We start from the raw sequence: 144179 nt of genomic DNA, 5'->3' as shown, positions 1-144179 counted from the left end.
ATTTTAGAACTGAAAAATACAATAACTGAATTAAAAGCTCAATGGTTGTACTCAAGAGCTGAATGGAGGGAACAGAGAAAAGAATCAGTGAACTTGAAGATAGAACAATTTAAATTATGCAATCTGAACAACAGAGAGAAAATAAACTGAAAAAAAGAAGGAAGAAACCCTCAGGGATCTGTGGGACTGTAACAAAAGATCTAACATCCATGTAGCCAGTATCTTAGCAGAAATGAAGAAGAAGGCAGGACTGAAAAAGTACTTAAAGAAATAATGGCTGAAAACTTCCCAAATTTAGCAAAAGACATACATCTATATATTTAAAAAGCTTAATAATTTCCAAACAGAATATACCCCAAGAAATCCTCACCAAGACACATGATAGCCAAACTTATAAAAATTAAAGAAAAAGAAAGTATCTTGAAGCTATGAGAGAGAAAAGACCCCCTGGGGAAAATAATTAGAGTGGCTTTTTCATCAGAAACTATAAACACCAGAAAGAAGTGGCACAACATGTTTCAAGTGCTGAAAACAAACAAACAAAAAACAAAAACATAAAAACCATGTCAACTCAGAATTCTTTACCAGCAGGAATAACCTTCAGGAATGAAAGGGAAATCAAGATATCCTCAGATTAAGGAAAACTAAGACAACTTGTTGACAGCAGATCTACCCTAAAAGGATGGCTAAGGAAGTACTCTAAACAGAAAGGAAATAAAGGAAGGAATCTTGGAACATCAGGAAGGAAGAATAAATAGTGTCAAAAATATGAGGATATACAATAGACTTTCCTTCTCCTCTTCAGTCTGCTAAATTATATTTAACAGTTGAAGCAAAAGTCAAACAATATCTGGTGTAGTTCTAAATGCAGATAGATAAAATATTTCATACTATTAGGTTATAAATGGTGGAAAATAAAGGGATATGAAACTGGTAGAATGATGACACCAGTAAACTGAGATTTTATATACATATATACTATAGAAAGAGATACATTCAAAACAAGAACAGATAGATGAATGTGTAATTATAAAATATATTCAGGTAAAACTCATAGGAAGGCAGTTAAAATAAAACAGATCAATGAAGACCACAGAGAACAAACATATAACAAAAAATAAAATGGCAGACTTAGTTCCTAACATATCAATAATTACATCGAATGTTAGTGGTCTAAATAAAACAATTAAAAGGCAGAAATTGGCAGAATGAATTAAGAAACATGGCCAACTATATGTAATCTACAGACACTTTACTTTGAATATAACAATATAGGGAGGCTGAAAATAAAAGAATAGGCAAAGGTATATCATGCAAACATTAATCAGGTGTAAACAGAATTAGCTTTATAAATGTTGGATAAAATAACATCAGAGCAAAAAAATTACCAGAGACAGAGAGGGACATTATATAATAATGAAAGATCCAATCTACTAAGAATACATAGCAATCCTAAGTGTATGCACTAAACAACAGAGCTGAAAAATATGTAAAGCCAAAGCTGAAATAACTGAAAGAGATAAATCCAAAATTACAGTTAGAGACATCAACAGTTCTTTCTCAATAACTGATAGAACTACTAGGCAGAAAGCCAGCAAGGATATATAAGAACTCAACAACACCATCAACCAACAAGATCTAATCAACATTTACAGAACACTTCACCCCGATACAGCAGAATACACATTCTTTTCAAGTATCCACAGAATATATACCAAGATAGACCATATCCTGGTCCATAAAACAAACCTCAAATACACAAAACAATTGAAATAGTACAAAGTATGTTCTCTGGTCACAATGGAATCAAACCAGAACTTATTAACAGAAAGATAAAAGAAAAATCTTCAAACAGTTGGAAACTAAACAACACATTTCTAAATAATCTATGGGTCAAATAACAAGTCTCAAGGAAATTTTAAAAAATACATTGAATCTAACAAAATTAAAATAAACATATCAAAACTTGTGGGACACAGACAAAACAATACTGGGGAATTTGTAGCCTTAAATGCTTACATTAGAAATGATGGAAAGTCTCAATAATCTTAGCTTCCACCTTAAGAAATAGAAAAATAAGAGCAAAATAAACCCAAAGCAAGCATAAGGAAGGAAAAAAATAAAGATAGAAGCAGAAATAAATGAAATTGAAAAACAATAGAGAAAAATCAATGAAACAATGAGCTGGTTCTTTGAAAATATCAAAGAAATTAACAAGATTAGCAAGACTGACAAAGTAAAAAATGGAAAGACACAAATCACCAACATCATAAATGTAACAGGGAATATCACTACAGACCCTGCAGACATGGAAGAAAGAAGGAAAGAAGGAAAGAAGGAAAGAAGGAAGGAAGGAAGGAAAGAAAGAAAGAAAGAAAGAAAGAAAGGGGGAAGGGGGAGGGAGGGAGGGAGGGAGGAAGGAAAAAACTCTACACACATGCATTTGGAGCTTAAACAAAATGGACCAATTCCTGGAAAAACACAAACTACCACAATTTACCAATATGAAATTCATAACTTGAAAATCTTTGTAGCTATTAATGAAATAGAATATGTAATTTAAAAACTCTCCCAAAAGAAATACACAGGCCCATATGATTTTACTGGAGAATGCTACCAAACACTTAAAGATTTAACATCATTTCTATGCAGTCTTTCTCAGAAAAATAGAAGAGAAACAGTTCTCAATACATTTTACCTTCATACAAAAACTAGACAAAGACAGTACAAAAGAAGAAAACTACAGATCAATATTCCTTGTGAATATTTACACAACAATCCTTAACAAAGTATTAACAAACAAAATTTAGCAATATATAAAAATTATTATATTACCTTATGAACAAATGGAGTATATTCCAGGGATGAAAGGATGGCTTAATATTCAAAAATCAATCTATAAAGTCACCATATTAACAAGCTAAGAAAGAAAAATTATATCATATCAATTGATGCAGAATAAGAATTTCACAAAATTCAACCCTGATTCAGAATTTTTAAATCTCAGAAAAATAAGAGTAGAGTGGAGTTCCTCACCTTGAAAAAAAAATTCATGTACAACCTATAGCTAACATTATATTTAGTGGTGAAAGAGTTTTCTCCATAAGGTCAGGAACAAAGCAAAAATATTCACTCCTACCACTCTTATTCAACACAGGGCTGGAAGCTCTGGCTGGTGCAATACGGCAAGAAAAATAAAAGCCATACAAATCATGAAGGAAGACATAACACACTCTATATTTCATATGACATGATTTCACATAGAAAACACCAAGAAATCTAAAAATCAAAACCAAAAATACCTGGAACTAATAAGTCAGTTCGTTAAGGTCATGGGATATGAGATAAATACACAAATACTAGTTGTATTTCTGTATATTATCAGTGAACACACTGACCCTAAAATTAATAATATAATACCATTTACAATCACTCAAAAAAAAGAGAGAAAAGAAACAAGTATACATCTAACAAAACATGTGCAGAACTTGTATTCAGAAAACCACAAAATGATGATGAAAGAAATAAAAGAAGATTTTAATAAATGGAGAGACATACCATATTTATGGACTGGAAGACTAAACATAAGAAAAAATGTCAATTCTCCCAAATTAATACACAGGTTTAACACAATTCCCATTAAAATTCCAGAAATATTTTTTTGTAAAAATAGACAAGATTATTATGAAATTTATACAGAAAGGAACTAGAATAGCTAAAATAATCTTGAGAAAGAAAAATAAGGTGGGAGAATCTGTCTACTGATTTCAGGACCTATTATATAGCTGCAGTAATCAAGACACATAAACGAATAGAACAGAATATAGAATCCAGAAATAGTCCAAAAGAACTTTGCACAACTGATTTTCAACAGAGGTGTAATAGCAATTTAATGAAGGAAAGATAGCCTTTTTAAAAAACGATGTTATGCTGCAGACTGGCAGTAAATATTTGTAAATCACATGTCCTACAAGGGACTGGTATCTAGAATAAATAAAAAACTCTCACAACTCTACAGTAAAAAAAAAAAAAAATCCAGTTAGAATATAGGCAAAAGACAAAAAAAATTCACCAAAGAATATACACAGATAGCAAATAAGCATATGAAAAGTTGTTCAACATCATTTGCCATTGGGGAAATGCAAACACTGTTCCTTTCTGCCTGTTTATCCATTTTCCTGTCTCTGTAATTCTGTACTTGCACCATTTTAGGAATGTCAGTAATCTAAAATAAATATGAAAATAATTCAGTTTTAGGAGAGGAAATTCTATATGATTACCCTCTATTTAATCCCATTTGGATTAAACAATATCCTAACAATAAAAAGGTCTTAAACTTATGCATTTATTTTTTAGAAAAATTTTCTTCCTTGCATCTATCCACCTGAAAGTCGTGAAAAAAAGATTAGCTTCACAGACTTTAAACATAGGTTTCCCCTCATTTATCATGTAAAATCAGCCAAAAGAGAGGCCTATTGAGTGACTAAATCACAATACCTCCTTCAAAGTGGTATCACTCCCAGAGGGAGATCAAGATGGCAGAGTAGGAAAACATGCAGCTCAACTCCCCCACGAACACAGCAAAAACACATCTACATGTAGAGCAATTCTCACTGAAAACAAACTGGAGACTGACAGAAAGATGCATACAACTGAGGTTGTAAGAAAGATCCACATGGAATTGGGTAGAAAGGGAAGAGAAGCAATCAGGTCAGGGCCTGCACCCCTGGGACGTGACAAAAAAGAGGCGGGGGATTATACAGGCTCAGAGATGCTCCCTGGGGAGTGGGTGGTTTGACCCATACATTGGGTGCCTCAGCCTTGGGGCCCCACATCGGGAAGACTAGTTCCCTTCACTGGTTTGGAAACCAGTGGGCCTGACACCAGAGCAGTAAGATATCTAGACTCCTTTCAGAAGAGGGTGCATGCTTGCTTGCTCTCAAAACAAGACTGAGGAAGTAGGCTGAAACTGCCCAGAACTTTGGCCAGTTTGACTGACCCAGCATGCCCCAGCTTGAGCTGAGTGCCTGGTCTGGCCCTGTTTGCTCCCTGACACAGCTCCACACTGGGGCAAGGGCTGCCGGCTCAGACGTGACATGGCATCTGCGTAGGGTGAGGGTGGCCACTGCTGGCGCTCATGGAGGCAGTGGATCAGGAGTGGTCTGGAACTATGACTGATGCCAGGATTGCCACAGCCCATGCCCTGACCTGTGCCAAGTGCCCGCTCCAGCCGCTCTTGCTCTGCAGTGCAGCTCCACACTAGGGCAAGGGCTGCCATGGCCAACAGGAATATGCAGTTGTGGGGAATGGAGCCAGCTCAGACCTGGCATAATCTCTGAACAGGGAGAGGGCAGCCATTGCTGACCCTCATGGAGGCAGAGGATTGGGAGTGGTCCAGAACTCTGACTCGTGCCTGTGCCCTGACACACGCTGAGCACACACTCCAGAACCTCTTGCTCCAGCACTGTTCCTCTCTGTGGCAAGAGTGTCAGTGCTGAGAGGAAGGAGAGAACACACACATAGAGAGAATGGAGCCAGCTCAGAGCTTCTGCTACAGCAACTTGGGGCCCACCTCCACCCTCAGAAGAGTGGTATTGTCCACTGAGCAGAGGAGAATCCTGGCTAACACCTGGCTCTCTCTAGCCCCTCCATCTCTAGCCCCACCTCCTACCAAGTTGATAGCTGCTGGCACACCCTGAGGGAAGACATGACTTGCGCTCACTTTCAGACCCAGCTCAACCATCAAAGTCAGTGGGCACATGCAGACTGTCTACACTCTTACACAAGGACACCAACCACTTTGAAGACTGGGATAGGTAACTGTTTCATCTAATTTCATAGAGACAGAGAAGTTTAAGCAAAATGAGAAGACACAGGAATTTGTTTCAAACAAAAGAACAAGAGAAAACCCCAGAAATAAAACCTAATGAAACAAATAATTTACCAGATAAAGAGTTTAAAGCATTAGTAATAAGAAAGCTAACTGAATTAGGGAAAAGAATCACAGTGAAAATTTTATAAGAAACTAGAAAATATAAAAAAGAACCAGTCAGTCTGAAGAATACAATAACTGAAATGGAAAACACACTAGAAGGAGTTAACAGACTAGGTGATACAGAAAAACACATAAATGTTCTGGAAGATAGAATACAGTAAGTCCTCTACATACAAACCTTCAAGTTGTGAACTTTCAAAGATGAGAATGTGCATTCACATGTCCAGTCACGTAAGTTAGTTCACGTGTCTGGCGTACATTGTCACGTGTGTGCATCCTCTACAAGTGGTTGTACTTTTGTGTTCTTTATTGTACTGTATAGAGTACAGTAGTACAGTACCTTTATTTCAAGCCCAGGATGTCCAGAAGCAAGCATAAAAGCAGCAGTATATAGCTGATTGTGTTAGTTGGGTATCTAGGCTAACTTTGTTGGACTTATGAATAAAGTGGAGTTACAAATGTGCTCTCGGAACAGAACTCTTGTATGTAGGGGAATTGCTGTAACGGAAATCACACAATCAGAACAGCAAAAAGAAAAACAATGGGGTCGAAATTGTATTTGATGAAATCATAGCTGAAAACTTCGCAAACCTGAAGAAGGAAACAGACAGCCAGGTACAGGAGGCACAGAGGGTCCCAAATAAGATAACCCAACAGACTCACACCAAGACACATCATAATTAAAATGGCAAAATTTAAAGATAAAGAGAGATATCCGTGAATGAATCAATGTGATATACAACATTTAAAAAAGGAGGGATAAAAAAATCACATGATCATTTCAATAGATGCAGAAAAAGCATTTGACAAAATTCAACATCAATTCATGATTAAAACTGTCATCAAAGTGGATACAGAGGGAACATATCTCAACATAATAGAGGCCGTTTATGATAAATCCACAGCTAACATCATACTCAGCAGTGAAGAGCTGAAAGGCTTTCCTCTAAAATCAGGAAAAAGAAGGATGCCCACTATCACAACTTCTATTTAACGTAGTATTGGAAGTTCTAGCCATAGCAATCACACAAGAAACAAAAGGAATCCAAATTGGAAGGGAAGAAGTAAAACTGTCAATATTTGCAAATGACATGATACTATATATAGAACACCCTAAAGTCTCCACAAAAAAACTCTTAGAACTAATAAATGAATGCAGCAAGGTTGCAGGATACAAGATTAATATACAGAAATCTGTCGCTCTTTTATACACTAATAATGAACTATCAGAAAGAGACAGCAAGAAAACAATCCTGTTTAAAATTTCGTTGAAAAGAATAAAATACCTAGGAAAAAACTTAACCAAGGAAGTAAAAGACCTATTCTTTGAAAAATATAAAACATTCGTGAAGGAAACTGAAGATGATACAAAGAAATGTTAAGGTATCCCATGTTCATGGACTGGAAGAATTAATATTTTTAAAATGTCCATACTACCCAAAGATATCTACAGATTTAATGTGATTCCTAACAAAATACCCATGACATTTTTCAAATAACTAGAACAAGTAATCCTAAAATTTATATAAAACCACAAAAGACCACAAATAGCCAAAGCAATCTTGAGAAAAAAGAACAAAGCTGGAGGTATCATGCTCTCTGACTTCAGACTATACTACAAAGGTACAGTAATCAAAACAGTACAGTACTGGCACAAAAACAGACACATAGATTAATGGAACAGAATACAGAGTCCAGAAATAAACCCACACACCTATGGTCAATTAACCTATGACAAAGGAGGCAAGAATATACAATGGAGAAAAGACAGTCTCTTCAGTAAGTGGTGCTGGGAAAACTGGACAGCTACATGTAAAACAATGAGATTACATTTCCTCAAGTCATATACACAAATAAACTCAAAATGGATTAAAGATCTAAATGTAAGACCTGAAACTATAAAATTCCTGTAAGAAAACATAGGTAGAACACTCTTTGACATAAATTATAGCAATATTTTTTTGATCTACCTTCTAAGGCAAAGGAAATAAAAGCAAAAATAAACAAAAGGGACCCAATTAACCATAAAAGCTTTTTCACATTAAAGAAAACCATCAACAAAACTAAAAGACAACATACTGAATGGGAGAAAAAAATTGCAAATAATATGACCAATAAGGAGTTAATATCCACAATATATAAACAGCTCATACAACTCAGTATTAGAAAAACAAAAAACCTGATTGAAAAAAAGAGGGAGAAGACCTGAATAGGCATTTTTTCTACAGAATATATACAGATGGCCAATAGGCACATGAAAAGATGCTCCATGTCACTAATCATCAGAGAAATGCAAATCAAAACTACAATGAGATATAACCTCACATCTGTCAGAATGACTATTATCAAAAAGACCACAAATAATAAGTGTTGGTGAGGATGTGGAGAAACGGGAATCTTAACACACTGTTGGTGGGAATGAAAATTGATGCAGCCGCTATGGATGGAGGTTCCTTAAAAAAAAAACAAAAAAACCAGAACTATCATATAATCCATTCCTGGGCACATATACAAAAAAACCTGAAAATACTAACTGAAAAAGATACATGCACCCCAATGTTCATAGCAGCATTATTTACAATAGCCAAGACATAAAAGCAACCTCAATGTCCATCGACAGATGAATGGATAAAGAAGATGTGGCGTGTGTGTGTGTATGTGTGTGGTGTGTGTGTATACACACACAATGGAATATTACTCAGCCATGAAACAGAATGAAATTCTGTCATTTGAAACAACATGGATGGACACAGAATGTATTATGCTTAGTGAAATAAGCATAATGAGTAGAGAAAGACAAATACTGTATATTATCCCTTATATCTGAAATTTTAAAAATAAATGAATATAACAGAACAGAAACAAACTCACAGATACAAGATCAACTAGTGGTTACAAGTGGGGTGAGAGAAGGGGCAAGGGGCAAGAGAGGGTTGGGAATTAAGAGGTACAAACTATTATGTATAAAATAAATATGCTACAAGGATATATTGTACAGCACAGGAATACAGCCAATATTTTATAATAACTTTAACTGGAGTATAATCTATAAAAATATTGAATCGCTATGCTGTACACCTGAAACTAATTTAATATTGTAAATCAACTTATACTTCAATTTAAAAATACAGTGTCATGAAAATGAAAACTCCCAAATACTTTACCTACAATATTAATTGTAACTGAAATCAATTTAAGAGCTTAATAACTCTGCAATATGTGTAAACAATCTAACTAAATGCCTTGGGTTTATTTTTCTAGGATTATTATTGGCATATAATTCATCTGATGAATTAAAAGAGGTCTAAACTGAAATATATATTGTTCAAGACTGAAAAATTCTAAATTAAAACACACACTCACAAAACAAAGTGATATCACCCCCTTGTCTGTAGTTTATAAGATTCTTTGCCAGCAAAAGCACTCAGAAATAATAAGAAATTTCTTACATTTACATATATCTTAAATTTTGGACATATTTAATTTTGACAGTCGAGATTAGTGAGGATACAGCAAAAATAAAGGCAGAATGAAGGCACCTGGCTTGGAAAGGCTTAAATTCCAGGAGCTGGAACCTGATGGGTTAGTTAATGATGTGGCCTTGGTAGTGAGCACTGAGAAAATGATTCCTGTGTGAAGGATTTTTAGGTAGCAGGCTTTAAGGGAGTTGAATTTTTCTTCACTACATGTCTTTGTTTTTATTTCCTTCTATTTTATCTCCAAATCTTTTCCAGAACAATTTTCTTTATTAAACTCAATTTACTAAAAATGTGTTTTCCTGAGTACCTACTGAATATTAGGTATGCTGCTGTATGTATTTTACTCTTCACAATAACCCAGTAAGGTAAGTGTTACCATTATTTTACAAATGAGCAAATGGAGACTCCATGTAAATTGCCCCAAGTTGCACAGTTAGAAATTGTTAGAATTAATCTTTTTCAGATTCCAAAGTCCACATTAAAAACAACAGCAAAAATAAATTTGTTTCAGCAGTAAAAGCGCAATTGGTTTTCTATCATCATAGAGTGTCCAAGAAACTCTCCTTGAACTCAGATGCAAAGACAGAAGAGTGTTATTGCTCTTACTACCAAAGGAATATAAGAGTGGCCTAATTCCAGGGACAACATCACTCACTGTACCACACTCTATCCAACATAGACCCACACTCTCTCCTCTCTCTTTCCCAGTTCCTGCAGTTAATTCCTCCACAGCCTGTGGTCATTTCCTCAAGGATGTCTTCCTTGACCTCTGAGTACCCCACACTTCCCCTTTACCTTATCATGATTGTAATTCAATTATTAATAATACTCTGTATCTTCCCAACTACAGTGTCACCTCTTTGGTTTGTCTTCTTCACTGCTGTGTCCTAAACTCCTAGAGTACTCAAGAGAAGTTGAAGTAAACTGTAACTATGTGAGGTGATGGATGTGTTAACTAACCATATTGTGATAATCATTTTGCAATATATACCTATATAGCAAATCATTACATTGTACACTTTAAACTTACACAGTGTTATGTGTCGATTATACCTCAGTAAAGCTAGAAGATAAAAAGAGAAGTTGAAGCAATTTTTGTTGAATGAATAGAGGAATTCGTTTGAATTATACCATCTGCTCAAACATAGTTTTATTTATAGCCACTTTTGATTTACTGTATTTGTAGTAGAAGGTGTATACAATCTTAAAAGACAAATAATTATTTGAGCAAACTTGTATTTTTATCAAATTTGATTGCAGGTATACCTCTCTCTGAACTCTCACTACTTCCCTCCCTCTTTCTCTTTTTTCTATTTTGTTTCTCTCTCTCCATCTGTCTGCCTACTATTACTCCTCATAGTTGGATTGTTGAATACTTGAAAGCTAACTGGGCAAAAGGAAAGAGAGAATGCCAATTTAATCCCAAAAGTAGATTAATTCACTCTATAAATAGCTGAGCTATAAATGTGCATTGTGTGTTCAAAAGTCAGAGCTCACCAAAAATTTGCTCTGATCTAAGCAGTCATAATAAAGATATATTTTGCATAATTGTATATATAATATAGGAAAATGTCTCTTCTGCTCTTTACCTCCCCCCTTTTCAAGTCTCCCACTCTAGGCAGGAGAGGAGTAAAGACAGATAGAAGCAATAGGATCTGATGTTATTGCTGTGCATAAAAGTCTGTCTGAGTATAAAGTATGGGTTTTATTGTCCACAAAGGCTCAACCTTAGTTCTGAGGTTGAGTTCTGTATATTTGAACATGCCATGTATGGATAAGTATGAGTTCTTTCCTAGACCAGCTCACCATCACTTAATGTGAACTTTAAATCAAGTCTCGTGGAACCGGTTGGTTATTTGCAGTATATTACAGACCTGCATTGAATAATTTCACATCTGGGGGGTCAGAGTCGACCTGTTCAATCTTACGAACGCTGTACATAACATGACTACTGCAGCCAGACTTAAAACATGCAATCTTCTTTTCAATTCTAATTTTAATATTTTGTAATAGGCTATATGCGTCTCATTTGTATTTATAAATGAGATCCGTATGAGCTGGAAATAAAACTGCAAGCACATGTTAATCATACATGCAGGACTCTAGTACTGAGCATAAATATATGCTCACCTATGTCTGTGAACCAAAAAGAAAAAAAATACAAGGATATGGAGGGTCAGAGGTTCAGGCTACTCACCTCTCTTATGATTTGAACTGAGATTAAATATACTTAGGATAATTTACAGTAGATGGCTTCTAAATTTAAGTTACATAAGCAAGTTTTAACAAGTTTAAATTATTTTTAACCCAGGGACAAGTATATTTTTATTTTAAAAAAGAAAGACTGCAAATTGTTTCTACTTAACAGGCAAATATATACTCCCTCTTTGGGCTCCTAGGTCACAAAAGGTGGTTATCCTGTCACTACGGCTGATGTCTGAAAAGTGTGACATGCATTTAGTTGTCAGTTCCTATCAGCAGCATTCAGGAATCAACACTACATCAGCAGCAAGACACACCATTTTATGCTCTTTTTGAAGATAATTAGAGTTCCCTTTTGTTGCAAATAAGATGTAAAACAGCTATAACTGCTGGAGAACGTGATTAAAGTAACCTCTATAGAACCCCATTATTCTAGACAGATTCCTTCAGATGCATAATTTTCCCATTTTAAGAAAATATAATGCATGCATATAAAATTCAAATTGTCGAGACACCTCTAACAAAAATTAGTACTCTATTAAGGCATTCTTAGTAGCTGGTTAACATGTAAAACTCTTTAAGTGTATTTTAACATAATCATGAAATAATAGTATGTGTCACAAAAGGTAAACATTTTACAGTGAGAGGATTCTTCAGACAAGATCCATGTATTTAATTTTTTTTTTTACTTACAAAACTTTTGACAAATAATGTGTGAAAAGTTGTATCCCAAACATCCCAAAAACATTGAAGTAAGCATGCAGACTTTCAACATCGTGTGCTTCAATTCTAAGATAGGTGGTTGTACATACAAACTAACATACGCACACTCGTGTGCACACACACACATACATACACACATACCTTATTTGTTTAGGCACTTAAGTGTCATTTATTTGCAACACTAACACTCCAAGTATCATTTTTAGCAGGTACTCTGCAAAAGCCAAATATATCTAATTCAAATAAAGTAGCAGATGTGCACCAATATCATATCATAGTTTTTTTTCTTAATAATTGCTTTTAGAAATATACAATTTTCCAAATCCTACAGTAAAACATGGTTTTAAAATAGAGTTTTAAAAATACCTCTCATCTCTCATTGCAGGTCTTATCCTTTACAAATACACTCTAGGACAGACACAGCCATCTAAGAGACCCAGTGTCCTGCAAAATAACTCAGTGCCTACTTGTCCATGGGGTGTTTCATTTATTTAACAAAATATAAATGCTGCTTGAAAAAGATATGTAAAGTGGTGATTAGTAAATTCCACCAAGACTGCCCATACCTTGACCATAACTTTTGCAGAATGGTTATAATTATAAAATCAAATTTTTGGTTGACTCTGCTGGGAACCTCAACATCTAGTGAAAATGTTATTAAAGAAGCTTACAAATGAATAATCATTCTCAACAACTCACAGCAGCCTTCACAGCATGAAAGTGAGAAAAATGAGGAAAGTTTTAAGGTGGGGAACTGATTAGGATGACAACAATCTCTGTCTAGAGTATGTACTGTGCAAGGCTTCTCAGGAGAAAAAATTTTCACCTGAAAAGAGACAGCATTATGAACAGTGTAGAACTGTGGATTGCAGGACACTGATCTTATTAAGAACTAATGCTAATTTGCACACTGTCTCCTGCTGAACTGGAAGCAAGTTTACCACTGGGTTTGTTAATTTACCCGGGACACCATTATCTTTGGTTGGACTTAATGTATCAGAGTAGAGGTCATTAACTGCTGGGCTCATGATTATCCAGCATGAATTACCGACAGGATGACCAAAATAGATTTGTACTCCGACTTCATTTCTCTAGATGCAATTTTTTTCTTCAGCCGTTACTTAATTTCTATCTCAAAACACTAATTATTATATTATATGTATGTTTATGTGTATATTCATGTGCTTTTTGTGGAGAAGAGTACAAGCACCAATGTTCACAATAGAAGTTGCCATTTTGATCTGGCTTCCTAGCATTTCAGACTAGCAATGCAATTTCTATATAAATAAAGGATACAGCTTTCTCTTGCTGAGGTTGCAAATAAAGAAAGGTATGGTCATGTGGGAATTTTTAATCATAATAAAATACATAATTGTTATGGGAGCTTTCCATAGTCCATTAGAGTTTGCATTGACTTGGACTGTTAAATATTCAAAGTGAAGTCGCCCTGAATCTGCTCTCTCTACTTTTGCAGACATTTTATTTCAACCATCTATCAACCATAGCTCTAAAACTTGTGTTCTATCCCAAGTAAATACTTTGTTGAAAGAAAAACCCTACAAAATCCCACTGGTGCTTTCATTTTAGCTTACAGTTCAATAAAATCACTATGCAGATTCATAAAAAGAAATCTTAGAACTAAAAGTTAAATAGGAAAGTGCATTCTTAAAAATGTTTGTGGTTTCTGGTTAAATAAACACATTTTCATAAGCCTGCATGTTCAATCTATTTTATATAAATGGAACAAATCAACCAAAAATTCATTTACAATTTTTGTAGTCTGTACAAGCCCATTTCTAATAGCAGGGAACACTTGTGTCTCTGCATGATATCTGTTGAAAGAGGTGAATTTTCATTTATTTAATGCGAATATTCATGCAAGGTAAACTCTTCAGGCATATATGAAGCATGCTTCGTGGCAGCTATGTGGCAATAGGAAAATAACATGACATAATTGTACAATAAATGGAGAGCTGCCACCTCAAAATTACCTGAAGCACAGCATCGTGAATAAACAGAAGAATACAGGAAGTCTGAGGTGTTTAATGTTAGTTTCTAAGCTACTCTGCTTACCAATGATTTAATTCTGATCATATATAGCTGGACATTTATGATAATCTCATCTTTAGAACTGCAAAATTATTAAGATTTTTTTAAAGCATTGAATAATGAAAAGTGCATTGTTAGTTGATGCTAAAGCTTTCAACTATACAATACACATTTAGCTAACAAAGTAAGAAGGCAAAAGGGGTAAAGATGTTAGTTTCAGACTTACTGCATGTAAAACTCATAATTTAATCGCATTATTTTCCAGGTAAAATTAAATACCAACCTCTAAAGCAGAAGTATGATTTTATATTTTCCATTGAAAATTAGTGTTGACACAATAACCCAGAAATCACTCAACATATCACAATATATTCTGTCACCTGGCTTTAAAATAACCTTTGATGATGGGGTTTTCAGCATAACAGAGTTTTCGCTATCACTGGATGGTAAGCAGTTTTACTGATAGAGTATATACAAATATTTATTAGAAAATAATGTTTTCAAGTTGGTGGAATGATATGTTTTTGTTTTATTCTGGGGCTTGTCCTGTTTCAGACTATTCATAGTGATGACTGACGGCCCCAAGTCTAAACTGGCTTTTACGTATTCCTTTTCAAGCTTAGCTTTAAATACTTTCTAACAAATTCAATTTGGAGCTTCACTGGACAGGAATCTGTTCTAAATTTAGGCAGCATCATGTTTAGAATAACATGGAAGTGCAACCTACAAATAAACCAAGTTCTAAAATGCACTTCTGAATATCCTCAAGTATTAGTAAGGAAAACAAAATTTGAAATAATTCATTTTAAAAGGCAACCTCTGTGTTTATTTTTTGTACATTTTTGGATGATGATCATTCTGACCGGTGTGACGTGATACCTCACTGTCGTTTTGATTTGCATCTCTCTAATAATTAGTCACATTGAGCATCTTTTCACGTGCTTTTTGGTCATCTGTATGTCTTCTTTGGAGAAATGTTTATTTAGATCTTCTGCCCATTTTTTTGATTGGGTTATTTGTTTTTTTGATATTGACCTGCATGAGCTGTTTGTATATTTTGGAGAGCAATCCCTTGTCGGTTGCTTCATTTGCAAATATTTTCTCCCATTCTGAGGGTTATCTTTTTGTTTTGTTTATGGTTCCCTTTGCTGTGCAAAAGCTTTTAAGTTTAATTAGATCCCATTTGTTTATTTTTGTTTTTATTTCCATTACTCTAGGAAGTGGATCAAAAAAGATCTTGCTGCGATTTATGTCAAAGGGTGTTCTGCAAATGCTGGAGAGGTTGTGGAGAAAACAGAACCCTGCTACACTGGCGGGAATGTAAATTGGTACAGCCACTATGGAAAACAGTATGGAGGTTCCTCAGAAAACTAAAAATAGAATTACCATATGATCCAGCAATCCCACTCCTGGGCATATATCTGGAGAAAAATATGGTTCGAAAGGATACATGCACCCCAATGTTCATTGCAGCACTATTTACAATAGCCAGGACATGGAAGCAACCTAAATGTCCATCAACAGAGGAATGGATAAAGAAGATGTGGTACATATATACAATGGAATATTACTCAGCCATTTAAAAAGAACAAAATAATGCCATTTGCAGCAACATGAATGGACCTAGAGATTGTCATACTGAGTGAAGTAATCAGATACAGTAATCAGATACATACAAGTATCATATGATATCACTTATACGTGGAATATTTTTAAAAGGGTACAAATGAACTTATTTACAAAACAGAAGTAGAGTCAATGATGTAAAAAACAAACTTACGGTTACCAGGGGATGGCGGGGGGAGGGATAAATTTGGAGATTGGGATTGACATATACACACTACTATATATAAAATAGATAACTAATAAGAACCTGCTGTATAGGACTTCCCCGGTGGCACAGTGGTTAAGAATATGCCTGCCAGTACAGGGGACACAGGTTCGATCCCTGGTCTGGGAAGATCCCACATGCCGTGGAGCAACTAAGCCCGTGTGCCACAACTACTGAGCCTGCACTCTAGAGCCCGCGAGCCACAACTACTGAGCCCACGCACCACAACTACTGAAGCCCCTGTGCCTAGAGCCTGTGCTCCGCAGCAAGAGAAGCCACTGCAATGAGAAGCCCACGTACTGCAACGAAGAGTAGCCCCTGCTCACTGCAACTACAGAAAGCCCATGCACAGCAACAGACCCAACGCAGCCAAAATAAAAATAAAAATAAAAAAATAAATTTATTAAAAAACCTGCTGTATAGCACAGGGAACTCTACTCAATACTCTGTAATGGCCTATATAGGAAAAGAATCTTAAAAAATAGAGTGGATATATGTATATGTATAACTAATTCACTTTGCTGTACACCTGAAACTAACACAACACTGTAAATCAACTATACTCTGGTAAAAATTTAAAAAAAAAAGAAAAAAAGAAAGGGCTACCTCTGTTACACTAACTAGTGGGGAATCAATACAAAAAAACAGATTTTAACGCACTAACCATCCTCCTAAATTGGAAGCATTATTGCTATAATTCATATAATTTATTGATTAAAAATATTATTAGAATAATTATATTAATTGTTCCTTACCATAATATTCTAAAATCCAAATACCCTGTTCTTAAAAATCTAATCTCAACTGAGTATTTTAAGAAAAAAGAATATTATGTTGTATATGTGTTGATAAGTCTATAATTGATCTGAATTAAATCCTGGTGGGATGAAACTTCAGAAAGAAACTAAGTTCTCATTCATTCTCTCTCTCCTCTCTTCCTTCCTCTATGCCCCCCTCCCCCCCCACATACAACCTCATTATTAAGGGTGTCTTAGTTCAGATATTCATATACTTTTCATTTCTCAACTGGATAGCATCCTCCTAACTGGTCTTCAGTGTCTTTAATCTAAACTCTAAAACGATGTCGGAGTAGTCATTTTAAAACACAAATTTGATCTTGTAACTCTGGTTTAAAAACACTCAGCAACTCTTCACAGCTTTCAGGATAAAGTTAAAACTTCAGAGTTCAGCACATAGACCCATCCCCACATGGCCACTGCCAACCTTAACCTCATGATTTGTTACTCCAAGTGGTCTCTTGAAATAGCAAGTTATTTCATATTTCTGATTTTCACAAATGGTGCTTTCCTCTCGCCAAATCTTACTTGCCCTCAAAACGCCAGTGATAGTGCCACCATCAGTTTATTTCTCTCCCTACTCCTAAAGGACAATGACCTTGAATTCTTTGCCCAGCATAGGTCCTAGAACATACCATACGGTTAATATCTGTTTGTTGAATAAATAAATGCATGAATGGTATATAAATATTCTCTACTGCCTTAAGAACAGCAAACCAAATACAATAGAGTCCTTTTTATCTTATAAAACTGAAATCAGTGATTCTGCGGCTAAAGAAAGAAGTCAGTTCAACTGGAATAACACAAACAAAAAAAATGCTGTCTCCATGATTGCCAGTTTAAACTGAATTAAACACTTAATGACAATTGTGCATTAATATCAGGGAATAATCTAGTTGAAAAACTACTTTTTTTCTGTGCTTTACAGTTGTTTTGCCCTTAAATATCTTGATAGTAATTTTGTAGTGACTTGCTTTGTTGAGTCTTCAAAGCATTCAACTTAGAAACAACAGCTCTCTTCTCTTATTTTTAGTTCATTAGTTTATATAATATTTAATTAAATTATTTAATTACAAGAACAAGCACAACTGACATAATCAGATTTGGGAGGAAACACAACTGGCTCTCAGCAAACATACAACTCAACCAATGGGAGAAGAACTATGTCAACATACTTGCCACAAGAGTTTGGAAATGGATGATATCAGTCAGTTTTGTGAAAGATGTGGAGAGAATCAGTCCAGAGGTAGGTGATTATGTGGAATTACAATAAGAGGGATTTTTCTATAATATAATTTTTTGTTATTTATTTTAAGATTCTGCAGTGTCTTTGAAGTCAGTTTTCTGACCATGAATTCTCAATGCACAAAAGCAAATCTAGATGTGACAGGCACAGGAGACTAAGTTGAACTGATTTTTGACTCCAGAATATAGCCTGGACATCTCTCCCTTTTAATGTCTGATATTTACAAATTCTTTCCTCCAAACAGTAGAATACAGAAAAATGAGGAACTTAGTTTCTGGTAGGTTTACATTTTCTCCTTAGCTCCTTCAATTTGAATGGACTGTAATGATGAAGATTAATAATCAAGAACTCACTTGGTTACTGACTTCTGCATTATGGCAAACCAAAGAACTCACGAAATAACGTTGTTTTCATTTAGGGGGAAACGGGAATGCCTTTTAAAATCTTTATGTTAATCTGAACCATTTTTAACCAGAATGACCTAATTACATAGCTCAAAATAAGAGCAATTCAGAAGTCAATGTACCAATTACAATTACAGAACACTGAGAACATCCTATAGGTGAGGTAGGAAACACACTTTTTTGTCGTAGGGTCATCACAAATTCATGAAAAACTAAACTTCCCAGAAAAACAAGGAGAGGGGTTGGTGGTGGGGGATGGGAGGGACTGTGTTCTCTCCAGCAGAGGAAATAGAGGGAATGGATGTGAGGCAGCCAGACATTTCTAGTAATTTCAACAATACCTTAGGTAAGCAGTTCCCTAAGTAATCTGTACAGATTGATTTTTAAAAACTGGCAGACTACTTTTGAAATAAGACGCCTATTTCTTACTACTGTCACTCAATCTCAAGGTGGTAGAGTCTTAGACATTTTCTTCTTCTATTGTTGGGCATGCTCTGTCCATCAGCAATAACTCCCCTGAACCTGCCTACTTTGGAGATTCATGAAGGATAAGTGTTGTTTCTAATTTTCTATAATGCATACAAATGTGCATATTAGAGTATATCATATATATATCATATTTCTTAATATATCACATCCGCTATAATATCTTTTATCCCAGAAAGTATAAATATCCTAAAGACGACAATGTATCAGGTGTCATCAATGTCCAAATTAGTTGGGGCTCCTAGTCCACCAACACCATCAAACCATTATTCTGTGACTCTCTGCTTTGGAACTTGTCACCCAAGGCCTAATATCCTCTTTTTGCATGATTCCACAAAACTACTACATTGGGAATCATTTGCTTCTTGAAATAAATGTCGTCAAATGTTCCTTTTGCCATAGTCACTCTCTGATGAGGATTACTGACCTCCCCATGAAGAAAGTGCCTTGCTTACAGATTAAACTCTATAATTTCATTTACAGAGCTTGCAAAGAATGGCTTTTCGTTTAATCCTGTATTGCATGCAGGGAATTGCAGGTGGGTGTTTTTAGATAGTAGCTGGCATTTTGAGTACAGTTTTCTCAAGCCCCAGTGAGGTAGGGTATCTGGAGGAAAAGCAGTTTTCTTTGAAACACAGTTAGTGGTCTCATCACAGGCTGTACCTACAGTGTGCTGATGGGCTGTGGACCCTGATACAAACAGAGGCCTCCCACCACTTTCCTCTTTTTTCCCTTCTTAAAGATTGCTGTTTCATCAAACCTCACTTTTGACTCTCAGGCTTAGATATTTGACCCTTCACTGTTTCCTCTCTTACCCATCATGTTATTTTCAGTCTTACAATGGGAAACACCTGGAAGACATTAGCATGGTAGTTAACAATAGAGAGAGGTCAAGAGCTGATTCTAGATGAGATCAGAAACAAGAGTTTGGAGAAAAAAAAGGAGTGTGCAGAGGACAAAAGAAGTGAAGGGAGGAAGGAAAGGACGCGTCTGAACACTAGTGCTCTTTATCTTCCCCCACCCCCCCAACTTCCCTATTTGATCTACGCCACTCTCTCCTTTCATCTCACCTCCTCCCACTTCCCACCACTCTCCATCTCCAAACAACAGGGCTTACAGACAAGATGTGGAGTCATAGCTTCTCCAGCCAGCTCCCCTGACAGCCTTGATTCAAGGACAGGCACTTGGCATCAGAAACGATAGTGACCACAACCACTAAGATGCAAGACTCAACACCAAATGCTTTCCTGGAAATCCACCACCCCTCCAATTACCCGTCACAGAAGCAGCTGCACTGGGTAGAGAAAGCAGGGGAAACACGCTCTCAGCCAGGCACAGGCCTCAAACTATAGGCCAAGAAACCACCATAGGAAGCTACATAGACCTCCAATACCACAAGCACCAGGAAGCGTTCACCACACGTGACAGCATCCCAGCAAAGGGGCTGATAGGGTTGGATTCCAATCTCTTTGTGGTCATTGGCAAGGTGAAGCATCAACCCAAGGGTGCTGTCATTTCCTGTAAGCTGCCAAACCACCAAAATTTGTCTGGCTTTGAGTCACTGACCTGACAAGAATTGGAGATGCTAACTTGACTTTCCCTGCTTTCAAAGAAATGATGTATCCCAGATGTGTGTGTAAAGAATGACCAAAAAAATGAATAGTTTAAAAATTTAAACCCAAACAAAATATAACATTGTGACAAAAGAGGATTAGGAAGGGGAGAGGTACTATTGTTATGAAATATGCACCAAATTGTGTAGGCACACTGGGAGTCTCCCCCACTATATGAGATGTGGCCCTAAAAGGGACAGAAACGTTGTTACTGCTCATCACGGAAAAATGTCAGAACTCAAGCCAAGCAATGCATCCGTAGATTGCTGCACCCGTCAGTGACAGCATCCCCTCCCTCAGGAGGCATCCACTACCTGTGGAGGAGGAAGCCCCAGCAGCTGGGCAGGATGTTTGTCCAGGAGGACTGAAAAGGAGGGTGGTGACTATTTTGAAGTCAGAGGAGGATGAACAGAAAGAAAATCGCCTCAACCTTGCCCCTAACACACACAGACACACACACACTCTCTCTAACTCCCATTTAGTTCTTTTCCTGTTGAACTGTTCTCAACCTCCCTCTCCCCACCTTCTGCCACCCCTCCCTGGAGGAATTTCACTGTACACAAATGAGGAGTTATTAAACAAATGAATTGGCTCCAGACACCATCACTAAATTGGGTATAAGTACCCACTTTTCTGACCCCGTTCTGCATTTACGTAAGGAAGAACAGGCTTAATTGCCCCAATGCCATGGCTATGTTGACATATTTCCAAATGATTACATAACTTCCCCACATCCTTCGCTGGGAAGGAGTGTTTATCAAAAGCGTGGAAGCTGACAGGATGGCATTATTAGCACGGCTCAGAGCCGATCGCACTGCCGATTTGTTGAGGATGATTTTAACTCTAGTCACTTATAGACGGGATGTTTCCTGACACATTGCCCTCACGAAGGAAGACTACATAATAAAGGCATGCAAATGGAATGATGGAGGGATTACAGCGACAGGAGCTACAGCGGGGGAGTCGGGACACGGTCTGAAATTATTGAGGGCTAACGATGAAAACATAATTTGGGGTTCACCTCCATTTGGGATTGCCTATTTAAGATGCATATGTGAAACTGATGAATCAGGAGACTGAATTCCAATGACATTTCCTCTGGAGGCAGGGAAAATAATTTCAGTGCAACTAAACAGTTATGGGAGAGAGAGGGAGGATTTCTGTGATTGCCAATCCTGACAAAGAGTTCAAAGCCCTAGGAAGGGGGCCTGTATCCTTCATACACATAGAGGCACAGAAAGTGTGTATCCATCCGCGATACAGCCTGCCTCCCAGTCCAAACATTCCAGTAATGTTGGATCAGTGTAAATATACATAATCAGACATGACTCTCAAAAAAAAGCACTAAGAGGCTTCCCTGGTGGCTCAGTGGTTGAGAGTCCACCTGCCGATGCAGGGGACAAGGGTTCATGCCCCGGTCTGGGAAGATCCCACGTGCCGCGGAGCGGCTGGGCCGGTGAGCCATGGCCGCTGAGCCTGTACGTCTGGAGCCTGTGCTCCACAACGGGAGAGGCCACAACAGTGAGAGGTCCGCGTACCGCAAAAAAAAAAAAAAAAAAAAAAAAAAAAAGCACTAATACCTAATTTGTCCAGGTGAGACTGGACCACATAGAACGTGGCTTATTTGTCAGGTGAAGCAAGTTTTTCTTTCACTGCCTTCTTAACGACTGATTTGGCCAAATCCAAAGAGCTTCTTTGTGGCCTCGCAACAATGCTTTGGCTGGAGGATTGAGGGTGTGAGGCCTGCAAGCAGGGTGGGGATGCATTTGCAGTACAGTCTCCCTGACCAGAGCATCAGATGCATCACATAGGTGCTGGCAGGTAGTTGGCTAAGGGAGCGGTGTCTGAAAGAACCAAGGTGAGATGAGCTCTCTGGCGCTCAGTCTCACCTATGGAGGCCACAAATAGATTCGACTGAATCTGCCATAATCACGTGGAGAAGAGTCTACAGATCCCACGGCAGTGTTGGCATTTGGGCTAGCGCTTTCCACCTGAGTCCAAGCCAACTGGCCTCCAGGACAGCAACTGCTCCCACATTCGGTGTTTACCTCTCTTCTGTGTCATCTCCAGCTTTTGATTCCTTTGCCAAAAGGTCTATTTATTGCCTATTTCTTTCTTACCTCCTCCTCCCATTCATTCTGTTCCATTCTGCCTCCTTAGAAGAAAAGGAAGATAAAGGGAAAGATTTCCAGACTCTTCGACTGAAGAATATGATCCTGAAGACAAGGGTTGTGTTGCTTTGTAATCCACAGCAGGGAGCCTAGAACTGGCTGGCGGTCTCCAGGCTGGCTAAGGAACAGGCCAGGTCTGTTGGCAATTGTTCTGGTGGCATCTTGGTCATTTTTCACCATGTAGTACTAATTGCTACTTCTATTTCAGATTTGTATTATTTTTCTAAAGAACCCAAAGCACCTTTGTAAAAAAAATTAAGATTTTTTTTAATGATCATCAACTTTAAAAGCCATGCAATTGTCAAAGAACAGGAATATGCAGTTATAAAAGGAAGAATAAATAGCTTGTAAACATAGGAAAAGACACTTTAGCATTCACCATAAAGATATGCAAATTAAAAAACAGTAATGTGGGCCTCCCTGGTGGCGCAGTGGTTGAGAGTCCGCCTGCCGATGCAGGGGATACGGGTTCGTGCCCCGGTCTGGGAGGATCCCATATGCCGCGGAGCGGCTGGGCCCGTGAGCCATGGCCGCTGGGCCTGCGCGTCCGGAGCCTGTGCTCCGCAACGGGAGAGGCCACAACAGTGAGAGGCCCGCATACCGCAAAAAGAAAAAAAAAAAAAAAAAAAAAAAACAGTAATGAGATATTATTTTTCATATATTGAGATGGTAAATAACTATAGCAAAATTAATAGCACACAGAATTGGTGTGGGTATGGGGAAACTGACACTCCCATACAATGTTAGTTGAAGAATAAAGTTGTATAATGTATTGGAGGTCAATTTAGCAACACAGATACATTTTAGAGCATATCTGTTTTTTAATTAATACACTTCATTTTTAGAGTAGTTTTAAGTTCACAGTAAAGATGAGTAGAAAGTACAGTTTCCGTAGACCTCCTGCCCCCATGCATGCATAGCCTCCCTCACTAACAATATTCCGTACCACAATGGTACATTTTTTAAATCCATGAACATATGCTGACACATCATTGTTAACCAAAGTCCACAGTGTATAGTAGGGTTCATTCTTGGTGCTGCACATTCTATGGGTTTTTACAAATGTATAATGACATGGATTCTCCACTGTAGCATCACACAGAATAATTTCACTGCCCTGAAAATCCTCTGTGTTCTGCCTGTTCATCCCTCCTCACTAACCCCTGGAAACCACTGATCCTCTTACTGTCTCCATAGTTTTGCCTTTTCCAGAATGTCACATAGTTGGAATCATACAATATTTAGTCTTTTCATATTGGTTTCTCTCACTTGAATATTCTTTTAGTAACATGCATTTAAGTTTTTTCCATGTCTTTTCATGGCTTGATAGCTCATTTCTTTTAAGCACTGAGTAATATTCCATTGTCTGGATGTACCACAGGTTATTTATCCATTCACCAATTGAAGGACATGTTGGTTGCTTCCAAGTTTTGGCAATTATGAATAAAGCTGCTATAAACATCCATGTGTAGGCTTTTGTGTGGACGTATTTTCAATTCATTTAAGTAAATACCAAGGACTACAATTGCTAGATTGTATGATAAGAGTATGTTTAGTTTTGTAAGAGACGGCAAACTGTCTTCCAAAGTGTTTGGACCATTTTGCATCTGACCAGCAATGAATAAGAGTTCTTGTTTCTTCACATCCTCACCAGCATTTAACGTCACTATTTTGGATTTTGACCATTCTAATAGGTATGTAGTAATATCTTAACATGGTTTTAACTTGCAATTCTGTAGTGACATATGATGTCGAACCAAAGCACTTTTTACATACATTCAGTAAACAAGTTATACCTTTGAGTGAAAAATTAACTCTGGAAATATGATAAGGTGAAAACCAAAATGGATACATTTTGAAATAAACAATCCTCCCATCAGGAAGAGAGACACTTAAAATATCCCAAAGAACATGACACATACATATCCTGGTGAGTTTCTGTTCAATACCACCCAGATCCGTCTTTTTCAAACATTTTAGACAAATATATGCCTATTCCTACACATGCTATACTCAGTTTTACATTCAACTCTATGTCAACTTAATATACTGTTATTTATTCTATTTTATTTTTTGAAACATAGTTGTTGTTACCATCTAAATCACTTTCATGAACTTATTAGTGGGTTGCTACCCAAATTTAAAAATAATCAAATCAAAAGAAACATATCTTTAAATATGTAAATTAATAATAATTCATAGGAGAATCTTTAAGATTGATTATGAGGGTAATAGCACTGGGGGCTAAACCTTCAAACTACTCTTGGTCAAGATTTTCCATTTGAAAAATTAAGACATGAAGCCAATGCTCAGAATATGATTAGTTTCAAATTATTTAATTTTTATTTTAAAAGGCGACTGTCCATCTATAGTCTTCTACTGCCTCATCTTCACCATACCTAAAAAGAAAAATCTGCCCTTGAGTACCTCATCATAGTCAAACTTAAGTTCAAAGTCTCTAGAAACAAGTTCCTATCTGGGACCTCCTGTTTTTATTGACTTTTATCTTTTTGAAATGTACATATATTTTCCCCATTCCTTGCTTAATTGCTTTCTTTCCTTTCTTCCTTTCTTCCTTTGTTTTTCCTTCCCTTCCCATTTCCCCCTTTTTTCTTTCCTTCCATGTCCTCCTCTTCCTCTCTCCCTTCTTTCCTTCCTCTTTGTCTTTTTTTCTCTTTCTCTGGTTCTCTCTGTCCTTCTCTGTCTCTCATTCCTTTCCTCTTCTCTTTTTCTCTCTCCCCATGTCCATATCTTGTCTACAATGTCCATAACTAGTATTTTTTTCAATTCATTCATAAAATTTTCATTCTATTTTAAATATCTCTTTATCTCTCAAGTGTACTTTTCAACTTACATTCTTATGCCAGTGATTGTAAGTGAGGAATTATTCCCTCATTTATACTATTAGAGAGAAAGACAATAAAAATCTGCCTTACTTAAAGTTGTGTGTGTGTGTGTGCACGTGTGTGTTTAAAACAAAACTTGAATCCTCAGAATGTCAGAGAATGCTACCAATTTATTTCCTGAAAGTCAGTTTTGACAGGGAGAAAAAGGGGCAAGCATAGAACAATAGAAGAAAAGAGGAACACCCCAAAGGCCCCTGATTATAAAGAAAAGGGGTAGTGAGAATACTATGTCATTTGGGTCTAGCTCTGGTGGAGGAGTCATATATTCTTTTCATGAAGCTCAGCATCCTTATGTGAAACAACAACAACAATCTAAGAGCAAAGAATAGAAAGGCAATTACAAGTTGACTACACTATGTTACAAGATATTGCCACAAGAGCCAGTTTCCTTTGTTACATCTTCCTAGAAAACCTTTCTAACCCATTTTAAGTTGCGGGTCCTGGTTTCCTAGAACTTAAAGATGAAATAGATTCAAGCAAGAGCACTGCTTTCTACTTCAAGTAAAATCTGTTTCTACTTCGGTTCTACTCTGAAGTAGAAGAGACAGCATTCAGCTTCTGGTGATAACATCACTTTCAGCTTGGATTAAGTCATTTAACCTTCCTCTTATGTAAATTATGTAGCACACCACCTCATGTAACTAGCACTTGGGTAAGTTGGAGGGTTAAGTACCATAGAAATGTGAAATGCTTTGAAAATTTTAACACAGATTTATAAATACACAGTTTTCATAAACCAATGAAAATACCTATTCTGGAAATATAATCATATTCTACCTCCATGGTTTGTTACCCAGCAACAAATTGCGTATGTAAAAACTTAACAACTTGCATATTTCATATGCAAGATCAAAACCTCCAAGTTTTCTGCCCACCACCTGTACCCTACAACACCCACAGAAAAGAACACTTAGAAAGGAAGGGAAAATATTATCATTTTAAATTAATTTAGCACCATGAAGGTGCTAAGTGCTGTTCAGAATAATATATTCAAAATACCACATGGAAATAATAAAATCCTCTCTTATTCCTCCCTGAGGCAAAAGCTTGATTAGTTTTTTCTTCCTCGGAGTCTGTGTTCCCCATTGTTTACCAGGTATTTGCAATGTCTGATGGGCAGACAACTTTTTTCAATCTTTCAAAATTATAAAACATTGACATGAAAATACTTTTTTTATAAGTTCTTTTTATTTCCCCCACTGGTGTCAGGGATGTGAGACTGTTTTGTCCGGCAGCTGGAGACAAGCTGAAATAGCTCACCAAAGGGAGAGGAAATCATAGAACAGAGGGAGGGGATTCTGAGGCAAGAAAAACCTCTCAGTAAGATAAACATCTGGGGCCACATAGGACAGGTAATCTGATCGCCTGTGGTAGCTGTATCAGTTGCAACAAGTCCAATTGCATCTCTGTTTTACTTTTAGATTTCAAAACTTAAATCAAAGTTATTAGCCAATAAACAATATATATAATAAGAAAAGGCTCTGAATTCAGTCTTGCAGTAGGATACTGGAAATCAGTCTTAAGATGCAGCACCTCATTATTTATAAAGGAGAGGTTACTGGCAGGAGTATATATGTTACATTTGTACACTCTAGTCAAGTGTGTACAGAAGTCACCTCTCAATGCAGGGGAACACGGGTTTGATCCCTGGTCCGGAAAGATCCCACATGCCATGGAACAACTAAGCCCATGTGCCACAACTACGGAGCCTGTGCTCTAGGGCCTGTGAGCCACAACTACTGAAGTCTGCTCACCTAGAGTGTGTGCTCTGCAACAAGAGAAGCCACCACAATGAGAAGCCTGTGCACCACAACGAAGAGTAGCCCCCGCTCACCACAACTAGAGAAAAGCCCATGCACAGCAACAAAGACCCAACACAGCCATAAATAAATAAATAAATAAACAAATAAATAAATAAGAATAAATACAAGTTTCTCCTAAACCAAAAATATGGACTTCCGTCCTTTTTTAACCTCCTAATCCTTTCCCCAGTCCCCAGTTTCCCAACATGTTGTCAAAAGGAGACTAGATTTAACTCCAAAATACTTTAACAAACTCCAACAAAAGGTAGCACTTACCAGGGCACTTAGAGACTCCCTGACATATAGAATTTTTAGCTTAAAAATATATGTTTATATTTTTCAGCACAAAAGAGAAAATATTTTTAGATAGAAAGCCTTAGTTAAGTAGCTACATGCATAATGACACATATGTCCTTCCATCCCTGTGAATGAAATAACAGCTCCAGTCAGCCATTCTATTTTTTAACACCTCCGAAGACTTATTTGTAAATGTATGAGTTACATTATAAGGGACATGTCAAATCATAGTTTGATAATGAAGTTTTGGATGTACTGGTTTTGTAATTATACCCAGTAGATATGTACTCATGTTCACCTGGCTTTATTTTCTTGATTTTGTGTGCACATACATATGTATGTGTGTGTATTTCATATCTTTGTTTTGAGTATAACTGCTGCAAGAGTCCTGATGCCTTGGTGTCACTGGAAGTTTTATCGTATTTATATATACTGTACAAGAGTGATGGGAATATGGGGTTAGACAAATAGAAAATAAAGTCCCAATCCTTAATTTTTGCTGTGCAACTGGCCTTCTTAGTCACCAAAGGTGTGGGTGTTCTGTCAAACATGGGTTGTTGGCTGCCTCTTTCTACCAGCTGCTATAGTGGTGATTTCATATCACGGACTTCTTTGTTGACAGATAGGTACATGCTGCTATTAGACACTGTGTCTGAGGGTTTTCCTGCAGAAAAGTAAAGAAAGTACATTAGGAGCACACACAGCTCCTGCACCAAACCAACAACACTTTGGATAATGATACTTGTCACTGGCTTAAAGTAACAAGGAGTAATTCAGTTCCCATATGTTTATATAAAAATTCTCACATAATGGACTCTTTCCCGGGCCAAGTTCATTTAACTTTACAAAACGTAGTGACTTCCAACTGGCAGATCTTGAAAACAGCCCCACAACTAATCAAACAAAAGCAGTAAACTTAGCGGGGAAGTTAGCAGGAAGGTGGAGGTTATGTCTACAGACACATGTAAATGTACACGTTTGTTAATATTTAACTGCTATTTCTGATGCATGATGTCAAATGAGGCTATAATTTGAGGTGTGATTTCACTCACTCTGCATGTATCTTTCTCCTGTTTAACTTTCCAAAGCCAGTTTAAGGGACAGCGGAAGTGTTTCCTCAGCAGTAACCCAGCCCTGTGTACAGGGCTAAGGCCACAGTGCAGGATAAACAAAGCCCAAAGTGTGGTCTGCAGGGGACCACAGCACACCAAACAGAGGCTGGATTTCCCTCGTACTTATGAAATGTCTCTCTGCTCCTGAAAAAAGAAAAGGAAACAATTGCATCCCCCTCCTTCCTGCTCTCCTGTTAGGTCTCTGAGTCAATTTTCATAGGGATACTTTTTGGCAGAGACCCTGTTCTGTTGCTTCGAGTAGACATTTGACATGCCCTTACAAAATAACATTTCTGAATTTTAGGATTTTTCCATCTCTTTGTGAAGGCCCCATCACATCCCCTCAATCCTATAGATAACAATAATAAAATATTAGATATGAAGCGGCCTCAGAGATCATCTAAAGAGTTTAACTTCTTCATTTTGCGAATGGGGAAATTGAATTCGAGAGAAGTAAGTGAAGCCTAAGCTCCCACAGTCAATTCCTGGCAGAACAACAAGAATGACAGCCGGGTCTCCTGGCTCCAAAGTCTGGATTGGTTTTCTTTGAATGTTGCTTCTGGGGTGCCCCACGTAAAGTAATCATACGATTGCTCTGATTTGCTGGTCCTTTCATGATTTGTAAGGGTAAACCCATCTTTCATTTTGATATCATATGTATCTTGAACAAGAATGTATACACCAGCAGGTATTTAAGAAATGTTTGATAAAATGAAGAAGTGTCTAGTGTCCTCTGTGAAAAATGCTTTTTTTTCCCTTAATTTTTTCATATGATGAAAAGAAGACCAAAAAAATCAAGGAAAGGAAAGCAGAAAAGCTGTCCTCTGTAAAGTAACCCTCTCTCCAAGCCTGGATGTTGTGAATTTATGGTTAGCCTTTTTAGCTTTTTGCTTGCCCTCTGGCTTGGTATCCTTTCTCTACACTTAAGCTTGTGACATAAAATTTCAGTATCCCACTTGCAAGGGTGAAGGAGTTAAAAATAGTGTTCTCAAGACTGCACAGCAAGTCACTGTGACTGTTTTTAAGTGTAGCGAAAAGATGCCTCCCTTACTTTCTAGAACACGCAACCACTTCAGTTTATAAACATCTGTAGGACCATGGGGTGTTGCTTTCCCTCTATTTATGAATGTTTGATACAACAGCAAAGCACTTCCAATCCTGCTGCTTTGGTGTGAAACTGTGCAGAAATATTGCCTGGTATGTGTGGAATATAAGACAGATTTTTTAAAATACAACATGGCAGTCAGAAGCATTCATTTTGTTTAGTCTGTGTGGCATTTGGGGGACGTTCCTATCAGGGAGACATTGTTTAAATGCAAGTTATTCCCTTGAATTGGGGGCAAATGTTCATCCTATAAAACCATAGGATGGCTTACTTTTAAGGATTTTATTTAATATATACAAACCAAGAAAAATACTATGCAATCAGTGTAAGCACAATTATTTTATTAATACGATGTAAAATATTTTCCTAGGCAAATATTTCTATAAAAGTTAAAGCAGTATGTGAGAATTGTGACAATTTAAAAAGCCCCATATAGTTAGGATATTTCAGTTTCTGTACTTTTTGTTCAAATGCCAGATTTTTTTCTTTTTCCTTTTAAGAAATCCCAGTTATTACCAAGCAAAAGATGCAAGGGCACTTAATGACAAACATTTTAACTTCAAAGCCAAAAGGTAGACCAAAACAGAAAATAAATTGGGTTTCAATGAATCATTTCACCCACTAATACAAGCTCTGCTGAGGCTGCATCAGACCTTGGCTTGATAAAGGAAAACTTTGAAATAATCAATGTAACTGACACTCAAGGGTAAGAAATGCTTAATTTTTTATATAATTGAGAATTTTTTGATTGTCAAAAGAACATACTTCATGTGTTCCTAAAAATAACATGCAATACCTTACTGTAACATCCAAGAAGCTTATTTCATTTTTACACACTGCATGTGTTATTAATTGTATTATGAATATTAATAATGAAATGAAACACTAATCAATGCTCCATTCCCAACAATTCATAATTAAATAAATGCCACATTCCTGATTGTGCTAAGGCCAATTATATCTAATTTCTCTTCTGTTTCCATACATAGGCTATCTGGGGGTAATTAATTGCCACCAACTGCCTTCCTCTAAGAGGATTTCTGAAACTGGTAGCACAACATGTGCCCCAGAGACCAAACAGTGCCTAATGCTGTTTGGGATGTTCACGGTTCTTTAATGACCCAGAGTAAATTTTTTCTCTCCATAAACTGCCGTTCATTTTGTCTCTCTCTTGTGCATAGAACTATTCAGGGTTCTGGGTTTCATTAACAAATTCAGACTACACAGAAAGCCACAGGCAAGGCAGGAGGGTCATCCCTTCAGGGGATACCAGCTCCAGGAGTGGCAACCTCAGCCCAGAAAGTCTATGCCAGGACAAAAAATTCCAAATGGGTCCAGTTTAAATGAATAATTTTCCAATTCTATCAGAAAATAACCTACCACTTGGAGAAGGTATTTGGGAAAGGCGAGTTACAGTTTTTATTCTTTAGAATTAAACTTTGAAAGAGGTCTCAGAGTGACCCAATAATTGTTAAAATATGTTCTCAGTGGAAATATTAGAAACTGTGTGCAGGGATAGAAACTTGATCATGCATAGATTCATAGATTCTTAAAGCTGGAAGGAACCACAAGAGGTTAAACAACCAACCTTCTCTTAAGGACAGGCTGCTTCTAGCCTATTCCTAACAAATGAAGATCAAATCTATTTTTAAAATCTCAGCAACAGAATATACCTCTCTTGCTATCTAATCTGACATCTAATGATCCCATTATAAAAAATAATGCATTTAATCTCAAATCATCCTGCTGGACCAGTTTACTGGGCAAGAAGGAACACAGTTTTTTCCCCATCTTTAGATAAGAACACTTTAGAGGTAAAGATTATTCAGCTTCACCATTCTCTTCTGTAAGCTACATATCTCAATCCCTTAACTTTTCTGTCCAAATTCCCCACACCACTCTTCACTTGTAGAAGCTAGACTGAGAAAAGCTCATAAGCTGAGCAGTACTGAGCACAAAAATTGAAGCTAGATCCCTAAGCTAGACTATTTTAATAGTTACAGTACCTTGCTTGATTTTCAGATACTTCTGTTTTGCTGTTAACTGGCTTACTATCCATAATGAAAGCTTTTTACCACACCTGCAAAGATTTAGGCATTTCCCCCATCCCATGTGTGTGTCTTACCCAAGGGGACCTCCTCTTTCTGAATCTCTTTCTACTTATCTCTGATGATGCCTCGCAATTTACAGAAGTCACCCTTAATTTGGATGCTTGCTTTCAGGGTCATCCTCATGCTTGGGGTCAGTTTCTCTTTATTCCTTTCTTTTAGATACTTATAAAAATATTAGACAAAAATTGTACATGAGTGGCTCCTAAAGAATTCCCCTAGCTTGAAGCTGATTTACTGATAACCACTCTTCAAATAGACTCTGCATTTAACCTCTTCATGCTGATATTTTCTATTTCATCTGAATTTTCACATTACATGTACCTATATACCCTCGGTGAAACGCTGTGAGGATGTATTTATTATAAAACGTGTGTATGCTTCTCCGTGGGAATATACAGTAAATTAAGATATCCTTCTGAGATCAGTAAAGCTGTGACCTGGAATGCTAGAGCATTTAACCACAGGTTTCATCCAACTTCCTTTGTAAATCACCTTGGGCATGTGCTTTCTGAAATATGTACATGAATTACTGCCTTATTTTCATACTGTGGGTATTGTTTATTATGGAAGGGCCATTAACCCTGTAAGATGCAGATAATCTTCCACTTGCTTGTCTACAGCAGAAGATCATTTACTGTCACACTGATTAAATATATTATGACAGCAAAGCTAGTAATGCGCAAGGTATGGGCAAAGAAAGAACATGCTTCATGCACTTTCTCTGCCGTTCTCTGCAGAACAGTTTCTGTATCTAATTTGGTACTTTTCAAATAAAGAATATCACATTACCAGAAGCCATTTTACCCTCCTCTGCTCACATACATTGGTCTCCAGAGAAAACCTAGATAACGGATTTCTATAAAAATTGTACTTACAGAGTAACACTCCTGATTAAGTTTATTATTAGTGCCCAGAGTATGTGTACTCTTGATGGCTCAAACACTAAACTCAAGGTTTCTCCTTCAGTACAAGCAATAAAACAAACCTCGGGCTGACCTTCCTCAAGACAAATGCTAAAATAATGGTATTCCCCAACTTACTTTTAAACCTAAGCCTGCGACGAAAGCTTAAACGTGATCCACGAGGGTACACAAGGATGCATCTCACATATACATGTACATAAATATACATTACAAATTACATTTTCTACATCCTGTCTCTATACACATACACATAAACTGCTATAATTTAGTTATTTACTATGTACTACTAGTCATGTAAAATGTCATTTTCTAAGAATACATCCGAGGCTTAAGTCAGCAGTTTTATGATATCATCTGCACTGGGAAAACATTAAAGGCTCAATATTTAATAAACATAATAAACATCCCCATGAAACAAATTGTTCATAAACTACCTGTTTAATTTTTCAGGGTTCCTGAACCACATATTTTCTTATTAGTTGTGAGCCTGCTGGGTTGGAGGAGAGATAGGGCCTGTCAGGGATAGAATATAATGTAGCAGTTTTATGAATTATTTCTGTGAGGAAAAGCCTATTACAGCTGACAAGAGGGTGATGATATTAGCCCATCATCATTCAGATGGCACCACCCTTCCCCCTTTCATCCGTCAGGCCTCTTGTATGGGGGCTGTAAGCCACACCGTCTTTGCACAGCCAACACAAAGACAAATTCTATTCTTTTTCTGAGTCCATGAAACATTTAGTATTTCATTTTGAATCATGGCAGATGACAGAAACAAATGGCCTAATGAATCTCGCTTATTGTCCCTTGCAAATCTGAGGATGAGCTAAAAGTAAAATCTCTGTTTCTTTTCTCTTTTTTTCTCTTTACTCCCTTTTTTTTTCTTTTTTGATGCATTTCTTCTCCCTGGAAAGATCTCTGTTGCATTCTAAATAGATATTGAAGTTATAGAATTATTTTCATAAACATAATTGACATAACATAAACATAAATGATTTAGAAATCAATTATGCAGCTCCTTCACAGCTCCTTTCCCCATCATCTCTATATAAGTAACCTTTGGGAAAGTATATGTTTTCACCCATTCTGTGGCCTCACAAAATGAAAATACAACAGGAGGCAGGATCAGAAGGAAAAATAACAAGTAAACATTTACTGTATTTGGGGAAAATGGCAATGACTCATCAAATAACAACAAGAATTAAGCACCTTTGTTTTATTTAAAGGAAAATTAAGTCTGCAGCACTTATTTACAAGTTATTAGGCTGAACTTGAAAGCTTTTGTGGTTACCTTTTCTGGGTGTATTTACTTTAAATATGACATTGAGGTTTGTAAGGGATTTGCTAAGTGGAGCTGCTCTGGAAAACAATGAAAAAGACTGAGAAATGACTCCACTCACCAATGGCATCATTCCCTTACTTGCTGTTTGAAAAGTTGGGTAGAACTGAACACAAGGCAGTGCTGCTCTGGTGGCCTGAAAAATACCACCTATTAAGAGATTTCCTTTATGCTGTTTGCTGCTCTGTTTAAAGGAAAGTCTTGTCCCCAGTGCTTGCTTCATTGGCATCAAACGGTATTGAATGCCATGTGTTCCCAGAAGACCACAGCATCAAGGTCATGTGTCTGTATCATATATGCATGTTTTCAACAAAATACAAAAGCAGAGTCATTGAGAAACATGCATTTAACTTTGTTAAAAAAAAAAAAGGAAAAAATGCAGAGTTGGGGCTAAAAATAGAAAGAACGGTAGGAGTTAGTAAGAGAAAAAGAGAAGAATTTCTCTGATTCCTTGCCATGCCTTGGCCTTTTTTCTCCCTTTTCTCTGTGACTCTGTAATGGCTTTTTCAGAGCCATTAGAGTTGTCAAGTACATTTTTCTTAGTTCAAGTATGTACAATTGATCCTGATAGATGTTAATAGCTCCCAAACTAAGGCAGAGTCTGCAGTCAACATACAGGAATAACAATTCTGTGGTTAAAAAAAGAGAAAGTTTGACAATTGATGCCATAATATAGGCCAGAGGCACTCCAAGTCAGATTTCCTTAATTTTTGGAATAAAATTTCACCATGATACTCCTAAGTTTACAACATTAGTTATATTGTGACTCAATTTTTTAAGATGTAGGTTTAGGTAATTTCATAATAATTTATTTAGAGAATATGAAATTTGGCAAGCCACTGTTGAAAAAATGAAATCTAAATATCTCAATTTTCTTTGATTTTTATAATTTTCTTTCAGATAGAAAGCACTACATAAAAGTTTGATTTTTAATATTAGTGTTGAAAATTTTACTAATTGAATTTTTCTAGTGATCAAGATTATGACATTAGAAAGACCCAGAATTGCCAAAGCAATCCTAAGGAAAAAGAACAAAGCTGGAAGCATAACCCTCCCAGATTTCAGACTATACTACAAAGCTACAGTAATCAAAACAATGTGTTATTGGCACAAAAACAGACATACGGATCAATGGAACAGAATAGAAAGGCCAGAAAAAGACCCACACACCTACAGTCAATTACTCTTTGACAAAGAAGACATGAATATAAAATGCAAAAAAGACAGTCTTTTCAGAAAGTGGTGCTGGGAAAGTTGGATAGCTGCATGTAAAGCAATGAAGTTAGAACAAACCCTCACACCATGCACAAAAATAAACTCAAAATGGCTTAAAGACTTAAATATAAAACAAGATACCATAAAACCCCTAGAAGAGATCATAGGCAAAACATTCTCTGACATAAATCATACCAATGTTTTCTGAGGTAGGTCTCCCAAAGCAATAGATATCAAAACAAAAATAAACAAGTGGGACCTAATCAAACTTACAAGCTTTTGCACAGCAAAGGAAACCATAAAAAAAAAATACAAAAAACAAAGAGACAACCTACAGAATGGGGAAAATATTTGCAAATGATGTGACTGACAAGGGTTTAATATCCAAAATATACAAACAACTTATACAACTCAACAACAAAAAGACAACACAATCGAAAAATGGGCAAAAGACTTAAATAGACATTTCTCCAAAGAAGACATACAGATGGCCAATAGGCACATGAAAAGATGCTCAACTTCACTAATTATTAGAGAAATGCAAATCAAAACTACAATGAGGTACCACCTCACACCAGTCAGAATGGCCATCATTAAAATGTATACAAATAACAAATTCTGGAGAGGGTGTGGAGAAAAGGGAACCCTCCTATACTGCTGGTGGGAATGTAAGTTGGTGCAACCACTATGGAGAACAGTATGGAGGTTCCCCAGAAAACTAAAAATAAATTACCATACGATCTAGCAATCCCATTCCTGGGCATATATCTGGAGAAAAACATGGTTCGAACAGATACATGCACCCCATCGCAACACTATTTACAATAGCCAAGACATGGAAGCAACCTAAATGTTCATTGACAGAGGAATGAATGAAGATGTGGTACATATATACAATGGAATACTACTCAGCCATAAAAAAAGAATGAAATAATGTCACTTGCAGCAACATGGATGCAACCAGAGATTATCATACTAAGTGAAGTAAGTCAGACAAAGACAAATACCATACGATATCCCTTATAATGCGGAATCTAAAAGAACCTATCTATAAAACAGAAACAGACTCAAAGACATAGAGAACAAACTTGTGGTTGCCAAAGGGGAGGTGGGGGTAGGGGAGGTATAGACTGGGAGTTTGGGATTAGTAGATGCAAACTATTACATACAGAATGGATAATAACAAAGTACTACTGTATAGCACAGGGAACTATATTCAATATCCTAGGATAAACCATAATGGAAAAGAATATAAAAAAGAATGTAGGGCTTCCCTGGTGGTGCAGTGGTTGAGAGTCCACCTGCCGATGCAGGGGACACAGGTTCGTGCCCCGGTCCAGGAAGATCCCACGTGCCACAGAGCGGCTGGGCCTGTGAGCCATGGCCGCTGGGCCTGCGCGTCCATAACCTGTGCTCCACAACGGGAGAGGCCACAACAGTGAGAGGCCCGCATACCGCAAAAAAAAAAAAGAATGTATATATGTATAACTGAGTCACTTTCTGTACAGCAGAAATTAACACAATATTGTAAATCAACTATACTTCAATAAAAAAGAAATTAAAAAAGATTATGACATTAGAAAATACCATGTGAATGTACTTCAGTTACTTTTATTATGCTCTTGAGTTACTAATTTCAAAAGCAATATTTGCTTTTTTTTTCCAAAAGGAAGCATTTTATAAGTAATGGCCATTTATTCCATAAGTATCTGACAATAAGAAACTTTCACAATCCAAATACAACAGTGATTGAAATCAAGTGAAGAAGGTCAGTTGTACAAATAGAACATTTGGAAATATTCGGATCTAATAGTTTAGTGCTATCTCCTTCATCATTTCCTAATGCCCTTTGTAACCTCTCCTTGTCAGTCTCTGAGCCCAGCATAAGTACCAGGTAGAATTAAACATTTTTTAATTGAGAGAATCAATGAATACGTTATATTTCTTTCTATCTCCTGCATGTTATCACTCTAAGAAAAAAACATTGGTTCGCTAAAGAAAATGTATACCAATTTACTTACAAACATACAGCAAACCAAGCGAAACACAGAACTAAAAAGAAAAGAAATAGATTTTCCCCAAAAAACCTGCCTTGTTTCCTAAAAGACTGAACATATTAAGTGACACTCAATGGTATCACAGTGAAACAAATCTCCCAGGAACTAAGGCAGTGTCTCATCCTCTGGTTTCCATCTTCTTACCATCGAGGCAAATATGTTTGTCTCTAACTTTGATGTACTTTCTAGTTAATCAGTTCAGATCAATTTTCTAATGTTAGTAAAGGGCATCCCTGTAAACTTCATAGAAACACATATGTTCTGGAAAATGGTAAAATATTTTTTGTTCAAAATAGATGTAATAGGGCTTCCCTGGTGGCGCAGTGGTTGAGAGTCCACCTGCCGATGCAGGGGACACGGGTTCGTGCCCCGGTCCGGGAAGATCCCACATGCCGCGGAGCGGCTAGGCCCGTGAGCCATGGCTGCTGAGCCTGTGCGCCCGGAGCCTGTGCTCCGCAACGGGAGAGGCCACAACAGTGAGGGGCCCGCGTACCACAAAAAAAAAAAAAAAGATGTAATATTGCAAAATTATTCAGCAGCTGAAGTTGGATTGAGGAAAATGAGAAGTGAACCAGAATATTTGTGTATACTTATTAAAAGAAAAAGGGACATTGGCCAGGTAATGTTGAGTGAAACCATACAAAACTACTGTTTTCGTAGGTCAGAAATGGTTGAATATCAGTAATTTTATATGATTTAACTTAATTAGATATAGCATTTGTAATAAGCTTAAATTGTGCATTTCCTTTTGAAAAAGAAGTACATAAAATTGCTCAATATTACCTTGAAGACTGATGAGCAATAGGTGACAAGAATGTCCAGAAAACAAACTGAAAATTCTACAGGGTTAGAATAGATAGAATTATAACAATAGCTTGTTAGAGCTGAGACAAGCAGTACCATCTTCCTCAAGATAGAGTCAGCATTTGGATAGTCTTTAGAAAATCCCAAAGTTTGAAACAGTTAATGCTTTGCCCACTGCTTTGCCTTATATATAGTGTTCCCTGTATCTGGAATGCCACTCATACTTCATGACCCACTTCACTAGTTCCTTTTATACATCACTTTGCATTTTACACTATAATTACTCACAGGCTGATCTTCTTCACTGAACTGCAAGATCCCCAAGAGCAGGGTTGCTATCTTTTATTTCTGCCCTTCTAACAGTGGGTACAATACCTCACATAGAGTAGATGGTCAATGCTTGGTTGTTGGGCAGACCATTCTTTTCAAGTTTTAAACTAAGGGTTAGTGCTACTGTTAGCCAATTTTTATGTTTTGAATTATACAGAACAGAGTTGGGCTAATATAAATTAGAAATTGAAGAAAAATCAAGCTAAAGAGTACATATTCTAATCAATGGGGAATTTATAAATTTAAAAAATAACTGAATGTGTATATTATAAAACGTATCAGATATCCAAAAGTCATACAGATGTTAAAAGGTACACTGACATACCAAGTTTAAGAAATAAAAGATGATATATATGGTTGAATGTCTCTGTTTTAACCTTATGTATCCCATTTTTCTCTTCCTTGGCCTCCTGAATAATCACTGTTAAATTTGGTTATTATTTCCATGCCTGCATTTATATGTTCACTACATGTTTGCATCCCTAAATAATAACTCTTTTGGAAATGTTCTATACTTTTCCAGCCTTATTGTTATATCTTTGACGTAAAACATTGTTTAAGGTGTACAGCATGATGATTTGATACACATATATATTACAAAATGATCACCACAATAAGGTTTTTAAATTATTCATCCCCTCATATAATTACCTTTTGTGTGTGTGTGGTGGCAACGTTTAAGATCTACTCTCTTAGCAACTTGCAAGTGAATACAGGCATACCTCATAGATATTGTGGGTTCAGTTCCAGACCACCCCAGTAAAGCAAATATCACAGTAAAGTGAGTCACACAAATTTTTTGGTTTCCTGGTGCATATAAACATTATGTTTACAATATCCTGTAGTCCATTAAGTGTGCAATAGCATATGTCTAACAATGTACATACCTTAGCTTAAAAATACTTCATTGCCACAAATTACCACAAATCATCTGAGCCTTCAGCGAGTCATAAACTTTTTTCAATAGTAACATCAAATATCACTGATCACAGATCACCATAACAAATATAATAATAATGAAAAAGTTTGAAATATAGTGAAAATTACCAAAATGTGACAGATACACAAAGTGAGCAAATGCTGTTGGAAAAATGGCACAGATAGACTTGCTTAATGCAGGGTTGCCATAAAACTTCAATTTGTAAAAAAAAAAAAAAAAAAAAAAGCAATATCCATAAAGCACAATAAAGCAAAGCACAATAAAACAGGTATGCCTGGAATATAGTTTTTGTTAACTATATTGTTAACTATAGTCATCATGATGTACATGCATCCCTAGAATTATTCATCTTGTAACTACTAGCACACTTTGACCAACATTCCCCCGTTTCCTCCAGCCCCCAGCAACCACCATTCTACTCTGTTTCTTTAAATTCATCTTTTCTAGATTCGACACAGAATTGAGATCATGCAGTATTTATCTTTCTTAGTCTGACTTATTTTACTTAGCATAATGTCCTCAAGGTCTATCCATGTTGTCACAAATGGCCGGATTTCCTTATAAAATTTTTAATATAAAATGTGTATATATATCACATTTTCTTTATCCATTCATCTGTTGATGAACACTTAGTCGTTTCCATGTCTTAGCTATTGTGAATAATGTTGCACTGAACATGGGGATGCAGATATCTCTTTGAGACAGAGATTTCATTCTTTCAGTATATAACCAGAAGTAAAATTCCCACATCATATGTTAGTTCTACTTATAATTTTTTGAGGAACCTCCATACTGTTTTTCATGGTGGTTACACCAATTTACATTTTTACCAATAGTGCATAAGGGTTTCCTTTTCTCCACATCCACACCAACACCTGTTATTTCTGGTCTTTTTGATAATTGTGATTCTGACAGGTGTGAGGGAGGTGATAGCTCAATGTGGTTTTGATTTGCATTTCCCTGATGATTAGTAATGTTAAGCATCTTTTCATGTACTTTTTCACATACCGGTTATTTGTATATCTTCTTTGGAAAAATGTCTATTCACGTCCTCTGCTCATTTTGAAATCAGGTTAGTTGTGGGGTTTTTTGTTTTGTTTTGCTATTTAGTTGTATATGTTTCTTATATATCTTGAATATTGACCCCTTATCTCATATATGGTTTGCAAATATTTTATCCCATTTCATAGGCTGCTTTTTTATTTTATTGATTATTTCTTTTGCTGTGCTGAGCTTTTTAGTTTGATGTAGTCCCACTTGTTTATTTTTGCTTTTGTTGCTTGTGCTTTTGGAGTCATATCCAAAAAATTGTTGCCAAGACCAATTTAAAAGAGATTTTTTGCTATGTTTTAGTCTAGGAGTTTTATAGTTTCAGGTTTTACATTTAAGTCTTTAATCTGTTTTGTGTTAATTTTTGTGAGTGGTATAAGATCTAAGTCCAATTCATTGCTTTCAGTGTGAATATCCAATTTTCCCAGCACCATTTATGAAAAAGACTATCCTTTCCGTCATTGAGTATTCTTGGCTCCTTTGTCAAATATTAGATGATTATATATGCATGGGTCTATTTCAGGGCTCTCAATTCTGTTCCATTGGTCTATGTATCTGCTTTTATGCCAGTACCACATTGTTTTGATTACTGTAGCTTTGTAATATAGTATGAAATCAGGAAGTGTGATATCTCCAGGATTGTTCCCCCTTTTCAGGATTGCTTTGGCTATTTGAAGTCTTTTCTAGTTTTATATAAATAATAATATTGCTTTTTCCACTTCTGTGAAATAGGGATAGGGATTGCATTGAATCTATAGATGGATTTGGGTAGTATGAACATTTTAGCAATATTAATTTTTCAATTCATTAACAAGGCAAATCTTTTCATTTATTTGTCTCTTCTTCAATTTCTTGCTTCAATGTTTTATAGTATTGAGCAGACAGATCTTTCACCTCCTACATTAAATTTATTCCAAAATATTTTATTGCTTTTGATGCTATTATAAATGGGATTTTCTTTTTTTCTTTTTCAGATGGTGCATTGTCAGTGTATAAAAATGCAACTCATTTTTGTGTGTTGATTTTGTATCATGCAACTTTACTGAATTTGTTTACTAATTCTAACAGGTTTTTTTTTGGCGGAGGCTTAAGGACTTCTATGTATAAGATTATATCATCCACAAACAGAAACAATTTTCCTTTTTCCTTTCCAGTTTGGATGTCTTTTATTTCTTTTTCTTGCCTAATTGCTCTGGCTAGGACTTCTAGTACTATGTTGAATAGGAGTGGTGAAAGGGGACATCATGTCCTGTTCCTGATCTGAGAGAAAAACTTTCTACCTTACACCATTGAGTATGATGTTAGCTGTGGGCTTTTATTATGTTGAGGTATGTTTTTTTCATACCCAATTAATTGAGATTTTTTTATCAAGAAAGGATGTTGTATCTTGTCAAATCCTTCTAGTAAATCTATTGAGATGATCATATGACTTTTTATCTTTCATTCATTCTATTAATGTAATGTATCACATTTATTGATTTCCCTATGTTTAATCAGTCTTGCACACTTGGGATAAATTCCACTTGATCATGCTGTGTGATCCTTTTATGTACTGCTGAATTTGGTTTGGCAATTTTTGTTGAAATTTTTTGTATCTGTATTTATCAAGGATATTGTCCTCTTGTTGCTTTTCTTGTATCCCTTTCTCTGGCTTTAATATCACAGTAATGTTGGCCATGTAAAATGATTTTGGAAGTGTTCCTTCCTCTTCAATTTTTGGGAAGAGAGTGGCATTAATTCTTCCTTAGATGTTTTGAAGAATTCACCAGTGAAAACATATGTTCCTGGACTTTTATTTTGGGGAGGATTTTTTTTTTAATTTTTATTTATTTATTTATGGCTGTGTTGGGTCTTCGTTTCTGTGCGAGAGCCTTCTCTAGTTGCGGCAAGTGGGGACCACTCTTCATCGCGGTGCGCGGGCCTCTCACTATCGCAGCCTCTCTTGTTGTGGAGCACATGCTCCAGACGCGCAGGCTCAGTAATTGTGGCTCACGGGGCCAGTTGCTCCCCAGCTTGCGGGATGTTCCCAGACCAGGGCTCGAACACGTGTCCCCTGCACTGGCAGGCAGACTCTCAACCACTGCACCACCAGGGAAGCCCTGGGGAGGATTTTGATTACTTGATTCCATCACCTTGTTACTGGTCTGTTCAGATTTTCTATTTCTTCATGATTCAGTCTTATTAGATTGTATGTTTCTAGGAATTTATCCATTTCTTCTAGGTTATCCAATTTGTCGGCATATAATTGTTCATAGTAGTCTCTTATGAACATTTTTATTTTTGTGCTATCAGTTATCATTATCTCTTCATTATTATTTCTGATTTTATTTACTTCAGTCTTCTCTCTTTTTTCTTAGTCTAGCTGAATATTTGTCAATTTTCAAAAACCAGCTTTTAGTTTTGTTGAACTTTTCTATCATTTTGCTGATTTCTCCTTTATTGCAGCTCTGATCTTTGTAATTTCTTGCTCTCTGCTAACTCTGGCCTGAGTTTGTTCTTCTTTTCCAAGTCCTTGAGTTGTAAGCTTAGGTTGTTTACCTGAGATATTTATTAACATAGTTGTTTATTGCTATAAAGTTCCCTCTTACCACTTTTTTTCACTGCAATCCATAAGTTTTATGTTGTGTTTCTATTTTCATCTGTCTCAAAATAGATATTTTTTTAATTTAATTTATTTTTTTGTGGTACACGGGCCTCTCACTGCTGTGGCCTCTCCCGTTGTGGAGCACAGGCTCCTGGCGCGCAGGCTCAGCAGCCATGGCTCATGGGCCCAGCTGCTCCACGACATGTGGGATCTTCCTGGACCGGGGCACGAACCTGTATTCCGTGCATCGGCAGGAGGACTCTCAACCACTGCGCCACCAGGGAAGCCCTCAAAATATTTTTTGCTTTCCCTTTTGATTTCTTGCTTTACCTATTGGTTGTTCAAGAGAGTGTGGTTTAATCGCCACATATTTGTGAAATTTCCCGTTTTCTCTTGTAATTTATTTCTAGTTTTGTATCATTGTGGTCAGAAAAGATATTCAATATGATTTTAATCTTTTTAAATTTGCTAAGGTTTGCTCTGTGGCCTAACATATGGTCTATCCTCAAGAACACTCTATGTGCACTTTAGAAAAAAAGTGCTGCTGCTGTTGTATGTCTGCTAGGTTCATTTGTGGTAGAGCTCTAGTCCAATGTTTCCTTCTTGGTTTTCTGCCTGGATGATCTACACACTGTTAAAAGAGTGGTATTGAAGTTCCCTACTATTATTATATTGTCTATTTTTACTTTCAGATCTGTCAACATTTGCTTAATTTACAACTTATTTAGGTGTACTAATGTTGGATGCATATATATTTATAGTTGTTATATCCTCTTGATAAACTGATCCCTTCATCATTATGTAATGATCTTCTTTGTCTCTTGTTACAGTTTTTTATTCAAAGATCATTTTGTCTGATATAAGTATAGTTACACCTGCTCTCTTCTAGTTTCCATTTGCACAGAATATCTTTCTTATACCTTCATTTGAACCAATTTGTGTTCTTAAAGCTGAAACAAGTCTCTGGTTGGCGGCATATGGTTGGGTCTTGTTTCTTTATTCATTCAGCCACTATATGCCTTTTGATTAAGTAATTAAATACATTTACATTTAAAGTGATTATTGATAGGTAAAGTACGAATGCCATCTTATTAGCTGTTTTCTGGCTATTCTGTAGTTCCCTTCTTCCTTTCTTCCTTTATGAATTAATGAATTTCCATGGTAATGGACTTTGATTCATTTCTCTTTATCTTTTGTGTATGTACTATAGGTTTTTGCATTGTGGTTACCATGAGGGTTACATAAATATGTTATAGGTATAATAGTTTATTTTAAATGATAACAACTTAACTTTGATAGCATATAAAAACTCTACTCTTTTACTCCACTTCCCCATATTTTATGTTTAATGTCAAAATTTATATCTTTTTATATTTTGTGTTCATTAATAAATTATTGTAGCTGCATTCACTTTTAATAATTTTGTCCTTTAACCTTTGTACTAGAGATAAGTGATTAACACACCACCATACTGCATTATTAGAGTATTCTGAATTTGACCATATTCTTACCTTTATTAGTGTGTTTCATATTTTTGTATGTTTTCATACAAAATACACCTTTCATACACCTTTCAGCACTTCTTATGAGGCAGGTCTAGCAGTGACAAACTTCCTTAACTTTTGTTTGTCTGGGAAAGCCTGTTTTCTTGCCTTCGTTTCTGAAGGACAACTTTTCCAGGTAAAGCATTCTTTTTGATAGTTTTTTTTTCCTTTCAGCACTTTTTTTTCTTTCATCATACTCTCTCAGTCTACAAGTTTCTGCTGGGAAATCCACTATTACCCTTATGGGGGTTCCCTTGTATGTGAGGAATTTCTTTTTACCTTGCTGCTTTTAAAATTCCTTTTGCCTTTAATTCTAGACAGTTTTATTATAACATGTCTTAGAGAAAATCTTTTTTGGGTTGAAATTGTTTGGGGACCTATGAGCTTCATGAATTTGGATGTCTTAATCTCTCCCTAGATTTGGGATGTTCTCAGCCATTATTTCTTTAAGTAAGCTTTTTTCCCCTTTCTCCCTCTCCATTCCTTCTGGGACTCCAATTTTGTGTAGATTGTTTCTTATAACAGTATCCCATAGTCCCCATAGATTTCCTTCACTCTTTTTCATTCCATTTTTTTTCTCTTTATTGTCCTCTAACTGGATAACTTCAAATGATCTATCTTCTACTTCACAGATTCCTTCTTGTGCTTCATCAAGCCTGTTGTTGATGCTCTCTATCGCAATGTTTTTTTTTTTCCATTTTATTCTCTGTATTCTTCACCTCCAGAATTTGTTTGGTTCTTTTTTGTGATTTCTATCTTTCCGTTAAATTTCTCATTTCTTTCATGTATTGTTTTCCTGATTTAATTGAATTGTCTTCCTGTGTTTTCTTGTAGCCTACTGAACTTCCTTAAAACAACTATTTTGGATTCTTTACCAGGCAAGTTGCAGATCTCTATTTCTTTGGGGTTGGCTACTGGAAAATTATTGTGTTCCTTTGGTGGTGTCATGTTTCCCTGACTTTTCATGCTTCCTGGAGTCTTGCATTGCCATCTTCACAACTGAAGAAGTCACCTCCTCCAGACTTTACTGACTGGCTTCAGGACAGAAATGCCTTCCATCAAGCCTTTTAGGGACTCTGAGGCTTTCTTAGAACTTTTCTACAGATACCCCTGCTCCCTACTTCTTGTCTCCTCTTGAGGGGGAGTTCTTAAGATTGTAAGACCTCTACAAAGTGAGCCCAGATGCTGGTTTGCTCTTCCTAGGTGGTGTTGAATGCTCAAGTTTGTAAACTCTTTCCTAATCCTACAGAATCAGGCCTGCTTTCTATAAGTGCTCACTACCCTGTAAAGGCTCACTCTCATCACCCTCAGGGGTATGCACAAGGAGTTTGCCTCAGGGAGTGTGCACACACAATTTACTTTTAGGTATCTTATGTTTTTAGTAATTTAAATAGCATTTCTTCAAGAGTACATTTTTCTAATTGTATGTTGCTTGTATATAAAACTGTAATTGACTTGTATATTGACCTTATATCTAGCAACCTTCAAATATTTTTCAAATAATGAGTGAATAAAGGGCATTTAGGTTCTAGAATATGGCCAAGTTGGAGCACCACAGGACATTTTCACTGCAGAACAATTGAAGTCTAGAAAGTTACACTATCTGAGATATCTCAGGCTCATAAATGGCATGGGTGGTCTCCAAAAATCCCTTCATTCCAAAACAATAACAAAAACAGAAAAGAAAACTAACAAAAATGTCAAAGCTGACAAAACCTGAGAATGAATTATAGCATTGTTGGCAAGGATATGGAGCAGCTGGAATTCTCATACACTTCTGCTTGGAGGACAAGGTTCTAATTTAAATGTTCAAATTACCTTGAAAAAACAATTAGACATTTTCTCTCAAAGCTGATTCACTGAATATCCTGCAACCCAGAAATCCCATTTCTTAGGTACATGCCTGTGATAGTCTTATGCTATGCACATGTACCAGGAAATATACATGAATGTTGATAACAACATTGGTCATAAGAGTAAAAAAACTGGAAAAAATTAAAAATCTCCATCAAAATAGTATAGTCACGTGATGGATTTTTATACAAGAGTAAATAAAAGAAACATATAAACAACAGGAGGGATAAACTTTGAAACATAATGTTGAGTTAAAAAGCAAGTCTAAGAAGGTAACATATAGTATAATATCATTTTCTAGAACTCCCAAATCAGTGAAAGTAAACAATATATTCTTAAGCATTTAATATTTATGACAGAATTCCAAATTTTTAAAAAAGCAATGAAGTAGCAAACACAAAATTTAGGATAGTTGTGTCTCTGAGGAAAGAATCAAAGGCATAAGACAAGGGAGGAAAACATAGGTAGATGCAAATTATTGGTAATTCCTGTCTCATGGGCTGAATGTTGAGTTTATGAATATGTATTGTACCATTATGCTCTATGAATAACATTTATATAACAAAACTTTTGCATGTGCTAAAATATATTATATAATAAAAATAAAATTAATAAACATAGGAAAGAATATAAAACATTCATCCATTCATTTAGCTAATAATTATTAAACACCTATTAATGCCAGATACCATTCTATGTACCAGGAATTAAACAATACCAGATGCCAATATTAAACAAAACAGGGGAAAAAAATCTCTGTATTCATGGAGCATGCATTCTACTAGATTCAACTAAACAAACTTTATGAAATAGGACTTATCAAAATTAAAATACTTACAAAGTTACCTGAATGGAAAACAAAAAGGAGTCAGTATTTTCATTTTAAACAATGAAGTATTTTGAAATCACCAACAATCTGAACAAAATGAGAATGACTAAAGTCCACTTAAGGAATCAAATCTCTCTAACATATTCATCTTATTTCATCCTTTCCAAGAAGAACAGCTTCAGAGATGGCAAAAGGATTTGATTTGAAAGGCAAACTGGGCAAATTATTGTTTCAGATGCTTGAGGAATTTAATTTCTATTTAATGATTCACAGAATATGATGACCAATTGAATTTTTCTCCCCTAAATGTCCAATACTCTGTGCTAAAGATTTGAAATAGTTGTCTTTCAAATTCAGGTACAAAAATGGACTACTCCATCTTGCTTACAAATATTGAACCTTTGTTGATCCCTCTAGAAACACTATGTAAGCCTCCAACCAAATAATCACTTGTTAATATTCACCATAGACTACCCCACAGTGGAGAATCTGGAGGTCACCACATTCAGAGTGTTAACGAATAAGCACTCTGTCAGCTAAGGACTGCAGAATTTTCCTACCAATCAGAAAAATTACTAATGAGGTTACAAATTGTTCTGCTCCCAGTTTGCCATACTAATGAATATTTCTGGATAGCAAGGTTGTCCTTCTACATAAATAGGAGTGACCAGAGGGGAAAAGAAATATAATTTAACATAAAAACTTCAAGTGATCCTTGAGCTTTGAATGTGTAAACAGCAACAAAAAAATCAGTATTTACTGCCACCTGAGTTAGATTTATAGTTTAATTTGGGGTTGAATTACAGCATTTATTGAGCTAGACTAAAAAGTTTGGGGCACTAATTCAAGATAGCATTCGGCACTAAATTTTCTAAGGTATGATTAAAAAACCAAAGACTTCTACTAAACCCAGAAGACACCTTGAAAATGGCAGAATGAACTTTAAAAAATTAGTGGGTATGCCATCTTAATGTAATATTGCTAAAGTTCAATACACAGCCATTAGTTTTTACCTGAATTAATAAATAGAATTACACCATACTGGGATGAATCTAAACAGATTTCTGAAAATAACTGATCTTATATAGACTGAGATCAAGAAATCTTATCTGAGAGAGCACAAATTGTTTTTAAAGGGGGGCTTTATTTCTTTCTTTATTTGTTTGGCCGCACCTTGTGGCATGTGGGATCTTAGTTCCCCGACCAGGGATCGAACCCATGCCCCCTGCAGTGGATGCATAGAGTCCTAACCACTGGACTGCCAGGGAATTCCCAAGAGCACAAATTTTTTAGGCATAAAAATTGACAAAGAAGTAGAATGCACTATATAGTGCTAAAATATACAAAAATTAAAGATTGTTGCTTTGGCTAAAAACTTTCATCTTTGAAAACTGAGGCATAGACTAAGGCAAGGTCGGTTATCCATCATGGCAATTAGTTCAAAATTATTTGGTCACAAAGAGTAAAGGAACAAAAATGTATTTCAAAGCTAGAATTAAATAACATACTGTATGTCAGGCATAGTACCTGGCACATAGCAATCATTCACTAATGGATTTAGCATAAAAGTAGCAGTGCTGGGACTTCCCTGGTGGTGCAGTGGTTAAGAATCCGCCTGCCAATGCACGGGACACGGGTTCGAGCACAGGTCCGGGAAGATCCCACATGCCACGGAGGAACTAAGCCCATGCACCACAACTACTGAGCCTGCGCTCTAGAGCCCGTGAGCCACAACTACTGAGCCCACATGCCACAACTACTGAAGCCCGCGTGCCTAGAGCCCAGGCACCACAACGAGAAGCCACCACAATGAGAAGCCATGGATGGCAACAAAGAGTAGCCCCCACTTGCTGCAACTAGAGAAAGCCCTTGAGCAGCAACAAAAACCCAATGCAGCCAAAAATAAACAAATAAATTTATTTTTTAAAAAAGTAGCAGTGCTATTGTTACTGGTTGATTTAGAATTAATGACCTTTAAAGTTATTGACATCCCTTCTGGATGCTCCTCAAATCACCAAACAATATTTAGATTATAATATATTTGACCTATAGGGTCTGACTTGTTATAATAAGTTCAGAACTGATTAAATTGAATAACAAAGAAAAATAATACAAGTAAAACCTAAATTTGTACATCATTGTCAAATGAATATGTAAATAAGGTAAACAGATGTTTTGGAAATACCCCCAGAAAGTCCCTTTCTGAGGAAAAAATTAAGGGTCAAAGACATGGTAAAGTTTTCCAAAAGTAAGCTAACTTTGATAATAAACTCTCTTCAGATACCTAAGAAATCCCATCCTACTCCCATATGTTAATATCTTTTTTGAATATAAAATCCAAATTAAAAACTAATTCTTAATAGAAAGGTTTTGTTAAAAGCAACATTTTGAAATGCTGTCAGTAACTATCATAAATATTTGAGAAGTTAATATTTTAATCTGCAACTATAGCACAGAAAACACTTTTAATGACAGACAGTGCTTCATTAATGGAGTTCTGTGTGTCTAATTGCTTTAGGCACAGTGAGCTGCATTATTTTGACACATGACATGCAATTAGTACATGGTCACACGGCTAACGGGAGATTTTACACCTTTTTTCCTTCTACATTCAGAGTGAATAATTAGCATATTTTTTCTGCTTAGAATAATAATCAGAGCCTTAGATCCAGAAATTGCCTAATGAGGTAAAATTCCAGTTGTTGACATTAATACATGTGACGCATTTTTTCAGTTGTTAAAGTAAACCTTGTGCAACCACTTCATTTACCGGTTCCAAAGTGCCCCTACGAGTTAGGAGTTATGTTATTCTTAGCTTAAAATTATTGAGAAGAAAGGCCACAATAGATGTTTTATACCATTATTTCAGTGTTCCACACATAGTAGGTGCCAAATAATACTGCTGACAAATTTTAAAAGGGTTCCTTTGGTATCTTCTGTTGTCACTAAATGATTATCAGCACTCAAAATTGAAATAAACTATGAAAGCACTATATGTTGTTTTGGAGAGTTCTTAGAATAAAAAAGTGGATTATTTTAAGAATACAAAATTATATCAGTTGAAGTTTTCATCAAAACGTTATTAATTTTGTTAAAACCATTTAACAATAATGAAAAAATCATCCAATATATTCCTAGAGCAGAGGCAAATTTTATGTGAAGTTAACAAAAATTAGGTTTCAGAATCCGTCAGTTAAATGGCCCCATCCAAGGTGAACACTGTATTCCTAATAATTTTATCTTCATAATTTTGTATTATTTTCTTTAAAGAGTCCTCCACCCTAGTCATAAATGTTTCAGTCCCCACAAAACCTGGATCTGCCCTTGGTAAAAATCACCATGCTGTGTAAACACAAATTCTTGTATACCTCAAAGGGAATTTTTTTCTTTTTTGAAAATACTGTCCTTTGTGTGTGTGTGTGTGTGTGTGTGTGTGTGTGTGTGTGAAGACCATAGTGACTTTAAGAAGTTCTATCAACAATACTGTTAACTATTCAAAGTGTCAGACTTTAAGACTTTAAAGTCCCCACCTCTACAAAATTCAAAGAATTAAACTTTGTCCCTTTTACTTATTACTAAACATGAACCTGTAAAATTATTAAGCATTTACAAATTAAACTCAGTGATCAAAATATTAACTTGGTATTATGACACAAGATGTATATTGCATAGGAGATGTATACTGAAGACAAAGGCTGAGAACAGAAAAGCCACTGACATGATAGAGGAAAAAACAAGAAGCACTATTAGACTTCAGTTTCTTTTTTAAAGTAAATATGTGTAAGCCTAAATATTTTCAAGGCACATTTAAGAAAATCACAAAGAATTTCACTGTTTACTGTCAATTGATATAGTTCTAAGAGTCTTGATTACAAATAAATTCTATTTTTAAAATGTCAACTGTGAATATATGAGAGAATATATGGAGTCAATAATCTTGGGTTTTTATTACCATGGCCTATAGTAAGTGACTTACTATTGTTCCTATTGTTTACATGTATAAAAACAGCAGACAAAAATTCCATCATACTATCTACAAATTGTGACAACTCTCATTTGGCACCAGATTACTTGTGAAGTGGGAAAAGATATGCACCCATCATATCACTATGACTCCAAAGCCAAATTAATGAACTAATAGTTAAGGTGAATTTTCAGTTTGTAGTTTGTAAATAGGCAAGAGAATCAAAGATAGTTACGACAGGGCTTCCCTGGTGGCGCAGTGGTTGAGAGTCCGCCTGCCAATGCAGGGGACGTGGGTTCGTGCCCTGGTCTGGGAAGATCCCACATGCCGCGGAGCGGCTGGGCCCGTGAGCCATGGCTGCTGAGCCTGTGCGTCCGGAGCCTGTGCTCCACAACAGGAGAGGCCACAACAGTGAGAGGCCCGCTTACCGCAAACAAACAAACAAACAAAAAGATAGTTACGACAAATGACAATGTCATATGACTAGCTCTACCAGATGTTAAACTATTTCATTAAACTACAGTAATTAAAACAGTGTGGCATGCACTAATATATATGCTATACCATATATACACTGTACCATATATATGCAAATATATGTAGAGCAGATCAATGAAATAAAATTAACTCAGCTATAAACCCTATTCCTTTTTTCTTTACTAAAAGGAAAAAAGAGTAGTGAAGTAGGGATTTCTTTTTCTTTTAGTACAGTAAGCACCCTATATACGCACCTTCAACTTTCAAAAGATGCAAATGTGTGTTTGCATGTCCAATCATGGAAGTTAGTTCACATGTCTGGTGTACATTGTCACGTGTGTGCATCCTCTACAAGCAGTTGTGCTTTTGTGCTACCAGTGCTACCATGTCATCTATGGTGAGAAAAAAACAGTTACTACCCAGACATCACTGGATCGTTTTTTCAAGAGGGTAGATAGAACTGAATCCAGCAAGGAACCAGAACCTGTGCCATCAACATCAGTTATGAGTAAAACTGCAGCTTGCCCTCCATCCCCTATTGCTGACGACCCTTCAGCTCTACCATCTCCCACCTCCTTTCTCTCCTCCACTCAGTAATAACTCTTCTTGCCTGCTTACTCAATGTCAGCCCCTGTATGCCAGGTGTTGTACTGTACTGCTGTACTTTTCAAGGTACTGTACTATAAAAGTAAAATGCTTTATTTTTTGTTTGTTTTTATGTATTATTTGTGTGAAAAGTATTATTAACCTATTACATTACAGTACTATATAGCCAATTGTGTTATTGGGTACCTAGGCTAACTTTGTCGGACTTACAAACAAATTAGACTTATGAATGTGCTCTCAAAACGGAACTCATTCATTATGTAGGGGACTTACTGTAAATATTAGGACAATTAACTAGGAACATTTAAGAAAAAAATGCCAAAGCAAATTGTATCATTTACAAATTAAATTACTTTATATAGCTATAAACATATGCAAATAACCTATATATAAACTATATACATAGCATAAGAAAATAACTTCTGTGTTTATAAACTCTTGTAAGGGAGAGGACGTGCTGAGCTTTGAAACAATGGAAGGAATTGCCCAGGAGAAGAGTGACAGATTTTACACCATGAAATGTATTGTTTATACTTTCTTCGGTAGAATAAAAGGAATAAGAGTAAAAGAGTGAAAATTATAGACTAGTGCAAATATTTACAGAAAATATAGCAATATGGTTGCTTTTATTACATAAATCACCCAAATTCATAAAGTAATCATTAAGAGCCCATGATTAAATGAACAAAGAATATGATCAGATAATTCACAAAGTAGAATTACAGTTAGTAAATAAACATGATACAAATGTTAATCCTCACCAGCAATCCCATATATGCAGATTTAAACAATAATGATATTACATTCCCACTAATCAAATAAATCATATGTGTGGCTGTGTATTTTAATATTTTAATCATATAATCCCAATTCCAGAATATGTTATTAACAAAACCCCAAATACTAAACTCTCTGTATAAAGATGTTTAGCAATACTTGTGATAGCAAAATAAACCTAAAGATTCAATTAATCATGATATACTCGATGTATCAGATATACTTTATGAAATAGTATTAAAAAGCGTGGTTATAAAGATTATATAATCAAATGAAAAATACTTTTAACCATGCTCATTTTAAACAGCAAGATTAAGCTATTAAGTACAACATAATTACTATAATACAACTTTCTTTAAATAAAAAAATAGCTTGGGAAAAGAAGGCTAGAGGGAAATACACTGAAATACCAATATGAAGGAATAAAAAAATAGACAATTAGTGACTGAATTCTAAAGTTCTTTATGTGCTTTATGTATCATATATAAGTTATAGTTCCCAGGAATGTTACAATCCTTTGTCAAGATTCTGTTGAGGCTTACTTAGCATTTGATGAGATTGATCTAGCATTTTTCACAAATATGCGATTCTTTTTATGGGTATCGTGGACCACTAAGTTCTAAATGTTTTAATGTTTGACACACACTTAAGAAAATTATTCCTCATTGTGTGGCTGGGCAGCCTGTTTTCTTTTCTTCTCAAGTACTCCATTTCTGATTTTAATGCTACAATCAAGTATTTGTTCAAAAATTACTCTTATATTCAAAATCATATTTTGAATTATAGTCACTTTATTATTATTTCACCTGTTTCTTTTCACTGTAAAATGTTAGAAAATGGTTAGAATAGATACATAATCAGAACATTAGAAAAACTTCATATATGAATAAAAGAATTATTTCTATCTACTCTCTGAACTGTGTTAAACAAAAATAGGTATTCATTAATTTAGTGGCTTTCAGGTCTGTTTTCTTGCCTCTCTTACATTCTTTGCTTTTATTACTTGAAACTAATCATTTTCCTTAATTTAAATGTTTAAAATTGCATAATTTCAAAGGCTCTTTCATATTTAAATAATTTTTATCCTAATGTAAATCTGTAAAACAATTACCTGAAAGTTTAGATTCTGCTTATTATTTTTTGACTACATAGGAATCAACAAGTGCCACATTTACAAATTTTAATTGAGTGAATTAATCTATTCAGGGATTGCCAAATCCCATCTTGTGTAATTTAAACTTTTTTTTTTGTCCCTAATATACAGGTGAGAAAACTGAGGCTCCAAGAAGTTTGACTATGTATAGGAGGCAATACTTGGCATAATGGAAAAAGTATGGGTTTTGGAGTCAGAGATGGGATCAGAGCCTAGCCTTACCACCCGCAATTTCTTTTTTTTTTTTTTTTATACGCATGTTCCCATATCACCTCCCTTTTGCGTCTCCCTCCCACCCTCCCTATCCCACCGCTCCAGGCGGTCACAAAGCACCGAGCTGATCTCCCTGTGCTATGCGGCTGCTTCCCGCTAGCTATCTACCTTACATTTGGTAGTGTATATATGTCCATGCCACTCTTTCACTTTGTCACAGCTTACCTTCCCCCTCCCCATATCCTCAAGTCCATTCTCTAGTAGGTCTGTGTCTTTATTCCTGTCTTACCCCTATGTTCTTCATGACATTTTTTTTTCTTAAATTCCATATATATGTGTCAGCATACAGTATTTGTCTTTCTCTTTCTGATTTACTTCACTCTGTATGACAGGCTCTAGGTCCATCCACCTCATTACAAATAGCTCAATTTCGTTTCTTTATATGGCTGAGTAATATTCCATTGTATATATGTGCCACATCTTCTTTATCCATTCATCCGATGATGGACACTTAGGTTGTTTCCAGCTCCGGGCTATTGTGAACAGAGCTGCTATGAACATTTTGGTACATGTCTCTTTTTGAATTATGGTTTTCTCAGGGTATATGCCCAGTAGTGGGATTGCTGGGTCATATGGTAGTTCTATTTTTAGTTTTTTAAGGAACCTCCATACCGTTCTCCATAGTGGCTGTACCAATTCACATTCCCACCAGCAGTGCAAGAGTGCTCCCTTTTTTCCACACCCTCTCCAGCATTTATTGTATCTAGATTTTTTGATGATGGCCATTCTGACTGGTGTGAGATGATATCTCATTGTAGTTTTGATTTGCATTTCTCTAATGAGTAAAGATGTTGAGCATCCTTTCAAGTGTTCATTGGCAGTCTGTATATCTTCTGTGGAGAAATGTCTATTTAGGTCTTCTGCCCATTTTTGGATTGGGTTGTTTGTTTTTTTGTTATTGAGCTGCATGAGCTGCTTATAAATTTTGGAGATTAATCCTTTGTCAGTTGCTTCATTTGCAAATATTTTCTCCCATTCTGAGGGTGGTCTTTTGGTCTTGTTTATGGTTTCCTTTGCTGTGCAAAAGCTTTTAAGTTTCATTAGGTCCCATGTGTTTATTTTTGTCTTTATTTCCATTTCTCTAGGAGGTGGGTCAAAAAGGATCTTGCTGTGATTTATGTCATAGAGTGTTCTGCCTATGTTTTCCTCTAAGAGTTTGATAGTGTCTGGCCTTACATTTAGGTCTTTAATCCATTTTGAGTTTATTTTTGTGTATGGTGTTAGGGAGTGACCTAATTTCATACTTTTACATGTCCCTATCCAGTTTTCCCAGCATCACTTATTGAAGAGACTGTCCTTTCTCCACTGTACATTCCTGCCTCCTTTATCAAAGATAAGGTGACCATATGTACGTGGGTTTATCTCTGGGCTTTCTATGCTGTTCCATTGATCTATCTTTCTGTTTTTGTGCCAGTACCATACTGTCTTGATTACTGTAGCTTTGTAGTATAGTCTGAAGTCAGGGAGCCTGATTCCTCCAGCTCCATTTTTCGTTCTCAAGATTGCTTTGGTTATTCGGGGTCTTCTGTGTTTCCATAGAAATTGTGAAATTTTTTGTTCTATTTCTGTGAAAAATGCCAGTGGTAGTTTGATAGGGATTGCATTGAATCTGTAGATTGCTTTGGGTAGTAGAGTCATTTTCACAATGTTGATTCTTCCAATCCAAGAACATGGTACATCTCTCCATCTATCTGTATCATTTTTAATTTCTTTCATCAGTGTCTTATAATTTTCCGCATACAGGTCTTTTGTCTCCTTAGGTAGGTTTATTCCTAGATATTTTATTCTTTTTGTTGCAGTGGTAAATGGGAGTGTTTCCTTGATTTCACTTTCAGATTTTTCACCATTAGTATATAGGAATGCCAGAGATTTCTGTGCATTAATTTTGTACCCTGCAACTTTACCAAATTCATTGATTAGCTCTAGTAGTCTTCTGGTAGCATCTTTAGGATTCTCTATGTATAGTATTATGTCATCTGCAAACAGTGACAGCTTTACTTCTTCTTTTCCAATTTGGATTCCTTTTATTTCCTTTTCTTCTCTGATTGCTGTGGCTAAAACTTCCAAAACTAGGTTGAATAAGAGTGGTGAGAGTGGGCAACCTTGTCTTGTTCCTGATCTTAGTGGAAATGGTTTCAGTTTTTCACCATTGAGGACAATGCTGGCTGTGGGTTTGTCATATATGGCCTTTATTATGTTGAGGAAAGTTCCCTCTATGCCTACTTTCTGCAGGGTTTTTATCATAAATGGGTGTTGATTTTTGTCGAAAGCTTTCTCTGCATCTATTGAGATGATCATATGGTTTTTCTCCTTCAATTTGTTAATATGGTGTATCACGTTGACTGATTTGTGTATATTGAAGAATCCTTGCATTCCTGGAATAAACCCCACTTGATCATGGTGTATGATCCTTTTAATGTGCTGTTGGATTCTGTTTGCTAGTATTTTGTTGAGGATTTTTGCATCTATGTTCATCAGTGATATTGGCCTGTAGTTTTCTTTCTTTGTGACATCCTTGTCTGGTTTTGGTATCAAGGTGATGGTGGCCTCGTAGAATGAGTTTGGGAGTGTTCCTCCCTCTGCTATATTTTGGAAGAGTTTGAGAAGGATAGGTGTTAGCTCTTCTCTAAATGCTTGATAGAATTCGCCTGTGAAGCCATCTGGTCCTGAGCTTTTGTTTGTTGGAAGATTTTTTATCACAGTTTCAATTTCAGTGCTTGTGATTGGTCTGTTCATATTTTCTATTTCTTCCTGATTCAGTCTTGGCAGGTTGTGCATTTCTAAGAATTTGTCCATTTCTTCCAGGTTGTCCATTTTATGGGCATAGAGCTGCTTGTAGTAATCCCTCATGATCTTTTGTATTTCTGCAGTGTCAGTTGTTACTTCTCCTTTTTTAAACTTATTTTTTAATATCATTCTAATTTTTTATTTTTGTTATTCACTTGGATGTAAACTAAATAGTCCTCATGTAATGCATGTGACTGAGCATATCATTTTCACGCTTTTGAAGCAATATAATATGTAATAAAAGCAATCCTATTGCAATATTTTCTATAAATATTTGCACTAGAAAACAATGTTTCTTCCAAGAAAGGAAATTAATAAAATTTTACCTTTTAGTCAATGATCTATTACTTTTGCACCAAGATTATAAAGAAGACTCACTTCTAAATATTTACTCAAAGAAAGGGGCCATAGAATAATGTTTCATGCATTTTATTTGAATTCTCTCCACTCCATGAATACATCTCCAAATCACCTGCTTCATAGAACCCATTCAACAGACAGACACTCCCAGGGCAAAAGAAACAGAGATTTTAGTCACTGTAAATTTGCTGTACACTCTACTCAGATACTCTTAGTTTATCAGTCTCTGTCTCCTTGAACCTGCAATTTCATTTACTCAACAAATTTTATTGAATGACAATATATCAGGCTCTGGTATACTTCTTTCCTAATGGAATTCTGCTGAATAGGCTCCAGATAATATAAATGGCTTAAGTTTTTTCCTTTGTATTTATTTATTTGTTTTTGTAAAATATACGTCATAAAATTTACCATCTTAACCAATTTTAACTGTACAGCTTTGTGATATTAAATATATTCATATTGTTGTGCAACCATCACCACCATCCATCTCCAGAACTCTTTTCATCTTGCAAAAATGAAACTTTATACCCAGTAAAAAATAACTATCCATTCTCCTCTCTCCTCAGTCCCTGGCAACCACCTTTCTACTTTATGTCTCTTATTTGGACTATTCCACGTCCCTCAAAAAAGGAATCATGTAGTATTTGTCTTGTGACTGGTTTATTTCACTTAGCATAATGTCCTTAAGACTCATCCATGTTGTAACATATGTCAGAATTTCTTCCTTTGAAAGCTGAATAATATTTCATTGTATGCATCTACCACAGTTTGCTTATCCATTTGTCTGTTGATGGACTTGGGTTGCTTCCATGTTTTTGTTAATGTGAATAATGCTGCTATGAACACAGGTGTAAAAATATCTCTTCAAAACCCTGCTTTCAATTCTTTTGGGTACATGCCCAGAAGTGGAATTGCTAGATGATATGGTAAATCTATTTATAACTTTTTGAAGAACTACCATACTGTTTTCATAGTTGCTATGCCATTTTACATTCCCACTAAGAGTGTAAAAGGGTGCCAATATCTCCACATCCTCATCAGCACTTGTTATTTTCTGTTTTTTGATAGTAGCTATCACAATGGGTATGAAGTGAAATTTCATTGTGGTTTTGATTTGCATTTTCTTCATGATTACTGAAGTTGAGCATCTTTATATGTGCTTATTGGACATTTGTATATCTTGGAAAAAAGTCAATTCAAGTCCTTTTCCTATTTTTCAACCAGTTGTTTATTTTTTTATTGTTTTTACCAATAGCCTTGTAAAAATTAAATCATCCTTGTGTCTGGCCCTTTTTATTTATTTATTTATTTATTTATTTTTTTATTTTTTGGCCCTTTTTATATAGTGTTGGATTTGGTTTGCTAATATTTTGTCGAAGATTTTTACATCTATATTAATGAAAGACACTGGTCTCTAATTTTTTTTGTTTTTTTTAAATTGTCTTTGGTATTGGTTTCTGCGTAATGGTGGCCTTGTAGAATGAATTTGTGAGTGTTCTATTCTCCTCAATTTTTTTGGTATAGTTTGAGAAGGATAGGTATTAGCTCTTCTTTATATGTTTGGTATAATTCTCTTATGAAGCTACTGGTTCTGGATTTTTGTTTGCTGGGAGCTTTTTTTTTTTATTACAAATTCAATTTCACTACTAGAGATCAGGCTGTTCAGACTGTCTGTTTCTTTCTGATTCAGTCTTGGCAGATTGTATTTTTCTAGAAATATGTCCATTTCTTCTAGGTTTTCCAATTTGCTGGCATATAACTGTAGTATTCTCTTATGATTTTTTGTATCTCTGTGGTATTGGCTATTATTTCTCCCCTTTTATTTCTTATTTTGTCTATTTGGGCCCTCTGTCTTTTCTTCTTGATAAGCCTGGCTAAAGGTTTATCAATTTTATCTTTTAAAAAACAAGCTCTCAGTTTTATTGATTTTTTCTATTTTTTGCAGGGGTGTCTCTATTTATTTTCTCTCTGATTGGTATTATTTCCTTCTCTCTGCTGGATTTGATCTTTTCTTGTTCTCATTTTTATTACGTGGGGTTTATTCCAAGAATGCTAGGATGGTTCAATATTTGCAAATCAATGTGAGACACCATGTTAAAAGAAAGGATAAAAATTACATGATCATCTCAATGGATACAGAAATAGCATTTAACAAAATTCAATATCCATTTGTGACTAAAAACTCTCATCAAAGTTGGTATAGAAGGAACATATCTCAACATAATAAATACCATTTACGATAACCCCACAGCTAACCTCACAGCTCATTGGTGAAAAACTAAAAGGCTTTCCTCTAAAATCAGGAACAAGACAAGGATGCCTACTATTGTGACTTCTATTTAACATAGCATTAGAAGCCCTTGCCACAGCAATCAGACAAGAAAATAAAACAAAAGTCATCAAAATTGGAAGGGAAGAAGTAAAACTGTCACTAGTTGCAGATGACATGATATATATATATATATATATATATATATATATATATATCCCATAAGTCTATACCAAAAAGCTATTAGAGCCCATAAATGAATTCAGAAAAGTTGCTGGATACAAGATTAACATACAGAAATCTGTTGCTTTTGTATACACTAATAATGAACTATGAGAAAGCAAAAAAAAATTTTTTTAAATCACATTAAAAAACACTTAGGAATAACTTAACTAAGGAGGTGAAAGGTGAAAACTACAAAACATTGATGAAGGAAATTGAAGATTATACAAAAAATGCAAAGAAACCTTGTGTTCATGAATTGGAAAAATTAATATTGTTATAAAATGGCCATAGTATGCAGAGCAATCTACAAATTTAATGCAATCTCTATCACAAAACACCAAAGACATTTTTCAAGGAACTAGAACAAATAATCCTACAATTTACATGGAACCACAAAAGACCCTAGTTAGGCAATGCAATCTTGAGAAAAAAGAACAAAGCTGGAGGCATCACACTCCCTGACTTCAGACTATGTTATAAAGCTACTGTAACAAAACAGCATGGTACTGGCACAAAAACAGATACATAAATCAGTGGAACAGAATAGAGATTCCAGAAATAAACCCACATGCCTATGGTCAATTAATCTACAGCAAAGGGGGCAAGAATATACAATGGAGAAAAGACCGTCTCTTCAATAAGTGGTGTTGGGAAAACTAGATAGCTACATGTAAAACAATGAGATTATAACATTTCCTCATATCATATACAAAAGTAAACCCAAAATGGATGAAAGACCTAAATGTAAGACCTGAAACCATTAAACTTCTAGAAGAGAACATAGGCAGAGCACTCTTTGACATAAAGTGTAGCAATATTTTTTTGGATTCGTCTCCTAAGGCAAAAGAAATAAAAGCAAAAATAAACAAATGCAACACAATTAAACCGAAAAGCTTTTGCACAGCAAAGGAAACCATCTGCAAAATAAAAAGACACTGAATGGCAGAAAATATTTGCAAATGATATGACTGACAAGGGGTTAATATCCAAAATATATAAAAAGCTCATACAACTCAATATCAAAAAAAAGAAAAACTTGATTATAAAAAGGGCACAAGATCTGAATAGACATTCCAAAGAAGACATACAGATGGGTAACAGGTATGTGAAAAGATGCTCAGCATTGCTGATTATTAGAGAAATGCAAATCATAACCACCCAATTGCTTAAACCAACAATCTGGGATGCTACCTTTGATTTTCCCCTTTAATGTACCACAATCTCCTTGACCACTTCATATCCATCAACAAATGTACTTTAACTAATCTATTCTCTCTGCCTTTATTGCCACCACCATGATGTCTCATCTGGACTATTGCTGTCACCTTCTAACTGGTCTCATTGCCCCTCTGGTTGACCCATACAATCCACTTCCCAAACAGCAGATATTTATTTACACTTTAGAACTTAAATCAGATCATGTTACTGTTAGCTTAAAATCTTCCAGTGATTTCCCACTGCACTTAAAATAAAATCCATCTTCATACACTGGATTGCAAAGACCTATATATTAGAATCCCTGTTTACTTCATCTTTCTTTACTTTCTGTCTTATTCCAATCTTAGTGGCATGCTCCTAATTTCTTGACCACATTGAGCTGTTTCCCATCTTAGGACCCTTCCATAAGTTGATTCCTCTACCTAAATTGCTCTTCACCATGATCTTTCATGTCTGGCTCTTTCTTATCATTCAGATCTTGCCTTAAACACCATATCAGTGAGACCTCCTCTTACTAACCATCCAATCTAAAATAGCCAACTAATTACTGTATCATCATTTTACATTATTTCTCTGAAGAGAATTTATCACTAGCTGATATTTTTCTTGTTTATTTATTTTATCTCTAACCTGAAGGAGAATATAAGCTCCATTATGACATTATCAACTATGCTCACTAATGTATCATCAGCATATAGCACATAATAGGTACTCAACAAATAGCTGAATAAACAAAGTGAATTCCTCCAAAAAATCCTCTGGAATCCCTATTTCTGGTTCCTCCACTAGCCTCTTTCATGACCTTCCTTCAAGATGCAATGCAAGTTGTTTAAAAGATTGAGTCATATAAGATTACATAACCAACATCAAATATTTATAAGAAGAAAAAATAACAATAACAACTAAATAACTAGAATTCAAAAATCCAAATAGTATAATTTGGCCAGGAAGGGCTGAATTCAATAAGCTATCTTAAAGTCAAAAATCACATTTACTCTCCTATTAAAGAAGTGTCAACGCTTTTAAAAATATGAATTTTAGTTTCTCAGCAAATAGACTGCTAGCAGCAAGAAAAGCCAGTTTAGGAAAATAGAGAACTATTTTGGCCCAATGTCTTATTGGCTGTATAAACTTGATTTTGGTTCTTTATCTTACCTAGCTTCTAAATCATTAAAACGTGACAATGTAGTTCAAGAAAGAGATGATCACACTAATACATAAAATAAAACTAGTAACACATTAGACATAATGAGATAATTTTTGTAAACTCAATTAAATTTCTTAGAAGAAGCCCTACAAATTATTCCTTAATTTTAATCATGAGAAATTTACAACAAAGGATGTTAAATGAGACTCCTTCTCTTATGTCAGAGTTTCAGGAGGGACCCAGAGCCCAAAACAGAGTTAAATATCCCACATCATGTAGGGAGGTGTGACCATCATTGCAAAACTTGGAAAGAGGTGGCTCAAATGATTCTCCCAGCATCAGTTCATCACTAACCTCTAAGCTTTAAGAAAAGGAGAATTCATCAAAGTATAGAACTGGAGGACAAGGTAATCAGTATAACCTTTCTAGTTATGACAACTCGAAGAGCAAGACGAAGTATGAGAAAATGAAATCTGCTTAAGGTCTCAAAGAATAACAAAATAGTCAAGAATTGCCAGGCTAGTTTCTAGGGAAGACGGAAGTTCAGGGAAGTGACATTTTCAAGAAGACATTATCAATCTGTGATTACCCTCCCTAACTTTACTAATTCCAGAAAGTGTTCCTAAGTAGCTAAGGGGCTAAACCCTACTTTTGATGGCTTCCATGGACTAGAAGGAAAAAGATTAATGATGAAGTCCTACAAGGACGGTAGATCTGGTGATCTAGAAGTAAGTAGGGTAAGCTATAAGTAGAAAGATCATTATAGGAACTGAAGCTCAGCTGAATCATCTCCATTGTTAAACTTGGATTACCGTAATCCTGTACTGGTGCTGCTACCAGATAGATGCCTGATGAGCAAACAAAAATCCTCTCTGCAGGAAGGTAACATCATCCTAGGCTTTCAATTATTTCTGCAAACAATTCTGCAAATAAAGGTCAGCATATTAAAACATAAACAACAAATATACAAAAAAGTCAATTCAACATGAATAGAGTCAGCAAAAACAATCGAAACATACCCTAACAGAATACAAAATTGGAGGTATCTTACATAAAATTTATAACAGTTATATTTACTATGTTCAAGGATGAAGAAAAGATAGAGAATTTCATCAGCTACTCCAAAATATATTAAAGAATAAAATGGGAATTCTGAATCTGAAAATTCAAAAATGCAATAAGCAAAATAAGAACTCGACAGATGGGTTAACATCAGATAAGGCATAGCTTATGAAACAATTTGGAAACTGAAGCATGGGTCAGAAGAAAATTTACAGAATGAAAAGAGAAGAGACAGAAGATTAGAAAATGTAGAATGTAGTATATATGACCTAGATGGTACCATGGAAAGGGCTAAATTACTTGAATTCAAGAAGAGGAGAGGGTGAGAATAGGCAGAAGCAGTATTTGAAAAGATAATAGCTGAGAACTTCCTATCCTAGTACTGATGAAAAACTTCAAGCCACATATATGTAAAAGACACTATGTATATTGTAGTAAAGATTATTTGAAAAATAACGATAATGTAAGGGAATAAAGGAAGTACAATCTGATATTCTTTAGGCAAAGGGATAATGGTCCCTGATGGAAGCTGAGAGATCCAAGGAAAAACATTAAACATTTGAAAAGTTTAAATATTTGGATAAATCTAAATTAATATGGATGGTTTAAAACAGTAATAATGTATATGTTATATATATAATTATATATAAAATTTACAGATATAATTAAAATATAAGAGAATAATGACATACAAGTCAGGAAGGAGAAATATGGTTATGATATTACAAAATCCTCAAATCCTTACATTGTAGTTTAAGATGATAAATGTGCCAATTAATATTAGACTTGCTTAAGTCAATAATATATGCTGTAATGTTCAGAGAAAGCATCAATAAAATATCAAGCGTGTGTAAATTTCAAGCTAATATTAGGAAAAGTGAAAGTTTAAAAAACCCTCAAATAATCCAAAAGGAAACCCTAGTGAATGTAGAGCAAATAAAAACCACTTTAAGACAGTAGAACTCAACTCAAGTATGTCAGTACATATGCTAAATGTAATGTACTAAAGGTTTCAATTAACAGACAAATACTGTTAGGCTGAATTAAAACTAAACAACTGTAAAGATAAATAAGCAACACATCTAAAATGTACAAATAAAAAATCTGTGATTGTTCTATCAATTACTAAAAGAGCTTTGTTAAAGTCTTTCACAATATTGTGGATTTGTCTATTTCATCTCATACTTCTGTTGATTTTTGCTTTATATATTTTGATAAGGTATTATTAGATGCATACGAATTTGGAACTTTTAATCTCTGTGGCACAGTACTCCTATCTCTAGTAATGCTTTTGCTTTAAAATCAACTTTGACTTTAATAGTACAGATAAGGCTTTTTTAAAATGTTTAATTACAGAAGAATTACACAGTGATTACTAAGAAATTTAAATAGTAGGTATTTATATCGTAATTCAGTTTTCAAAGGCTTTGCTGTGCTTCTTTAGTTATGTTCCACAGATGTACTGCTTATGGGTGACCTTAGTATTTGTGCCAGTTCAGATAGAAAATTAGGGATGCCCTTCTCAGTCTCTCTCCTGCCAGGGTTTTCTACCACATGCTCCAGTTCTCAGGAGCTCCTTTTCCCAGTTCCTCTGGCCAGAAAGATTGGATTATTTCTAAGTTAAGCCTCCTGAGCTTTTGTACAGATCCAAGCAAATGGGGTAGAGTGGCAAGGGAAAAAGAGAGAGCAACAATGATGAGGATTCCCCCACATTCTTCCACGACAGGAGCCCCTTTTCCCAGTTTCTCTATCCAAGATCTCTCAGAGTCTTAGATGCCTGTGCCACTGTGCATTTACAACTGGTTTGGGGGCAAGGAAGGGAGAATCAAAGGAAAAAAATGGGAATTATGTAGCAGGATGTCTCACAAAGGGAATGTATCAAAAGTCATCAAGGTGTGAATCAATTTTACATTGTCTACCCAATGGTGACCAACTTGTGTTCAGGAGTAAATGAAACCTCTCCAAATTTCTGCTGACTCTCACCAGTGTCACAGAATCCCATTTTGTCTCCACAAATACTCATCCTCTACTATACTCCTGGAGAGCCCAAGTCAACGATAATGAATGAATGATAATGAAAAGGAGAAAAAATTTTAAAATGATATCTTCAACAAGAACAAAATATCAACACTCCTTGTACATGCATATTCTAGGGGGATATGTGGAAATTCTGTGACATTAACATGAACAAAAGGGCCTGTAGACCTCCTATTTATTTCTGACATTCTTAGCAATTTAGAGAGAGAAACTACCAACATTTTAAAGAAGATGATTATGAGCAGTAACAGAAGCCCACCAGGATAATTTTTTGCTTCTGTTTCCCAAGAAGAGATCATCTTTACCTATGAGTCAAAGGGTGTTTTATTCAAATTCATCCAAGGTATACCCATCACCTCCAAAAGATTGGAAATTTGTCTATAACAAATGCAGGTTCATGAGAGTAGTACAGTTACATTTTCATTTTATAGCTCTATCATTACAGGTTGAGTTTTCTTTAAAGAGGACTTTATTATTTCTATCACCTTCCTAACTGAAATCAAAGTATCATATGTTTTTAAGAGAACTCAGTGGTCCTTTAAATATTTGTGAGTTGAGCATATTGATTTCTTTTGTTTATCAAAAAGTTCATCTGGGAGCCCTAGATCCAATTTCTCTGCTACTAGTGGTACGATAAGGTGATGCTGAGTTACTGCACCCTGTAGTAGAAAATAATGAAATGTCTCTAATATTTTCAGTTGCATATCCCTGTTAGTGTTTTGGAATTACATTATTCTATTCTAGGAATATGTGAAAGTTCTGATAAGCAAAAGCCTTTCTTGATAAATTTATAGTTACAATGAAACTATAATATTGAAATTTCAGAGCAGGATATAGTCCTTTAAGCCAAGTCAATAGATTGCAAATATACACTGATTATATTATGATAACTGAATCTATCACAGCATTGCTAAACTGTTATCAGGAAGGCAAATACTTAAAAAATAATAAAAAAATTAAGAAGAAATTTAACCACACTACATGGTATATTGAAAAGTAAGAGAATATTTTTGCCATTATTGACTTAGTGTGTCTTGGGTGGGTAACAATTTCTGTTAGAATTAGAAAGCCATGACTAAATTTCCTAAAGCCAGAAATATTTCAGAGTCTGAAGCCACGCTATCTTACTATATGTGGGTTTTAAGCTCTTAAAAAGTGGCTAGTCCAAATTGAGAACTGCTGTTAAGTGAAACTACGCACCAGATCTCAAAGACTTAGTTTCAAATAAAGAATGTAAAACATCTCATTAACAATTTTAAAACTGATTACATGTTGAAATAATAATATTTTGGATATATTGGGTTAAATAAACTGTATTATTAAAATGCATTCCATTTCTTTTTACTTTTTTAAGTGTGACTACTATAAAATTTTAAAATACTTATATGGCTTATATTCGTGGGTCACATTATATTTCTATTGGACAGTGCTGTTCTAAACCATACATCATAATAATATTAAGACTGTTGGGTAGAACATCCTATTTATTACACTTAAAACACATTTCTCCATGAAATTTTCTAGCATAGTGTTTCCAGTAACCACTTAGCAATCATGCGTAGTCCCATTGGTTTAGGTATAATTGTTTTATTCTTATTTTCTTCTGGTGTAGGCCTTGTTACGTCTGGTATACATGTGTGGGTGTTGCAACTACTTATCTTCATGTCTGTTTTTCTTTTTTATTGGACTGTGAGCTCCTTCAGGAGAAAAAGACTTATCAGCACACAGTATACTATTAATACAATTTATAGGATAAATTTTTAACAAGGAAGAAATTAACAACTCCCTTTGTTCTTACCTTTTCTAGGAAGATTCTACCTTAATGGACACTAAATAAATGATGCTGCCTGGCTTATTTGACTAACTGGATTAGTTAGAACACTGTTGAACCAATCACAGTTAAAGAGAGGCCTCCCCATTCTGTTGGGAAATTATTTTACAGAATCTCTCTTAAATCAACCAGAGGGAAAATAAAAATAGGACCACTGTAGTTAGAATCACAGAAATACATTATACCAGGATTTTTTATTAATTTATTCAATAGATGTTTACTTCCTGTTATGTGTCTGACATGGGGATACAAAGATTAATGAAACATTATTCCTATATTTATGTAGCTCACAGCCTAGATTAAGAGACAGACAAATATTCAAAGTATTCTCTACTATGACTGAAGACTATGCAGGTTACAGCAATGGAAACAGCTATCAGTTTTACCTGGCTTCACAGAGGAATTTAGGATTTAGCTGAGGCTTTCAAAGGTAGGTAGATGTTTGCATATACAATCATACTGGTCAGGGGGGCGGTGAGGGACAGTTCTAGAGCAATCCACAAAGAGAATAAAATAGAAATCTCAGCACTGAGCCATGAAAGAGCAAGTAATTTTATATTTTAGAGTTAGGGAATGATGAACTGAAAAGTGGCAACAAGATCAGGTAGTTCCTTAATTTAATCTACTCCAGTAATATTTACTGAGGAAGATTAGTGTACGTTTTAGGAGATCTAACTCGAGATCTAAATTACCTGAGATCAAATTCTCTACCACTGCCTAATCATGTGATCTTGGATAAAAAAATTTTTTAACATCTTTAAGCTCTGGTTTGCTTACATGCACAGTGGGAAAGATAATAATAGCAATTACAATTTATAGACTTGTTACAAGGATTAAATAAAATAATCCACTCTAAATGCTCAGCACTGTCAATGCTCTCCAGTCAAAGACCATCAGCAAATTACTTGTAGTTGAACAAGCTGGGTTTATTACTCAATACAGAAAAAATAGAACAAAAACACAGGAACCAACAGCACACTAAAAGGATCGTACACCATGGTCAAGTGGGGTTTATCCCAGGAATGCAAGGATTCTTCAATATACGCAAATGAATCAATGTGATAAACCATATTAACAAATTGAAGGAGAAAAACCATATGATCATCTCAAAGATGCAGAAAAAGCTTTTGACAAAATTCAACACCCATTTATGATAAAAACCCTCCAGAAAGTAGCCATAGAGGGAACTTACCTCAACATGATAAAGGCCATGTATGACAAACCCACAGCCAACATCACTCTCAATGGTGAAAAACTGAAACCATTTCCACTAAGATCAGGAACAATACAAGGTTGCCCACTGTCACCACTATTATTCAACATAGTTTTGGAAGTTTTAGCCATGGCAATCAGAGAAGAAAAAGAAATAAAAGGAATACAAGTTGGAAAAGAAGAAGTAAACCTGTCACTGTTTGCAGATGACATGATTCTATACACAGAGAATCCCAAAGATGCTACCAGAAAACTACTAGAGCCAATCAATGAATTTGGTACAGTAGCAGGATACAAAATCAATGCACAGAAATCTGTTGCATTCCTATACACTAATGGTGAAAAATCTGAAAGAGAAATTAAGGAAACACACCCATTTACCATTGCAACAAAAAGAATAAAATACCTAGGAATAAACCTACCTAAGGAGACAAAAGACCTGTATGCAGAAAACTATAAGACACTGATGAAAGAAATTAAAGATGATACCAACAGATGGAGAGACATACCATGTTCTTGGATTGTAAGAATCAACCTTGTGAAAATGACTATACTACCCAAAGTAATCTACAGATTCAATGCAATCCCTATCAAACTACCAATGGCATTTTTCAGAGAACTAGAACAAAAAAATTCACAATTTGTATACAAACACAAAACACCCTAAATAGCCAAAGCAATTTTGAGAAAGAAAAACAGCTGGAGGAATCAGGCTCCTGGACTTCAGACTATACTACAAAGCTACAGTAGACAAGACAGTATGGTACTGGCACAAAAACAGAAAGATAGATCAATGGAACAGGACAGAAAGACCAGAGATAAACCCACGAACATATGGTCACCTTATCTTTGATAAAGGAGGCAAGAATATACAATGGAGAAAAGACAGCCTCTTCAATAAGTGGTGCTGGGAAAACTGGACAGCTACATGTAAAAGAATGAAATTAGAACACTCCCTAACACCATGCACAAAAATAAACTCAAAATGGATTAAAGACCTAAGTGTAAGGCCAGACACTATCAAACTCTTAGAGGAAAACATAGGCAGAACATTCTATGACATAAATCACAGCAAGATCTGTTTTGACCCACCTTCTAGAGAAATGGAAATAAAAACAAAAATAAACAAATGGGACCTAATGATACTTAAAAGCTTTTGCACAGCAAAGGAAAGCATAAATAAGACGAAAACACAACCCTCAGAATGGGAGAAAATATTTGCAAATGAAGCAACTGACAAAGGATTAACCTCCAAAATTTACAAGCAGCTCATGAAGCTCAATATCAAAAAAACAAACAACCCAATCCAAAAATGGACAGAAGACCTAAACAGACATTTCTCCAAAGAAGATATACAGATGGCCAACAAACAGATGAAAGGATGCTCAACATCACTAATCACTAGAGAAATGCAAATCAAAACTACAGTCAGGTATCATCTCACACGGGTCAGAATGGCCATCATCAGAAAATCTACAAACAATAAATGCTGGAGAGGGTGTGGAGAAAAGGGAATCCTCTTGCACTGTAAGTGGGAATGTAAATTGATACAGCCACCATGGAGAACAATATGGAGGTTCCTTAAAAAATAAAAAAGAACTACCATATGACCCAGTAATACCACACTGTGCCTATACCCTGAGAAAACCATAATTCAAAAAGAGTCATGTACCACAATGTTCATTGCAGCACTATTTACAATAGCTAGCACATGGAAGCAACTTAAGTTTCCATCAACAGATGAATGGATATAGAAGATGTGGCACATATATATAATTGAATATTACTCAGCCATAAAAAGAAACAAAATTGAGTTATTTGTAGTGAGGTGGATGGACCTAGAGTCTGTCATACAGAGTGAAGTAAGTCAGAAAGAGAAAAACAAATACCGTATGCTAACACATATATATGGAGTCTAAAAAAAAAAAAAGGTTCCTATGAACCTAGGGGTAGGACAGGAATAAAGACGCAGACATAGAGAATGGACTTGAGGATACGGGGAGGGGGAAGGGTAGCTGGGACGAAGTGAGAGAGTGGCATGGACCTATATACACTACCAAAAGTAAAATAGCGGGCTTCCCTGGTGGCGCAGTGGTTGAGAGTCTGCCTGCCGATGCAGGGGACATGGGTTCATGCCCCGGTCCGGGAAGATCCCACATGTCGTGGAGCGGCTGGGCCCGTGAGCCATGGCCGCTGAGCCTGCGCGTCCGGAGCCTGTCCTCCGCAATGGGAGAGGCCACAGCAGTGAGAGGCCCGCGTACCGCAAAAAAAAAAAAAAAAAAAAAAAAAAAAAAGTAAAATAGCTAGCTAGTGGGAAGCAGCCGCATAGCACAGGGAGATCAGCTGGGTGCTTTGTGACCACCTACAGGGGTGGGATACGGAGGGTGGGAGGGAGAGAGACATAAGAGGGAGGAGATATGGGGATATATGTACATGTATAGCTGATTCACTTTGCTGTAAAGCAGGAACTAACACACCATTGTAAAGCAATTATACTCTAATAAAGATGTAAAGAAACAAAAACAAAACACAGGGAGCTGTGGGTGTCTCAGGAAGAGGTGTTAGAGAGAATCTATTATAGGATTTGGCTTAGGTTGGGTGATTTAGGGAGGATCCAAGAAAGCAGGGGTTTGTTCTAGATTAGGTGCTGTCAGAAAGAGGAGGCAATTCTATGACTGGACATTTCAATAACTTGTATCCTTAGAGAAGGAAGACTAGAGCAAGGCTTAAGGCTATAATTGGTAAAGAAGTATCAGCCACTTATAGTACGCAGGCGAGAGGGATGTTTGCTATTTTGCACAAAGATGTTGTTTTTGTCTGTGCTTAAAGTTATGAATTTGTCTTGTTTTGTCTCATAGTTTCAGAGTGACCTTGTCTAATGTTAGTGAGATTATGTCCACCAGAAGAACAACATGGCCCAGCCCTACATATGAGACCAATTTCTAGATGTCAGGGACTGCTTTTTAAAATTTCCCAGTGCTCTGCCTAATATATAGTAGGCATTCAATAAATATTTGAAGTTGCTTTTAGATGTCAAGTAAAAAGAGAGTTTAGGACTGTGGTCTGAGGAACTCCATCATTTAATGGCCAGGTAAAGGAGAAAGAGGCTGCAATGGAAAATAAAAAATAATCAGAGAGGTGGAAGGAAAACAAGGAGAGTGTGATGTCATGGAGAGGAAGGAAATTTTTAAGGACGAAAAAAGTGGTGGACAGCTGTCAGATATTGCTAAGAACTCAGGGAAGATGAGTTCTGAACACTAGAATTAACAACAGGAAAGTCACTGGCATCCTTGGTGAGAGGAGTTTCAGTGGAGCAATAGCAGGGAAAGTCAGACTAGGGTGGGATGAGAAATAAGCAGGAGGCAAGACAATTGCTTACAAAGAGGAAAGTACAATTAGATTTGTTGAAGGGTCATGAAAGGTCAAGGAGGATTTAAATTATTTTTAACATAGAAATTATTTTCATATTTAAATGTTGATGGGATGATTCTAGTCAAGTGGAAGAGATTAAATATACAGGAAAGAGAAAAACGGATAATGAAAGATTTTAGAAAAAGCTAGCAGGAAAAGAATCCAAAATAAATGTTAATGGTCATGGGACCCATTGTGGTGTTTTTTTGTTGTTCTTGTCTTTGTTTTTTGCTTCATTCAAGGTATTAGCTGTAACTGTCTAGAGGTTAAACCACTGAATTAAATCTAAACTGATAAATACCATAATTAGATTTGTATTTGAGAAAGATAACAGCATGAAATGGAAGATGGGTTAGAGGATTTCAAAACTGGAGACATGACAACGTTTTGGAGGTTAGTCCAACAGTTCTGAAAAGGAAGGTAGGGATTTGAACTACAGTAATAACAGTTGGGATAGAAAAGAAGAGAGGACCATGAGAGTGCTCAGGAGAGAACCATGACGCCATGTGGTCATTAATTACAATCGGATGTCAAAAGGTGAACTAAATAGAATGCAGAGGATAACTCCTAGACTTTAGACTCAAGTTACCAGGAAGAAGGTGATGCCATTCACTTTGTAAGAAATACAAGAGGAGGGCTTCCCTGGTGGCGCAGTGGTTGAGAGTCCACCTGCCGATGAAGGGGACACAGGTTCGTGCCCTGGTCCGGGAGGATCCCACATGGCGCAGAGCGTCTGGGCCTGTGAGCCATGGCGGCTGAGCCTGTGCGTCTGGAGCCTGTGCTCCGCAACGGGAGAGGCCACAACAGTGAGAGGCCCGCATACCGCAAAAAAAAAAAAAAAAGACATACAAGAGGAAAGCAGATTTGGATAGGACTATCAGGTAATGTGGGAAAATTATGATTTTGTTAACTCTATTATTCATTCAACAAATTTCTTTAAAATCTACTTTATGTCAGGCACTATACTAAACTCTGAAGAAACAGTCATGAACAAGAGAGCTGTGTTTCCTGCCCTATTGGAGTTTATATTAAGGTAATTTTTGAGTTTGAGATACTTTCAAGATTTCTAAATAGGTATGTTAAATAAACCAGTTGGATAAACTAATATAAGGTTTAGAAGAAAGGTCTGGGCTGAAAATAGAGAGATGCAGGGAGAGAGAAATAGAAACAGAATATTGACACTGATAATAGTTCTCTTAAAATATGTATCCAGATCCCCTGACAGCCTGAGCAAAGTAGAGGATAATTAAGGAAGGCATACTAAAAGTGTCCTAAAATCTATGGCTGTTTTTGTGGTCAGATCACTTTAACTATCAGTATAATTTTTCTATACAATATTCAAATCTATACTTATCCACATGGTATAATTTAATTGCATATTCTTTGGGATTAGACAGAACTGGGTTTAAATTCTAACTCTGCCCCTCTGGGTGTGAGAACACAAGTTATCCAACATTTATTGAGCACGTTAAATACTAGCCCTTGTGTAAGGTACTGAAGTGTGTGGTTAGTAATCCATTGTCCTTACCCTGAAGAAGCTTCTAGATTCATGAAGCAGGTTGATTTTCATCTTTGCCAACATGAGAAAAATGAGATATCTTTATCATGGTGTTGTGAGGGGTAAGTGAGGCAAGAATGCACTGTACCTGACACATATTTCTCCATAACATGGTATGGAGTTAGCTGGATAGTAACACCATCTTTTAGGGTAAAAAGGTCACTGAAAGTATATTCTTCCAAAAATTAGTCACTATTTATGCTCCTGGGATTGCTTTCAAGTGTTCCCAATAGAGTATTATATTTATTGGCTTGTTTTTAAGGAATCTTAGCAATAGCTGCTGCACTTTCATGAGCTGATTCAACAAGCCAGAGGCAACATTTTCTTTGCAGGATATAGTTATGCCAAAGCACTCATTTGGTATAAACAGTATATCCTGTGGGGTCATGCCCTGCTGAATCCTGATGAACTAGCTTTTTAGCAAATTTCTGCTTATCTGCCTTATGCAATGCCTTCTCTAAAAAGATCAGGATGACACAGGAAAGAGATAATTAAGGAAAGAATTCAAAAGGAAGAGAATCACAGAAAGGGAATATCTGTCATTCATTTTCACTAGTGTTTGACAGTAAATTGTAGTGCTTAACAAAGTTTATGTACACCAATATGTTTAAGCAATTCCTTATAAATTCCCAGCACTTTAAATTAATATATTGAGAAGCTGAGATCCTTTGACTAGTCATAGTACCTTAGGGACTACTGGCCAAAGTCCTTGTTGACTTTCTGGAATCATCAAACTATTACAAAAGGCCTAGAAGGTTTACACTGTTAGTTTTTCCATGCACCCCTGGCTATGCTACCCAAAAATCTTCCCTGCAATATTGAGTGGAATGTATTCAACAATTCTTAACCCGGAGTATGTTAAAATCTTCTGGGAGGGCCGATCTCTACAAGGAGTGATTCTTACAAGGAAGTTGGTTTTCTCTCTCTCTTTTTTTTTTTACCTACAGTGAGCAGCAACATCTGAGAAACCTAACTGTATCTCTTTTAAGATAAATACTTAGAAAAAGGAGAGGTGGTTGGGCGTGGTACTATAACTCACATGTCCTAGTAAACTTAGCTTTCTTTAGAAAGAATACATTCTCAAACTTCACTGTGCATTAACAAAATGATTGACTCTAGGGAATATCCTAGAAGTATTTAGAGCTTTTTTTGTTCACATGGAACAACAGAGAAAATCACACTAAACTGCAATAAAACATACAGGTATTTTAACACTTTTTCCAACTATCTTCCACCACGTCTCTGGAAGTAGTCTAATCTATTACCATTTCAGTGCTTGACATCAATGGTGTAATGCAATACACACATATTCAGCACCAAGTTTCTTCCTGGTTATAGATTCAAATTCTTTTAATACACAATCCAAGGCTAGGAGAAATTGCTATAGTGAGATTATTTTTTCTTTATTGGAGTATAATTGCTTTACAATGTTGTGTTAGTTTCTGCTGTACAACAAAGTGAATCAACTATACATATACATATATCCCCATATCCCCTCCCTCTTGAGCCTCCCTCCAACCCTCCCTATCCCACCCCTCTAGGTGGTCACAAAGCATCAAGCTGATCTCCCTGTGCTATGCAGCACCTTCCCAGTAGCCATCCATTTTAGATTTGGTAGTGTATATATGTCAACACTACTCTCTCACTTCATCCCAGCCTCCCCCTCCCACCCCATGTCCTCAAGTCTGTTCTCTATGTCTCCATCTTTATTCCTGCCCTGCAACTAGGTTCATCAGTACTATTTTTTTTTAGATTCCATATATATGCATTAGTTTATGGTATTTTTCTCTTTCTGACTTACTTCACTCTGTATGACAGACTGTAGTTCTCTCCACCTCACTACAAATAACTCAATTTCATTCCTTTTTATGGCTGAGTAATATTCCATTGTATATGTGTGTCACGTCTTCTTTATCCATTCATCTGTCGATGGACATTTAGGTCACTTCCATGTCTTAACTATTGTAAATAGTGCTGCAATGAACATTGTGGAACGTGACTATTTTTGAATTATGGTTTTCTCAGGGTATATGGCCAGTAGTGGGATTGCAGGGTTGTATGTTAGCTCTATTTTTAGTTTTTTAAGGAACCTCCAGACTGTTCTCCATAGTGGCTGTATCAATTGACATTCCCACCAACAGTACAGGAGGGTTCCCTTTTCTCCACACCCTCTCCAGCATTTATTGTTTCTAGATTTTATGATGATGGCCATTTTGACTGGTGTGAGGTGATATACCTCATTGTGGTTTAGATTTGCATTTCTCTAATGATTAGTGATGTTGAGCATATTTTCATGTGTTTGTTGGCAATCTGTAGGTCTTCTTTGGAGAAATGTCTATTTAGGTCTTCCGCCCATTTTGGATTTTTTTTTTTTTTTATATTGAGCTGCATGAGCTGCTTATATGTTTTGGAGATTAAACCTTTGTCAGTTGCATCGTTTGCAAATATTTTCTCCTATTCTGAGGGTTGTCTTTTCATCTTATTTATGGTTTCCTTTGCTGTGCAAAAGCTTTTAAATTTCATTAGGTCCCATTTGTTTTCTTTTTTTTTTTTTTTTTTTTTTTTGCGGTATGCAGGCCTCTCGCTGTTGTGGCCTCTCCCGTTGCAGAGCACAGGCTCTGGATGTGCAGGCTCAGCGGCCATGGCTCACGGGTCCAGCCGCTCCGTGGCATGTGGGATCTTCCCGGACCAGGGCACGAACACACGTCCCCTGCATCGGCAGGTGGACTCTCAACCACTGCGCCACCAGGGAAGCCCCAGGTCCCATTTGTTTACTTTTGTTTTTATTTCCATTACTCTAGGAGGTGGGTCAAAAAGGATCTTGCTGTGATTTATGTCACAGAGTGTTCTGCCTATGTTTTCCTCTAAGATTTTTAGTGTCTCACCTTACACTTAGGTCTTTAATCCATTTTGAGTTTATTTTTGTGCTTGGTGTTAGGGAGCATTCTAATTTCATTCTTTTACATGTAGCTGTCCAGTTTTCCCAGCAACGCTTATTGAAGAGGCTGTCTTTTCTCCATTGCATATCCTTGCCTCCTTTGTCAAAGATAAGGTGACCATATGTGCATGGGTTTATCTCTGGGCTTTCTATCCTGTACTGTTGATCTATATTTCTGTTTTTGTGCCAGTACCATATTGTCTTGATTACTGTAGCTTTTTAGTACTGTCTGAAGTCAGGGAGTCTGATTCCTCCAGCTCTATTATTTTCCCTCAAGACTGCTTTGGCTATTCGGAGTCTTTTGTGTCTCCATACAAATTTTAAGATTTTTTGTTCTAGTTCCGTAAAAAATGCCATTGGTAATTTGATAGGGATTGCATTGAATCTGTAGATTGCTTTGGGTAGTATAGTCATTTTCACAATATTGATTCTTACAATCCAAGAACATGATATATCTCTCCATCTGTTGGTATCATCTTTAATTCCTTTCATCAGTGTCTTATAGTTTTCTGCATACAGGTCTTTTGCCTCCTTCGGTAGGTTTATTCCTAGGTATTTTATTCTTTTTGCTGCAATGGTAAATGGGAGTGTTTCCTTAATTTCTCTCTCTGTTTTTACATTGTTAGTGTATAGGAATGCAAGAGATTTCTGTGCATTAATTTTGTATCCTGCTACTTAACCAGATTCATTGATCAACTCTACTAGTTTTCTGGTAGCATTTTTAGGATTCCCTATGTATAGTACCATGTCATCTGCAAACAGTGACAGTTTTACTTCTTCTTTTCCAATCTGGATTCCTTTTATTTCTTTTTCTTCTCTGATTGCCATGGCTAAAACTTCGAAAACCATGTTGAATAATAGTGGTGAGAGTGGACATCCTTGTTTTGTTCCTGATCTTAGAGGAAATGCTTTCAGTTTTTCACCATTGAGAATGATGTTGGCTGTGGGTTTGTCATACATGTCTTTTATTATTTTGAGGTAGGTTCCCTCTATGCCCACTTTCTGGAGAGCTTTTATCAAAAGTGGGTTAGGGTTAGAAAAGCTATATATGCAGAGAAAAGCTCAAAAGCTTTTTCTGCATATATTGAGATTATCATATGTTTTTTATCCTTCAGTTTGTTAATATGGTGTATCACATTGATTGATTTGTGTATTTTGAAGAATCCTTGCATTCCTGGGATAAACCCCACTTGATCACGGTGTATGATCCTTTTAATATGCTGTTGGATTCTGTTTGCTAGTATTCTGTTGAGGATTTTTGCATGTATGTTCATCAGTGATATTGGCCTGTAATTTTGTTTTTTTGTGACATGTTTGTCTGGTTTTGGTATCAGGGGGATGGTGGCCTCGTAGAATGAGTTTGGGAGTGTCCCTCCCTCTGCTATATTTTGGAAGAGTTTGAGAAGGACAGGTGTTAGCTCTTCTCTAATGCATAGTGAGTTTTGACAACACATTGGCCTTTGGGGCTCAGTGGACTTTTCAGATGGCCTATGTCAACTTTACCTAGTCCAAGTTGTTTTTCAGTACAGTAAATAAAAGGAAAAAGAACCCAGACTTTAGAATTAGACCTAATGCACATAAATCCTCTGTATTAGGGTTCTCCAGACATGTGCAGATTTATTATAGGAGTTGACTCACATGGTTATGGAGGCTGAGAAATCCCACAGTCTGCTGTCCACAAGCTGGAGAATCAGGAAATTAATTCAGTGTGGGTCCAAATGTCTGTGAACCAAGGGGTGCCAATGGTGATGGAATAAGTCCCAGAGTCTGAGGGCCTGAGAACAAGGAGCACTGATGTCTAAGGACAGCAAAAGAAAGATGTCCCAGCTCAAGAAGAGAGAGAGAGTTTGCCGTTACTTTTCCTTTTGTTTTTACTTCGGCCCTCAACAGACTGGATGATACTGGTCCACATTGGTGAGAGCAAATATTCTTAGTCTACTGAATCAAAAACTAATCTCTTCTAGAAACATTCTCACAGACACACTCAGAAATAATATTTTTATCTGGCCATCTCTTGTCCCAGTTAAGCTGGGACAAGGAAGCTTATGGTGGTAATGAAAGTCCCAGATCAGTTAACTTTAAAATTAGTCAAAAGGGAGATTATCCTGGGTAGGCCTGACTCAGTCAGGTGAAGCTTTCAAAAACGGCTTAAGCCCTCTCTGAAGTCTGAAAGATTTTCCTGCTGGCCTCAGAAAGTAGCTTCCATATTGTGAGAGGTGTTTGGGAGTATCACAGGGCAAGAAACAGAGTGATCTCTAGGACCTGAGGGTGGCCCCTGACCACCGCCAGCATGCAAAAGGAGGCCTTAGTCCTACAACCACAAAGAACAGAATTCTGCCAAAAATCACAGAGAAGTTCAAGCTTTAGAAGGAAACACAGCCTGGCTAACCCCTTGATTGCAACCTGTGAGTTTGTGATTCATAGAAATAGTGAGATAACACGTGTGTTTTTTTAAGCTGCTAAGTTTGTGGTAATTTGTTACACAACAGTAGAACAATAATACAAAATACACATTTTTATGGTCTTCTAACAGGCTATTTTCATAGTGATTCAGGAGTAGATACTGTCTAATGGTTTGAGAATCAGAGAAAAATGTTACTGGAATAAAATGGTTTCAGCAAGCAGGTCATTTGAACCTGCTCAAAAATTCCAAACATTTAGGTAAAGTCAGAATGCAGTATAGGGGCCGGGAAATATTTATTTTTAAGGAGGGAGAAAAAACTTCACTTGCAATTCCATTAACAAACTACTCACTTCTATCAATAACTAAACCAACCCAAATTACACTGCTTCTTAGTTAAAGACACAGTAATTTGACCACTATTCTAATAAATCAGTTGAAGGGTTAGGAAACAATTTAATTGGAAGAAATGACTCTGTTTACTGGCACAAATGATGTAAATAATCTCATAGCACTAATTATAAGTGATTGGATACCCTTAGGATGGTTAATAATGGATTTAAGTGGGAATCTTTGAGTTTGATTAGCTGTTTTAACGTTAGATGACTTATTCTAGAGTCAGTCTCAGACATTTACGGGTTCCAAAGATGACCTAAAAACCAAATATCTAGATATAAAGAAATCACAAGCTTTGGAAAAGAGAAAAATGAGCTTGAAGATTACCATAATGGCCTTTTATTTGAAATCTGTATATGTTAAAATGAATTAAGTGAAATAGACACATAATTACATGATTTTTAGGTGTAGGCTCATGATAAAGAATAGGGCTCAGTATCTTAAAATCATCCAACAGCAAAGCAAGTCATAGTCCAATGAATGTTTTATCACCCTTGAAGAAATATACTGTAGGCTCACAGCTATGAATAAAAGTAGCTTAAAAACTCAGAAGAAAAAATGACTTCTGGAAAAGTGGCAAGAAATGAAAAAGTGCCAATGAGACACACACACACTTTATTTCTTATAAGTCAAAAACACATTAGTCACTTCAGAGCATTTATGTAAAAAGATTTTGTTCTTGAGGACTAGCAAATTTAAATCTGAATGTTTTTGTGTATGAGTGTGTGAGTGAGTATATGTGTGTGTGTGTATGTGTGTATGTGCATGTGAACAAATATGAATGGAAAGATAGAAGGGACATATAAAGAAAATCACCCAAGATTCTTTGCCCCTTACCTAAGGAGAATTAAAAACTATGTCAAATAACATACTTAAAAGCACAAAGAAAAATTGATTTGTGGTTTTACGGAAGTAGGTCATTTAGTGTGAAGGTTGTATTTCACAGTCTCTTAACTATTCTACCTTATTCTCAATCCAGGTTTTTAAAAAGAAAAGAAAAAAAAAGCATAATGCTTATCAACGCATAGCTAGGGATGATAAGAGTCTAACAGACAGTAAGTGAACTACATTTTCTGACTCTGTCCAAAATTTGAGAGCTGGTGCAGTCTATCCATGGTGTTGAGGGGGTAATGTGAATATATTGATGGCTACTACTAAGTCTGTCATCATTGTGAAATTTTGTATTTGGAGGACATGAAAAAATGAGTCCATCAATGTTGAGCAAATAATATATTGTACATGGCTTCTCTGGATGATCAAAAAATGTTAAACTTCAATAAAACTCACCTACTAAGGTAATATCTAATTCTCCTATTGCAAGGAGACTTGTGAGCATGAGCAGGGGATTAGCACTGGTTTCACCATCATTTTTTCTATTCATCAATAAAAAACTTAATTTAAAATTTTTTTGCTACATAAGAGTACATGATTATAGAAGAATTTGAAGATATAGGTAAGTGATAAGAACATAATTAAAAGCATCCATAACCTTCTACCTATTTTAGTAGGATATTCTTTCCTTTTATCTAAGCAAAATATGTATCTATATGTATAAACATAACCTTTAAAAATAAAATAGCTATAAAATTAAGTGAAAAATCCTCTGGGTAGTTAAACCACTCTGGGTTTTATGGTAACATAAGTTGGAGGGTGCAGCCAAGATTCCCCATGGGTCCTCTGAATCACAGGGGCATGCCCATGATATAGAGTAGATATGGTGACATTTATCAACAACGTCTATGTTTTCATGGATCCTAACAATATACATAATACTTGTCACATATTTAATAGGTTAAATTTGGATTATAATATATTGATATCATACTTGTATACAAGACCTGCTTCAGGGTGTAACTGCATTCAGCACTGGATAGCAAGCTAATAAAAACTGCAGCAAAAACAGTTTTACGACCCTCCATCGACTTGTGTTTTACATCACATTATCGTATTGCAGACATTTGAATTAAAGGTTAAAAAATACTATTTAATGGGTTGTCTGAATGAATGTACAGTGCATGAATACATGCTTCTTGCAATTTTTATCAGTTTTGATACTACATGTGCTTTGTGATTTGGGTTCAGACAGGGCTGTAAGTGGATGATGGCTCTTGACTGACTCTTTTAAGTAATATAAAATAGCACATTTTATTAGACTTCCTCCAATTAAGTGTACATCCCCCATTAAGGCAATCTGTCATCATTTTAACAATGTCATTAACATCTACAATGTAACTCACAGGGGCTTTGTTCTTCTTTCAAAATCAGTAGCACATACATTATATAGAAAGCTTAAAGTACAAAAACAAATTTAAGAAGCCTTCAACTCTAAGCTATACAAGTATCTTTAGTGAATTACATAGAAGATATGACTTTACTAAGAAAGAAAAGCCCACAGAAATTATATATCCATTAAAATGGATTAATGATATAAAATATAAATTTTCTTTCTAGTGTAGCTATCAAGAAACATGGTTTACTACACTACTAAATGTATTTGGCTAAGGAAAATAATTTAAATTATTGGGCTACTGAAAGCAAAAATCAGTATATAAAATTTATGATTTTTATATAAATGATATTATCAATCTTCAGAAATATTTTGGAAAATTTTCATGGATAAAAGTAATATATTAAGTGCCTAATAAAAAAGATAAAATTTTATTAGGAAATTTAGATGGTAATAGCCAACTTTAAAATACTAAAATACATCTTATTTACTACTGTGGCTTCAGTAAATAGATTAAGATTCAATTAATAACAAATACAGGGAGAAAATTTAAGTTTATAAAATAGAGTGAAGTTTCTGCTCTAAGAATATTTCTTTATATATTCACACAGAAATATATACTACTGTATAAATATGAAATAGAAATGAAAATGTGTTTTTCTACTGCGACTTAAAGTTGTCAACATGTATAAAGGCTCTCTTTAACAAAATTTTTCTCATTAACAGTTAGGTTAAAAATAAAGTATCAAATAAAACCCAACTTGAAGGATAGAGACATCATAATCAGTTTTCAGATCATAGGAATCTCCTCTCTCTGAACTTGACTTGCTCTCTCTTGCAATGGCTCTTAGAGTAATCTAGTGAACATTACAATTCATTGAAATCATGTCTTTTCTGCCTTATTAGAATATACATTCCTTAAAGTAAGGATTAATATTATGCGTCCCTCCAAAACTCTTACAGAGTTTAGCACAGCACTTTGCACATTACAAATACTAAATAAGTAAATGCCCTGCAATTATCTTAAATATAACATGTCCAAAATTAATTCATTAACTCCACCTCAGTATCTCTTCCCTCTTTAAGATTCCTTATTTCAGTAAATTTTCCAACCATTGAGCTTCCTAAGCAAAATACTTGGGAGTCATCTTTGACTACTCCCTGGTGCATGCGCTATAGTATCAAGGTTTGTCAAAATCCCATTTCAATTTAAAACCCTAACATTTCTCAATTCTGGCTTCTCTCTTCTGTCTCCATGCACGCCATCTCTTGCTAGGCCCTCCTTTTCTTGGCATCCATCCCAACGGTTCAGTTGCTCAATATCTTTTATATTTTAATGCTTGGAATATATTTGAGTTCTATTTCCTAGGTCCAAAATCCTCTGTGGTATTGGGGTAACTTTTATTCAGTCCATTCAACACAGCATTTCCCAAACTTGCTCCACAGCAGCCACTCTGCAACCTCCTTTATCTCTGATGTCTTCTCAGAGTTTTGCTTTTTTTCCTAATTATCCCATTCAGGAGTGAGTCACCATTCATTTGCGGTAGAACCAAAATCCTTAATGTTGCTTAAAATATAAACCCAAGTCATTAATATATATTAGATTAGGCCCAATGAGACCTTAAATTTGGGAATAAAATGCTACATACATAGACAAGGATAATCCTTTTTAGATTTAAAAGAATATCAACAAAGATCAAATTTGTGCTTCTTCTTCAGTGGGAGTTTTTAAGACACAGTGATGAGTTTCTGGAAAGCTTTTCTCTAAAAGGTGAGTGGTCCTCAACTCAAGTTAAGTCAGTTATTTTACTTCATTCTCTGTACAAAATCCTTTTCACTTAAAATAACCACCTTAGCAAAGAAAAATACTGTCACTATGGCAATTATAGTGTAGCAAACTGAGTGAACTGTTTCTGAGGTTCTTTCATGTTACATCCAGACAATCAAAATCATATAAGTAAGTACATAGTGAATTGCCTCTTCTTTTGGAGAAAGATATAGTGCATGCCACAGAAATGCTAACCTAAAAGTCTAATGATAAACAAACTCCCAATTCATTCATTCCTTCAACACACATTTTATAAGCTCTTACTGGGTGCAAGCCAATGGACCAGACCTGGCCCACTTGCTTGCTTTTAATTCTCTATGCCTCATCAGGGGACAGAATCGGGTTCTCAAACAAGAATAGAGGTAACAAACATGGCATTCAGTGATTGTGTGTTCATGATCACATCGTTATGTGATCACATAGGATTCATGTGGAGATTACTGCATAACAAGACAGCTGAAATGGAAATATCACACAGTCTGAAATTATCACACAGTCTGACCAGTCGAATCCATGTGTTAGACTCACACTATTTGAACCTTTTAAAGTCATTTAAATTTTCTTGCCTTAAGTTTTTTCATTGAGTAAGCATTAAGCATTTCTTTGAGTAAGCATTAAGATAATAATAGCCAAGACTTAATAAGTATTTCATACCTGCATGATACTCCACACAATTGTTGCATTAATTCTCACAACAATCCTAAAAGGCAGACAATACTCCCAAGACTCAGATATTATCACACAATTATATAGATAAGGAATCTGAGGTTCAGAGAAATAAGAAATTTGCTAAATTTCTAATATACCATAGGGTGGAATTTAAACTTGCTTCATCTGATTCAAAAGCCAGGTTCTTTCTACTATATCACACTGCCTTATGACGTAGCAGAGGAGGGATTCCCCACTACATCCAATGTAGAAACCCAGTTCAGTATGTCTGCCATTACTATAAATAAATGGTGGAAGAAAGTGTACACTTTCTTAACAAAGAAAATGTCCTTAACCCGAGTTAAACTGTAGGGCTCCTCTTAATTTATAATATTTGGGAAACAATAAAATCTTGTTCCTCATTAAAATTAGAGTCTAAAACCATTATCAAATGGCTACAGGAAAAGTTACAATAAGCAGAATTCATTTATAAATCTATCTGAAGGCAAGGGGTAGACCATATAACTGCATGAAATACTTTGCTGACTTAACAATATTAGCTTTCTTATCTTCATATTAAAGCTTATATTTAGAAACTAGCTCCATTCATAATTTTTAATGTCACTGAATTGAGAGAATTAAAAATTTAATTTTCACTGTTTATAAAACGACCTAGACAGTTTCATTAGGTTGTTTTTGTTAATTCACTCACTTTGAACCCAAAGCTATTGGTTTTAAAAATTAACTTTCAATTTTAACCTTAAATGAAAATTTCCTTTCCATTTAGACAGCTTGTACCTGCCAATCTGCACAGTCATTTATGCGTTTACTTTTTCATTCAACAATAGGTTTTGAACATCTACTATGGGCTGATCCCTCTGACAGAGGTGTAGCAGATGTAGAAGAATGTAGTAGGCCTGACCCTGCCTTCTAAGATCTAGTCTTGGGGGTTGAGCTGGGAAGAGAAGACAATTATGCAAGTAATACCAACATCATATCATGAATATTTTCATGGGAGAAGTACAGGTTGCTATGTGAGCACGTAACAGGGGACTTAACTTAGTCTAAGTCTAAGTCTAAGCTTTCTGGAGGTAGGAACACAGCTCCTAAGGACTCAAAAATGAATAGAGTATGGTTGGTCAGGGTAAGGGAAAATGACGCAGAGTGGGTGGTACTTTAGAGAGAGTAACCAAATTGTAAATGATCTGGTTTCCCATAGTGACGTTGATAGATACTACTCATTAGGCCCTATCTCTTGAAGAATAATCTTTAACTGCAGAAAAAGTATTTGGTGGATTTCAGTACAATTGCCAATGTGTATACAGAAGCTATTCCTGAACAGCGTTCTGAACTTTGATTCTACAGTAAACAGATAGTCTTCAAACTGGGATCGAGCATAACTGTCAATATTAAGTGACTTATGATCATCTTTAGATAATCAGCCATCATGTTCTATTGATTGACATGCCAGGTACTTGATAGCACCAGGTATTATGGTTAATGCAAATAATTATTTTTCCTGTGAGTTTAGTTAAGGGTCTTCACATTGATGTAATTAAAACTGAAGTGGCATTTGAAATGCATCACCTAAATAAAGCACCCTAAGGTTTACCCTATTAAGATTTGTAAGAGATCTAAGTAATTGCAATTTGTGTTATTTTATTCCACATATTACTTCCCTGAAGAAATCAATGTCTCTGCTATATATATAGCCATATATATATATATATATATATATATATATATATATATATATATATATATTTATATTTATACACACACACACACACACACACATATAGCCATATGATCATCAAATATTTCATTATTCTCATGAACAAAATTGTTCACTAATAGCACATCAACATCAGATGTAGCAGCAAATGCTTGTTTAATATTTAAATTTAGGAATTCTCATTGCCCATTACCTATCTATTAAGAATTACAAGTTCCAAATTAACTGAGAATTCCATGTTAATCACATGCTTTATAATGAGATTGTTTGTTATCCCTAGCCTTCAACAGCACTGATTAAACCTCTCAGTATAGTCACTAAGTTGATATTTTTTACCCACTGTCTTCACACCTAGTTCAGTGTGATATTTAAAAAGCAAACTAAAGAAGAGTATCATTTATTGTTAACTTTGTCCTATAGATGTCCTTTGTGCTTATAATTCTCTGATGTGCAGAGGTATCCCACAGAGAAAAAAGAGAAAATATTACGCCACAACACAAGAGCCATTTAGCTCTCTGCAATCAAAATCAGATTCTGCCTCCATACCACCCTAGAACAAATGAATATTAGGTAAGATACTGCTATACTTTATTAGATTATTGAACTCATTTCAAACTTACCAATTTTTCATATATATATACATATATATATATATATAATTGCCAATTCAGTAAATGTAGGTAATCTCAATTCTTTTTAGGAAACCAAGGTTTAAAATGGTTATATAATGGTAATGTAGGACTCAAATCCAAACAAATGATCCAAACACTGCAATAATAATCTACACACTACTACCTCTCAGGTATTAAAAAGAGTAGAAAAGGAGTTTCCTTAATGAGAGGTTAATTTTTTAAATAAGTGACCAAGAACAAAATAAAATATAATAAGCCCCCAAAATACTGTCTTGAGTTCTCTAGGTTCTGATTAACTCCACTTATATTTCAACAGATCTAAAGAAAATGAAATCCAAATACTGACTTTGAAACATTGTATTTTACCTCTGCTTACTAAAACTCTAGCAGTAAAGAAATATTTGCATCATAATATCATGGAAATACAGTAAACTCATCATAAGGTTATTTTATTGAAGAAGCCATTTTTTCAAAGTAAATAGAGATGAAAGAACAGATGTACAATAAAAGGAAACAACGCACTTTATTTGTTCCTATTCTGATTGCCCACATGGTCTGCTACAAGAATACATAACTACTTCCTTTGAACATACCACTAAACAAAATTATTATATCCAGTGGCTATCTTTAATGTAGAGAATGCATACTTTATTCAGAGAGCATTTGAAGATTTCAGTCCTGAACTCATAATTTTTTTGGTGTGATGTTTATGACTACTCAAGTGTTCAATAATAATTTCTATTGCATACAATGTTCACTTCCACAGTTTTTTCAAACCTATGGACTAAGTTTATCTTAATGCCTCTGGGAAGTAATTAAGATTATCCCTACTTTACAAATAGGGAAACAGAATCACAGGACTCTGTAACCCATTTAAATGAACAGACTTGCAGACAAATGGTAGCTTAAAAATGATTACCCATGTGTAAAAATAGAAAGCCCGTATCAGCACTAGAAACTGTCCATGGGCACATCACATATCAGAATTCTTGAGGAATCTGCTACCTGCAGACATTATTATTAGAATGAAGAGGGGCCAACTCACTCTATAACCACTGTGGAGCATCTGAAAAGTGAGTGGATGGAATCCCAGCAGAAATCCAGAACACCTTCTAATTTGATTGGGTGAGGACAACTGGCAGCTTTATGGTATAGACTAGAGACAACTGGAAGCAGTGATGACATGGCAAGGCTTTTTCTCCTGCTGTGCCCATCCAAGAATGAAAGCACTGCCATGCTGGCTCCTGCTGAGAGCAGCTATAGTGAGCTTAAAACAGAGTTTCCAATTTCTTTAACACTCCTCCCACCAGTTTGCAATTGCTCTGTTTAAATGATGCCACATATTTTATTCCTTCATATTGATCCACTCTTCAGAACATCAGCATATTTTCATATGACAAGAGATGTTTTGTGTTTTGTTTTCTGTTTTGCTATCCTTACTGAGGGAGGTTTATGCTTGTTAATGTTTAGATATTGGGTGGATTTTGTCTGAGAAAATGTGATTCTATGTTTAACTCTACCTTTAGGTCCAGATTAAGGGGCAGGAGAAAGTTAACAGTTAGCTGTAGTTTTACTTTATCGTTTCAGAAATTCAGTAACAGAACTGGGGACAGACGTAGTAGGAAGACTTACCTTTGTACTAAAAACATCCTAGAATTGAGCATGGGGCATTGCCCCATTTTTTCTTGGGTTTGTTGTTTTTATGGTTACCTTCTGCTAGGTAAGGGATATTGAAGGCTGATAAAATACACACACACACACACACACACACACACAACAAAGTAATAGGAATTTCTAAATTTAAAGATAAATAAAGAACAAATAGAGCTGAACATAAGCAAGGAGGAGGAGGGAGAAGAAAAATGTTCTGACCTGAAGAAAAACCATGGGTTGAAGGAAGAAATATACCAAACGTTAAAACTTTGGATGGGAGGAGTCCCAGACCATCACAAAGACAGAAGAATCGGGTAATGAGAAATAAAAATATCAGTTGGTCAATAAAGCTGATTTGAGAACCTGACTTAAATCATAGGCTACAACAGTGTTCTTAATAGGTTATTTGTAAATCCAACAGCTATACCCACCTCGTCACAAGCACAGCTGTGCGACAGCAGACCTCCAACATACGGGCTGGCAGCTTACCCCAGGGGCCCAGGAACACCAGCTATGTATCCTCCCTGCAGCAAGCTGCATCTAAAAAAAGAAAGAAAGAGACAGAAATGTTCAGATGGGACTGACCATCATCTACCAAACGCACAACCAGACAAGTAACTTCTCCCAAGCAACTGGCTAGATAATGGGAAGAGGAATGCGTCAAGGGGACCAAGAATACTACCAAAGACCCCTCACAGAACCATGAGACAAGGGAATAGCATTTACTCCCCCCATATAAACACACTAGGCAAAATAGATTGAAAAGATCTATAAATTTGGATACACTCTTGGAATTACAATGATGGGGGAAGATTCATGCATCCATTCAGGCAGAAAACAAGCAAAAAACACATTGTATCTGAAAGTAAAAGAGAAATCAAGTTGTCCACAGTTTTTTTTCTCTCTATAACGTTAACTCTCCAGGACAAAATGGAGCCATAGCTATAGAGTTTTGAGGAAAAAAATATGACAGTAAGCCAAGAAGCAATAGAAATGCATTGCCAGGCATCTTATAAGAACAGTAGAAAGACAATGCCAAGAATGCAGAGCTCAGAAAACTATCACCTGCGATATATTCCTTAAAAATTACTGAACACCAATTCTCCAGCTGATGGAGAGATGGATCTAAGACACTTAAAAACATGAGCCATTGTATTATAAAGGGACAATTGGTATAATCAAAAATATTAGCACACAGTGTTGCTTGAATATTTCTTGTAATATGTCCATCAAATTTAACACCAATATAATAAATATTGAAAGAGAAAATATATACTCTAAAGTGAATAATAACCTGGATTTTGAAATCCAGAATTATGTTATAATAAACTAGAAATTTCAATATAAGGGGAAAGCAACTACAGGAAGTGCAAGTATCTAAAATTATCATTTTCTTAGAATCACTAGAAATTGTTTCATTTTTAATTACTAGAAAAATGTCTTTAATATCTTCAAGGACACTAGTAGCATAACTTTCTTCCATATTTCAAAGGACCAAAAAGATTTAAAAAATTAAACTACATGAATATTGGAAAAAAATCTCAAGTTGTGGGTTGAAAAAGACACCAAAGCTTAGATGATGGGCTATATAAAAGTTAATAAAACTTCAAAAGCAGTATATATAAATCACGTAATTTAGAAAAAGATATACTTACTATATACGTTTCAGTGTTCTTAATATAAAAAGAAAAATAAATTAAGAAAATAAGTGACTGAAAAGTTAAGGATAACAAGAATAGCTGTTAAATAGCAAACAACAATAGAAAAGAATAATATGTAAAATAAACATAAGAGCTGGTTCTTTCAAAAAATGTAAAATTTAAAAATTATGATAAATCTACACAAATACAAAGAGAAAATAGAAAAATGAGAAGTAATTTTAAATCATAAAAAAGCACTACATGCAAAAGCATACCTCTCTTTTGAAAAAATTCAATGACATCGTAAATTTTCTAGGAAAATATAAATTACCAAAATCAATTCATAGAAGTAGATAATGCTTTGCTAAGAAATTTTTATAAGTTATCAAGGCATTATATTCAAATATATCTTCATACTCGATATATTTACAGATTAGGCTTTCTATACTTTCAAAGAATAAATGGTTCTCAAACAATTCCAAAAGCTAGAAGAAAAAATATTCATAATTCTTTTTTATATAGTTAGCATAATGAAAAATTGGCAAAGAGTGTATATTAAAAAAACACAAAGGCTGAGAGCTAAACTTAAGCTTACTCCTGAATATATAAAAGCATATGTGTGTGTGTGTGCTCATGGAGTTTTATACGTGTGTGTGTGTGTGTGTGTGTGTGTGTAAAATTCTGAGTTCTTTATTCCATTCTATTGGTTTCTTTGTTTTAAGCAAGTATGATACTCATAGAATGCATTTGTAAGGATTTCAGGTAGGGCTACCAATGAATTTATAAATTATTGGTGTGTTAATATCTTTATATGTCAACTTGTCCCATCCAAGAGTATGGACTATCTTTGCATTTTCTGAGCTTTTTGCAACCTTTAATACAGTTTTATTTATTCCCCACAGAAATCTTAGGACTGCTTGTTAAAATATAACATATATTTTAGTTTTTCTTGATATTTTAAATGGAATCATATATTTGTTAAATTTTCTGGTTGCTTGTTACCATTGATTTTTTATTAACGATTGTCATAAATCAATCTTATATCTGGGAATAGTCTTCCCATCAGCAATATTGGATAAATAAAAAAACAATGTGGAAAAACTGTAAAGAACTCAGAATTGCATAATTCTGGATCTATGTCAGACAAATGACATTGGAATATGAGAATGAAGCAAAAACATTTACAAATTGCAGGCTAACAAATATTCTAAAGTATTACAAAAGTTTGTAATTCAAACAGAAGAATGGGTTCAAGAGAAAGCAGCAATAATGAGCACATTTTAAAAAATTCATTATTAAGGCTAAATAACTGGGTTTTTAAAAATTTATTAAAAACAATCTGGAAATAAAATTTTACATGCTATCAACATGGGAAGTGGAAGTTGGGGGAACAGATGGGAGCAAAAGTATGCTACTGTTCTTTTTATACAAGGGGAGAAAAGAGATAATGACTAGACTATTATGGGCAAATAAAAGTTTAAATATGTTTATTAAAAATCTAAAGGCCCTTTCTCCTTTTCTCTCTTTTGGTGGAAGCTGAGGAGTAAGCCAACTGTGTTAACATATTCAGCATGACTGGGGACAAGGAAAGTTGAAAATATTCAACACATGGTTTAACAAAAATTTGAACATACACAGAAAATGACCAAAATTTTAGATCACATGCAAGGTGAATCCTGTTGTTTGCTCAATGAGCACATCATGATCAAGAAGCATTTATCTGTAGAATGCAACAAAGGAGATCTAAAAATGTAAATTATATATGTAATTATTATATAATAAAATTATATAACATCCTAATTTATACCGAAAAGAAATTGATAAATGTTACATTAATTATAATTGTTAAAATGGCACTTGGTAAACTAGAAATCTAAAGGAATGTTCTTGACTTCATAAAAGGTATGAACAAAAATCCATGGCAATCACTATATTTAATGGTGAAATACTACGAGTCTTCCAATTAAAGTCAAGGATGAGATAAATATGCTGTACACTACTCTTATTGTATTGTTAGCTATACAACTTGATGTTCTATTCTTCAAGTTTGATAAGGAAAAGAAATTAGATTAAAACATTAGTAAGAAAGAGATAAGACTATTATTGTAGAATGTGCAATTACCTACCTAGAAAACTGAAAAGAATCACTTGTGAATTACTAAAACTAATATTGAACAAGGTGACTGGCTACAAGATTAATAATCAAAATCAAATGGCTTGCCTATATGCCAGTGTGAAAGAGAAAGTTAACCAAACCAAACAACCCAAAGCAAAATGTATTGTAATGGTGGTGGTGGTGGTGGTAGTAAGGGAAACCACATTATAAAATGTCTGTGACAAGAAGAAAACAATGACATGGCTTTCAAGAACATAATAACAAAGTGACATTATAACATTTTTTAAGAAAAATTTATCTTTAAGAATACTTAGTTAACTCACTATTGAGTCATTAACATCAGCTAATACCCTTTTTGAACGATCATAAATTTTCACAATAACACATTTATCTGCAAGTGTATTATAGCTTTTAAGCAACTAAACCACATAATAGTCTTATGTAAAAAAGAGGCATTACTAAAAAGTTTATTAAAAATAGGAGAATTTGTATCTTCTACTGTAGTCAGAAACTTGAGGAAAAATGGATTTGTTTTTGAGACCTTATCTTAGCCTTTGACATTTAAGCTGGAAGTTGACTTCTATTTCTAGAGAAGAAATGTATGTTTCTGATCTTACATCCTCTTTATAATGAAGGGCTTCTGATACAGACTGTGTTCCCTCAAAATTCATATGTTGAAATCCTAATGCCAAGGTGACGGTATTAGAAGGTGGGGCCTTTGAGAGGTGATGAGGTCATGGGGATGGAGCCTTCATGAATGGAATTAGTGCCCTTATGAAAGAGACCCCAGAAGCTCTATTGCTTTTTCTGCCATGTGAGGACACAGTGAGAAGACAACTGCCCTCCATGAATTTAGGAAGCAGGTCCTCATCAGACAATGAATCTACCTGTGCCTTGATCTTCAACTTCTCAGCCTCCAGAACTATGAGAAATAAATGTTTGTTGTTAAAGCCACCCAGTCTATGGTATTTTTGTTATAGCAGCCTGAACAGCTTGAGACAATTTTCACATCTTTCTTCCAAACCAACAATAACTAATTTGAATATATGCAAAATCCATTCAGAAGAGTTAAAAAAATTATAAAATACCTGGGAATAATATATAAAACTTTTATAGAGAAAACTATATATTTTTACTGAAGGACATGAAAGAAGACTGTCTAAGGAGAAATACCACTTCCATTGAGGTGAAGTCCCATATTGCAAAACATGTCAATTTTTCTCCAATTCAACTTGTGAATTCAATACCTCCCAAAACAATATTGTGTGTGTATGTATGTGTGTAAAATAGAAAAAAATGATAACTGCATAGGGACTGGAATTTTATATGGTGATTCAGGTGGACTTTAACTCTATTTTTAGTAATTTAATTTTATACAGAGAGGAGGTGTTCAGGTATTGCCTGTGTAATTAACAACTAATTTAAAAATGACTTGAAAGATATTTTCTCCATTGTTAATAAGGTTTTTCTCTGAGTATTTTTATTTTCTTTTTAATACAACCCTTTTTTATATTTCTTACAATAAACATGTAGTTCTTTCATAATTAGAAAAAAGAAACATATTATTTAAAAACAGATATCACATTACAAAAAGGGGAAAGCCACCTGACTCTTACCTAGAATTCTATAAAGCTATTTAATCTAGATTCATTACACCAAAAATATACATAAAATATAATGTGAGGTGTTTTTTTTTTCCTAATAATTCACTTCCAGGCCTCCAAAAGGGAAACATATGTTAGTGGTCTAAAAATCTACAGTCCAGCTCTGTGCCATAAGTATCATCTTTTTATGTGTATACTCCTGCCAGGGGTTCACAGTTGTGCCAGGGAGCATTTAAAGACTATACGGGCCTATGGCTTTACATTCCTGAGAGCCCTATAGCCTAGAAATTCACTGAAGAGTCAGCATGTGTTTACAGAAACTCCAGTTTTAATTAGCCAAGTTCCTGGGATAATTAAGGACAATAACAAACAATCCTTATCATCATTTTAGCATAGTGCTCAAAGGTTCATTAGAAGCAGAGCAGCCAAACCAGCCCTAGCAATTAATAGTGAGATTAAGATCATAGTTAGACACTTACCACACAGTGGACAGTAAGGAATACAGGCTGTATCAGATATACCCTGCCAGTGGAAGAATACCCTCTTCCACTATTCTAGAAAAATGGTAATTAACAGATCAAATTCAAAATTAAAGTCTCCAAGATGGTGAATTTTTAAATAGTTTCAGTGCATACTTATGTTAGATATACTTTTTAAAAAGCATATTTCTAAGTCATTTGAAAAACTATTGTGACAATATCTCAGTGAATCTAATAAGGAAATTATATCCAGGCTGTATCAAGTATGAAAAATATTAATCATATTGTAGAAACTTCATTTGAACTTTTCAAAATGTTTAGGGAAAGTTTGACATGCTTAAAAATAAGAAGTTCTCTTTACAAAATTCAACATCTGAAGTATTTGGTGGTTAAAGAAAAACGAAGTCCGTAGACCCTCAAGATGGTAGAGGAGTAAGACGTGGAGATCACCTTCCTCCCCACAAATACATCAGAAATACATCTACATGGGGAACAACTCCTACAGAACACCTATTGAACTCTGGCAGAAGACCTCAGACTTCCCAAAAGGCAAGAAACTCCCCACATACCTGGGTAGGGCAAAAGAAAAAAGAAAAAACAGAGACAGAATAATAGGGATGGGACCTGCCCTTCTGGGAGGGAGCTGTGAAGGAAGAAAAGTTTCCACACACTAGGAAGCCCCTTCACTGGCAGAAACGGGGGCTGGGGGTGGGGAGCTTCGGAACCATGGAGGAGAGCCCAGCAACATGGGTGAAGAGGGTGAAGAAGTGAGATTCCCGAACAGAGGATCAGTGCCAACCAGCGCTCACCAGCCTGAGAGGGGTGTCTGCTCACCTGCTGGGGCAGGTGGGGGCAGGGAGCTGAGGCTCAGGCTTCAGAGGTCAGATCCCAGGGAGAGGACTGGGGTTGGCTGCATGAACACAGCCTGAAGGGGGCTAGTGCACCACAGCTAGCAGGGAAGGAGTCCAGGAAAAAGTCTGGACGTGCCTAAGAAGCAAGAGACCATTGTTTTGGGGTCCTCAAGGAGAGGGGATTCAGAGCACAGCCTAAACGAGCTCCAGAAATGGGCGTGAGCCACGGCTATCAGCGTGGACACCAGAGACAGGCATGAAATGCTAAGGCTGCTGCTGCAGCCACCAAGAAGCCTCTGTGCAAGCACAGATCACTATCCACATCTCCCCTCCCAGGAGCCTCTGCAGCCCGCCACTGCCAGGGTCCTGTGATCCAGGGACAACTTCCCCAGGAGAACACACAACACACCCCAGGCAACTGCAACATCATGCCGGCCTCTAGCACTGCAGGCTCGTCCAGCATTCCGTACCCCTCACACCCCTGGCCTGAAGGAGCCAGAGCCCTCTAATCAGCTGTTACTTTAACCACATCCCATCTGAGCGAAGAACACACACCCTCAGGCGACATACATGCAAGGTGGGGCCAAATCCAAAGCTGAACCCCAGGAGCTGTATGAAGAAGGAAGAGAAAGGGAAATTTCTCCCAGCAGCCTCAGGAGCAGTGGATTAAATCTCCACAATCGACTTGATGTATACTGCATCTGTGGAATACCTGAATAGACAACGAATCATCCCAAAATTGAGGCAGGGGACTTTGGGAGCAACTGTAGACTTGGGGTTTGCTGTCTACATCTAATCTGTTTCTGGTTTTACGTTTATCTTAGCTTAGTATTTACAGTTTAATATCATTGGTAGATTTATTTATTGATTTGGTGGCTCTCTTCCTTTTTTTTATATACAGATATATATATTTTTTTCCTTTTTCTCTTTTTGTGAGTGCATATGTGGATGCTTCTTCGTGTCATTTTGTCTATATAGCTTTGCTTTTACCATTTCACCTAGGGTTCTGTCTGTCCGTTTTTGTTTTTTATTTTTTCTAGTACACTTTTTAGCACTTGCTATCATTGGTGGATTTCTTTCCTGGTTTGGTTGCTCTCTTCTTTCTTCCTTTCTTTTTCTTTAATACTTTTTAATTTTTTAAATTTTTAATAATTTAAAAAAATTTTTTATTTTAACAACTATTTAATTCTCTTTCTTTCTTCCTTCCTTTCTCTTTTTCTCTCTTTCTTTCTTTCTTTCTTCTATTTTTCCTCCCTTCCTTCCTTCCTTCCTACTCTCTCTCTCGCTCTCTCCCACCATCCCTCCCTCCCTTACTTTTCTTCTAAGTTTTGTGGCTGAGAGCGTCTTGGTGCTCTGGCCGGGTGTCAGCCCCGTGCCTCTGAGGTGGGAGAGCCGAGTTGAGGATGCTGGTCCATCACAGAGCTCCCAGTTTCACATAATATTAAACAGCTAAAGCTCTGCCAGAGATCTCCATCTCAATGCTAAGACCCAGCTCCACTCAATGACCAGGAAGTACAGTGCTGGACACCCTATGCCAAACAACTAGCAAGACAGGAATACAACACCACCCATCAGCAGAAAGGCTGCCTAGAAGCATAATAAGGTCACAGACACCCCAAAACACACCACGGGACACAGCTGTGCCCACCAGAAAGACAAGACCCAGCCTCATCCACCAGAACACAGGCACCAGCCCCCTCTACCAGGAAGCCTACACAACCCATGGAACCAACCTTAGCCACTGGGGACAGACACCAAAAACAACAGGAACTACGAATCTGCAGCCTCTGAAAGGAGACCCCAAACACAGTAAATTAAGCAAAATGAGAAGACAGAGAAACAAACAGCAGATGAAGGAGCAAGGTAGAAACCCATCAGACCAAACAAATGAAGAGGAAACAGGCAGTCTACCTGAAAAAGAATTCAGAGTAATGATAGTAAAGATGATCCAAAATATTGGAAATAGAATGGAGAAAATGCAACAAATGTTTAACAAAGATGTAGAAAAACTAAAGAGCAAACAAACAATGATGAACAATACAAAAAATGAAATTAAAAATTCTCTAGAAGAAATCAATATCAGATAACTGAGGCAGAAGAACGGCAAAGTGACCTGGAAGACAAAATAGTGGAAATAACTACCACAGGGCAGAATAAAGAAAAAAGAATGAAAAGAAATGAGGACAGTCTTAGAGACCTCTAGGACAACATTAAACGCACCAACATTCGAATTCTAGGGGTCCCAGAAGAAGAAGAGAAAAAGAGAGGGACTGAGAAAATATTTGAAGAGATTATAGTTGAAAGCTTCCCTAATATGGAAAAGAAAATAGTGAATCAAGTCCAGGAAGAACAGAGAGTCCCATACAGGATAAATCCAAGGAGAACACACCAAGACACATATTAATAAAACTATCAAAAATTAAATACAAAGAAAAAAGATTAAAAACAGGAAGGGAAAAACAACAAATAACATACAAGGGAATCAGCACAAGGTTAACAGCTGATCTTTCAGCAGAAACTCTGCAAGCCAGAAGGGAGTGGCAGGACATATTTAAAGTGATGAAAGGGAAAAACCTGAAATTGTATCAAGTAACTTTTCTGACCACAAGGCTATGAGATTAGACATCAATTACAGTGAAAAATCTGTAAAAAATACAAACACATGGAGGCTAAAAAATATGCTACTAAATAACATGAAATCACTGAATAAATCAAAGAGGAAATCAAAAAATACCTAGAAACAAGTGACAATGAAAACACAAAGACCCAAAACCTATGGGATGCAGCAAAAGCAGTTTTAGAGGGAAGTTTATAGCAATGCAATTCTACCTAAAGAAACAAGAAACATCTCAAATAAACAACCTAACCTTACATCTAAAGCAATTAGGGAAAGAAGAACAAAAACCCCCAAAGTTAACAGAAGGAAAGAAATCATAAAGGTCAGATCACAAATAAATGAAAAAGAAATGAAGGGAACAATAGCAAAGATCAATAAGACTAAAAGCTGGTTCTTTGAGAAGATAAACAAAATTGATAAACCATTAGCCAGACTCATCAAGAAAAAAAGGGGGAAGACTCAAATCAATAGAATTAGAAATGAAAAAGGAGAAGTAACAACTGACACTGCAGAAATACAAAAGATCATGAGAGATTACTACAAGCAGCTCTATGCCAATAAAATGGACAACCTGGAAGAAATGGACAAATTCGTAGTAAAGCACAACATTCTGAGACTGAACCAGGAAGAAAGAGAAAATATAAACAGACCAATCACAAGCACTGAAATTGAGACTGTGATTAAAAATCTTCCAAAAAACAAAAGCCCAGGACCAGATGGCTTCACAGGCAAATTCTATCAAACATTTAGGGAAGAGCTAACACCTACCCTTCCCAAACTCCTCCAAAATATAGCAGAGGGAGGAACACTCCCAAACTCATTCTACGAGGCCATCATCACCCTGATACTAAAACCAGACAAATATGTCACAAAGAAAGAAAACTACAGGCCAATATCATCGATGAACATAGACACAAAAATCGTCAACAAAATACTAGCAAACAGAATCCAACAGCACATTAAAAGGATCATAAACCATGGTCAAGTGGGGTTTATCCCAGGAATGCTAGGATTCTTCAATATATGCAAATCAATCAATGTGATACACCATATTAACAAATTGAAGGAGAAAAACCATATGATCATCTCAACAGATGAAGAAAAATCTTTTGACAAAATTCAACACCATTTATGATAAAAACCCTGCAGAAAGTAGGCAGAGAGGGAACTTACCTCAACATAAAAAAGGCCATATATGACAAACTCACAGCCAACATTGTTCTCAATGGTGAAAAACTGAAACCACTTCCACTAAGATCAGGAACAAGACAAGGATGCCCACTCACACCACTATTGTTCGACATAGTTTGGAAGTTTTAGCCACATCAGAGAAGAAAAAGAAATAAAAGGAATCCAAATCAGAAAAGAAGAAGTAAAGCTGTCACTGTCTGTAGATGACATGATACTATGCATAGAGAATCCTAAAGATGCTACCACAAAACTACTAGAGCTAATCAATGAATTTAGTAAAGTAGCAGGATACAAAATTCATGCACAGAAATCTCTTGCATTCCTATACACTAATGATGAAAAATCTGAAAGAGAAATTGAGGAAACACTCCCATTTACCACTGCAACAAAAAGAATAAAATATCTAGGAATAAACCTACCTAAGGAGACAAAAGACCTGTATGCAGAAAATTATAAGACAGTGATGAAAGAAATTAAATATGATACAAATAGATGGAGAGATACACCATGTTCTTGGATTGGAAGAATCAACATTGTGAAAATGAGTCTACTACCCAAAGCAAGCTACAGATTCAATGCAATCCCTATCAAACTACCACTGGCATTTTTCACAGAAATAGAACAAAAAATTTCACAATTTCTATGGAAACACAAAAGACCCCGAATAGTCAAAGCAATCTTGAGGAAGAAAAATGGAGCTGGAGGAATCAGGCTCCCTGACTTCAGACTCCACTACAAAGCTACAGTAATCAAGATAGTATGATACTGGCAAAAAACCAGAAATATACATCAATGGAACAGGATAGAAAGCCCAGAGATAAACCCATGCACATATGGTCACCTTATGTTTAATAAAGGAGGCAAGAATATACAGTGGAGAAAAGACAGCCTCTTCAATAAGTGGTGCTGTGGAAACTGGACAGCTACATGTAAAAGAATGAAATTAGAATGCTTCCTATCACCATACACAAAAATAAATTAAAAATGGATTAAAGACCTAAATGTTCAGTCCAGACACTATAAAACTCTTAGAGGGGGGCTTCCCTGGTGGTGCAGTGGTTAAGAATCTGCATGCCAATGCAGGGGACATGGGTTCGAGCCCTGGTTCTGGAAGATCCCACATGCCACTGGGTAATTAACCCTGTGTGCCACAACTACTGAGCCTGAGCTCTAGAGTCCAAGAGCCCCAACTAGGAAACCCGCACGCCTACAGCCCATGCTCCGCAAAGAGAGAAGCCACCACAATGAGAAGCCTGCACTCGCCGTAACTAGAGAAAGCCCACATGCAGCAATGAAGACCCAACACAGCCAAAAATTAATTAATTAATTAATTAATTAAAAAAAAACTCTTAGAGGAAAATGTAGGCAGAACATTCCATGACATAAATCACAGCAAGATCCTTTTTGACCCACCTCCTAGAGAAATGGAAATGAAAACAAAAATAAACAAATGGGACCTAATGAAACTGCAAAGCTTTTGTACAGCAAAGGAAACCATAAACAAGATGCAAAGACAACTCTCAGTAAGGGAGAAAATATTTGCAAACGAAGCAACTGACAAAGGATTAATCTCCAAAACATACAAGCAGCTCAGGCAGCTCAATATCAAAAAAACAAACAACCCAATCCAAAAATGGGTAGAAGACCTAAGTAGACATTTATCCAAAGAAGATATACAGATTGCCACCAAACACATGAAAGGATGCTCAACATCACCAATTATTAGAGAAATGCAAATCAAAACTATAATGAGGTATCACCTCACACTGGTCAGAATGGCCATCATCAAAAAATCTACAAACAGTAAATGCTGGAGAGGTTGTGGAGAAAAGAGAACCCTCTTGCACTGTTCATGGGAATGTATACTGATACAACCACTATGGAGAACAGTATGGAGGTTCCTCAAAAAACTAAAAATAGAACTACCATACAACACAGCAATCCCACTACTGGGCATATACCCTGAGAAAACCATAATTCAAAAAGAGTCATGTACCACAATGTTCACTGCAGCTCTATTTACAATAGTCAGGACATGGAAGCAATCTAAGTGTCCATCGACAGATGAATGGATAAAGAAGATGTGGCACTTATATACGATGGAATATTACTCAGCCATAATAAGAAACGAACCTGAGTTATTTGTAGTGAGGTGGATGGACCTAGAGTCTGTCATACAGAGTGAAGTAAGTCAGAAAGAGAAAAACAAGTACCTTATGCTAACACATATGTATGGAATCTATAAAAAGAGGTTCTGAAGAACCTAGGGGCAGGACAGGAATAAAGATGCAGACAGAGACTGGACTTGAGGACATGCGGAAGGGGAAGCTGGGACGAAGTGAGAGAGTGGCATGGACATATATACACTACCAAATGTAAAATAGATGGCTAGTGGGAAGCAGCTGCATAGCACAGGGAGATCAGCTCGGGGCTTTGTGTCCACCCCGAGGTGTGGGATAGGGAGGGTGGGAGGGATACACAAGAGGGAGGAGATATGGGGATGTATGTATATGTATAGCTGATTCACTTTGTTATACAGCAGAAACTAACACATCATTGTAAAGCAATTATACTCCAATAAAGATGTTAAAAATATCTATGTATATGGAATATATACAAAAAAACTAATAATGTAGTAATTGTGAATTAGAAGCCTCCTCATTAAATATTAGTACAGATATTAATTATTATAATCTCATTAAATTTTACCCAGATACTAGTGCAAAGAATTCTGCTATAACCACTACTATCCAATATCATCCTTGCAGTTGCAACCAATAAGATAAGAGATATAAATAATTATATAGATATAAAAAAAGAATAAGAAAATAATCATCTTTGGTAAATGGTGTGAATATATAAGAGAAGTAACTAAACAACTACTACAACTTGTGAGACTAGAGTCAGTACACTGGAGGAATAAAATATTAACATACAAAAATCAACAGTTCACTTTAGAACAATAATCAATTAGAAAATGTAACAGAAAATAAAAAACCCTGTTCACAGAATAAAAAACTATAACAACAATAATAATTCTCAAATAAGTCTAACAGGAAATAATTAAGACCTACATAAAGAAAACTATAAAATGTGTGGAATACCTTTTAAAAAAGCTCAGATAGAAAGATGTACCATGTTTCTGGATGGTCAAACCTAATTTTATAAATATGCCTGTTCTTCCCCCAAATGAATTCAATGCTTTTGCAGTTAAAATTCCAACAGGATGTTTTAGAGGATTTGTTAAACTGATTCTAGGATTTATATAGAGAGAAATATTCAAAAATAGCCAGGAAAATTCTGAAAAAGAAAAACAATACATTCATTTAAAAATATTTATTAAGTGCTCTCTATTTTCCAGACATTGTTCTGGGTGCTGAAGATACAGATCTAAATAAAAATTATAATCCAATTTTATGTCAAACTTCCAGCCTTGCATTATCCTAACATAAAGCAATCCCACAAAAACAAATAAATAAAAAGAACTTCTTCATTCTAGTTCATGCCAAAGTTCTTCCTGGAATTGAATCTGGTACACCTACTTTCTTCATGTACCAAGCTCTGAACTGCAACTAGGAATAAAAAAATCCATATGAGCCACTCATGACTCCCTGGGCTAGATTTGAGTCAGCTCAACTAAACTGCATGAACTAAAAGAATGGAAGGTGGTTCCCAAAAGAAAAAATGAGTCACTGTTTTCAGTCACATTCTAAATTAGTATTTCACAAGATAGGTTGGAGAAGTGTAGCAGAATCTGGGGGATCAGAGGAAGAATTATATGATTATAAATAGGGAACGTGGACAAAAAGGGAAAGCACGGATTGAATGAAACTGAGGACTACGACTCTAAATATATTATTGTCTATGATAAGGATATAATCTATATTATTTCTAAATGCAAATGTGCAATATATATGTTCTAAATCCAACATACATATGTTGCTTTCAGATCTAACTTTACCAAAAATAATAGGAACCTTCTGATGCACTATCAACCTACTTCCTCCTAAAAATTCCTCCAAAAAAAAAAAGAAGTTGTCCCCCTAATTATTCCCTATTCTGTCTAGCTTTTATTAGAGCTGCACATGAGAAACATGCCCAGTACAAATAAATCACCTGTCATAAAATTTTCTAAAATCATAATAATAACTTTATGTCAAAACATGGCAAAATGAATTACATAGCAGTCAATGATAGAAAAGACAATATAATTAATATTTTTGATTTTGAAGAGTTTATTTATATTAACTACCAGTGTAAAAAAAGTAGATGCAGGTAATGAAAAACCAATTCACATAAGAATTCAACAACACTTAATATGTATTGAGCACTTAGTATGTCAGGCACCAAGCTATGCACATTAATGCTTTTTTTCTTAGTTCTCACGTTAACACTATAAAATAGAGGTTAATATTATCACCATTTACATTTGAGAAAACAGTTTTAGACATGAACTTTAGCTTTGCCCTAGTAAGTGATAAAGTCTGGATTTGATATAAAATTCATCTATATTTAGAGCACAAGAATTTTATCAATATGTTCTACAAAGACCATGAAGATGACACAATATAGCAATGTTTTAATATGTTCAACCTAACTACTAACTAAAGAAATGTCTCATGAAAGAGCAATGATCAACGATCAAATTGATCATGATTAATAAAAAACCTCATAGTTGATCAGGATATAATGTGGACATGTAAAATTTTACAGCCTTTCAGGAAGGCATTCTGACAAGATGTTTTAAGGGTCTTCAATACAGTGTTTTCACTCCTAGGAATTTCTTTTCAAGATATAATCAGCAAAACTTTTGAACTCATCTAAATGGTGAAAACATTATGGCACCTTCATAAGACAAGTGACTTATCCAGTATTAAAATCCAAGTTTAAAATGAGTATAACTACATGGGGCATGATAGTTACACAATATTAAGAGGACTGGATATAAAACAAAGTATAAAATATAAGCTCATTGCCAAATTTTGTATGAAAACTACATTTATATAAAGTACTAGGTATATAAAAAATAATTATATATAAACATAATACTTATAAACTGATAGGTATTTATAGAAAATAATTAATAGTTATTTATATATTTAAGAAAAAAGACCAAAATAACAGTAGGGGTTATGAAATTAGGAAAATGATTTTGGGGGAGAGGTGTTCATTTTCTTCTTGAAACTTTTCCATACTTCCTTAATTTTCTACAAATGGATATGTATTCCTTAGCTAATATAAATACATAAATATAACCAAATGAAAAATAAATGGTTAAGAATAATCCCATTGTCTTTCAGGTAGAATCCAATTAAAACTTCTAACTATACTAAAGCAGTGTTGCTAAGCCTTCATTGGCTTTTCTTAATAGAGGGAAAATGCTAATTAATTTATAGGTAATATTTAAAGTTTATTTTATGTAACATGTCAGCAGACACAGTTAGAAGAGAAAAGTGTGTTTTACAGTCCTATGGAAGGTAATAAATGTCAGACACATGTAGATACAGTTATAACTTTATGAACACCGAGGATAATTTTCACAAGGAAAACCTTACCCAAACACTAAATGAAAAGACATGTTTTCCAAGCACAGTTAGGGGACTGTTTTTAACTCCATGTGCAATATAGGTGAGATAGAGGGTTAAGCACTGTAGTGCAATGGTCTGACAATAAACCCACTGCAAGTGTGCCGTTTGATGGGGTGTTAATTGAGTAGCAGGTGAACGTAAATAGAAAGCACCAAGGGTGTGTAGGGGGGAGTCTTTTTGTTGATGAGGGAACATAAAAATGCTGAGCTTTGCAATAAGAAACAAAGATGGTCTGGGGTTTATTTCTCTGACTTCATTCTACATTCCATTGCATAGGCCTCTCTACTTTAAAATGCTTGCTAGGGAATAATAACATTGCTTTTAAAATGTGTGGGTGATTACAGAATAAGTCAGATGGGTTCCCGAAGCCTATGAAAATCTAAGGGTTTGTTTTAGTGTTGTTTGTTTGCTTAGGGTTAGATGCAATGTTTTGTATGATTGTTGCTTCTTCCTGAAATAATTGGCTCAGAATGTTTCAAGACATATAGAGTAGATGGGTCACTCAGCATCTAATGTGAAATTTCATCAGGATTTCATCAGGACATAGACAGCAAAAAAATATTTTAAAAGCAGATAGAAACATGAAGAATGATTCAAGCTTTCTAAAGTTCAAGATTTTTTTAAAGAAAAGGGATTTTTCTGTATAGTTCACCTAGACAGGTTGTATGAGATTATACAAGAAAATCCTTGAATAAAATATGTTTTAAGTTCTAATGTTGAAATTTCTTTTTTTTCCCAGGAAATTGTCATAACACAAATACATACAACCGCCGTATTAAAGATTTACTTTCTCTGAGAAGTACCTGCAGGTCCTTGTTCACTAATGTATTCTCTAAGAATGTTGCTCATTTGAAAAGAATGAGGTCCCTGCACACTATATTGTTACCTCTAACAAGGCATTAAATACATCCAAGATGCATGTAAGACATTTTAAACTATTAACTTTTAACAATGGTAGCTAATATTTGTGATGCATTTCCTGTGCACAAGGAGCTGTGCTAACCACTTCACAAATACTGTCTCATGTGAGCCTCACAACAATCTTAAGAGGTAAGAACTCTTAATTCGCATTTACAAATGAAGATACCAATCGGTAGAAAAAGAGTATCTTTCCCATAGTCACATAACTAATTAGTTGTGAAGCCAGATTCGAATGTACATTAACTGCCTCCATATACAGCACAAATCCTTAAATTGCTATATTATACTCTCTCCTTACACTAACTCTTTCAAGTTCCTATAGAATATTGAATATTCATTCAATACAGTATCTTGCTATTCTAAGAAAGTTAAGGTAGAATCACAAAAAGTTCACTTCCTAACATGGTCTAGAGCAGTGACTCTCAACCTTTAATGTTCAGAGGAATCACCTTGAGATCTTGTTAAAAGGCAGATATTGATTCAGTAGGTCTGAGGTGGGACCTGAGAGTCTGCATTTGTAACAAGCCCCCAGATGATGTCCCTCCTGCTGCTACTTGAGTAGTAAGTATAGAGGATCTGTTGGAGATGGGTGGAAGGAACAGGAGTAAAGTTCCAGTTATTTTTCTGTACCTTCTTTCCATTCTCTAATTTCTGTGAAGTCACAATCTAGTCCAGAATACCCATCTCAACTTCCTGCCTCTTTCTACATCTATCTTATTCTTCCCTCTTCTTGAAGAAGACAACTGGAATGCTAATATAAATATAAATATAAATATAAATGCTGTAATCAAATTCTGGCAGAGAGATAGCCAGTTCAGATGTGCATTAAGGAAAAATAATCCTATGTCTTCATTGTAGTATTTTGTAGATTACAGACTATGTTTATAGAAGTTCTAAAATAAGTCTTATAACCAAATCCTATCTATCACTAAGCTTGCAGGGCACAATCAGACAAACGTACATCTCCAAAAGCACCATTTTGAGAAGTATTAGAACAATTCAGCAAGAATGAGAACCATAAGAAGTAGAATGTGTAGTATCTTAGGAGTCAAGCTATTGCCCAGGAACCTGAGATTCACCCTACCTCTCACCCAACCCCATCCCTTCATATTCAACTATTAACCATATACCCTGTAGATTTAACCTCACAAACAGTATCTCTGCTACATCTGCCACTGCCTTGGTTTAGTCCACCGTCACTTCTCGCTTTGCCATAGTTGCCGGATATGCGGAAGGAGGAAGGGTCCTATCTACCCTCTGGATTACTTCAAGACCATTCTCTACACTGCTGCCACAGAAACCTTTCTGAATTAGTAATCTAATGTCAACTCCTTGCTTTACACCCTTCAGCAGCTCCCTATAGTATTAAAGTTCCAACTTCCCAGTGTAGCACACATGGCTCATTGTGATCAGCTCCATCTGCCTCCATGGTTCATTCCTTCCATTACCTCACACAAACCCCCTACTAGAGGCATACCGAACCAGAATATAGCTCTGCCATTGCATCACGGTGTTTTACACCTTCATGCTTTCCCACCTGCTATTTTTATTTTGAAGTCTTTCTCTTTCTTTTCTGCCCCCTTCTTTCCAGCCCTCTCTTCTACACACCTAGGTGATTTTTCAAGTATTCTGGAAAATCTGGAAAGTCCCATAATCCTCCCATTAAAATAGAGCAACTATAGTAGGAAAAACAAGACCCCATGGACTACATCTACAATAGCACTAGGTTATAAGATCTACCCACAAATCCAAAAGATGATTGGATGTGGCTAAATAAAAACTAAAAGACCCATACAGTATCAAAAATTATGTGGGACAGGACTTCCCTGGTGGTATAGTGGTTAAGAATCTGCCTGCCAGTGCAGGGGACATGGGCTCGAGCCCTGGTCCAGGAAGATCCCACATGCCGCAGAGCAACTAAGCCTGTGTGCCACAACTACTGAGCCTGCGAGCCACAACTCACTGAGCCCGGATGCCACAGCTACTGAAGCCCGCATGCCTAGAACCTGTGCTCTGTGACAAGAGAACCCACCGCAATGAGAAGACTGCACACCACAATGAAGAGTAGCCTCCGCTCACTGCAACTAGAGATAGCCCATGCACAGCAACAAAGACCCAATGCAGCCAAAAATAAATAAATAAATAAATAAACTATGTGGGGGAAATCAGAAAAAAGGCAAAGGGACCAGTGATAACCCCAAAACCCTGGAAGCCCCCAACCCACTATCAGGTATTCACTGGAAAGCACAGTGGGCCTTGTTCAGAACAGCAGGAGAAAATGGGAGAGGATTTTGAAAGTTTCAGATCAATTGATGAATGTAAGATGTCCAACATATGATCAATGGTCCTAGACAGCTTTGGGGTCTGAGGCCTATAAACTCTCAAAACAGATAAAACAACCTTTACATCATAAAGCTTAGCACTGAGGAGAACCTGCTGGGACTATAAAGCAAAATGAGCAGAACACGTATTATGAGGGCAAAGAAAAGAAAAGAGAAAAGAAAATTGGGGAAAATGACAGAGGAGAAATATCTAAGAACGTTTAAGGCCATTTCTTCATTAAAGTAGCAAAAAGAGGTAGCTGTTCTAGCCCACTCTTCTCATCAAAAAGTACAGAAAAAGTCATTTTACTTTAAAATGAACAACAGCCAAAGAAAACTACAGAATCCCACATAAAAATAGTATAAAAATGAGAGAAAAGAGAGTGAAATAAATCCCTCAGATAATGGAAGCATACCAGGAAAATATGCCCACAAAACAGATAAAAAGCTTAATGTTTCAAAATGAACTAAAAGTAATTAAGTAATGATAGAACCTATAAAGAACAACAAAAATCAGAATGTGAAAACTCATAATTGAGATGATTGAGAAAAAGAAGATTTAAAGAGAGAGAAGAGAATTAAAGGAAATTAAAAGTGAAAGGAAAAAAATTATCTACAAAGTTAACAAAGCAAAAGCAAATAAACATACGAGAATATGCTTTAAGAGAAACAGAATATGGAAAATGGCAAAGTTTTATAGATATCAGAAATTAAGAACAATATTTTAAAAAGTGTTCAAGAGTAATCAATGGATAAAGATCCAATATAAATATAATAGTCCTCTGAAGAAGAATACCAAAACAATGAACAGAAGAAATACTAAAACTATACTTGAGGGAAACTTTTCTGAAATAATAAAAAGATTTAAAAATAAATATTGAAAAGGCATATCACAGAACTGGGAAAACAGTCCACAAAGGCCAACACTGAGACATATTTCTACTAAATTATTAGACTTAAAGAAAAAATGTATATGTATATATAATGACATCCAGACAAAAATACCAAGGGAAAAAAAATCATATTGTCATCAGACCTCTCAGCAATAAATCTGTATGGCAGAATATAATGATATATTTAAATTACTCAATAAAAGAAAGCATAAGCAAGGACACAAACTGAACTTCAGGTGGAAAAGCTACAAACTACTATGAACTTGCAAGTGCTCAGGGAATATCATTTCCTCGAACTCTTCATGAAGAATCTGTCACAGAAGGAGCTTCATATAACAAAAATAACTTGAGAAGCTTTGGCATAAGGACTAGAAGTAAGTATAACATATTTTTCTATAGAATTAAGGCTAATGGTTATAAGAATATAATGGCTGTGTACTCTAACAATATAAATAAGGTACAAGTATCAAAAACTGAGAAGTACAGTAAACTCACTGGTCGTTTAATAGGTATTTATTCTGTTTACAAGGATACTACATCAGCAGTTGCTGGATGAGAGGCAGGAAAGAAGAATAAAGTGGTAAGCAGCTGGTTTCACTATTTCTCATAGCAGGAAACAATAGAGTCAATAGTCAAAAAGAGGGAAGGGAGATGGATATTTTATAAAGATAATGTTAGTACAAAGGTAATCATTAAAACAAAAATATAAACCTTCCTAAATGCCAAAAGATATTTTTAAAACTTTTAAATTTACTTGTAGAGGAAGGAAGGAAAGAATTAGAATAACGTAATCAGAGATAAAGCTAGAACTCTTTGATTCTTCCTTGCTTCAAAGATTTAATTTTATACATATTTTACATAACTATAAAACAAGTTTAATTTACCAAAATACAAACTTTAAAAATAAAAGTATAAAAATTACCTAACTGAATAACCAGTTGGGGGGCATAGCTACACAGAAGGGAACTAGTTCAAGTGACTTTAAAACATGGTGATTTGATTTTGCATCCCTGGTGGGACATGCCCTAAGGATTAAAGGTAAAACAAAACAACAACAAAACAAAAAATTAAACTGGTTTTGGAAATCAGTTGTTGGTAGACATGTTCATATTGTTATTCCAAGATTGTTGTGTAATTAGTATGGGATAAACAAATGAGACTTTTGTTGGTGTTATTAAAAGCAGAGATTTTTCACAGTGAGAGAAAGGAGATACTAGTGTAACATGGATAAGGTTACGTAAAAGTCTTATAGTCTTGGCTGTGAATTGGAAGTATCAATATGAACTCATGATTTACTTTTTTCAAAATATTTCCTAACTCTATCCTCCAAAATGTCTATAAATAGTGACAAGCCCAGCCAAAATGAGTGCCTCTAGCCCTCAGAATGTGGGCTCTAAGTAGGATCCCCCACTAAAAAGAACCAGGGATCCTTGGAGAAATTGCTGACTCCAGGTGTGGGATGTGAAATATTCAAGATGAGTCTTGAAGCCCTAATGAATTAATGAGCTATCTGGAACAGTTGTCAGAGTGTGGCCACTGGGCCAGCAGCACCAGCGTCACCTGGGAACTCGTTAGGAATGCAAATTCCCTATCTTTCCTCAGAACCACTGAATCAGAAACTCTGGGGGTGGGGCCCAGCAATGTGGGTTTTAACAAGCCTTCCAGGTGATGCTGATGAATACTGAAGTTTGAAAACCACTAGCCTAGGGCAATGAGTATCAATGGCTTTTAACATCAAAAGAGAAACAACCAGACATTATATTCCTTCTGACAAAAATACATATCGCCAATCTATGAAATAATACTTCACTCCACCAAAAAAAAAAAAAAAAAGAAAAATTGGGTCTGTGTCAAATTAAGCTCTAGTTGTAACTATCAAGTTATGAGATATAGAGAGGAACATAATGAACAACAATACAGGAATGCAATTAACAAAATCCAAACTGAGGGAAATTCTCTAGGTCAAATAACCTGGTTTTTCCAACAAAGAAATTGTGAAATATATATATATATATATATATATATATATATATATAGAGAGAGAGAGAGAGAGAGAGAGAGAGAGAGTCCTATAAATTAGGAGAGACCAATTATAGTAATATATGCCTTACTTGATTCTGATTCAAATAAATAAATTGGAAAAAAAGAACACTTACAGTACAACTAGATAATTTTGAACTCTAATCATATTGAGGCTTTGCAGTTGATTTTTTTGAGGATGGTGATACTGTGCTTATGTTTTGGAGATACATACTGAAATATTTAGAGATGAACTCATATATTGTCCAGAAATCATTTAAAAAATAATCCTAGGGAAGGGGTGGGGAGTGGATAAGGGCAAATAATCTGGCCATGAGTTGATGGAATTGATGATTGTTGAAACGGTGTGATGTTACTTAGGAGTTTATTAAAATAGTCTTTTTATTTTTGTATATTTGAATTTTTCAATAACGTACAGTTTTATATCAAGCATCATCTCTTCCCCAAAAACTCTTCCCTCAACCTGACTTGGATAACCTTTTGCTATGTTTCCCCATCACTGTATATAACTCCTTCTCTGCTGTGAACAATTCCTTGTGGGGAGGTCTGGGCTTTGTTTGCCTTTATAACCCCAGTGGCTATACAGTGCCTGAACACAGCAACTTTTTCAGTTCAGGGTCCTCATGGGAAACAGAAAGCACACTCAAACAGAGCAATTGAAAGGGTTAATTAAAAGAATTATTTACAAGGATGTAACCAGGGTTAAGAGAAGCAACCAGGGTTGGAGAGAGCACCTGGGCCTGGTGACCGCAGGAGGCTATTACTTCCTCTTGCCCAGTGGGCAAGGGGTAGGGAGATCCACCTGCAACCTAGTGAAAGCTGTAGCTGTGGCCTTTGTTAGAGGAACAGACCTAGAGCCCTTCGGAGGGGTTGCAGGGAAATAAATACCTCAAAGTAACTCCAGTATCTTGTTGGTACCTCCCATTAGCTGAATCCAAATCTGAGTGACAGCCTATTAACCAGTCACTGGGAAGAAGGATAGAAAGTGGATCTGGAAGGTGAGATGCAATGTCACAGAGACAAGAGGCTTCTTAACAGATTTAGAAGGTTTCCAGTCACAATTCTCAAACTGTTTGCTGTACGTTTGCACACACATGTATGTGTGTGTGTGTAGACGTGTGTGGGGGAAGGGACATTGGACAACACCTTTCTCAGATGGATTCTCTTGCTTTCAGTCCACAGAGCACAGATTTAGAAACAAATCAGATCACTGTGGCAGATTATTAAAATAGCTGCATTTTTCTATCAATTATTTGAAAGAATCTTTGTCTTTTCTTCCAGTTTCTCCTTTCTAATAAAGAAAATTTATTTGGATGCATACTGTATCACCTCCAGTAGTATTTTTAAGCAACATGCTAATATCAGAATATCAGTGTAAATACACCTGCAATTGTCAGTTAACCTCATGCTATTATTTTTAGACTGCCTGCGGCAGTGTATCAGTACTGTCAGATGGAAAAAAAAAATGACACAGAATAAGGCATTTTCACATTCTTTTCCACAAGCCAAGACACAAAATGGGCTCACTATCAACATGTGGTTTCTTACAGTTCAATAGGAATATATCTTTAGCTCTTCAATAACTGCTGTGGAGTTGTGTAATTTAACAAAATGTAAACACGTGTTCCCCCCGGAATGATATGCTGCCAGGCAAGTAGATTTTTCCCTCTCAATCCTTCCTTGAAATAAACTAATTAAGCCTGAAGATTCCAGGGCACAATTCTGAAGTAAAATGGTTTTTTCTGAAGATCACAATGTTGCTTCTATTCCATCAGTTCAAGCTGATGGCCTTGTTAAAAATATTCATATCAAGAACAGATTTTTTTTTCTTATCCCAGATTCTCATAGAACCTTTATCTATGAATATCTACTAACACCTATGGGAACTAAAAAGAATCTTATTTTGAAAAATATTATAAATCTCTATGCTTTGGACAATATCTGCAATCAAAGTGCTTTTATTTACCTGGTGGCAGGGACTTAAATTGTGGGTATTTAAGTTACAGTACCAGCTTTACAAATCCAAATATTGAAGCATTACTAAATATCACAATAGATGATAATAAAACATATACTATCTTTCATATGCAAAGATGGTTTAACCCTCTACCAGGAAGATACAGAACGTACATTCTTGTTCTAACAAAGGTGACGGATTTGTATTATATAGTACACAGATACCTTGTTCTCCTTGAAACTAAAGAGAATTTATTTGTGTTATAAGTGACTATGGCTTTTACTCTAAATAGCTACTAAGATACACAAGAATCAAAGCTACCACTTACACCATAAAGGCCAGCTGAACTCCCTAATGCACCTGAGTCATTTGAAACAACTGTAAAGTGGGGTGGTATGGTTAATAGAGTACACAGTCTGCTGAGAGAAGCTTGTGGCTTTGGTTATTTCTGTCACTTACAAGCTGTGTGAATGTGGGCAAGCAACTAAACATATTTGAATCTTAGTTTTCTTATTTATAAACTATTTATAATCACTTTTTCCCTTACAGAGCTGTTATGACAATCAAATAATATAATGTATGTGAAAGAACTTTATAATTTGCTTAGTGCCATATAAGGTAGTTCACTGGCCTCTGATTTAATTGTTTTGTCTGATCTATCAACATTGAGATTTGCCAACATAGGATTTCTAGTTCTAGTTCTGTTTTCATTTCCAATTGTCTTTCATTTATCCTCTCTAGTCTTCCCATTCTTCTTCTTGATTTAAAATATTAATTCCTTATAAAAATCTCAAATCAAATACTATAGATAAAATAGTTTAGCAAAATTCACTCTCTCTTTAAAAGTGAATCTATTTCCAGCTCTGGGCTATTGTGAATAGAGCTGCAATGAACATTTTGGTACATGTCTCTTTTTGAATTATGGTTTTCTCAGGGTATATGCCTAGTAGTGGGATTGCTGGGTAATATGGTAGTTCTATTTTTAGTTTTTTAAGGAACCTCCATACTGTTCTCCATAGTGGCTGTACCAATTCACATTCCCACCAGCAGTGCAAGAGTGTTCCCTTTTCTCCACACCCTCTCCAGCATTTATTGTTTCTAGATTTCTTGATGATGGCCATTCTGACTGGTGTGAGATGATATCTCATTGTAGTTTTGATTTGCATTTCTCTAATGATTAATGATGTTGAGCATTCTTTCATGTGTTTGTTGGCAGTCTGTATATCTTCTTTGGAGAAATAGCCCAGAGCTGGAAACAACCTAAGTGTCCATCATCGGATGAATGGATAAAGAAGATGTGGCACATATATACAATGGAATATTACTCAGCCATAAAAAGAAACGAAACTGAGCTATTTGTAATGAGGTGGATAGACCTCGAGTCTGTCATACAGAGTGAAGTAAGTCAGAAAGAGAAAGACAAATACCATATGTTAACACATATATATGGAATTAAAAAAAAATGTCATGAAGAACCTAGGGGTAAAACGGGAATAAAGACACAGACCTACTTGAGAATGGACTTGAGGATACGGGGAGGGGGAAGGGTAAGCTGTGACAAAGCGAAAGAGAGGCATGGACATATATACACTACCAAATGTAAGGTAGATAGATAGTGGGAAGCAGCCCCATAGCACAGGGAGATCGGCTCGGTGCTTTGTGACCACCTGGAGGGATGGGATGGGGAGGGTGGGAGGGAGGGAGATGCATGAGGGAAGGGATGTGGGAACAGATGTATAAGTATGACTGATTCACTTTGTTATAAAGCAGAAACTAATAAAAAAAAAGTCAAAAAAAAAAAAGTGAATCTATTTCTAGCCCAGCTTTAGGGATTGAAGCCAGAGAGACCACAAATATAAAGTCAGGCCAAGAGACAGCCTCAGAACTGGGGACACAATGAGGCTGATGAGGTAAAAGGCCAGCCTAGAACAGCCTCATGTAGAGGTAGAGAGAGTGTGTCTCAAAGAGATGTGAGCCTGCAGCACTGGGGGTTGGGAGACTCCAACACTATGCACACAGATGCCAGAAAGAGAAAAGCAAAGCCACCTCAGAATGTTTGGGTTCACCTGCAATTTCTCTGGCCAATGGCAGCTTGTAAAGAATTATGACTGGTTAAATGCTTTATCAGGAAAAGCATTTGACTAATAGTAAGAACCATATTCCACTTTCTGTTTGTTCCAAACTACCTCCGTAACTAGTTTGAGCAAGTCGTTTGACCTGTCTGGGCTTCAGGTCCTCCAACTGTGAAAAATCTAGATTATTTCTAAATTCTCTCCAAGCTCTAAAACACTATAGTAGTCATAAGTAATTTATTTCTATTTTCACTATGCAAAACAAGGAACACTTGCCAAAAAATTAAAATACATAAATTAAGTGAAAAACAACCACAATCACTAAAATTTGCGGTTGATATGGTTTTTAGGTTTTCCCGTTCATTTGGGAAAATTCAAGGGTTCAATAAAAGTCAAATTAATGTCATTTTTACCTACCTCTTCAAGATGATCCCTTAACAGGAATCCTGACAAACAATAAGAGTTTCTGCCTGCAGCAGCCAATCAAAATGTATTATTAGAGGAACAGTCCATGTAATCTCATGTCAGTAAATCTTTGGTGTGTGGAATTTGTAATGTTTACCTATAGAGAAAATTATAATCCTTTGAATCTGAAAAATTATAATTAGAAACTCCTACTGTGCCACATTCCAGAGTTCTTTCCAGTTTTGCAACACAGGCCACAGAAGAGGGAAGCACCAGTCCACTATGGAAGTGTCCTTCACTTAGTATAAAACTCTAACTTAGGGCTTCCCTGGTGGCACAGTGGTTGAGAGGCCGCTTGCCGATGCAGGGGACACGGGTTCGTGCCCCAGTCTGGAAGGATCCCACATGCCTCGGAGCGGCTGGGCCCGTGAGCCATGGCCGCTGAGCCTGTGTGTCCAGAGCCTGTGCTCCACAACGGGAGAGGCCACAACAGTGAGAGGCCCACGTACTGCAAAAACAAAAAAACAAAAAAACAAAAAAAAACCCTCTAACTTAGCCCTAAGCCTTTTCATCTGGAGAGGAACCCTCTCTTCCCCACAGCATCTCTTTTCACCTTTCTTATCCTCTTTCTTGTACCCACAAAAAATTACTATAAATATGAAAACTCTGATAAACTACTGAAGAGATAAGAGCAGATAACTTTTTTTTTGCTTTGTTTTGATGTTGTTGTTTTAATCCAGAAAAACATTGAGTTGAGTTAGTGAAACAGGAAGAAGAATGAATCTAACCTGATGAGGAGTGGGGGATGTTAAGCAAATGACTTGTTGTCCAATGGGGAGTCAATAAATATTTTATGTCAATAAAATCAGGAGCAAGCAAAGCTAATACATACATATGTATTTATTTAGCCATAAAATACTATATGAATACTATATTATCATTATTTTAAGGAGAGAAAAAAATGGAAAGGAACCAAAAAATTACTTAAGAAAGAGATTCTTGCTAAGTGCTAGTGCTGCCCCCACCAAAAATGTGTACAGGGCTGGAAGGCAGTCCTTTGAGTTTCTCCGTATGATGCTATAACTCTTGCTCTCTTCTGAGTTTCTTAATCTTCCCTTCCTCCACCCACATTGCATTGATGCCTAAATAACACCAGTCTCAGTTACATACTCAGTTCAATTTGGGGGTCCACGGTTCATAGACAGACTCTTATAAACTCATTGAAAGAAGTTCATGTTTAATTGAAGATGCAAGAATCATTTAGAGGCACCTTCCTTCAGCAATTGCAAAGAAGCAGTGTTTTCAGCTCAGCGTCTCAAGAGCTCTGTTGGAAAGCACAGACTTTAGACTCTCAAGATCAAGCACCTAGTGTTCTCTGGGGCTAAGATGGCAAATGTGAGCCCATCAGCTTCTCTTTGACCCTTGACCATAGACCGTTCCACAGCTTTGTCCATCTATCTTGTGCGTATGTAGCTTTGTCTCCAAGAACACTGGTGAGAGGATGATAGGGAAGATCCACTGTCTCAACTGGCTAAAAGTCTAGAAAATCAAAAAGCACTTCCTACAGATACAGATCAAGAAGCATCACCTCCCTACCTGCAGGACAATTCACCCATTATCCAAGGAGAGACAGATGAGTCTCTATGCTGGTGCTTTTTCCAATGCTAGTCAGCCTACTATTTTTGGTGTTATTATCATTAACAAAAAATTAAAATGTTGAATGTTGGTCCCAGAAAACCCAGCCTTTAAGAATTTTCCTGCTCTGCAAGTAGCCTTCCTGCCATATCTGCAAGCAAAGGACTAAAGGCACTCACAGGGCCCCAGAAAGCCCTTCCTAGTGTCATGGCCCATCTTTAAATGTTAGGAGCTATTCTGTAGAACTTGATGCTGCAAAAACATAGATGTCTTGTTCTTAATGCCCAGGTAGAACACAGGCCTGCCATTGGGAATACTTGATAATTTTCCCCAGTTTGAGGACTATGGGGACTGGGGAGATGGGGAAACAAAGGAGAGGAAACCTCTCAGAGTCACAACAACAAATTTATGCTCATCAGAGGAAAGACAGTTCCAACTGCCTGAGTTCACTGCTAGGCTCTGAATAGAATTACCTACATGTCAGTCAGTCAAGGTAGTTTAAAATACCTGTGCTCCTAAAGCCAGGGTGTCATTACAGATTTAGCACTACCAGCAGCGTTCTCTTTGTCACACAATGAAGCAATATGGCTAATTAACGCTCACTAGGGAGCCTGAAATAACGATGCCTCTCTCTTCCTAGAGCCAATTACCCCAAATATTCAGATTACCTACCTACTATTTCACAGAAAGAAATGTCTGGGACTTTTTTTTATTTAATTCAGGCATTATGTATCATGTAACGTCACATTATGTGATGTTGTGTCACAGCCTGACAGCTTACAACAAGGGATATGCTGAATATATTGGGTAGTTAATACCTGCCTGAAGTAACAAGACAACCAACTTTCCAAAGAAAGAAAGACTGAGAAATATCTGCTATACCTCCTGGGATATCTGGAGGGAGTACATGTCTGATTCACTCAGTCAACCACTGTGTGTCACTGTTGCTTCTTGTAAAGACACATGAAAGAGTATTTGTCTGCAGAGATGGCACACCCATCTGCACAAAAACTATAGATGGGTTTGTACAGAATCCTTAATGAATACTCATTCATAAAGATTCTACTTTTTTCAACACTGTTTAAATGATCTCAGCCATGTAGGAATTAAGTATCGAGATGCAGGGTAATTATAATGGAAAGGGTATGTATGGGCTTGGGACTGAGCAAACAAATTGAGAACCTGAAATATGACCTTTCTTCATTTATTCACCTCTTTATTCAGGAAATATTTATTGCATTCCTATTCTCTAAAGGTATCCTGTTAAGGGAACATGGAATATGCCCCAGTTCCATTTTCTTTGCTGTTCCTGAACAAGTTAAGCATGATCCTACCTCAGGGCCTTTGCACTGGCTGATACTACTACCTGGGATGCATTTTTTCCAAGATACTTTCATGACTAACTGCCTTACCATCTTTAAAGTTTCCCAAATGTCAACGTCTGAATGAGGCCTTCCCTGGCCGACCTATTTAAATTCCTATCCCCTTTTCCTTCCAATTCTCCTGGTTCTATTTTTCCCCCATGGAAGAAGAAATTTAGACAGCGTTGTCAGAAAAATCCTCTTTGAATAGGCAACACAGAAGCAGAAAGATAAATGATGAAAGACAGCACAGAGAGGAATGGAAAAAAGAGATGGCTCACTTTTCTCCTCTGTAAACTGGGGATAAATACCACCTAACTGGTAAGGAGAGGATTAAATGAGATAACGTATGTAAAGTGCCTAGAATGTACTTTCTAAGCATTCTAATTATGCCATTTCCCTATTCAAAACTTTCAGTGGCTTCCCATTTTCTTCTGAAAAAAAATCAAACTCTCAGATCAATACAAGATGTTCCATTACCCCATTTCCCAGCCCCAGTTTCTCTTTCAATCCTCTTCCTTTCATCACCAACTTCCTCAGCTTCCACCAACACATACACACTCTCTCTCTTCCAACACGCCATATTTATTTAACTCTGTATATAACCCAAGCACCAATGTCCTCTTTACATATTTCCATTGGTTGTCCTTACCTGGAATAGACAGTGTCCTGTCTATTCCAGGACAAGCCTTCTCTTAACATTCCCAACATGTTCTTAACATGTCCCATCCACCCTCTGCCCTTCTCTATTGTGGTATCTATTATATAATAGTAAAATTTGTCACTTTTATTGTCCTTTCTCCAAATTATACTGTAAGATGATTGAGGGTAGAGCTGTATCTTATTTTTCTAGTTCTCAATACAGAGCCTGGGACATAGTAGACCCACAACACATATATTTGAATTAGCAACTGAATCCATCCAATAGGTCAGCACTAGATAAGTGCTTGACACACAGTTTCTTCGTAATAAATGTTGGCAACTGTCCCTCATTCTCAACTGATTTATTTAAGTTTAAATATGAATATTCAATTTGACTGTCTCAATGTACATTGGTTGCATGAATCTGTACTTATAATTATATCAAATTTTATATCATTTAATAAAATATTTTGTTTAATGGTGCAACAAATATACTTTAAGATGTATTATAAGCAGAAGACTGATTTTACTTGGGAAAGAAGTAGGCATAAGGTCATAGATGAGAAATGTAAGATAACTGCCTTCAGTGAACTTATAAGCCACTAAAGAAGACAGAGATATGTGAACAACTCATCAACTATAGTTTTGGACAAAATGCATCATCATTAACAGTGCATATAAGAAAAAAAACTGTTGACAGGATTACAAAGAAATGGAAAATAAGAAAAAGGAAAGGATGGACCTTTAAGGAAATGTTATGGGGGTGAGGCTGGAGTGTTAGGCACATTCAATGGGTACGGGGTCTGGATGCACGCAACACAGAGTTAAAAAGGTAGATGACGACTAGACTGGAGAATAAGGAATAGGAGAGCTCACTGGGATGTTTATTCCAATATCCCGATGCTAAGAAGTTTGGAGTTTATTTTGCAGGCAAATAGGCTTTCATATCAACATGGTGATGGGATCTAAGAATGTGTGCCAACATGTACAGAACAGTTGAGGGTGAGGTTAGAGAAGAGGAAGTGGGAAAAAATGGCATTCTGAATTCAGGGAGGCATGTTAGGAGGTTATTATAAAGTGTAAAAAAAACATGGGGAAGCAATAAATTAGAGCATGACGGTGATGTATAGAAAATACTCAGCGCAGAGGCTGATCTGAGTCTATCTGGCAAGTGACTGGTGGGATCAACAATAATCCATTATCCTGGAAAAGGAAATGCATGAAGTATAATTTAGGAAGCAGTGGGGAGGGGCATATTCACTAATTATTATGCAGTCTTGAATATGATTGGTTGGGTGCAAAGGGACATTAGGTGTTCAGCAGACACCGAGATAAAGGTCAAACAGATCAGGTAGTTAGTTATGAACTAGGTTGAGATTTAATAAAAATAATTATATTTTTGTTAATATAAGTAAAGCTACAAGAAACATTTACATGAATATAGTTTTTTCTCTTTCTCTTTTGAATTATTTCCTTAGGACAAGTTTCCACAACTATACCACTTGTCTGTTACTAAGGCCCCTCCCAGTCCTCTTATCCTTTCACTTCAAGCCAGCAATATATTCTACTTCAGGGATTCTTCAGAAAACTTGACATTTGTTTTGCTTTCAGTTTTGTTCCAACATCCCAAAATACCACATTCTTTATGACAGCCCCCAATAATATACAGCAATCACTTTAATAATTCTATGACACTTTCTCAAGACAAGATCTCAGTGGTTCAGCCAGTGCTTTGAGAACAGTTTCTAAGTCACTGTGATGATTTTGTTCCCAAAACCTCATTAATGTAAGCCAACACTGTTCAAGGGTAGTAAGAGTGAACCATAATGAAACACTTGATTTCTTGGACTAAATCCACAGCACTAATATGCTATTAACACATAAAGATATGAATTACCAAGAATCAAGTTTAGATGTGGGATTTCCAAGTCTGCCTATTTCTGTTGACAACATAAGTGTAGAAGCCATAAATAGTATTTTTGCCTTTCACAAACCCTGGTACATCCAACATACATATCTCTGGGTCTTCCTCTAGTTGCCCCTCACATTCTAAGGGATAATCAGTAAATATAGAAGGTAATTCCTATTTTCATTGGCTACAATGAAAAATCTGGGACAGACATATCCATCCTGAGTATTGACTCTGATGAAGGTTTCAGACATGATGGATTCAATAAAAACCCCAAGCAAACTGTGTTAAGTGCCTTACCTCTGCATGTTAAATCAATCTGTTAAGAAACTATATTCTACATCATTTGAGTTTCTTTCTTCTTGGTTCATCAGAATTGCACTTTTTTTATTGTCTGGTAAAATTTGCTTCTGCAAAGCTTTCTAATTATTTCTTTTAAAAAGACTAAATAAGAAATTATATTTTTCCCAGAATAAATGAAAGGATTCACTTTAGTTCAAAATTCCAAATCCAAAACATTTGGAGAGATTTTACAAAGCGGCACAGCATGTTCTATTGGCCTTATAGGAACAAGATGATCCAGGGAGAAGAAACAGTTCAGATATCACCATCAGCATTTCTTGACCACGGAAGGCAATATGTGAGATCATCCTGCCACACCCCCAAAAAACTCCTTGGGTCTTTTTGTCATCTCTTGTCTTACCTACATATAAGAGTCATTTGAGTGCTTGCTCACCATGTGATGGCCACCAAGCTCAAAAACGAAAATATAAAGTTAAGACACAGGTCATTTCATCAGGGGTTAATAGATAACTTTGCCCATATGACCTCTTATTGTCTTCCTAGCCACCACTTCTCTTCCTTCAATACTCAGGTCAAATGTCACCTCCTCTGTGAAGCCTTATCTAATGCTTCTCCTCTCTGCCCAGGAGAAGTAGCACCTTCCTCTTAGCTCCTCCATAACTCTATCCATAGATGAATTAACTTATTCTGCTGCTTTTTCTTTTTTTTTTTTTTTTTTGGCAGTACGCGGGCCTCTCACTGTTGTGGCCTCTCCCGTTGCGGAGCACAGGCTCTGGACGCGCAGACTCAGCGGCCATGGCTCACGGGCCCAGCCACTCCGTGGCATGTGGGATCTTCCTGGACCGGGGCACAAACCCGTGTCCCCTGCATCGGCAGGCGGACTCTCAACCACTGCGCCACCAGGGAAGCCCTATTCTGCTGCTTTTTTTTTTTTTTTTTTTTTTGCGGTACGCGGGCCTCTCACTGTTGTGGCCTCTCCCGTTGCGGAGCACAGGCTCCAGACACACAGGCTCAGCGGCCATGGCTCACGGGCCCAGCCACTCCGCGGCATGTGGGATCTTCCAGGACCAGGGCACGAACCCGCGTCCCCTGAATCGGCAGGCGGACTCTCAACCACTGCGCCACCAGGGAAGCCCTATTCTGCTGCTTTTTAATGTATTCGTTTATATTAGTAAAACTCCTTTGTAAGGACTATGCCTTACTTATTAGAGATAGGAAATAACAAATGGAAATTGGGAGGGAGGCAACATCCATTACTGCATAGAAATGAAAAGCTCAGACTACAGTGCTAGACTGCTTGGGTTCAAATTCAATCTATGCAACTTACCAACTATGTGACCTTGATTTATACCTGAATTAGTTACTTAATCTTTGTGTATTAGTTTTCTTAGCTGTAAAATGGAGAATATGGTAATACTGACCTCATAGAGATATTTCTTGGCAACCTAAAAGACACAACTCTATAGAATGAAAGTAGGGGAAGAGAGCTTGGTTTAATTAACTTTTCTATCCCCTACATTAATCATTAAGAGAGTCTACTCTCTAAACACTGCAAGAAAATTAGCTCAGTGTGAGGTTTCAAGTTTTTTTGTGTACTATAGATATACATTTCACAGTACATTAATAATCTGTTACTTCTATCAAAGAACCAAGTTGCACTGAAATATTTTAAATGATGTATATATTTGTATATTTATATATATTACAATTAGCAAGTTTGATTTTATAGTCAGAGAGAAGTCATTTAAAAAATAAACTGATATATGTATATGTATGTTTATTTATTACAGGAAAATAAGAAAAAAGCAAACATAACTTATAATTCTTTAACCCACAGTCCTTCAAAACCTGTTATTAAAAATTTTATGACTTTATTCTGTTCATATTTTGGTTTATAATTCAATTTTATTGGATATATTTTTCATACAACATACTTAGTGAAAATTTTCCCAAGTTATTAAATATTATTTGAAAATATAATTATTCTTCTATATTTATTTAATTATCCCCTCATTATTTGATATTTAGGCAATGATTTTTTGACAAATATCTTGGTACATATGTATTTTCCATATATTATATAACACATTTCATAACATTTTCATATCTTTTTTTTTTTTTTTAAAGGGCTCTTTATTTTTTTTTTTTAGTAATTTATTTATTATTTATTTTTGCTGTGTTGGGTCTTCATTTCTGTGCGAGGGCTTTCTCTAGTTGTGGCAAGCGGGGGCCACTCTTCATCGCGATGCGCGGGCCTTTCACTATCGCGGCCTCTCTTGTTGCGGAGCACAGGCTCCAGACGCGCAGGCTCAGTAGCTGTGGCTCACGGGCCTAGTTGCTCCGTGGCATGTGGGATCCTCCCAGACCAGGGCTCGAACCCGTGTCCCCTGCATTAGCAGGCAGACTCTCAACCACTGCGCCACCAGGGAAGCCCACATTTTCATATCTTAAACTTGCAATGATCCTGGGAAATAGGTCAAATGTTACAATCTTTATAGGAGAGGAAACAAAGGATTATGTTTTAAGTGATTTTCTTAGCAAGTGTATGGTGAAATCAAGACCATAAGCTAAGCTTTCTGATTCAGTTTAGTGCTCTTTCCACTATTTCATTTCATTTGTAAAAATGAAGTTACAAAGCTATTATCAGTATAAAATGAACTATGGGGTGGTGTGTGTGTGTGTGTGTGTGTGTGTGTGTGTGTTGATAGGTATGTGCTTATCTACTCACACACTCTTTCATGATCCCCTTTGTAATCAATGACAAATATATGTGATATGCTCCCAAGCAACCAGATCCTCCATCTTGTGCTCAAATTAGCACTGGGCTCTTATCCATTGGGCAAATCAGCCAATTTCTGCAATAGAAATTTAATAGATATTGGCAACATTAAAGCCCCACTGAGGGGCAGAGAAGGGAAATCTCCAGTGGACAGAAATCTGAGAGGCATAAGGTGGTCCACTTTGCCTGGCAAGAGCTATGACCAGAGGTAGGGATCTACAGTGATTTCTGGTCCATAGCTATCAGTTTGCCTGGATAAGCCAGGACTGGAAGGAACAAGGTTAGAGCACTGGTGATGTAAGACCATAAGGCCAAGATTTTGCTCACTGCTGTAACCCATGTGTTAAGAATCGTTTGATACATTACATACCCTCAAAAAGATTGTTGAATGAAGATATAAAGGCATTTAGGAGAGACAGAAGGATGTAACTCTCAGAATTGGCCTAGAATTTAAGAATATTTGTGTTCCTATGAATTGTCATCCAAGGAATTCAAAGGAGAAAGCGTCCTTTAGTGAGAATGTATCAAACCTTTCTCTCAATCAGCTTTCCTCTGTAACTTCTCAAGACTGGTCCAAAGCACCCATGAACAAGCTGGCCATGGTGGCAGGGCTTGATGTTATTTACACACTCAACCATTAGGATTTACCCTGTCTCCCAATAGCAGAAATCAATGCTAAGCTCCCACTATGGCACCAGTTCCTACTAATTGGTAACACCGGATTCATCCCCCAAAGAGTGGATAGAAATTACTTCTCACTAGAAGAGAACAGAAAGGATATGTCTTTCCTGCCTGACCTGCATCTACAAGCCCACATCCATAATCTTATTTTATGCCATATTTATCATCACGATATCCTCTTATTGTAATCAAAGAAGTCACTATGCAGAAAAAGAAAGTGAAGCAGTGGATTAGACCCATGGGATTCACTGATGTACCCCATCATTTGGAAGCAGCTGGACTTATAGAATTGTGAAATTGGCCTTTACAGACTTAACTGTGGCACTAACTGGAGGATGACAACTTACAAGCTTGGCACTGACCTGTGATGTGAAATGTGCTCTAAATCTGCAATTATATATGCCATTTCTCCCATAACCTGAATGCATGCACTTCAAAGCCAAGAGGTAGAAGTAGGTTTGTGATTTCTCTCACTATTATGCCTTATAATTCACTTGGAAAATTTTTGCTTCCCATCATTGCAACTTTGGGCTTTGCTGGTTTTGAGGTATTAGTTTCTAATAGAAGAATGCTTCCACCAAGGAGACATATGAAAATGAACTGAAAGTTGATGGCCATTTTCATTTCCTATTGTCACTAAACCAACAGGAAAAAAGTAGGTTAATATATTGACCAGGGTATTTGATCTTAACCCACAAGGGGAAATAAGATAGACAATGGGTCAAGGAAGCTTGTATCTATATCCAAGGGATTATTTAGGGGTGCCCCTAACACTTTCATGTCCAATAGTAAAATTGATTGGCAGTCTGGAGCAATACTGGTAGGACAACCAAGGAATCATATCCCTTCAAGAATTAAGAGTGGAGTCATCCTTCATTCAGTAAAGTAAAAAAACAGCTGAAGTGCTGAGGGGAAAATGGATTATTTAAGGCATAGTAGTGGAAGGAAGTTCTAAATATTAATTATGGTCTTGTGACTAGTTGAAGTAATAGATTTCATTAGCTATCTTTTTTTCTTTATTTTATGTACATTTATGTATAGTAACCTATTTAATTTTTTCTTTTATACCCTTATGCTTTTTTATATCACAGCTATAAATTTATACTTTATTCATTAGTTTAGAGAATATCAAGGTAGGACTGTGATTGAACAAAAAGGGAAATGAGTATCGCTCAGAGATGTAGTCACAATTAATGGGACAGAGGTTTCCCTTTCAGTGACAGAGCAGTTTCACTTATCCAACAGATAGTTGGATTTCTGTGGGATCATGCTGGTTTTTTATTATTATTTGTTAATATTTATGTACATTGAGTAAGGGGATGATTATGTTCCGTATTGTGACTTCACACTCAGTATCCATTCCAATATCCTTCCAATATACCTCCCTCTGCTTCAGAGGCTAGAAAGCTAAAAACTACATTTCCAAGACTCCCTTGAAGCTAGAGTTCTGAATGTGAAATTGATTCCCATTAATGACATGCACTTGGCATGAGTTTTGGAAACTGGAAGTTAAAAAGAACAACTTTGCTGATATTTTGGTTGTTGCAATGAAACAAGGTTATAAAGATGTTGGCTGTATTTATAGAAGTGTTCGGATGTCTGGCTCCTCGTAAGCATTAAGACACAATTGTGTTGGCAGTAATATCATGTTTACTGGACCACAGCTATGGCACTGGATTCCTGAACACAGTTCCCATGATTTCCTCTTGATTCCCAACACACGATTGCAGCCTAGGTAGTGGCATGTCATTTCAGCATCTTATTCCAGAAATTATTCTTGGGTGGTCAACATAGAGTCTGCTTCTCTCGTTCTTTCAATAATTTTACTGAAAAGTTTTAATTCCCCATATTAGAACATTTTTGCTTAAACTAGCTGGAGCAGGTTTTGGTTGTTGGAACTGAATCCTAATGGAACCTAACATGCAATCAGCAGAGGGAAAATCTCTGTCTTATACGCAAACAATGTTTACTTGGTTATATTTTGAAGCCCAAAATGGGAGAAAACATGGTCTTTCAGGTTATCTTCTTTCAAACTTACTTTCAAACTTCTAGTCCTACCCTAATAATCTCCAACAGTGGCACCACCATTATTCTAGTCACCCAATTTAACATCTTGACATCACCTTTGAATCCTTTCTTCATTTCCTTCATCTAAATCAGTCAGCATATCTTGTTGAGTCTTCCTTTGAAAACATCCATTATCTTTACTCCTCTGGTCCAAATACTCTTCACTTCACATCTTATTCCTATTATCACCTTCTAACTGGTTGCCTTGTCTCCATTATTCTCACACGAAGAAAACAAAGGCAAAAACAGTTGGAAACCCTTGGTTAAAGGTAGAAAATTTATTATTCATATTTTCCTCCAATCCCTTTCCAAATCGCACAAAAATTAGTGTAAAAGGATTTTTAAAACATAAACCCCAAGAACAAAGATGTTGGGTTAAAGGTAATAACAGCAAAATGTTGAAAGCTAGAAAAGGAATAGAAGAATGGTAAATGACATAGAAGACATAAAAAAGCTTCATTCTTAACCAGAAGTAGGGGAGACAAAAGCAACCTACAGAACTCTCAAAACATTCAGAATTCCACAGTACAATGTTCCTCTGGAAATGGATTGAAGGTGGAGGCAAAAATTATAGACGTAATTAAAAATTTGGCTAAGAAAAAATGAAGTGTCTAGATTTCCTCTATCACTCTGTACAACTGGGCCACTGCCCTCCCTAATCTTGCAAGAGGACTAATGGTGTGTTTTTGAAAAAAAAAACAGCTAATTATCATTGACTGAGATTTTCAGGTATATCATACTGAAACTGGGAAGATTAAGACAGTGTATATCCTGAAGGTTGAGACTCCCACCTTTGTCAGATCTGAGAATGTGGTCAGCCAGACTTACACACATAAAGCATGAGATTTAAAGGCGCTTCTTTTCTAAAGCTCAGAGGAAAGCTTTAGAAAAGTAATCAGTTCAGGTGTTACCTATTAAGCAACCCAGCCAGATGATCCTAAAGATCCAGAGGATATGACTGCCCTATGAGCTCAGACTTCCCCCTGAAATTTTGTATTTCTTCTTCTTAAATCTGAGTGAACAACTAAGACACTTTTTTTTTTTTTTTTTTTTTTTTGCGGTATGTGGGCCTCTCATTGTTGTGGTCTCTCCCGTTGCGAAGCACAGGCTCCGGACGCGCAGGCTCAGCAGCCATGGCTCACGGGCCCAGCCGCTCCGCGGCATGTGGGATCTTCCCGGACTGGGGCACGAACCCGTGTCCCCTGCATCGGCAGGCGGACTCTCAACCACTGCGCCACCAGGGAAGCCCTAAGACACTTTTTTAAGCCTCTAATGGAAAAGCTGGAGACCAAGGATCACAGGTAACAGAAACTTGGAGAAAAAGAGAATTTCACAACTGCCATTTATATATAATCAGATAGATAAGAAAAGATGTTACAGCTACAAAACAAGGAAAGGATGCTGTCTTAAAAAGGAAGTTTGAGGGTAAATAAAAGCTTTTGGAAATTAAAAGCAAGAGAGCAAAAATGGAAAAAAAAAATTCGAAGGATCAAAGATGAAACCACAGGAATCTCTCAGAAAGAAGAGAAAAAGGACAAAACATCTAAAATAGGCGTAAAAAATAAGAAAATTAGAGGAACATTCAAAATAACAAAAAGACCCAAGAAGAGAGAAAATAGGAGGAGGAAGTCATCAAATACATAATTGCAGCATTTTTTCCAGAACTAAAGTACATGTGATTTCAACATAAATGGTCTACCGAGAGCCCAGCACAGTGTATGAAAACAGACCCACACTAAGGCATATCTCTGTGAAAATTCAAAACAGCAGAACTTCTATACAGAAAATCTTACAGAGAAAAAATTGGTTTCAAATAACTACATTGGAAGGATAGGAAGACAGGAAGTGGTTGCCTGAAAAGCAGGACATAGCAATATAAGCATGTTATGTAGAGCTAGGTAAACAAAAAGAATCTGAAGTTAAAAGTATGAACAAGTATGATTTTTTTCCAAGAAGCAGAATAGAAGAAAGAGGGCTAGAGGATTACTGTTTTTCATAAGAAGCCCTGTAGAATGTTTGCCACTTTAAACTATGTCAATGTGTAATTTTGATGAAATAAAAAACTGAATTAGGAAAAATAGAGAGGGAAAGAGAGAGAAAGAGAGCCTAAACAAAATCCTCTTACACTTTATCCTGCATAATTCTTTTGTTAAAAATGCCACTTGCAGCATTTTGTTCCCTATTTTCCAGCTTTCCAAAACTCCCGTTTAGAATCCCTTTGCTAATATTTAAAGTCTCTGAAAATATGATTCCATAGCTCTTTTCCTTTCAGTCTAAATCTTCTGTTCTAGTCAAAGTGGTCTTCTTATTAACCCTTAAACATAAGAAGGTATGCATCGTTCATTATTCTCTCATCACAACATGGGTAGACTTCTCATTTTTCTCTTTCCTACTGACACCCAACACACATGATTAGCTCTCTTCTTTGAATTCCTCTGAATTTATAATTTAATGTGATTTATTATATTAGTATTAGCATGTATTAGTTCTGCTCATGACTGCCAAGTAGATATATACTCCTGTGTCCAAACAGGACTTGAAACCATACCAACTATAAATCCCAAAGCACTGTTCATTAATCAGAAACAAAATGAAAGAATGAATATATACATAAATGCAAGAAGCTAATAAGTAGTAAGTAAATATTCAACTCAAACCTGAATTTAAAAACATGATATGCCTTTTCAGCTTTAAAGAAAAAACATGTTACCCACAAATTGCTACTTCCCAGGGTTTTTCTCTGAACTAAGAAGACCTTCTTAAGGATCTGTAAACACTCTCATTTTAAGGACTGTATAGACTTAAGAAATGAGGAATCAGCATTCAATTGAAACTTCTGGAATCATCTTGTCCACAAAAATGAACCACAAAAATCTTATGAATCTTATGACCATGGGTAATTTTTACAATATTTTCTAAATATTTTTTTCCTGGAATAAAATTTTCAATTGAGAAATAATTTCAAATGCCATAACAAGTCATTTTTTAGCTGAGAAGAAAAATAGATGCATCTGATATTATAAGTGAAGCAAGAGGCTGACAATTCCCAATCATTAGAGTGCGTACCAAAGTGTCTTCTGGGGGGGGTCACTTGCCAGAGAGAAAAATGGTTCACTTGGACTTGGTGACAAGCTGGTAACCTTTCTTTTATTATTCTCTTCCTTTGCCAAACCACAAATATCCAGGCTCAATCACATTTGTAGTCTTAGCCAATGATTATACACTCCCACCCACAACAAACATACAAAAAAGTTAAAATATCATCCCTTTTTATGCTCTGAAATTACAAAAAACTCTCAACTGTATTTTCTGTCATCTCTAATTTGTTTTATTTAAACATGAGGGTAAAAATTAGGCTCTTGTATTTTAACCAACAAAACTGACTCCAAATAAAACTCAGATTACTTAACAAGGACAGTGGATTATAAGTCACCAAAATTGGCAGGAACTAGAGTCAATGGGTGTGAAGGACACATAAAAAAAATTAAAGCAGAATGATGAGAATATCCAGTAAGGTGAGGAAGATAACCAGCCTGAGCCACACACCTTCGAGCCTAGAAGGCTGTGTGTGGTGCAGGTGTGGTGCCCCTCAGAGACCTGTTCCCTGTCAACCACTGTCCCTCTGGAGTCCCTTGTGAAAGTCATGTAAACTCTTCTTCACTGAAAGTATAAATGTGATTGTTTAAGAAATAATAACTACCATTTATGCTGTCTATTTCTGTTTACTAAAAACTTTTCTAAGTGATAAATATTTTATCTTGTCTAATTCTTAAAGCAAACCTGTGAGTTATTCCACTTTGCAAAAAAGGAAAATGAGGCTCAGAAAAGATCAACCATTTCCCCAAACTTACACAGATATCAAGTGGAGGCAGAAATTCCACTTGGCTCCCTTTAATCCCAATCTGAGTTATAAGCATAGATAGAAAAGTGTGTTTTGAAAAGCCTTTGAACACAATATTGTATTTTATTCTCAAAAACACACAACAACATTTGGAGTAGGATAAGCAGAATTTTTAAAGCCATTTTACTAATAACTCAAAGAGACTGTGATTTGCCTGAAGCCAATTGTTAACTGAATTAAGATGACAACTCACCCTATGTAACTTCTAGTTAAAAATCACTGCATCAAAAGTGCTCACCACCAGAGACTGGAGATTACCTAATTCAACATTCCCATTACAAACAGGTAAGGACTGGCCTGAAATACAGCCAACTTCCCAGCAGTTCAGGGTTCACTCCTCTGCAGAGGGCACTGACTGTTTTACAGACACACAGACACACACACACACACACACACACACACACACACATACACACCATGTGTTCCTGAATGCTCTGATAGTGCTAACATTCAAGATCTTTTGACTAATAGGGAAATATTTCTCTTTTTAAGCTCTGAGGAGGAAATAGCATGACCATTTCTCTTTTTAAATTTCCACTGTGCACAGTACAGCGAAGAGAATCTGACAGAGATTGACAGTGGAGTACCACTATGATGACACGGATCTGTCAAGGGTGAGATCAGAAAAGAGCCCAAGATATAAATATTCAGAATTTTCTGCTTCAAGCTGGTGCTTCTAACATGCCACTGCTGAGAGATCCACCCCTTCTCCCAGCCGTGGGCCCCTCCTGCCAGTTGCCAGTGTTATTACCATAGTATAGCTTTCATTCTGAATATCCAAAGCAAAAGATTTGTACGATATTTAACATTTTTGCTGAGCCAATTAGGAAAAAAGAAAGTGGAAGTTAGAGAAAGAAGAAGGAAAGTGGAACTTTTTGCTCACGATAACAACAAAACCACATACTACTTTCGGCCAATACACTATATTCACAGTCAATTTAGGGATCATGGAATTAGCTACTGAGATACAGCAACCCCTGAGGTGAAACTCAGCAGTCCCAACAGCCAAACAGCTCAAAAAGTTAACTTAAGGTGGGAAAAAGGAATAAATGCTTAAGTCAGCCCAAACTGCCAAAGTAGTGGCACGTCAGAATTTCAATTCAGTCAGAGAAATCATAAAGTCTTAGACCTGGAAGAAATTTTAGGAAACAACTCCAATCTCTATGTTATCCACAGAGGGAAACCAAGGCTGACAGACATGAAATGCTTGGCCCAAGAATCACACAGAAAGTGTCAAATCCAGAAATAGAACCCAGGTTTTCACATCCCACTAGAACTAATAAGTCACAGCAAAGTAAACTTGGGAATAGTTAGGATCCATTGCTCAGTCCTTTTATGCTGACACTAAGGAGAGAGATTACCATGCCTCCACCTGGAGTCTCTTACTACACAATGAGAAACAGACTCTTCTGAGCCAGGCAGGGGACCTGAGTTTTTAGGAGGATCTTCATGTCTTATAGGCCTTGAGATCACAGGGGCCAGAAGGGCTAACAATGTGGCACCTGAACAGCACAGGGAATGGGCACAACTGCAGAAAATATTTCTTGCCCTCCTGAGATTCCAGCACTATTAGGAATATGGTGATGACTGCAATAGCTGCCTCACGAGCTTAGAGAGCTACTAGTAGAAAAGAACAATGAATACATAAGCCAGGAACTATGCTGAGTACTTTCATGTTGCTTCCTTGTTTAAACTTTACAATATCTTTGAGAGGTAGGGATGATGATCTCTATTTGTAGTGAACACTGTATATTGCCTACCTCTTCTCATACCTTCTTAACAAAACCATGACTTTTTTTTCATCTCTCAGTACTCACAAAAATTTTCCCACAGTGAAAACTCCAGGTTCAAACATTCTAGAAACAAATCATTCAAATCTTATAAAAACTGTTCCATAGAAAATAAAAAATAAAGAGATACCCACTAATATCAATATATTTATGAAGCTAGCATAGTGTTGATACCAAAGCCTAACACTGACAGCTAGAAAAAGAAAGGCTGTTATAGGGCTTCCCTGGTGGTGTAGTGGTTGAGAGCCCGCCTGCCAATGCAGGGGACACGGGTTGATGCCCTGGTCCGGGAAGATCCCACATGCCGCGAAGCAGCTGGGCCCGTGAGCCATGGCCGCTGAGCCTGCACATCCGGAGCCTGGGCTCCACAACGGGAGAGGCCACAACAGTGAGAGGCCCGCATACCGCAAAAGAAAAAAAAAAAAAAAAGAAAGGCTGTTATAAACAAAGGTGAAAAATCCTAAACTAAATAAATTCAGCAATGTAGAAAAAGACTAGTCTCATGACCAGACTGAATTACCACAAGATAATTCTAATCTTAAGCAAGGTTAGTGGACTTCCCTGGTGGTGCAGTGGTTAAGAGTCCACCTGCCAATGCAGGGGACACGGGTTTGAGCCCTGGTCTGCCAAGATCTCACACGCCGCGGAGCAGCTAAGCCCATGCACCACACCACAACTACTGAGCCTGCGCTCTAGAGCTCGTGAGACACAACTACTGAGCCTGCGTGCCATGACTACTGAAGCCCACATGCTTAGAGCCTCTGCTCTGCAACAAGAGAAGCCACCACAATGAGAAGCCTGCACACTGCAACAAAGAGTAGCCCCCCGCTCGCCGCAACTAGAGAAAGCCTAAGCACAGCAACAAAGACCCAACACAGCCAAAAATAAATAAATAGATAGATAGATAAGCAAGGTTAGTTTAAGATGAGAAAACAAATCAATTAATTAATATATTAAAATTAACATTAACTAACGAACTATGAAAAGATGTAATTTTTAAATGGAGGCAAAGAAATCACAGAATTCAATGTTAAATCTTGCTTTAAAAGAAAAATCTCTTAGCAACACAGAAATAGAAGAGGATTTTCTTTCTATCTAAAAAAAAGTCATTTAAAATGTTGGTATATTGAAATTTATTCCTTTGATATTCAAAACAAGGAAATGATGTTCTCTAGGTCAAAAACTTGAGATCCTGGCCAATGCAGGTTGGCAAGAAAAAAGGTATAAGGATTGAAAAATTGTTATCAAAAATGATATGACTGTGTACCCCCCAAATATAAAAGAATTTATGATAAAATGTTAAAACATATGAGAAAATGTTTAGCAAATTTGCTGGATATAAAATTATTATTTTAAAAATATATTTCATTTCTATGTACCAGGCAGAAACAGAAAATCAAAATTTTAAGGAAGTTATTATTTAGGGTACCACCAAATATATGCATAGAAATAAATCTAACAAAAGATGCTTAAGACAATTCTGGAGAAAATTATAAAACATTATGGAAGAACATGTAGCTCTAAATATATGAACACATATAACATATTCATGAATTGAAAGACAGTATTGTAAGGATGTCAATTTGTACAAAGCTGATGTATAAATTCAATGTCCTGTTGATAATACCACAACACTTTTTGGAGAAATCTAATGTTAAACCTAAAGTATACATCAAATATCAAAGAGCCAAGAAAAGCCCAGACACCCTTGAAGAAATAGTACAAGGCAGAAGGACTTTCCCTACCATATATCAGGTCTTACTATAAAGCTGCAGTAATTAGGACAATTTGGTATTGATGCTGGATAGCTCAATGGAACAGAAGTGTGTGTATAAAGACCTACACATACGATGTGCATGGTATATGACAGGTGCTATTGCAAATCTGTGAAGAAAGAATAATTTTTCCAAAAAGTTTTGCTATTTATCTGAAAAGGGGAGAATATAAACAGATTCATTTATGTACTTTTAATATTAAAAAATATTAAAGGATAAGCTATGAAACAACTAAAGTTTACCTATACAAGAAGGATGGAATAGAGTAAGGAGAGAGGGACAGACACTAGACTTCTCTAAATATCCATTATTTTGTAGATTTGACCTTGGGACCCTCGATATTTTATAAAATTATAAAACTAAACTAAATTATTTTATAAGTAATTCCTAACAACTAAAATCAGAAAGAAACAAACAAACCTAACACTATATCTAGTTGGTGACAGAACCACTGCATAATGAAGAATTAACCTCACGCAAAGAGAGGTCTAGCATTTACCATGGGCTACTGGGAGGTAACCTCTAGGCCCCTGTCATATCCTGCCTGAATAAATTGTCTTTGTTCATTGGGGGCTTTGGCAACCAATCAGTCTAACATTGTGATTTATCTTGGGGACTTTGAGCTATGACATATCAGTTCTGGCCTGCAGGAGTGTAAGCCAGCCACAAGGGCAGTATGTGGTTGAGTTCCAATAAAAACTCTGAATGCCAAAGACTCAGGTGAGCTTCCTTGGCTGGCAGTACACTCTGGAGTTTCATCACACATTGTAGTCTGGAGGAAGGAATGCTGCCTGGGGCTCTGGAGGTGAGAGGACAACTGAAAACTTCACATTTGGACCTTCCCGGACTTCAACCTATGTGTTATTCCCTTTGGCTGGTTCTAATTTGTATCCTTTTATGTAATAAAACTATAATTGTAAGCATAGCACTGTCTTGAGTCCTGATAATCATTCAACGTGAGTGTGGTCCTGGGAATGCTCACAGGTGGTCTGAAATGAGGGTAGCTCTGGGAGCCCTGAACTTGTGGCTGGTGTCATAAGTGAGGGAAGTTTTGAGGGGAGCTTCTCCCTCAGACTTTGAAGTTTGACCAAAAACCTTTGCAACCACATGGAGAACAACTTCAGTAGTCCCCCCCTTATCCACAGGGGATACATTCCAAGAACCCCAGTGGGTGCCTGAAACCACAAATAGTACCAAACCCTATATATACTGTTTTTTCCTATATATACATACCATGAGAAAATTTAATTTATAAATGAGGCACTATAAGAGACTAACAACAACAACTAATAATGAAATAGAACAACTATAACAACAATACTGTAATAAAAATTACGTGAATGTGATCTCTGTTAAAAAGTCGAGAACTTTCACCTTTTCACTTAAAGGAAGCACTTTATGGCTTCTCTTTTGCTGCTCTGAATTGCCAGCATCACTACTCTTGCTTTCTGGGGACGTTATTAAGTAAAATAAGGTTACTTGAACATAAGTATTGTGATACCATAACAGTTGACCTGATAACAGAGATGGCTACTAAGTGACTAAGGGGTGGGATACACTGGACATAGGGATGATTCATGTCCCTGGCAGGATGGAGCAGGACGGCACAAGATTTCATCATGCTACTCAGAATGGTACACAATTTAAAATGTATGAATTGCTTATTTCTGGAATTTTCTATTTAATATTTTTGGACAGCTGTTGACCACAGGTAGCTGAAATCATGGTAATTGAATCTGCAGAAAGTGAAACTGTGGATAAGAGGGGACTACTGTATTCCAAGTGAGTCTAAAACACAGTAATTATCACTAAAAGATTAAAAATATACATACAAACAAAAATACTTAATTTGTATTTAAATTATATTGTTGGCTGTAGTGTTGATATTTTTTATTCTGTAGTTGTTATGTGTGTTTTGCAGAATAAAAAAATTATTAATTATCCTAGTGCTGTTGAGAACAGAAGTTTTAGGTATGTGAAATAGATGTAGGATGGAACTTTAAAACTCTGTAGCCCCAAATCTGATTTGGAAATTATTGTGTATTTATATTTTTAAAATAATATATATTTCCTAGCTATGCCTGCTAAAAAGCTAGCAACAATGACTAACCTAGAACCAATGAATACCCCTAGCACCCAGACTGTGCTCCTCTTTAATTATTACCATTTTTCACTAAAGAGAAATCAGGACTCCTTAGAAAAATGGCTGAATCCTAGTCTGGGGAAGGATACCTACAAAACGGGACTGTAACATCTTTTCATACCAAAAATCAAGAAAGCTATCAAAGGATACAAGGGTCGCATCAAATGGATTCAGGAGCAAAATAAAGAGGCATATGTGCACAAGGAGTCCCATTCAAGAATGTTCCTAGCGGCTCTGTTTGCACTGGCCAAAACTAGGGAGCAACTCAATGGCCATCAATAGCAGAATGTTTAAACAGCTTGTGGTGGTAAATTCAAGCAATGAAATATCACTTGAGAATGTAAATAAACTAACTGAAGATGCATGATGCATTAGCATGGATGACTCTCATAAATGTATGTTTGAGTCAAAGACACAAGGTATAAAAAAATACTAAAAATATGATTCCATGTATATAAACTTGAAAATAGGCAAAAGTAAACTGTATTGTCTAGGGATACACAAACAGGTGATTTATAAAAGGCAAAAGAATGATTATCACATAAAATATTCTTCGGGTTTATTCTGTTCTTTTCCTAATTTCTTTCATTGAACACAACTTATTATGCTTGATATGTCTCCTTTTCTAATATTTGTATAAAGAATATACAGTGGAGATCACAGGAAGATGGCGGAAGATTAAGACGCGGAGATCACCTTCCTCCCCACAGATACATCAGAAATTCATCTACACGTGGAACAACTTCTACAGAACACCTACTGAATGCTGACAGAAGACCTCAGACCCCCCAAAAGGCAAGAAATTCCCCACATACCTGGGTAGGGCAAAAGAAAAAAGAATAAACAGAGACAAAAGGATAGGGACGGGACCTGCACCATTGGGAGGGAGCCGTGAAGGCGGAAAGGTTTCCACACACTAGGAAGCCCCTTCGCGGGCGGAGACTGTGGGTGGCAGAGGGGGAAAGCTTCGGAGTAGCGGAGGAGAGCGGAGCAACAGGGGTGCGGAGGGCAAAGCGGAGAGATTCCCGCACAGAGGATCGGTGCCCTCAGGCACTCACCAGCCCGAGAGGCTTGTCTGCTCACCCGCCGGGGCGGGCGGGGCTGGGAGCTGAGGCTCGGGTATTGGGTTTCAGTCGGAGCGCACGGAGAGGACTGGGGCTAGAGGCGGGAAGAGAGCCTGAAGGGGTTAGTGCACCACGGCTAGCCCGGAGGGAGTCCGGGAAAAAGTCTGGAGCTGCCGAAGAGGCAAGAGACTTTTTCTTCCCTCTTTGTTTCCTGGTGCATGAGGAGAGGGGATTAAGAGCAATGCTTAAAGGAGCTCCAGAGACGGGCATGAGCCGCGGTTACAGGCGTGGACCCCGGAGACGGGCGTGGGACGCTGGGGCTGCTGCTGCCGCCGCCACAAGGCCTGTGTGCGAACGCAAGTCACTGTCCACGCCCCGCTTCCGGGGATCCTGTGCCGCCCGCCACTTCCGGGGTCCCGGGATCCAGGGACGGCTTCCCCGGGAAAGCGCACGGAGCGCCTCAGGCTGGTGCAACGTCACGCCGGCCTCTGCCACAGGCTCGCCCCACACTCCATGCCCCTCCCTCCCCCCCTGGCCTGAGTGAGCCAGAGGCCCTGAATCAGCGGCTCCTTTAAACCCGTCCTGTCTGAGCGAAGAACAGACGCCCTCCGGCGACCCACACGCAGAGACGGGGCCCAATCCAAAGCTGAGACCCGGGAGCTGTGAGAACAACGAAGAGACAGGGAAATCTCTCTGTGCGGCCTCAGAAGCAGCGGATTAAAGATCCACAGTCAACTTGATGTACACTGCATCTGTGGAATACATGAATAGACAACGAATCATCCCAAATTGAGGAGGTGGACTTTGAGAGCAAGATTTACGATTTTTCCCCCTGTTCTCTTCTTGTGAATGTGTATGTGTATGCTTCTGTGCGAGATTTTTTCGGTATAGCTTTGCTTCCACCATTTGTCTCAGGGTTCTATCCGTCCTTTTTTTTAAAATTAATTACTTTTTTATTTTAATAACGCTACTATATTTTATCATACTTTATTCCATTTTACTTTATCTTCTCTTGCTTTTTTCCTACCTTCCCTTCCTCCCTCCCTCCCTCCGCCCCTCCTTTCTTTTCTTTCTTTCTTTCCTTTCTCTCTCCCTCCCTTCTTTCTTCCTTTCTCTTTTTCTTACCTTCCTCCCTCCCTCCCTCCTTTCTTTCTTTCTTTCCTTCCTCCCTCCCTTTCTTTCTTTCTTTATTCCTTCCTGCCTTTCTTTCCTTCTTTCTTTCTCTCTTTCTTTCTTCTACTAATTCTTTCTTTCTACTTTTTCTCCCTTTTATTCTGAGCCGGGTAGATGAAAGGCTCTTGGAGCTACAGCCAGGAGTCAGTGCTGTGCCTCTGAAGTGGGAGAGTCAACTTCAGGACACGGGTCCACAAGAGACCTCCCAGCTCCACATAATATCAAGCAGCGAAAATCTCCCAGAGATCTCCATCTCAACACCAGCACCCAGCTTCAGTCAATGACCAGCAAACTACAGTGCTGGTCACCCTATGCCAAGCAACTGGCAAGACAGGAACACAGCCCCACCCATTAGCAGAGAGGCTGCCTAAAAACATAATAAGGCCACAGGCACCCCAAAACACACCACCAGACGTGGACCTATCCACCAGAAAGACAAGATCGAGCCTCAACCACCAGAACACAGGCACTAGTCCCCCCCCACCAGGAAGCCTACACAACCTACTGAAACAACCTTAGCCACTGGGTACAGACACCAAAAACAACGGGAACTACGAATCTGCAGCCTGCAAAAAGGAGACCCCAAACACAGTAACATAAGCAAAATGAGAAGACAGAAAAACACACAACAGGTGAAGGAGCAAGATAAAAACCTGCCAGACCTAACAAATGAAGAGGTAATAGGCAGTCTACCTGAAAAAGACTTCAGAATAATGATAGTAAAGCTAATCCAAGATTCTATTTCCAAGATCCAAAATCTTGGAAATAGAATAGACAAAATGCAAGAAACAGTTAACAAGGACCTAGAAGAACTAAAGATGAATCAAGCATCGATTAAAAACACAATAAATGAAATGAAAAATACTCTAGATGGGATCAATAGCAGAATAACTGAGGCAGAAGAACGGATAAGTGACGTGGAAGATAAAATAGTGGAAATAACTGCTGCAGAGCAGAATAAAGAAAAAAGAATGAAAAGAACAGAGGACAGTCTCAGAGACCTCTGGGACAACATTAAACGCACCAACATTCGAATTATAGGGGTTCCAGAAGAAGAGGAGAAAAAGAAAGGGACTGAGAAAATATTTGAAGAGATTATAGTTGAAAACTTACCTAATATGGGAAAGGGAATACTTAATCAAGTCCAGGAGGCACAGAGAGTCCCATACAGAATAAATCCAAGGAGAAATACGCCAAGACACATATTAATCAAACTGTCAAAAATTAAACACAAAGAAATCATATTAAAAGCAGCAAGGCAAAAACAACAAATAACACACAAGGGAATCCCCATCAGGTTAACAGCTGATCTCTCAGCAGAAACTCTACAAGCTAGAAGGGAGTGGCAGGACATACTTAAAGTGATGAAGGAGAAAAACCTGCAACCAAGATTACTCTACCCAGTAAGGATCTCATTCAGATTTCATGGAGAAATTAAAACCTTTACAGACGAGCAAAAGCTGAGAGAGTTCAGCACCACCAAACCAGCTTTACAACAAATGCTAAAGGAACTTCTCTAGGCAAGAAACACAACAGAAGGAATATACCTACAATAACGAACCCAAAGCAATTAAGGAAATGGGAATAGGAACATACATATCAATAATTACCTTAAATGTAAATGGACTAAATGCTCCCACCCAAAGACACAGATTGGCTGAATGGATACAAAAACAAGACCCATATGTATGCTGTCTACAAGAGACCCACTTCAGACCTAGAGACACATACAGATTGAAAGTAAGGGGATGGAAAAAGATATTCCATGCAAATGGAAATCAAAAGAAAGCTGGAGTAGCAATTCTCATATCAGACAAAATAGACTTTAAAATAAAGACTATTAGAAGAGACAAAGAAGGACACTACATAATGATCAAGGGATCAATCCAAGAAGAAGATATAACAATTGTAAATATTTATGCACCCAACATAGGAGCACCTCAATACATAAGGCAAACACTAACAGCCATAAAAGGGGAAATCGACAGTAACACACACATAGTAGGGCACTTTAACACCCCACTTTCACCAATGGACAGATCATCCAAAATGAAAATAAATAAGGAAACACAAGCTTTAAATGATACATTAAACAAGATGGACTTAATTGATATTTATAGGACATTCCATCCAAAAACAACAGAATACACATTTTTCTCAAGTGCTCATGGAACATTCTCCAGGATAGATCATATCTCGGGTCACAAATCAAGCCTTGGTAAATTTAAGAAAGTTGAAATTGTATCAAGTATCTTTTCCAACCACAATGCTATGAGACTAGACATCAATTACAGGAAAAGATCTGTAAAAAATACAAACACAAGGAGGCTAAACAATACACTATTAATAATGAAGTGATCACCGAAGTAATCAAAGAAGAAATTAAAAAATACCTAGAAACAAAGGACAATGGAGACACGACGACCCAAAACCTATGGGACGCAGCAAAAGCAGTTCTAAGGGGGATGTTTATAGCAATACAGTCCCACCTTAAGAAACAGGAAACATCTCGAGTAAACAACCTGACCCTGCACCTAAAGCAATTAGAGAAAGAAGAACAAAAACCCCCCAAAGTTAGCAGAAGGAAAGAAATCATAAAGATCAGATCAGAAATAAATAAAGAAATGAAGGAAACGATAGCAAAGATCAATAAAATTAAAAGCTGGTTCTTTGAGAAGATAAACAAAATTGATAAACCATTAGCCAGACTCATCAAGAAAAAAAGGGAGAAGACTCAAATCAACAGAATTAGAAATGAAAAAGGAGAAGTAACAACTGACACTGCAGAAATACAAAAGATCATGAGAGATTACTACAAGCAACTCTATGCCAATAAAATGGACAACCTGGAAGAAATGGACAATTTCTTAGAAATGCACAACCTGCCAAGACGGAATCAGGAAGAAATAGAAAATATGAATAGACCAATTACAAGCACTGAAATTGAAACTGTGATTAAAAATCTTCCAACAAACAAAAGCCCAGGACCAGAAGGCTGCACAGGCGAATTCTATCAAACATTTAGAGAAGAGCTAACACCTATCCTTCTCAAACTCTTCCAAAATAAAGCAGAGGGAGGAGCACTCCCAAACTCATTCTACGAGGCCACATCACCTTGATACCAAAACGAGGCAAGGATGTCACAGAGAAAGAAAACTACAGGCCAATATCACTGATGAACATAGATGCAAAAATCCTCAACAAAATACTAGCAAACAGAATCCAACAGCACATTAAAAGGATTATACACCATGATCAAGTGGGGTTTATTCCAGGAATGCAAGGATTCTTCAATATATGCAAATCAATCAATGTGATACACCATATTAACAAATTGAAGCAGAAAAACCATATGATCATCTCAATAGATGCAGAGAAAGCTTTCGACAAAATTCAACACCCATTTATGATAAAAACCCTCCAGAAAGTAGGCATAGAGGGAACTTTCCTCAACATAATAAAGGCCATATATGACAAATCCACAGCCAACATCGTCCTCAATGGTGAAAAACGGAAACCATTTCCACTAAGATCAGGAACAAGACAAGGCTGCCACTCTCACCACTCTTATTCAACTTAGTTTTGGATGTTTTAGCCATGGCAATCAGAGAAGAAAAGGAAATAAAAGGAATTCAAATTGGAAAAGAAGAAGTAAAGGTGTCACTGTTTTCAGGTGACATGATACTATACATAGAGAATCCTAAAGATGCTACCAGAAAACTACTAGAGCTAATCAATGAATTTGGTAAAGTAGCAGGATACAAAATTAATGCACAGAAATCTCTGGCATTCCTGTACACTAATGATGAAAAATCTGAAAATGAAATCAAGAAAACACTCCCATTTACCACTGCAACAAAAAGAATAAAATATCTAGGAATAAACCTACCTAAGGAGACAAAAGACCTGTCTGCAGAAACTTATAAGACACTGATGAAAGAAATTAAAGATGATACAAATAGATGGAGAGATATACCATGCTCCTGGATTGGAAGAATCAATATTGTGAAAATGACTCTACTACCCAAAGCAATCTACAGATTCAATGCAATCCCTATCAAACTACCACTGGCATTTTTCACAGAACTAGAACAAAAAATTTCAAAATTTGTTTGGAAAAACAAAAGACCCCGAATAGCCAAAGCAACCTTGAGACCGAAAAACGGAGCTGGAGGAATCAGGCTCCCTGACTTCAGACTATACTACAAAGCTACAGTAATCAAGACAGTGTGGTACTGGCACAAAAACAGAAAGATAGATCAGTGGAACAGGATAGAAAGCCCAGAGATAAACCCACGCACATATGGTCAACTTATCTTTGATAAAGGAGGCAGGAATGTACAGTGGAGAAAGGACAGTCTCTTCAATAAGTGGTGCTGGGAAAACTGGACAGGGACATGTAAAAGTATGAGATTAGATCATTCCCTAACACCATACACAAAAATAAGCTCAAAATGGATTAAAGACCTAAACGTAAGGCCAGACACTATCAAACTCTTAGAGGAAAACATAGGCAGAACACTCTATGACATAAATCACAGCAAGATCCTTTTGGACCTACCTCCTAGAGAAATGGAAATAAAAACAAAGATAAACAAATGGGACCTAATGAAACTTCAAAGCTTTTGCACAGCAAAGGAAACCATAAACAAGATGAAAAAGGCAACCCTCAGAATGGGAGAAAATATTTGCAAATGAAGCAACTGACAAAGGATTAATCTCTAAAATTTATAAGCAGCTCATGCAGCTCAATAGCAAAAAAACAAACAACCCAATCCAAAAATGGGCAGAAGGCTTAAATAGGCATTTCTCCAAAGAAGATATACAGACTGCCATCAAACACATGAAAGAATGCTCAACATCATTAATCATTAGAGAAATGCAAATCAAAACTACAATGAGATATCATCTCACACCAGTCAGAATGGCCATCATCAAGAAATCTAGAAACAATAAATGCTGGAGAGGGTGTGGAGAAAAGGGAACACTCTTGCACTGCTGGTGGGAATGTAAATTGGTACAGCCACTATGGAGAACAGTATGGAGGTTCCTTAAAAAACTAAAAATAGAACTACCATATGACCCAGCAATCCCACTACTACGCATACACCCTGAGAAAACCATGATTCAAAAAGAGGCATGTACCAAAATGTTCATTGCAGCTCTATTCACAATAGCCTGGAGATGGAAACAACCTAAGTGTCCATCATCGGATGAATGGATAAAGAAGATGTGGCACATATATACAATGGAATATTACTCAGCCATAAAAAGAAACGCAACTGAGCTATTTGTAATGAGGTGGATAGACCTAGAGTCTGTCATACAGAGTGAAGTAAGTCAGAAAGAGAAAGACAAATACCGTATGCTAACACATATATATGGAATTTAAGAAAAAAAAATGTCATGAAGATCCTAGGGGTAAAACGGGAATAAAGACACAGACCTACTTGAGAATGGACTTGAGGATATGGGGAGGGGGAAGGGTAAGCTGTGACAAAGCGAAAGAGAGGCATGGACATATATACCGTACCAAACGTAAGGTAGATAGATAGTGGGAAGCAGCCCCATAGCACAGGGTTATCAGCTCGGTGCTTTGTGACCGCCTGGAGGGGTGGGATAGGGAGGGTGGGAG

Source organism: Mesoplodon bidens (genome assembly GCF_964165515.1).
Source record: "Mesoplodon bidens genome assembly, chromosome: 3".
NCBI classification, from domain to species: Eukaryota; Metazoa; Chordata; class Mammalia; order Artiodactyla; family Ziphiidae; genus Mesoplodon; species Mesoplodon bidens.
The sequence above is the reverse complement of the archived record's forward strand: the minus strand, read 5'-3'. Positions refer to the sequence as shown.